Source organism: Balearica regulorum, chromosome 3 (genome assembly GCF_011004875.1).
Source record: "Balearica regulorum gibbericeps isolate bBalReg1 chromosome 3, bBalReg1.pri, whole genome shotgun sequence".
Lineage (NCBI taxonomy): Eukaryota > Metazoa > Chordata > Aves > Gruiformes > Gruidae > Balearica > Balearica regulorum.
The window spans coordinates 11,568,762-11,712,940 of record NC_046186.1 but is presented as its reverse complement, the minus strand read 5'-3'; the positions used below and the strand labels follow the sequence as shown (position 1 = coordinate 11,712,940).

The 144,179-nt window shown below is 39.9% G+C and overlaps 1 long non-coding RNA gene across 2 annotated transcripts; it reads right to left on the bottom strand.

The window, feature by feature from the left end:
• Positions 1 to 54,406: 54,406 nt before the first annotated feature.
• On the bottom strand, positions 54,407 to 119,331 carry LOC142601432 (uncharacterized). 2 transcript variants are annotated; one of them, XR_012834988.1, is made up of 3 exons: positions 119,266 to 119,331; positions 55,570 to 55,731; positions 54,407 to 55,296 (listed from the first exon to the last, which is right to left on the bottom strand). It is a non-coding gene; the product is annotated as an uncharacterized LOC142601432 (long non-coding RNA). The 2 variants fall into 2 exon arrangements; XR_012834987.1 differs by lacking the exon at positions 119,266 to 119,331 and adding an exon at positions 100,320 to 100,401.
• Positions 119,332 to 144,179: the final 24,848 nt, after the last annotated feature.

The following is a 144,179-nucleotide window of genomic DNA, read 5'->3' as shown; positions in this document are numbered from 1 at the left end:
TATTCAGCAAGTCCCTGTGTTTATTTGACATTCCAGAATGAATACATGTTGTGTGGACAAAAGCAATGTTTTACAAGTTTTCACATCGCATTCTGAAAGGAGTGTTTTCTTTATAATCTATGTAACTTTATATAGGCTGTAGGCCAGGTTAAGCAGTGTGATGCAAAAGCTGGGCAGAGGGCCTCTATTCACAAAGGAACACTTATTTCACTTCATTTTACATGGCTATCTGTACCGCCAAGCTCACGCTGAGGGATGTTTTACACATATCACACAGTGTGTTTTGTGCTCCTGTGTAGGTCCTCTACTTTTATCCCACTTGTGCAAACTACGAGGTGGGACCAGCAAATCTAACCATCAACAGCGATGATGGGGCAGAGAAGAGTTTTGAAAGGGAGCCTACAATTTTAGCTGTTTGACATATCTTGCCATCAACCTATGATATTGCCAAACATCATTTCTTTAGTTTCACAATGTCATGCCCTGAAAGAGATCCCTTGGAAAGCAGTAGCAGAGCAGACCACTCTGAAGGGATGATATAGTGATGCTAACAGCCATAACATGGCATAGTGCCATGCTTGCTCTTTGAAATGTGCAGTGAGAAATGGTCTGTATTTCCATGGCAATATATTATCTGCCTGAGAAGCAAATGTTGCAAAGCATAGAAATTTAACCCTGAATCATCATTAACACAGATATTTTAGCAGAAATAGGGTTACTGGTAGAGCACTGGCAGAGACATTTAGCAGAAAGAGGGCTACTGGTAGAGATCACACTATCCTTAATGTAGGCTGCATAAGATATATTGTTCAATTAAAGCTTCTTTTATAACACTTCAGCTTTTTGATTTGCAGTCAGAGAAAGGGGTGAAGTTCCTGAGGGCTTCAGGTCATTGAAAGAAGCACGTTCAACACCTTGTCGGTCTTTTGACTCCTTGGGTAACTTTGAAGCAGTAAGTTCAATATATACAATTGAAAACCAGTACATAGAATTAAAAATGCAAAGGTCTTAAACAAAACTAAAGAAGATTTGCAGAATTTAGGCCCAACATTTTGATCCAAAACCCACCCACTGAACTGCCAGTTCAGCAAGTGTCTAAACTCATAGCACTTCCTTCACTGGTCTGTAGATGTTTAACGCCATTTCTGAACATGCCCCATGTGGCTGGTTTGGTATACCTCTCCTGTATACCTCTGGCAGACCAATAGACTACTACACTGACATGTAGACCCTCAGGGATTTAGACCCTGTGCCCAGGGCATTTCTCATTTGCATAGTGTTTGGCTTGAACTCCACATAAATATGGCCACTTTCTTCTAAAAGCAATTGCAACAAGAGGTTGTTCCTCCACTTTGAGATACAACATCCCACTAGCTAGAACTGCCACTGCAGGAGGCACTAGGTACCCACAAGGTGCTGGCTAAGCCTAGTGGTAGCAGGCACCAACCATATCCTGGGATGCATCAAGAACAGTGTGACCAGCAGGTCAAGGGAGGTGATTCTGTCCCTTTGCTCTTGTGAGACCCCACCTGGAGTACCGCATCCAGCTCTGGGGGCCCCAGCACAAGAGAGACATTGAGCTGTTGGAGCAAGTCCAGAGGAGGCCATGAAGATGATCAGAGGGCTGGAGCACCTCACCTATGAGGACAGGCTGAGATAGTTAGGGTTATTCAACCTGGAGAAGAGAAGGCTCTGGGGAGACCTTATAGCAGCCTTCCAGAACCTAAAGGGGGTCTACAGGAAAGCTGGAGAAGGACTGTTTATCAGGGAGTGTAGTGATAGAACAAGGAGTAATGGTTTAAAATAAAAGAGGGTAGATTTAAATTAGATATAAGGAAGAAATTCTTTACTGTGAGGGTGGTGAGACACTGGAACAGGTTGCCCAGAGAAGTTGTGGATGCCCCATTCCTGGAAGTGTTCAAGGCCAGGTTGGATGGGGCTTTGGGCAACCTGGTCTAGTGGAGGGTGTCTCTGCCCATGGCAGGGGGGTTGGAACTAGATGATCTTTGATGTCCTTTCCAACCCAAACCATTCAATGGTTCTATGATTCTATGATTCTATGATTCTATGATCTTACCTGCTCAAATCACATCACGGAGCGGAAGCAAACACTGTACCTATGATGCCATAAAAAGAAACAAGACAAAATAGAGCACAACTCACAGGCTTAGTGGCTAAGGTACTGGTCTGGCTGAGGGATAAAATGGATTTGACTCTTTTTTCCTACATATTTTTTTCAACCAAAGAGACATTGAACAATGCGTGTAATTACACATAATTATACATAACTGTCATTTGGAAGTAGGAGCTGGAAGGTAAATTTCCCCTAGTGTCCCCAGTGAAGTAGACACATTTTCTGTCTCTCTTTCCCTGTGGTTTTCATTCTCCCTTCTGTGTAGTGGCATGGCTGTCACAGGAGGGGTGGAAGCTGGCTTTGATCCCACTTTACCTATAGCTCAATAAACAAGTCTTCTTAGCAGTGTAATACATGGGCTGAAGCCACCTTTGACAGAGGAGTGCCTCATACCTCATTTTCCACTTCTCTGGGCAACTTCTAGATTATCACATCAAATCTGCAGCAGATTTATCTGTGACCATGGCTACTGGCAGTGCCTCAGAAGCATCATGTGAGCTCACCAGCCTCCCTGGTGGAGCATTAGCTACCTGCTTCTAAGAAAAGAGGCAGGATTGTAAAATACTGTCCAGCATTTCATGTTGAGCAATTTGACATTTGTACACACACAGATATTCTGCACAGAACTTCACAGCCCCCTTGCTAAGTATCTAACTGCAAGAACTGCTGCACACCTTGCTCAGGCTGGGGAGTTTGAATCCCACATCTAAAATTAGTTATGGCTACAGTCAGGACAGCCATTTCTACCAAGCTACCAAATGAAGAAATTGCAAAATCATCTCCCAGATGTGCTGTCATCTTCCAGTCATGCATTTTCAAATGCTTTGCAAGTCACAGATGAAGGTTACTAGTGATCTGTTGGTTCCTAGTGATCTTTGAAGATCCACTGCTTTTATGTTTACAGATTGCAGATCATTGACAAAATACTTGATGTGCCATACTCAATACCAATGTATGCTTTGGATTGTAGAAAAAAATATTTTTGCTATTGATTGATAGTTTCTCACTCATGAGGTGCAATTAACAGGTGATGCTATAATGTTTTAAAATTGTATATATTAGTTACTGTGTATTAACATATAAAGAATGTTTCAAATAAAAGAATCCTGTAATTTACATCCAGAGAGTTTTTCCAGCAGCATCTATAGATAAAAATGAATTCCTGCATATTTTAGAAAGTGTTGGAAAGAGTAAAGATTTATCTTTTTTTATAGTGTCATTTGAAGGAAAACCATCTTTGTGCAATGTCCAAGAATGACATAATAACAACACTGCCTGGCTTCACAAGTCTGGCACTGACATGAGACTATAGGGGATGCGTTCACACAACCATGCAAAACACACAGGTTGAATGACCCTGCTAAGGCCCATCTCTGCTACTAATCAAACCCAAACATAATGAGCTCCAAACAGGAGTCTCCAAATTGAATTTTGCAGTACACTTCCATTCTGCTTCATAAACCATATCTTGGTACACAATTTTCCTGTTTTCTGGTTAATATAGTTCCCAGATTACACACAACTTTACAAAAAAACATATATTTTATTACATTATGATGTAAAATATTTCTCTGTTGAGTACATTTATTTTTTTATTTAGGTTCATACACATACACATATGCACTTTGTGGTTAGCTTTCAGGACAGTTACAGAAGAATTCATTCCTGAACACTTAAAAGGAATCCAGTAAATAGCCAAGGGAAGAAAGGCAGAAGGAGAAAGATAATGGGAATTAATAAGCAAAGCAGGCTGCAATGAACTGGAACCATGTGGACTGGAGCCATTTTGCACTTAGTACCCGAAACAGTGTGTCTAAAATTATTTATCATTGTGACCTGAGCTGGGACCTATCATGGCAGGAGTAATTCAGATACTGAGCTACAAAGGAATAATGGTGAAATCCTCACATTTGCTTCTTTTATAGCCAGGGGGTGCCTTAAAGTCCATAATTCCAGATGACAGAGAGTTCCCCTGACAAAGACAGATAGCTTTAAGAACATGTTACAAGCACCCATTTCAAACCTTGGCTCCAGTTTACTTGGGTTTATCTGCATGCCTGAGGTTTATGCATTAAAAAACACTTTGCAGCCCTGACAACCTAGCAATAGAAAAAGTTTTTTATTATACTGGAAGACAGTAACACCAGAGCTGGTTTTTATTAAATTCACTGATTGTTCCCAATTCTTTCTTGGTGTTGTTTTGGGGTTTTTTTGGTTGGTTTTTTTTTTTTTTTTTTTTTTTTTAATTGGGGGTGTCACTAGGAACAGTAAAGCCTGTGGATTTTATTTTATTTTGTTTGTAAACACATCACCTTTATGCAACAATGTTCAAAATGAAGAGACATGGGCAAAAAAAAATCTTACTGTGAAAAAATGCAAGAAAAGGAAATGTTACTGCTGCAGACACAACACTTGTGTTTCTCACTAAAAATAAACCAAACAAAAAAACCCACCACAAAACAACTAAATAAAAATAAAATTAATTGCCAAACTGCAACCCCTCACATCAGCACTTTGACATTTTTATAGAGGACAGCAATGTACAATGAATCTAATGCAAGCAGAGACCATCATAATGTGTCCATAGACATTAAAGCTTTCATTACCATTTAGCATTGATGTAGTTCTCTTTTTATTGAGTTCATAGTGAGACCAACAAGGAACACTTTTAAAATCCTCCCCTAACTACATGTGTTAAAAAAATTAGGTTATGACTCACTTTGTGCTTAATATTCTGAGCTCTACTAATTAAGAAAGAGTAAAGAGACATGATTGGTGAAAACTGGGCAGAGGAAATGAATATATGTTTCTTCATTGCTATAAAGAGAAAAATATATACCTTAGTTCCATCTGAGGTTTGAGTTCAATGCTGATCCAAATTAGATTACACATTCTGAAACCTCTGCTGTCACAAGTGTCACTATTTCTATCTGAAATTTTATAAGACCGGTTCTGACTAAAATGAAATAAAAAGTTAGGAGATAAGCCCATCTATGGGCTTGCTTTTGTCTAACAGCCTAAAACCTAACCTCTTCCCACAATGAAAGGGCAGGTTTGGATACGTGGATCATACTACATCTACAACCTCAGCTGGAAAAGATTTCAACCCATTTCAGTAGATCTTGCTGAGATTTAATAGTCATAATTAGTTTGAGATACTAAGTAGAAGAACATGTAAATGTTGAAATTATTTTGTTCCTTTAAAGTATGGCTATTACAATTAAGTAGAGACTGGTCACATTCATCTCTGTGTAGCCAAACGATGGAAGCTGTCCTGGAACAGTGATTTTGGGTAGACCCTTGTGAGGTCCACCAACTACTTCAAAAGCACCCACGAAAGGTACAAATGAAATGCTAGGGGCTAAAATTCAGTAGGCGAGGAATCAAACATTTACAGGAAATTTTCTAAGTCCACCAATCAAAAAGGATGAAAACCACTATCCCAAAATGTTTCTGTGCCAGTCCACCCCATGAGGGTTAATGGCATACACAGGAGTTCTGTTAAATGTCACAGTAGTTACTATGCTCTAATCCTGATCCCCAACCTACTGTAGCTGCTGTAAAATATATAGTAATAATTTCCTGAGGCAGGGTAATGTATAAGGAATGTCAGACCAGGCTCTGGACATATTTGCCTTAGCTCTGTTTTATTAAAGTGAAACTTTTATTAAGGCATGTGGTGAATTGAGCAATCTGCATGATTCATGCAGTTATAAACCTATTGCTACACTCACAATAAATCAATGAGCCATTGTCGTATGTTCACTGTACAGTAGATTAAATAATAAGGGGGAAAATCAATGTGGAAGTATTATTCAGCCATATGAAAGTATTAAAAATGTACTCTAGATGTTTTAAAAGCACCAAATTGTAGCTTTATTCCATAAACAAGTTTCCTTGTATGCAGGGTATTTATTTACTCATGGTCTATATAAGAGTCAATATAATTAAGCAAGTTAAATCATGTCTTTCATTGAGTTATTTCTGATTGGAACATAGTCTTATGATTCACACAGTAAAACTATGGGCCAAGGCTCCAGCCTGACCTCTGCATACCCTCAGCTCTACTGCTCAGAGGGAAACATGAGAACGAACTACTCCTTCAGGACTACTGCTGTCATAGGAAGATGCTGATTCATCACTCCTATGATGCCAGGGTTGCAAAGGGTCATTTTGGGTTGGAGCTAAAAGAAATGGTTGTGGTTTCTCTGCATATATCCACATACCTGTGATTTTCTCTCAGCCTTCTCTGAATTCTCATCTCCTTTGGAGACAGCAAGCCTGTGCAAGGCAATAAAGGGGCAAGGGAGAGTGAAATAGATTAAAAATTCTCTTTTCCTTTTTCACAAGAGAAGGGAGAAAATGGCTGAAAGACTTTTACCAGTTCCTGGATGGAACCATACTCCATATTGATTCAAAGTGACTATACAGAAGTGGATACTGTCCACAAGTACCTCTGCAATAAAGTGATGAGCACCAAAATGCGTTATGTTTTAGAATTTGCATATAAATTATATTGTTTCATAGTAAGAAGCAAAGTCTTTCAGTCATAAACTTATATGTTTCTTCTTCTCTAATATGCCCACTCTCTCAGTGATTTATTTAGCTTATTTGGCAACCTATTAAAGTTGATCAGAATAATTACAATTACAATTCATTCCCATTATATTTCCAATGAGCCCATGTGCAGAAACTTGTATCTGCTGTTTAAAAACACAATGCTGAAATGTATTAAATTTTCTTTAAAATTACAGGTTTAATCAATGTAATGCATTTTTAAATACTATTTTTTACACAAACTGTCTCTATTACTGTTGGTAAGCGATTGCAAAGGTTGAATAGATTTCTGATCTGACCTCAGGGACAACCACTTACCTTGAAAGAGTGGAAAGGTCTGTGTGTCCAAGGGACTAACAGCTGACTACATGACAACCACAGCTCTCCAAAATTATTTCCAAAATATGCTTTAAAATCTACAAAACATATACTTGATTATCCTCCTAAGGATAAATAGTCCAGATACAAACAGGAGAATTGAGACTTGTGCCCAATTTTTCATGTTCTATCATGTCAAACAGCCATTCCCAGAGTATGTTTCTTGATTGTAAAGTAGACCAAACACAGATTTTCCTCAGATGGGACACTAACTGGGAGAAGTCTGAGAACATGTTGTTTTTCTTCATCTCTCAGAAAAAGCAGAAAGTCAAATGCAACATCCAATTAGCATGGGTAATCACGTACATTTTGGGATTCTTCTTGGCAGGACTTTGGATCCATACATCAATTAATGCTTTACTAGTAATCATCTGTCGTTCTTGTTGGTGGCTGTAAGAATAAGGACAATATTTTTTTATTTATGTAATGCAGTGTGTTCTCAAAGTCCAGTTCTGAAATGGAGTTTAGAGTGGTCAGTTTTATTTAACAACTAAGTGGCTCCACATATCAGAAGGAACCCAATATATACTGACTCGTTACCTGCAACTTCAGACTGTCGTAAACTCTCCTCATTGTCAATTCCAGTCACAAGCAAAAATACCATATTCAGGTTCACAACAGTCCTCAAGTCTTAAACTTACAGGTTAAAAAGAATAGAATCACAAACATTTTAAAGATCTCCTCCTTGTGGGAAGAGTTCAACAGCTCATTCAATCTCCTTTCACTTAACCTAGCCTAAGCTGGCCTCTTCACCGCAAAGTTGGGCAGGGTCAGCTTGCATGCTCAGAAAGGGAATAAGAGAAGGAGGATTTGAACTGCCAGCACGTCCGGATCTATGCAGGCACCTGGAGCCCAACCTTCATGATGCACTTACTAGCTGTGATACATTGGACCAGGTAGGCAGAGAACTGGACAACATCAAAGACCTTCAGTCTCTGTCCAAGTTAGTAGACTGATGACATTTACAAAGTCAAGTTTAACATTTTTCAGTATATACAGAGTGACGCTTGCCCACAGAATGAATGTCACTTGCATTGATTAAAGCTGTAAAGATTCATCTCACTCAGTTTTTCAGCATACAAAGACAAGCTTGTAAATTCTGTGAATTTTGATAGATTTATGATTTTTTTAGCACTGTCTTTCTCCATCTCCTAAATAATTCTTGGAGAAGAGATAAAAAAAGGTCTCTTTTTTCTGTTAAATGTGTTAATTACTAGGGAGACACAAATCTGAGTCTGCACTGATACTATAGCTCTGCAGACATGAGAATTGGCATCAGTCTCTTCACAGTTAACTAAAATTAGTGATGGACCTGAACCAAAAGCCATTATATCAATACACTCAATTTCTAAAACCATGATTCCACCCACAAACACTTCAAACATTCATATTTTGGGGAAAAGTTTCTCATTTTATTGATTTGCAAGTGATTGATGTACCATAAGCTTTCAGTGAGAGTCAGTCTTTTCAATACCTAAACCACTTTTTAAAGTGGAACTTAGGCTCATAATTTATTGGGATGGTTTTTAAACTTACCTTTGGGCCTACTGTCAATTAGACCTTTTAGTTGGGTCTTGGCAAAAATCAGAAGCTGTAAAATTCCACAAAAATGTGCAAGTTTCCTCCTAGGAACTGTGGGAGCAAAGTATGGAAGTGCTTTTCTGAGAAATACTCTCACTGGATGCTTAATGGATGAAGCAAAAGAAAGACAAAAGGGGGAAATGTCTGAAGCAAGAGCAGGAACAATCACTAATTATTCTGATATATCAGTTTTCATATTTTCATACCCGTCATGTTAGTGTCTCATTGCACAAAGACGTGTTCTCACACCTCTAGTGGAGGACAATGTGGAACCACATAGGCTAGCTCTGAGCAGGCAGCGCTGGAAAAAGAAACACTGTAGTTGTATTAGCACAGGCTTGTACCCAACCCAATAGGATCTGTCAAGAAGCAACAGCGCACCCTCGTTACTGGTCCTCTCGGTGCACTGCAGTGATTCTCTTGTGCTGCACTGGGGAAGTTGGCTAATGTTTGAGAACAACAGTACATCATACCCTGTAGATGTTCCAGCTCTTTCCGTGTTACTGCAGGAATCCAAATACACTGCTCCATCAAACAGAATGGATATGCTGCAGTTGCTTTAATTCAGAGGGTAAAAGTATTTCTCAGATGTGGAAATATCCCTGGAAATGTTCAAGGCCAGGTTGGATGGGGCTTTGAGCAACCTGGTCTAGTGGAGGGTGTCCCTGCCCATGGCAGGGGGGTTGGACTAGATGATCTTTGAGGTTCCTTCCAACCCAAACTGTTCTATGATTCTATGAAATAGCCAGAAATATTCACACCATTGCTGAAGATAAGATAACCAGTCAATTGTCAAAGCATGTGTGGAATTCATCTCCTGACTCCCTGATGAGTGGCTTCCCTGTTAGATCAAAGGAATTGTTATATATTTGTACTACTGCTTTATTTGACTGATAGGAGCTGTACAAACAGGTTTAATTTCAATACAACAAATGATAAGCTGATACAAGTGAGTAAGAGAAACCCAAAATAAGCAGTCCTAACTATTGGTGAAACTTTCACCTACACAGGTTTGCAGCTTAAAACCTGATCGCCTTGGTTCGCAAGAGCTTATGAAACTCATCCCCTATTTTCCCTTTGCAAGATCTTATTCCTTTTTGCCCTAAACCACCAGGTTTTATCTGGTTGAGGGTCAAACCACCACATTTTCCCCAACTTGCACCTGAAATCGTAACTCAGCATAGACTTGCTTCATCCAACCTCAAATCTTTAGAGTTGTGAACTTTGACAAACTCTATAGAGAACCTGATGTGCGTTTCAGATTTGTAATGAAACTCAAGCCTGGGCGGGTTTTGGGTTTCATTACAAAAGTTTTGCACAGCTGCACTAAAAACTCAAACCAGGTTTCATAAAAGTACCTGTTGTATTTAAGCCAGGGAGTCGCACTGGGAACTGTATTTAATAAGTAAGAAGTTGTAGGAGTGCTGATGTAACTGTGTAAAAATGGTTTTTAAAATACGGGAGATTTGACATGGAAACCCCTTTTAAAAGCAGTGGAATACTTGATCCAGGACTGTTGTCCCTCTAAACCCTGCACATTACTAGACCCAGTGCAGTGCCACTTCTGAGAGGAAGGACTGCAGACCCTACAAAATTTAGCTCTTGAATCCATTATTATTATGTAATTCCTAACTCTCACAAAAGAAAAAAAAGGGATAACTTTTAGCAACTATGGTGGCTGGATTGCTTCTCCTATCACAATCAATTGCAACACTCCCACGAAGGGGACAATCTCACAGCTTTTGTCCAGGCCATAACATACAGGCCATTTTGAACTGTACAGCTAATTGGTTACATAGTTACAAATTACATTTCTTGCAAGAAAATCCAGATGCAGTCAAATTACCTAACTTAATTCTGGTAGGAAATAATTTCTACCCTCTACAAGCTAAATGAATTCCTTCCATTTCCGGCTCTGGTGCCCATTCCTGCTGAGATGCTCCTGGAAGACACCATGTGATCTTCAGTCCCGCTCTGTGCATGAAGTTCTGAGAGGAGAAAGCCCCGAGTCTTTCTATTCTGTGTTTGCATCACATGAAACATAACAGGATGATAGTCTATGGTTGGGACTCTTGGCCAGTGATCATAAGTTTCCAGAATAATCATAATAATGACAATGGCAGTATAAGCTGCAGTAAATCAAGAGGCGTTTCTGAGCTTGAAAGAAACCATCAAGGTGTTTAATACATGCTTGCTTTAAGCATATGGGTAGGCCAATTTAATTAAAATTGAGCATGTTTAGACTGCTTTACAAGTTGCAGTCCAAAAAGAGGTGGAAAAGAGAAAGATGTTATCCTGAATCTCGGAGGTAAGAGAATGCATACAGCAAGATTCAGGCTCTGACAATGATCTGAGTCCATTTCCAAGTGAAGGAAGAAAAAACTGAATTGAATGCTACAGGAGAGACTAAGCTGTTGGGAGATTCAAGTACAGAAAAAGGAATCCTTAAAGAATCTGAGTGAGGGAATTAAGAGATGGAAGACAACAGCAACTTCAAAACACAGAATGTACAAGAGATGAACATTCTTGAGAATCTCAAAAGTAACCCAACTTTTTTCTTTTTTTTTTTTTTTTTTTTAAAGAAGAAAAAAAATAATCGTTGCTGATTCTTCACCAGCTGACATAGGCTTAAGTTTCAAGCCTCTGCATGCTTCATATAGCTAAAGAACAGGACATCTTGGGGCCATTCAACACTGACACTTTTCTCAGTGGATCAGCACAAATATCCAACACAACTGTTTCTGCAGTTGTGTGACACAGAAAATCCAGTATTTAATGACTCTCTGATGAATACCTACACCTCTGAAGTGGTATGGTGATGTCGTTGTCTAATGTTATTACATTGGGCAATAACATAAAATATGTTGGAATATTGGCTGGGTCAACACCTGCTAAGCATTTTTTTCCCCACTGACACCATCTATAATTATCAATCCGGATGTGTTTTGTTAACTTTTACATTTATTTTAAAAACACATTTTTTAAAATTTGATTTTTAAGTAAGCACCTGACCAAGTCAACTGCCAAAACATTGACATGATGCAAGGTTAAATCACGTGATTTATGTATTCTTTTTTTTTTTAAGTATGGCAATATCATGACATTTACAAACAATTCTTGCTCACTTCCTACATCCTTACTCTCAAAATTCTATTTCTCTTTTGTTTTAATAGATTGTAAGTTCTTCAGATCTGAGAATTTAGACTTTTGAATCACCAAGTGTGTCTCATCATGTGATTCTCATTCTCAAATAGCTCCATTTTGGAATAAATAATAAACAAACCTATAAAGAGCAAATGAGAAATTGGATGAGAATCCACCTCCATTCATGGATATTAAAATTCATGGCTGGCTATCATTCATCACATATACAAGTTAAATATTTAGTCAGCTCTGTTTCTGTTGCACAGGAATTCTTGAAACACATTTCTGCTGTAAACTTACTATATTATACTTTAAGCATTTAGAACACATCTATATCTATGTATATGTGCACGGATGTATTTGTATAGAACACCACACTGGCAGAAGGTCTCAGGCCAGATTATGTGTGGATCCACAGCTTCTACAGTTCAGTACTTACAGTGTTAGCACAGACTTTGTAGCCTCTTCCTTCTTCCTTTATTATGTCAGCTGAAGTTTCTCCTGAGTATGAGATTTTCAGCTGACAAGAAAATTGAGAATCGAGTCATTCTTTAATTTAGGCCACAGCATAAAGTTTTGAGGTGAGATGCACTGAATTAATGTAAGCAGCTCTTTCAAACACAAAGTGCGGTCTCTCTGTTGAAAGGCAGGAGTTGTACTTGCTAAGATATAGGGCTCTCCCTGCTTTTCACCACTCCTACAGAGAAAAGGCCTTAACAGAGACACGGGGTTTTTCACTTAGGATCTTATGACTGCCTTCCCCTTTGTACAGGTTAATTAGAAGTGGAGGAGGAGTCAAGCAACACTGGTCTCCATCTGTTCTGCAGCTGCCACAGCTGAGGCTAAAGATGCTGATTTTCTTCCAGTGTCATGCTCAACGGTAGATGTGTTGGTTGGGAAGCACTGTATTGCTACTACTATGAGACCCACTGCTCTCTTTAAAACTTTTAGAAGAAGCCCAAGGGGTTTATTTAGCTCTAGAAGCTAAATAACTTTCCATTTATTCTCTTCTGAATTTTAAATTTGTTCACTTTAACTATTTAGTTTACTGCCTTGTCTAATAGTTCTACCATTGCCCAGCTTTGCTGAGAAATTAGAACTGAAACCACTGAAAGCTTAGGTGTATGATAGGGTTAATGTGACCTACCAGGTTCCTGAGCATAAACTGAGCTGCATCACATGATCATAGCCAGGTTTTTACTCCTTTTTCTCTGCTGCTGGAGTAAGAATTTTACCTCACACTTGGCAAAGGCCAAGAGTGGATAAATGTGGGGTTTTATCTCACAACTGTAGACATCTGTGTCTGAGCTAGTCACTGAACAGTCTAGTAAATAAAGTCAGTGCAAGGCACAAATCATCTCATCCTGTAGTAGATGACTAAAGTCAGGTGAATCACTCTAAAGCTACCTGTTTCTCTCTAATACAGTAAAAGGAACCTGGAATGACTAGCTTGAATGTAGACACATATATGCAGACACCAAAAGTTAAGTAAAAATAGTTTCCTTCAGCAACTTACTAAGGCATAACAATTTGATCTACTTTGCGAGGTTTAGTGCAATCACTGTTACTGTGATTATTTGCATTGCAATAACCTCTAGAGGCTAGGATCTGTTTGCAACAAACACTGTATAGATAAAACTTCCTTTTCTTAGTCTTCACAGATAAAGTCATCCCTAAGTCTCTGTGTCAAGAGGTAAATCAAAGCAAATAGTGAACCCTAAATAGCACAGGAGGATTGAGATGGAGACTATCTGTACAAGTTTGATATATATACAAGTGTATGGAACTGGATGGGATGCATCCAAGGGTGATGAAAAAGCTGCTTTGCATTATTGCAAAGCCACTGTCTGCCATTTTTGAAAGGTTGTGGAGATCAGAGGAAGTCACAGATGACTCAAAAAGGGCAAATATTATGCCATCTACAAGAAGGGCAAAAAGGAAGATTTAGGAAACTATAGACCAGTCAGCCTCACTTCAGTCCCTGAGAAAACTATGGAACAGGTCCTCCTGATAGGTATTTCTAGACACATGAAGGGTCTAAAGGACATGACTGAGAAAAAAACAGCACAGATTTACCAAGAATGATTCATAATTTACCAATATTATTGCCTTCTATGACAAAATAAAATAAAATGTTCAGTGAGCATGAGAAGAGCTGTGGGCATCATCTACCTTCATTTTCGCAAGGTGTATGACACATTCTCCTACAATACCCTCATTGACAAACTGGTAAGATATGTACTGGACAGATGAGCCATAAGACAGGTGGAAAACTGGCTAAAATGCTGACCTTAATGGGTGGTAAGTAGAGTTGAACTGGTATCCAAACACAAGCAGAGCTCCTCAGAAATTGATGGTAGGTTCAGTCCTGTGTAAAGTCCTACACCTGGGGTGGAATAGCCCCAAACAGCAGTAGAGACAGGAATCTGACTTGCTAGGAAGCAACTCTGCTGAGAAGGTCATGGGCTTCCTGGTTGGTAGCAAGCTACACCTGAATCAGCAGTGGGCCCTGGCAGCAGCGAAAGCTAACAGCATCATGGCCTGCACAGGCAAAACAGCAACCTGCAGATCAGGGAGTGTGATTACGAACTAATAAATGAGCCTATAAAATTATAATCTAATCCTAATTTTTTTCTTGCTCTTACCCAAGAGAATACATGGCTGGGGCTTTTTTGACTGCAATCTCCATTGACTGCAATAGGAGTGCAAATTTCCAGTGCACAGACAGACATCCACATGGAGATATCTCTGCAAGTGCCTTTGGAAGAAACACTAGGACAAAAGGGACTAAAGAGGGCAGAAGCCTCTTAGAACAAATATGTTACTGGAGAAGGTTCCTATTCCCTGATGTCTGTTCTGCTTCACTAGCTGTTATCTTCTGCAGAGAGATATGGAAGTCTCTGCTCTATTGTTCATGCCAGGTCTAGATCAATTCTGTATTTTGCCTTATTATAATGGAGGAAGTGGAAATCCCCACTGGATTCAGGGATCATATGGAAACCTTAAAAACCCATAAAAAAGAATAAAGTAATAATCATTTGGGGAACACTAATAAGTAAATCACTCACCTTCTAACAAGTCAAAAAATGAGACAAGATACCAACAGAAAAGGAAACAAAAGGGAACAATAATTCAGACAAGCAAGATAAGCACTGGATAAATACTTCACATTATGAGGAGTGCTAGTGATGGAGTTAAATAATTTTGCACTGACATATACCTCCATAGTCAAACAGATTGCCTTTCAGGATTTATGGTGGTGTGGATGGGAGCTGCAGCCGTAACTCTAAGGCACTATGTTTCTTCTAAATCAAGGTGCAATATGTTACAAGAGGTACCACTTTTCACATGGGACATAAAGTGCGAGGTCCAGAGTTTGACCGTTCATCATTAAAGATTGAATGACACTTTTCATAAGAAGAAAGGTGTCAAACCTAAAGTTCAAGCCAAATTCCAAAATTTGAAATATGGGTGATTTTTAATGGCCTGTAACTCAGGTGCGGTCTGGTGGCTTTTCATCAAACTCCACAGAAGAATTCTCCTTTGCCCTCAGAGTAAAATCAGCAATTATCAGGCCAAGGTTGTTTTTTTTTTTTTTTCCAAATGAAAGTTATAAGGTGTCAAAAATAAAGCCTTGCAATGGAAGCTGATGACCACTGTAATTATGGAAATCCCATTATTTCTTAATAATAAGTTCATAAAGCTGTTTATGTCCTTTAGGGCAAAAGAAACTGACTAAAAGTAAGTTGTTATTAATTACACTAAGTGAAAAAAATATACACAATATAAATGTACTGTAACCGTGGGTGGAGCACTAAAAATTAATACTATTTGGCTCAACATACAAGCTAGCACTTCCCAGTTAGAAGGTCAGATGTGTGTTTTAGCTCTGAGATCTGACAATATTTTCAGATTAGAATTGAACAAAGCTTTCCTTCTGTATTATTTGCTATAACAGATGGAGGGCACTCTGCCTCTCAGAAATTTTTTGAACATCAGGATGGATTCCATTCTCAGTGCTAAAAAAGAATGATGTTTTGCAACATATTGCCTACAAAGGTCAAATAAAAAGGACCTTGAGACTAGTGATTTATCGAAAGAAGATTTTTTAAATCCCATATCTAAAAGTAAAATAGCAACTGTACAATATCTGCTCTCCCATGAACAGTAAACAAAAATACAATGCCCAGATATAAAATGTAGACCATTCCTACTACACCGCTGGTAGAGGAAACAGAAGAAGCGTAGGCATAGGGATCATCTTTTCCTAAGATTTGATAAATCATATGATTATGGAAAAGTCTAGGTCTTTTAACACAAGTCTTATTCTTTCACCTTGTGCATTATTGTAATGGTGTCTGTGCAATGTCATAACAGGAGGAAAGTAGCTACTTTTGTACAATCTTCCATATAGATGTGCTGCACTAATCGTGAAAGTATTTTCCTTTGTGAACTTTATTCTAGACAATACCCACGCTGAAGTGCATGAATGGGTCTCTGCTGAGGGCTGGACAAGTATAAATTGATAGACTCACAGAAATGTTGTTTGGAAGGGACCTGTGGTTGGTCCATCCAGTCCATCCTCCTGCAGGACAATTCCCATGACTAGATCAGGTCGGTTGTGGCTTTGTTTAGCTTAGTGCTGAAAATTGCTGAAAGATGGAAATCACAGAATCACAGAATGGTTTGGGTTGGAAGGGTCCTTAAAGATCATCTACTTCTAACCCCCCTGCCATGGGCAGAGACACCCTCCACTAGACCACGTTGCCCAAAGCCTCATCCAACCTGGCCTTGAACACTTCCAGGGATGGGGCATCCACAGCTTCTCTGGGCAACCTGTTCCAGTGCCTCACCACTCTCACAGTAAAGAATTCCTTTCTAACATCTAATTTTTCAGCTTAAACCCATTACCCCTTGTCCTGTCACTACACTCCCTGATAAACAGTCCCTCACCATCTTTCCTGTAGGCCCCTTCAGGCACTGGTAAGCTGCAATTAGATCTCCCCAGAGCCTTCCTTCCTCCAGGCTGAACAACCCCAACTCTCTCAGCCTGTCCTCACAGGAGAGGTGCTCCAGCCCTCTGATCAGCTTCGTGGCCCTCCTCTGGACTCGCTCCAACAGCTCCATGCCCTTCTTATGTTGGGACCCCCAGAGCTGGATGCAGTACTCCAGGTGGGGTCTCACAAGAGCAGAGTAGAGGGGCAGGATCACCTCCCTCGACCTGCTGGTCACACCTCTTTTGATGCAGCCCAGGACACGGTTGGCTTTCTGGGCTGCAAGCGCATACTGCCGGCTCATGTTGAGCTTCTCATCAATCAATACCCCCAAGTCCTTCTCCTTGGGTCTGCTCTCAATCCATTCCTCACCCAGCCTGTAGTTAGTTGTGCTTGGGATTGCGCCGACCCACGGGCAGGACCTTGCACTTGGCCTTGTTGAACTTCATGGGGTTAGCACAGGCCCACCTCTCCAGCCTGTCAAGGTCCCTCTGGATGGCATCCCTTCCCTCCAGCGTGTCAACCACACCACAGAGCTTGGTGTCGTTGGCAAACTTGCTGAGGGTGCACTCAATCCCACTGTCCATGTCGCTGACAAAGATGTTGAACAGTGCTGGTCCCAGTACCAACCCCTGAGGAACACCACTCGTTCTTCCACCACAACTCTTTGAGTGTGACCATCCAGCCAATTCCTTATCCACTGAGTGGTCTATCCATCAAATCCATGTCTCTCCAATTTAGAGACAAGGATGTTGTGCGGGACAGTGTCAAATGCCTTGCACAAGTCCAGGTGGTTGACACCAGTTGCACTTCCCTAATTCACCAATGCTGTAACCCCATCATAGAAGGCCACCAAGTTTGTCAGGCACGATTTTCCCTTAGTGAAGCCATGTTGGCTGTCACCAATCATGTCCTTATTTTCCATGTGCCTGAGCACAATTTCCAGGAGGGTCTGCTCCATGATCTTGCCACCACTTTGCCTGCTGAAAAAAGTATTTCTGATTGTCTAATCTGAACCTCAGTTTTTCTAGTCTAGGTGAGGCCCAAGAGGCCATCCTTCCACCAAACCCAGCACGCAGGGCCCCCGGGTGTGCTTACAGCATCCACAGCTCAGCACCTATAGAAGACTCAGTTTGATAGGGTGACAGTTTCAGAGGGAGCAGGCAAATTTCCTTGTAGTAATGAGAAACAGGGAGAAAAATAGAGAAAGAGAAAGACACTTACTCACTCCACTGTAACTTTCTGCGATGAGATTTTTGACACCACAGAGAAACACTGTTCAGTTGCCATTTCTCAAACTACATAATGCTTTTCACCGCTCTTTATCAAGCAGTATCTCTCCACCCTCTGTGTATTTTTTAAATGATCAATAACCAAGGTGCCCATGATTTAAAGGTGAACTTACAGTAACTGCTGACTGCTTTAGTGCAAGAAAGTCTGTCTCTTGTTTTTACTATGCTATGGGTAGAAGCACTACATGTTCTTGGCAGGAAAAATAGCTAGAAACCTCAGGAATGCATGATTTCTAATTTCAACAGAGTGGTAGTTGATTATAAGTATTAGCATAGCTTAACTTTATCCACTATCCAAACTTAATATTATCCTTTGTTTAATACGCTGATAGAAAAAGAGCAGTCTCCTTTGTATGACTCTATTGTTTTCACTCTCTGAGGCCAAAGTCAGTGTTGACATAAGCAGGCTCAAGTCCATGAAAGTGAATGAAGTCAAACCTCATTTTGCCAGCAATGGAAGTTAGCCTCTGGAGCAATGCTAATTATGGTTTGTTTGTATCAATTGATCAACACAAGGTTAACTTTCAATCAGCACGTGGAAAAAACGCAACACAATTAACAAAAAAACAGTACAAAATCCCTTGATTTACCATGAAGTGGGATATTTCTATAACCACACAGCGTAAGTGCAGGAAGAGCTAACCAAATCAGCTCTGAACAAGCAAGCCCCTGAACTACAGCAGCATCAGCAGGGCTCAGCTCAGGGATTACATAGCAATACTTCCGAGCTGCTGTGGTTCTTAGAGCTGGGCTGGTGTCTTATGTGGCACCACGCTATTCCCTGCGGACATGCTAGCTCTTTTAGTGCAAGCTGACACGTTGCATGTGCAGTGATCTGTTGTGTAGTGTAGATATGGCCAAAATGCTGGGTGCACTAAAGGTATGAAACTTCACGCACTAAAATTAGGACAGCTTTCCTATGGAAATAATGAAAATAATACTCTAGGTTTCAGAAGCTGTCCATAAGATATTATCCAATGGCATGCAAAAAACTACCAGAGATACTGAAGAAACTAGAGATGGTGAAAAGAAACCACATTCATCCATCAAAAAATTCAGTGTGGTGTCTGTCATTCACTCTATCTAGCTGCTAAATGAAGTGAAATCATTGCATCTTTGGCTAAGTGCAGTGCTCAAGACATGGGAGACTTTGTTTTACTGAGAATTTTAAATAATAATTCATAGATGACAACATGAAACCAATAAATTCATAGAATCATAGAATCATAGAATGGTTTGGGTTGGAAGGGACCTTAAAGATCATCTAGTTCCAACCCCCCTGCCATGGGCAGAGACACCCTCCACTAGATCACGTTGCCCAAAGCCTCATCCAACCTGGCCTTGAACACTTCCAAGGATGGGGCATCCACAACTTCTCTGGGCAACCTGTTCCAGTGCCTCACCACCCTCACAGTAAAGAATTCCTTTCTAACATCTAATTTTTCAGCTTAAACCCATTACCCCTTGTCCTGTCACTACACTCCCTGATAAACAGTCCCTCACCATCTTTCCTGTAGGCCCCTTCAGGCACTGGTAAGCTGCAATTAGATCTCCCCAGAGCCTTCCTTCCTCCAGGCTGAACAACCCCACCTCTCTCAGCCTGTCCTCATAGGAGAGGTGCTCCAGCCCTCTGATCATCTTTGTGGCCCTCCTCTGGACTCTCTCCAACAGCTTGATGTCTCTCTCTCCTTGAAAAGTATTCTCATGCATTGCAAAATTAGGGTGTGCAGAATTCAAATCACTGAAGAAAGTTATTTCTCACCTGTATGGGCAAGACTGAACATTGAATTGGTCTAATTGATTAATGAAATAAAAAAGTATGTTTGGCTCTGTTTGTGTCTGAATGGTATCAGAAGAAATTTACTGACACCAAATGGTTGGGATTTCTGTTTGTTATTTTATTCAAGCATTGAGCTTTCTACTGGCCAAGTTCAAGTATCTCAGTGCAGTAATGAGTAGATTGAACACCACGTGAGACTGAAGTGAAAAAAAGCATTTAGAGGGTAAAGGGAATTTAATTTCAGAAAACAGAGCTCTAATGTGCGAATGAGAAAGTGCGAAGAGACTGCCAGTGAGAGTTCTGGATTTTGAAGGAAGAGTCAAAACCAAAGCTGATCTTTAGGCAACGGGACAGTGTTGAACAGACAGGTCTCCTGACTTCCCCTTGCCTGTTCTCAGGAAAGAATGTAAGAGCAAGTGAGCTTCAGAGAGCATTACACAGAAGTGCTCTATCCTTGAGGGATTCAGTCTTATTCTTTTGATAAAGTAGCCTCACTGGTTGTATACTAAGTGCTAATCAAAAGTTTTCTTCTTTCAAGTGTTCTGCAGCTGGATGTGTGGCTGTGATGTGATGGGTGAAGCATTTGAATGCAATTATAACTTAAATTCCAGCCTCCCCTTTAAAGACAGCAGTGTGCATTATAAATAAGGCAGGAATATGATGGGTTAAGGCTATATAGCAAGTGAGCTGAGGAAAGCAGTCTCCTAACTCTAGGCATCTAAATTTGTGTGAATACTGCTCTTTCTCCTATTTGTTCCCAGCCTTGCAATTTGAGGGTGCTCAAAAACACTGAAAGACTAGTTCAAATGAGTGCAGCAGAACATTCCGCAACCAGTCATGGAAAAGGGCCAGAGATTATAGTGTCTTTGTTACCAAGTCAGCCATGGAACCAATGAGAAGAAAGAGGATTTCACACTTTCCAGGGGCAGGGAGGTTGGGAGAAAATAGGTGAAAGACTTGACTGAGAAACAGTATTCTTGTGCAGACTAAATTAGGTTTCCTGAAATGACGTGTGAGGTTGAGCCACTGGTATTCTGTTAGAGGATGGGCTCTTTACGAGCTACCAGTAAAACTGCTAAGTATCTGCTTTAACATCTGAGATATATTTCTAAAGAAAATTTAGGACATTGTCGTGAGTTCTAACCAGCAACCAGTAAAATGCAGTCTTCTCAGAAGAGTGTAATACAGCCAGTTTTGTCCAGCAAACAGAATACTCAGACAGACATTACTGCATTAAGGGAGAGCAGGGACTTTAGATAAGCACACAGAATGAGTAGTGAAGTATCTTAAGTGAAAGCCACCAACCAAAAGAATGATGGAGAAAGAGAGTTCATCATTAAGCAATTTGCAGGCCTTTTAGTGGTACTGGATCACCAAAGGACATCTGTGTAACATTTTCATCAGTCTGACAAGAGAGCCAACATCAACATTTGTCCACAGGAACCAAACTAAATATTTAAAGGTGAACTGCAAAGCTAAAATGAAAGTTGAGTTAATCATGGAAATATGCACTGAATGATCCTACTTACCAGGTTGTTGGAGACAATTCATCACAGAAACAAGTTAAGACTCCTATTTATCAAGTCTTTTTCTGCTTTTCTGAATTTTCCTATAGATTTCCTTTTAGCTTTTCAAAGGATGCTAAAGAAAATATTCTGTGAGGACAGCAGAAGTCTTGTATTATCATAGATATTTGATGTCAAAGAATAACATACTATGTGATCTTTAGTGAATTAAGAAAAGCCAGAGGAGACCCTCAGATAAAAATACAAGGTCAATAATGTCATTGTAGCTAGCCTGATTTAACTCCAGGGTGCAGTCTAATAGATGGGCCCACATACCTCCACACTCACTCCTTGCTTTGCCGCTTTGGATTTTGAGTAAACAGTTTACTACACCTTTTTGAGTAAAAAGTTTACTACACCTTCATAGAGGCAGATTTTAATAGAGAATCCATTTAAGAAAAATCAAGAGCTGTTCTAGCAGTTACATGATTTTGACTTGGGATTCCTAAAGGGCTGAGAAATAGGAACAAATAGATTAATTGTTCCAGGCAATTACAAGGAAAATAGAAAATTATTTGTTAGAGGTATCAAAGTGTTTTCAAAATGAGATTTCATATTCTGTTAAAAAAGATCCCTGGAATTTTATTCTTGGTTTTTCTTGGCAGTTTTTTGACTTACATTATTCTTACAGCCATAAAGTTGCCCATAAACCCATTTTTCCTTTATTCCAGCAGCAGTGTCCAATCTGTGGCACATGCATCAACTGCCACATAGTAAGCACACAGTCCAGCTCATATTCCATCTTCTGCTTCCTTTAGAAGAATGGAAACATGCAGAAATAGAGGCAAACTCAATACACTGATTCAGAAACTTTGGAGTCTGAGAAAGCACAGGGCCATTCCAGAGCACAAAAGCCATGAACACTTATTCCGAAGCCTAAAGAAACCAGCGGGAGTCTGGCCACTTAATTCAACAGGCTTTGGAGCATACCCATGCAGGCAAGGAGAGTTCACCTGCAGTGTCAGCTGTGGAAAACTGTGAACTAACATCAGCATCTTTTGAAGGCAGCTTCCCACTGCCGACTGCTACTTGGGAGCTGTGTGGGAGCAGCAGAGGGGTGCCAAGCTGGGTTAGCTGACCCTGCCTTGGGAGTTACCGCATCAGGCAATGCACAACACTGATCCAGCTCTGCAACTTCCAGGTCAGTTCATCATCTCTTTCACCTGGGCCCTGGAGATGGGCAGTGCTCTGCATCCAGCACTGGAAAGGCTCTCTGTGGAGGGTGGACAACAGCGCCAGAATTTGACTGCGTGGAAGAACCAGAGAGTCCCATTCACCCTTACAGGTGAACCCTTCTTACTTGTGAGTTTCTGGCTAACCAGCTTCAATTTGATCCAATTTTGGTGCTTATTTGCACATTCAGTTTCTATTTCCATGCAGTCCTAATAAAGTATTAGGACACTTTTTGCTCACTAAACTTGAGAGTAAGCAGAGACCCCTTGATGTTAGCACAGACTCTGAGCTTGGGGCAAACCAGGCTGAGATTTGAGAAGGTTAATCAGAATTACTGTGAAAATACTAAATCATTAACAAATAGTAAATAATCAATGGTTAATCAGAAAAAATTAGTGAAAAGACTGAAAATTGAATTTTTTATATCTGATGAGAAAACCAAGCAGAAGGTGATGGCTTCATTTCAGATTTACAAGTAATTTTTCATCTCTTTTTTTATTTGGAATTGATACTCAAAATGATAAGAGAAAGAAGTCACTTGGGACTAAATAGAGGTTCCCACCGAATATAAAATCTCACAAAGTACTTTTGTTATTAAAAAAGCTGTGAAGTCCTAAAAACATGGACCTGTTCCAGAACCCAGAGAAATCGATGGGACCTTGGCTACTGATTTCAACAGGCTTTGGAACAAACTCGCTGTTAGCTAAGTACACAGCTATCAGTGTGGCACCGAGTCATCTAGGGAAAAGTTGACACCTGCTGTAGCAGAAATTAAGAGTTTACAGATGTTGCAGTTAGGGTAGTCAGCTTCTAATCCACACTCTCGTAATTCAAGCCTCAAAAATTCTCCAAACAATTGTAATAAAGAAGAATCCAAGTAGTGAGGAAACTGTAGCAAACAGGGCAGAGCAGCTGTTTTAATTAGTGCTTTGCTTAACCTGAGAACCATACCCCTGCTCAATGGGATCGTTAAAATAAATCAAGTTTTACATGGGTAATGGCATTTTATTTTGTTCTTCTGTAGCATCATGTGGTGGATTGACCCTGGCTGGATGCCAGGTACCCCCCAAAGCTGCTCTATCACTGCCCTCCTCAGCTGCACAGGGGAGAGAAAATATAATGAAAGGCTCGTGGGTCAAGATAAGGAGAGGTAGACCACTTTGCAATTACCGTCATGGGCAAAACAGACTCGACTTGGTGAAATCAGTTTCATTTGTTACCAATCAAATCAGAGTAGGATAATAAGAAATTGAAATAAAACCAAATCTTAAAAAAACCTCCCCTTGCCCCTCACTTCTTTCCAGGCTCAACTTCACTCCCCATTTCTCTCCCTTCTCTTCGCCAGCGGTACAGGGGGATGGGGAATGGAGGTTGTGGTCAGTTCATCACACGTTGTCTCTGCCGCTCCTTCCTCCTTAAGGGGAGGACTCCTCTCATCATTCCCCTGCTCCAGCATGGGGTCCCTCCTATGGGACACAGTCCTCCATGGACTTCTCTAACGTGAGTCCTTCCCACAGGCTGCTCCAGCATGGGTCCCTTCATGAACTGCTCCAGCATGGGTCCCTTCCACAAGGTGTAGACCTTCAGGACCAGACTGCTCCAGAGTGGATCCCCCACAGGCTCACAAGTCCTGCCAGCAAACCTGCTCTGGCGTGGGCTTGTCTCCATGGGTCCACAGGTTCTGCCAGGAGTCTGCTCCAGTGTGGGCTTCCCACAGGGTCACAGCCTCCTTTGGGCATCCATCTGCTCCAGCATGGGGTCCTCCATGGGCTGCAGGTGGAAACTCTACACCCCCTCATCCTTCCTCCATGGGCTTCAGGGGGACAGCCTGCCTCACCGTGGTCTTCTGCACAGGCTGCAGGGGAATCTCTGCTCCAGCATCTCCTCCCCCCTCTTCTGCACTGACCTTGGTGTCTGCAGGGCTGTTTTTCTCACATATTCTCACTCCTCCCTTCAGCTGCAGTTACCCAGGGTTTTTTTCCCCTTTTTAAATACATTATTACAGAGGTGCTACCAATGTCACTGATGGGCTCAGCCTTGGCCGGTGGTGGGTCCGTCTTGGAGCCGGCTGGCATTGGCTTTATCAGACATAGGGGAAGTTTCTAGCAAATTCTCACAGAAACCACCCCTGGTTCAACCACCACCCCCCCCCCCCCCCCGCCCCGCCACATTACTGCTAGAGATAAGCATTTTCAGAGAAAAGCTAGCACTACCACAACAGATCTTGGTCATAAAAAATAAATCAAATTAATTTCAAATCACATACCTGCCTAGCACTAGGATAAGTAGTGTTCTGGTCTCATCTTTATGTTGCTCTCATCCAATATTTTCTTGCTGCTGAACAATGAAATTTAAACCACAGCTGTCCACTGCTACCTTCATTCCTGGAGACAGTTCTACCAAGTTTTATGAAACATAGTTTATAAAGCATGAACAAAACATGTGTGAGGATACTCATATGTAATGATATGTTGGAGTCAAGGACCCCAAAGTAAATAGCAGGTGGTTACAGGAATGACTCTCGAGCTCAACATAGGGTTAAAACACTATTCCTTAAATCCTTCAAGATCAGTTCTACTGTATTATGCAATACTATAAAATGTATTTGTTGTTCTTAATTAGCATACATAAATATATTGTGATTAAATGAGTGAGGAGGGCACCCTGTGAGTGCTTACGTCTTGGCACAGTTTTGTGGTGGCAGACAGTTATGTCAATACAGACACTGCATGGAGCTGGTCAATGGTAGGTAGCTACGCTCTGGTGTATGTTCTAATGCATCAACAACATGATGGGTAAAAATGCAATACGGAATAAGCATTAAAAGGTGGTTGGGTAAAAAAATATTTTTTAACACTTTTTCCATTCTTTGACAACTAGAAAATCCCTTACCCGATTTGAGGAAGAAAACAACTTTCTCAAAGCTGGAAAGTTCTAATATTTTGGAACTCTGTTTTGTTTATGTTTGAGAAAGTTGTGGAACAGCAACAGGCAATGAAAGCATACATTGGCACAATTAAGTCTGGTAACTCAAGAAGCCAGATATTGTTTTCAGTTCTGCACACATTTTAGTTGAAATTTGCCAACCCACTTGAATAGGCTATTTTGGAAACCAGTGGTGACAACATGTGAATAAAGTTCTGCTCTGCTACTTACCAAATAAAGGAGTCTTTGGCTGGAAAAATAATGATTTGTGAACTGAAATGAAAGGAGGCAAGATGAACCTCTGGAGAAATGTTCAAGAAGAGAAAGACTACATATAGAAATGGTTCTCAGGAGACACTTTCTCTAAAGTAAAGTGTAGTTACTTTACAGGGCATAGAAAGATCCTCACATGTTAACATCACTAAGGGATCCCAATTAAAGTATAATAAATAGATATGCATATATATAAATGGAAGAGACCTTCTCCTCCTGAGAGCTGCCCTGTAAACTCTGCAGTTTCTTTCTGCAAAAAATAGACCTTAGAAAACTTTTCTATGCTGAACAATTGAAAAGAAATATATGTCTTGCTTGAAGGGGCTTTAAAAAGAGAGCAGAAACAATACATTTTTTTTCCTCACATCACTGTTTTTTTGAAGAAGCACGATGGGAGGACAATGAGGTAGCATCTAAGCTAGCTCTAAATCAAGTAGTGTGCAACACAAAGAAGCTGCTTACCTTTTTTTTTTTTTTTTTTTTTGTACTTCATTCCACTTAGAATGCACAACTGACCATATCTTTCTGCTGTGTCTCATTTAGACTCATTTCCTATAAAACAGGCACAGGACCTCAGTGTCTGTACCCATTCTGGAAATTTGTGGTGAAATCTAGTTCTCAGAAGAGAGACAGAAATGTCATTCTTTAAAGTCCTTGAAACAGCACTAGGATTCTTTGTATAGTCTTGTTCAGACTCTTCGATTCTTAATCATTGTTCCTCATTTTATATTTCTGTAGTCATTTCTTGAAAGAGATATTGTTCTTTTAATATGTGCATTTTATGCAGTAGCTAGCACAGTAAGTTACCGAATCTGCACTGGATTCCTGGAAAGTTTATTAAAGAACAGCCAATCAAATATAGTAAATTTAATATTTTAAGTTAAATGCAAGCTCTGATTTTGATATGGCTCCAAAAGATAAGTTTCATGCTTTGTTCATGCTTTGGGTTCGGTGTTATTTATATTGCTGTACACCAAGGTAAAAGCCTAACAGCCTGATAGATGGTTCAAACCCTGATGATATTACTCATGGAACAGCCTAAAAGCTGATAGGAGAGCTGAACATATTGGCCCATTATGAAATGTGTTTTCTTTAAATGCTGTAGAGTAAGTTTCAGAGTAATTTCTATACTGAAGTCATCATATTGTGTGCACAGTGCCAGATAAAATTTTGGCACTGCAGGCATGCACAAGATATAACCATTTTAACAAAATATGAAAAGGACACTTCATTAAATATCTGTAGCAAAGAAACAGTGTTCAAAGAGAATTTACAATGCCTTTCCCCAATCTGCATGCCTATACATATGGAATTGTGAACTGTACATGACTGATCTGAGAGCGTATGCAGAATTGCCAAAGGTTTTCAGTATTGTTCTAACTCTGCTTTCTGTAAAGTCAACTCAGGTCTTACCCTTGGCTTTGCTGTGAGCAGAGGTAGGCCAGCAATGACTGAGAGCTTTAGAATATCCCATCTTGCATATCAAATGCTAAACAATTCAGTAACAGTGCTCTTGGGTTAAGGTGAAGGTGCTACCCCATACAATCATTTTACTGTATGTAGGATCTGGAAATGCAGTGCAGTGCATTTCTGTGACTGCTAAAACTATAACATCTGGAATGCCATCCTGGAAGTTTTCCAGGCGATTTCCATGAGGAACACTTTGTAAAACTTGTTACCCTTCTAAGCAGAATATGTTCCCAGGCCTGCATAGGAGCAGAGATTGGATTATAAAGTGCTAAATGTTTTTTACAACTGTATCAGCAACAATACTGTATGGATAACTATTCAAGGGAAATTATTTTTACAGACAATTTCAATGGATTTGTTCCAGTCCTCAATTAGATTCATATTTCTGGATTCAGAAATGTAAGATAACATATCCTATACTCATCCCGTTGTGAAATCAGGATATCCAGTCTAGGACAAATCTCCTCAGTGTTCCTATTTCCTATAATTTTCAAACAATGTTTTCAAAACCTAGGACATGAGCAAGATGGTATGGGAGACAGTACAGAGAAGCTGAGTCTCCAGGAAAATTACAAAGCTGATGCTGGTCATTACCATAGGGCCTGGACAGCCAGGTAGTTTGAGCATTTAGCAGGGTAGGCAGGTACATGATTATGGAGCAGACAATAAAAGGTATTTTTGGATACAGTGAAGGTTTAAGGGCTGTCACAGGTTCTCACAAGGTGGAGCAATGAGGTGTCTCATCGGCACGTTAGGAGTTTATATTATGAGGTACCAGGTCCTTGTTGGGTATCTGTTGACTTGAAGCCCTTGGTGAAGTACCTCTGCTCTACAAACACACCACACACATACTTCTTGCTAGAGGAAGAAAAAAATATTAAACGTTACTAGTTTAATTAAATTAGAGAAGAAGAGTGTCAGGGGAGAAAATGCAAATAGGAAGCTATTTGAAGGCTTTGGCTTTAGTGCAGATCTTATTGTCAGTAAGGAGTGACAAGTTTGGGACTGATGTATGAGGAGACACTGTAGAGAGCAGAAAAAAAAGCTGAGGAGTCTAAGGTAAATCAAACAGTGATAATTTTTTCATAACTGGGTACTCATGAAAACAAGTCTGAAAATGCTGCTCAGCATGAGATACTGAAGGAAATATGGATGAAGTCAGAAAACCATCTCAAAGACATAGAAACAGCTTCACTATCCTATTCTCATTGTTATATGTCCTGTAAGAGCAATGTTTAGTCAATAATTTCAGAAGTTCACAACACTGAAGCTAAAGGGAATCTCACAGCAAACCAAGAGGCACAGCTGAGTTTTCCCATGATTTATGCCTCTGCCCAAATGAGTCTCTCGGGTAACACCTTACACACTTTTCTTTTTTTTTTTTCTTTTTTTTTTTCTTTTTTTTTTCTTTTTTTTTCTTTTTTTTTTTTTTCTCAGAAAACAACACTAATTAATGTGATATGATTCACACAATTGCCACATGCAAGGTACGATCACAAGAATAAGAGTTGTTCCTTTTTAAGACTTTTAACATTGTACTGTTTAAATCTCTTTCTTGATTAATGAACTGCAGTCATCAACTGCATTTACAAATCAGAGAGAAATGTTTCCAGCAAAATACTTCATGTTGCACATTAATGAAATAATTGGATCTAGAAGAACAATTAGTGTCTTTTTTCAAGTGGAAACGCTTTCTGTATTTTTTTTTGCTTGTAGGTAAGAGCACTATTGGACTATGGTATGTTATAATTAATGAACTAAGATTTTCTGACTCCATATCTCACCCTATCTAAATTGCATTTATGATTGTGTAGTTATTAAACTTTGTCATTCAGGATGTCTTTTTTAATTCCCTGACCACTAAGCAAATAAGAGAGATATGAATTCTCGTAGTATTATCTTATCTGTTCTAGCAGCATCAAAACTATGCTCAATTTTTACAGATATTGGATGCATTGTTTAAAGATTGTTCAGCTCAACACTTCAAATGTAAATTATATTTGACACTGAAACTGCAGAATTTCAATGACTTTTGAGTGTAAATAGTGCCATTTAGCCAGGAAACAACTTAATTTTGTCTGAATAAAGACTGCAAGTTCAACTTAGAGACTGTTCAACCAAAATTTGTGTCTTGAATTTGAAAGGCTCAGATATGCAACAGTCTGATTGGAGAAAGTGGAAGAAAATGACCTAATTTTGTAAAAAAAAAAAAAAAAAAAATAAAATTCCTGTTGAAATAAGAAAACAGGTCACCTTAAAAAGGGTGAAAGTTAGCTGAACACTCAAAAGACACGATTTCACAAAGAATACAACTTTCTTGTACAGAATCATCTGTTATAGATGAGCCTAACCACTGAATAGTCAGAAATAAACATTTTAGACCACTGCCAGACATGCAAGATTTATCCTGCCAGGAAACAGTGCCCACAACCTCTTCTGAATTCATGGGACCATACATACTGTAAGGGTAGGACACCCAGGCTTGAATAATGGCATCCTAATTGTGCCCCTTTCCTCCCATGGTTATACAGCTAACTAATGCAGATCTGAGCATCTGAAAATTTCATTAGATGAATCCCTTTGTGCCCCAACAAGACCACGGCAGAATTTATCTCAAGGCTCATTTCTGAACCATGAGTTCCCTGTTTTTAAAGACAACAGTAAGTTTGTAGCCATGATTGCTCCTTTCTTCAGTAGTCTTTTTCTTCTTCTGAATGGGTTATAAATTGAAGTGGCTTTCCCCCATGTTCATACACTGAGGTTCACAGTCCTGTATCAGCCCACTCATCAGACAAAGGGAAAGAAATGGGATAAAGTTAAAGAAAGAAAATATTTCAAGATTAGCCCTCCCAGTGTAAATCAGCATGTGGACCTTTACTGGGTCACATGAAAACCTCACGCTCACATTTAATTTGCCCATCCTGAAGTATTTTTCCTCCTAATGCCAAATACCATAATGCTCTCTGTCAGTGATTTGAAATTATTGTATAAGCTACATATCGGGTACACTATTGTTAATGAAATGCACACAAGATGATGAACAACTTCCTTTTCCTGCTGGAGCCCAGCTGCAACCAGGCCCTGTATCCTTGATGCTGTAAATCAGGCCTTTGTACTCCGGGAGGATTCAATCAGCTGCAGGTGTGGGCCCGCCAAAGCCCGCCTGGGATTAGGTAGCAGTATTTGATATGAGATCCCAAACAGCACCAGCAATCTACACACCACATGTGGCCAGTCTTTGGAGAAAGCAAAGGAAAAACGCTGATGAAATGTGGCACAGGACCATGGAATGCAATTTCAAACTTCCACATCTGCAGGAAAGAGAGAAAGAAAGTTCCTAATTTTACAATGATGATGTCATTGAGAATACATGATAGTGAAAATGATGTGCCAAGGCTTTCATAAATTTAACCACTTAGGATGCTGCTAACCGAGGGTTGAGATCTGTGTGTGCCATTTGTTGTTATAAATGCATTAAAGTTCTGCAAAGCAACACGCTGCTCTGCTGGTCTGTCAAAGGGTGTCTGTTGGTGTGTTGGTGTGTTCGTGTTGTGAACACGGCTGCACAGACCGAGCATTACCACAATGCTTGTACTCTATACAGATGCAAAACCACGCCCTTGCTGAAGCTTGTTCACTGAACATTATCATTAGAGAGAGGCGATTTCATAGATTCATAGACTTGATCAAATTTATTCCAACCTGAAAAGGTAAAGCACTTGCCTTCAACAAAAAACAACAAAAATGGTTGTTCAGTTCACTCCCTGAGGTTAAAAGTTGCGAAGAGTTTATTTTTAACATATATCCTTGATATCTGAGGGATAAAGAAATGTTAAAACAGGTCTGGTTTTGTTATTACTGTAAAGATAAAATATATTGAAAAGAGCATGTCCTTGATTTTTTTTTTAAAAAGTCTGTTTTCCATTAGCTTATCTTGATAGCTAAAGTTAATCATTATTTTCAACCATATATGATTTAGATATTATGTCATTAATTCATGTACAATCCATCTGAATAATGATTGTGGTTTTCTGCTTTACAAATTCATCTACTTCACTGAGAAACCAAGAGAGTCAAATTCCATGCAACATCTGGTTTCCATTTTATGTAATTGCTATTTTCAGAGTTATAATCATGTGTTATTGTAAGGACCACAGTGTCAATCATGCTGCTAATGGGGAAAATTCAATGCCTAAATACCTGAGAGAACAAGAAGCTGACTTAAACAGGTGCATTTAGACACTTGGTTTTAAGTATAATTCTAGTCTACCAATTTAAATAAATCATTTTAAGAAGAAACTATATTCTTTCCATACCTTCTATTGAACCAAAGTTTAATAAAAGCTTTCTACACTGTGAGCCTGGTTTTGTTCCCACCAGTTCAAAAACAGTAAGATTTGATCCCATGCAAGTTCCAGTACCATTAAACCAGCGCAGCTCTAAATCCAGTTTACTTAGCTAATGTCAGTGTACAAAGTTAACTCCCTTTTGCAAATATGAATGGACGGGAGAAATTTTTAGCTCCTTTTAAAGAATATAAGGTACACATCTGCCTTACTTATTACATCCATAAAGAGGTACAGAAAATAGACAGATATAGGGAAAACATGACAATTCATGTTTTCAAGTAAACTACTGTGCCAAAAATGCAGTTTAAATATATTTTTATGAGCTTAATTTACAGTTTATTATAAGTACAGTAAAAGTATTCATCAACATTCAGAGCAGTTGCAGCCCAAGGTACAGATCATGACAGAAAGAGCCCTCTGATCTTTCTTGTATTTACCACTTCTTCTTTTTTATCATTTTGTTCATACAAATTTTCAGGCAAAGCTGACTAGTTCCTACTTAAAAAGAAAGTATGAAAGTAATATACATGTTTAGAATATGCATAATGTTTTATTATGGATAATAATGCAAAAATAAAAATATATATTTACATATGCAGTAATTCTATATACTTTGGGGGCAAGACAGTATACTTCACACAACTGGCGGTGTGTGCAAAAATATGTGTGCATTTTTATTGCAGTACTCACTACATCTACCAGCAGCTGTTCACTCACCCATTACCTTTGGGTAGCAACACTGAGTAAATACATAAAGTATTTCTAATCTCTGCTTTTGAAAACAAGATAAAGAGAACAATGACAAGACTTGCAATTCCAGCAACAGAGGGCTTCTGTGAAAATCGCGCTTATCAGGAGCAATGAAAGGGTTTTTTGTTAAGAAAAGGAAGATGCTTTCTTTTGTCTCGGTGAATATAGTTTTTAAAACACATCAGTCAATTAGATGGGACCAAAAATACCCCATTGTCTGCACTGTCTGCAGGACGATGGCACAAAGGGAAAAGCCTGGAGACATTTACACATCTGTACACTCTTGCCATTGATACCTTCTGAATACATTCATCTTTCATCCCACTTCTCCTCCTTGAAACATTCAGGTACACAGTGGTCTAAATATAGGACAGGCACGGGCTGTGTTTAAGAGAATTAAGACTGGGAATGACTTTCCTGATCTAACCCTGAAAACTAATCTCCACTAGCTCCTCTGGTGAACGTTTGAAACTCAGGCTGAAACGAGCTGCCAAGCTGGAAACTATGCCTGTTATTGCCATGAGACCCACAGCGGGCACACCCTGGCTCTGCTTCCCCGGGGCTTCAGCGTTAAATTCTCTGCAGTCGCATCCACACAAGTAGTTTTGCATGTATGCACAACCTCAGCTCTGCAGGGTGTGGTTGGATCCTTTTCCAGCTTGGATAAGCGCCTTTGTGCACTGCGAGGGAAGAGCTGCGTTTACCCATCTGGTAATTTTACGGCCACGTTAATTGACCCAAAGTAAATTTCTGCTTTTGCTGGTATGCACACATCAGTCGGCCACAATTACGAAAGATGCCTAAGGTGATTAAAAAAGATAAACAAGACCATGACACTTGGGAAACCCTGAGCTGCCGTGTCATCTGAATTGCAGGCATCAGTCCATTCCTAATAGGAATGTGCAAGTAAAGGCAATTTATATTTTCACTTTCCCCAGAAAACAATGACTGAGGTGAAGATTCATCAGTACTGCTTGCAGGGAATGCAAAAACATGAAGAGAGACACACGGAATTAGGCCAGAATGTGGTGGAGAACACTGTACCATATTCTGGGGTATTTTCTCATCTGAGGTAATAAAATTATATGCAAATACAAATATGCAGTTATACAAGTGAACCACACTAGAGGAGTGATGGATGCCTAGTCAGCACTGGGGACCCTCACAGTTTTCATAAGAGGTTCCTCAAGTGAGAGGTTGTGTTTGTTTCTCTCTCTCTTTTTGAATCACTTTTCAGCTCAGGATTAAGTACAAACCTCAGTTTTCTCTTTCTAAAAAGGACTTATCAAGCCTGAAGAAACTCCTGAAGACTTCAAAGCTAACACTCGTTATGACAGAAAGTAAATCAAAAGAACCCCAGATTTATGATTTTTTTTTAATCTTGTGATTTTGAGAGGATGCAGCTTATGATTTGTAATGCACAGGGTCAGCAGAAATGCAGACATACTCTGCATTGCGAGTCTCCGTGTAAATCACAAGACACACACTACACCAGAGGTAGCTCCTTACTTCTTAGGGCTGACAACAAAATTCCAGGGTGTAATTTCACAGCTATTATTGCATGACTAACTGTAATGCTGCATTTGTGGGTATAAGTCTTGGTATATTATATTATTAGTTCTGTTAATAGTTCTGTTTACAAAACATTGCCTTAAGATAAGTATATCAACAGCATTCTTTTCATTTGCAAATAAATACGTTTACTGGATTTTTCTCCTTCATAAGGATTATATTCTCTAGTTAAAGCAGTAAATGAGGGTAGTTACCTGTTCTTCCCGAATTAACCTACTGTTATCATGCAAATCAGCTTTACATTCCCAAGTCTGAAATTTCACCAACATGAATTTTGTCATCATTTATTAGAGGGAGAAAAATGATGTACCCAAAGAAATCTTCACATTCAAATATAGCAGAGAAAAATTCCTGTGCAACTCATGACAGTGAAGCAGAACATGATAAATTTGGCATTTTCCGTCTCAGACATGGAGGCACGGAGAAGTTGAATGTATTACAATTTTCACAGAAGTTCAAATAATTAATTTATCCAACAAAAATAATTTTGTTAACATCTTCTAGAAGTAAAAATTTTTGCAAGACATGACATAAATTATTCATATGGAAATATTTTTACTACATTAGAGTGAACTAAAAGTTGGACAAAAAGCAGTAAGAGAATTTCTTGTCCATGCAAACATCTTAGTTTGTGTTTTGAGTATGCAAGTGCGTTGCTTCTCAGTTATTGACAATGAAGAGTCTATCTCAGTCCATTTCTTGGGACTCCACACTGTGGTGTTGCATAAAGACTGCAGTAGAAGCCTAATTTTCATAAATAAGCATTCAAATAACACAGTTTCAGAGCAGTATTTTGCAACCGCTTTCAGTACGTGATAGCTAGATGCTCTGTGGATTTTAGACTTTCAGCTTAGGTGATACTCAGAGCACCACGCTTCGTGTTTGGTTCCCTACAGAGTCAGGAGGAGGAGAAGTCACCTCTAATCAGGATGCCAAGCCTGATGACAATGTGAATATCCCGGATGCCCATGAGCCATTGTAATCATGTACTTGATAGCTCCCTGCTTTGGCCATCATCGTTAAGCATATTTGGATTAGGCATCAATGGAGTACCTCTTCTTTTCTTTTTTAACCTCTACTTGTCCTACTATAAACTAGATGCACTAAGTGAACCATTAGTGAATGGCTTTAAAACACAACAACAACAAAGATCTTGTGTTGTTGAATTAGCTGAATAAATACAGTTCTTGAAAGTTTTGAGAGACATCTCGATATTCATCCTTCAGAAATTCAGGATGAGATTAAATTGTCTAAACATAGGTAAAACATAGGTACTCAGCAACATTTTAAAAGTTCTAAGGTGTTCCACCACCTCCATAAGCCTCTCCAGATATGCGTTGGTCCGTTGCACATCCTGTGTTATACGTAAACCAGCTTGTGTGTCTAGTTTGGATATATCAGGGCATTTCAGATGACAGTAGATATGTATGTCTAAGCAGCTGAATTTGTCCATGAGATTCAGCTCACACAGCAAGGGATATTATGTAAGCTACTAAAACCCACTGTGATGGGTAGACAATACAGTCAGAGAGGCCCAGGTGCAGGTGACTGTACTGCTTATTTAGGTACCTTGGTCTAACAGCTGAATCCCACCTCTGATATCTTCCATCCTGTAGAAACTTGGTAGGTATAGCCACAGATAAGATAGGCTGATCCCAATGCCCAGCTTTTAGCATTCCTCATTGCAGAAGACTTTTCATAAGACTTCACATCAAGTTTTATCATACTTACCTCACTCTGAAGACTCATTCTTAAAATGGGGGCTCTTTGTGCAGCTCAGCTGCCTTAACACAATTACTGAATGCCATCAGAGACATCCTCTGACACATCCACATAAGGCTGGCAAGGTCTGACATAGGACCTTCTGGATCAGCAGCAGAAGGCCAGTCAGGATCCCAAACTGAGCTTGAAAAGACACAAAGTGCCTACCTGTAGGCAACAAAATCAAGCCATCTATGACCAAACTCTAGCTATGAAGTTTCACTGCATGATTTCTAGCCCTCCTCCACACTTTGATAATGCCTTAGAAGGATTTTTTTTTTTTTTTTCATTTGCACAGAGAAAGAGACATTATGGTAAATAAAATAATAAATGATAAGAGACAAAATGATCCAAGAATAAAATAGTCTAAATATGAGAGTCATGTTCCTAATGGTGAGGTCTACCAGCCAGTAGAACATTTTCCCAAGGGAACTCTTGGTAGAACCGTTGATTAGCTACTTAAAACAAGGCAAAACAGTACTCTTAAGAACAAATATTTCTGTAGGGAATGATTCTATATGTGCAGGGAAATCAGCATGATGACCTCTTAGCTCTAGTCCATGGACATTTTCTTTGAGTGTGTGATACCAGGTAATGAATGTACAGACTCAGTGTAAAAATTAGCTGGCTTAGGAGGATTTAAAAAGTAAACATGTGGAACACAGTTTGAAATATTCATGTTTTTCTCTCATAGTAGGCCAACGTAAATATTATTCCACATGTTATCAAGTAATTCCAAAGCTAAATGTACTCACCCCAAGAATGGTCATGATCAAAATCTAACAAAGTCCTTTTGAAGGGGCTCAGTGTATATAAATTAAAGGTAGCCCAAAGAAAGACACAATTCCATTCCAGCTCCTGGGGAAAGAACTAAGGAATACTTGATCTTGCTAGTTAAACAAACCAGGTCCATTGCTTGCCCTGTCTGAGCTCCAAGCAATCCATATGTAAGGCAAGGAACAGCCTATCTATACCTTTGCCCTTTAGGAAGGCCTGATCCATGAGGAACAAACAGAACTTGGTGCAAGAGCATGGGCACTGTCTTCTACGCAGAGCGCAGCAATCATGGTGGCTTTTATCCAGACTGAAGGAGGCACCTATTTACAAAATGAGGAATGGCAGGATCATGTACTGAGCAGGTGGAAAATTCAAGCTTGGAATCATTTTCATTCAGCCTTAGGGGCTCATACTGTCCCCAAGACTATTTCACTCTTAACTATGCAGTGGCTTAGCTCCCAGAAAAGAGAAATGCAGTGAGTGTCCTTCATCTACGGAGCCAGCCTGCTTAATCCCTGTTGATTGGGATAAGCTTCTCAGGGAAGAACTACTATATTTTTAAATCCCTCCCACAATGAGCACAAGTCTTCATTTCTATGCAGTTATTCAAATTCAGATAATAAAGTTCCTCAGTGAGGTTCTCTCTGCTCCATATCGAAGCAGGTGAAGATACCTAATCAGCATCCACAATTTAGGAGCTGCAGTTTGAAAGAAAATACTAGCTCCAGGTCCCTGTACTTAGACTATCCTATTGGCTAGTTTTAGATAGCTCCTACTGAGCTTTCAGGAGTAAGGAGTGACTCATTGGAGGTCATTGCATCCCTACAGCGACTGTGTAAGAAAACTATGTATCTGGATTCCCCGCCTGTGTCCAGACAGACATTTATAGACATTGCACTGCCAGAAACAGATGCTGAGAGAGGGAATTCTGAACCTGACCCAATGAGAAATAATAATGATATGCCTGTCACAAACTAATCATATCATCACAAATGGGGCAAACAATCTTTTATTGATTTGATTTATTTTTGGCTGTATCTACAGTTTTGGTTTTCAGTGAACTAATGTCTTCTTTAGATGACATAATTAGAAAATATTCCCAAGAGAGACAAAACCAAAGACTTTTTATTGTTCCTATCTGCACCCTGTCTATGGGTGCTACTCCTCTTTAGTCAGCAGTTACATTCCCTTATCCCAGTGATGAATTTCTTCCAAAGCCTTAACTGTAAATAATTACTTCCCAATAGGCAGATCCCCTCTTTTGGACAGTTAAGCTTCTTTAATCAGTACTTTCTTAAAAAGATTCTCTCAGGTTTCCTTCACAATCTATTTCTGGAACAACATTATTGGTAGTGAAAAATCTTTGCTACCAATTACGATACTTTCATCAGCCCCATAAAAGGAAGAGAAGCTGCTTCAGCAGAAATCATTTATGGATGAAACTTCTGGATACACGCACAGCTTCTGCAGGATGCTGAAAGCCCATCTCTTTTAGTCAATCCAAGATTCAGCAGTAGAGGAGTATGTGACTTCAGCATTGCCAACTCTCGTAATTTGCGTCCTGAGTCTTATGACAGTTTGCTGTTTCTTTTCCATTAAGCTTCAGCTCCTGGGGTCATATGATTAAGCAAGAATCTCAGCTTTCCTCCCATAAAATAAATAGATTCCAGTTTCTAGACCAGAACTGCAAACTAGAAAGAATGAACCAAAGAAAGCAGGAGTTTCCCAGTTTTATTTAGTCATGTGATTTTTGAGTCATTTTTTTGACTGTTTGAAGACCGGTACAATTTCTGAATGTCAATGGCTGGCAGTCTTGAAGCGCTCTCAGCTCACTACAAAAAGGGAATGAAGGTGCTTCCTTGGAGGGTTGCTTTACAGCATGACAAAATCCAGGGAGGGTAATTAAAATGCTGGACCAGTTGTTAAATGTATATTATCTAAAGGCCACCTGCCTGGCAGATCAAGGCAACGAGTCCCTACAGAACTATTGAGGGTGCTGATTTTTGCACTTCCTTGACTTCAGTATGGTTTTACTTAACACATACACCTGCATAATTGAAATCAATCCAACCATAAGTGATACTCATGAACAAAAAAAGTACACAAAACAAAACAAAAAATGACAGAGTTAACAGGACCGGCACTAGACCAGTAAAAATAGCTGATGAACCTTGCCAGCTGTTGAAAAACTGTCTGTGGGATCAGTTCCTTTGTTCTTCTCTAATAATAGTTTTGGTTTATGTTTCTTTTTTTCCCCTTCTTTTCTTTTACTTTTACTGTTTTCATTTTGCTTTGATGTTGAAAACAGCCACAGCTGCAATACAAAAATTATTGTTCCTACTTTCATACACAAGTTCATGCACTCAGAGGCAACTTTCTTTATGCATACACATTACATGTGCAAATATATACTCACACGTGTAAATATACAAATGCACCAACATGCGCAAATTATGCGTTGCTTGTGAATGTATCCTGATGTCAAATGACTACAAATAAAAAGGAATTAAGTTTTATCTAACAAAAAGGAAAAATTATAAACTTGAAGATTCTTTTAATTACAAACTTCTAACACATAAGAACTTCTTCAACTCTGTGAAACTCTGTGAAACTCTGCAAGTCCCCTCTGAATGTTTCATATTCCTATACAGATATTGCTAATTTATGTTTTCATTTATTTCAATGTTATATTTGCTGCAGATAACCTGAGCATCCTAGACAAACTTTTAACTTACAAAGAGTCACAAGTATGATACCAGCCCAGATCAGCAGCAATGTAGAGATAACAGAAATCAACCTTCCCAGATGCACAGTACCAAGTAACAGAATCCCTCCCATCCAGCTTAGTCTAATATAGTCCCTCATATGCAGAGAAGATAAGATAGACCCTCCAGGGTGCTCTGAAGTCTAATGCTCTGAGCATATTGAGAACATGAGGTTGTAGAGTAACTTCCAAGAACCAGAACACTTCTAAAAGTTATTAGTTTCATTTCTTAAGTTAGTCTCACAAACCTCCTGTGATGTTAGTAGATATAATTATTCCTTTTTTGATGGGAGGAAAGAGAAGAACTGGGAAATGTAAATGGCTTATTCAAGGTGACACAGGAAGTCTGTGAAGAGCTGCAAATTGAACCCAGGTCTTCCAACTCCCAGTTCAGTCTTTATATCAATCACAAAACCTTCCTTCCTCCACTGGATATTTAAAAACAAAAGCATTTGTAACTTGACAGTTTCTTTCTTCATGCATCAAAATAAATGCCTGAAGTGGTTTTATGCCTTTTGAATTTTACTTAATTTACTACATAGTCCCAATTATCACAATATTTCTTAAATTACTAAAAGGTAACAGATCCTAACTTCTGGAGTACAACTTAGGAAAAGTAGCAGAAAAATATGTCACACCAGCTCAGGTCATAGAATCACTTTCTCGGATGGGTCAGGCACTAATCCAAGCAAATAAACATAAGATCATTGATGCAACTCCTTGGACAACATTGTAATATAACTACAGAAGAGAGTGGGAGCAGGGGTCAAGATTTTTTTGTTGTTGTTGTTCTGTTTCTAATTATCATTATTATTATGCATCATTAAAATTCTAGTTCAGGATCTCATGGCATTTTGTATTTCCCAACTATTATAAAAAAGTACAGGTCCTACTTTCCATAGTTTACATTTGAAGAGATGACATTTTAACCTACCACAGACATGTTGAGTATTCTTTGGTAAATCACGTCTACTTTCTGATTCATTTTTCTTCATTGTAAATAGATTATAATAACTGCTACTTCCCTAGCAGCTCAGTTGCAAGGCCTAAATAACAGAGTGGGGAGGTGATTTTGTCTTTGTAATTTATGATAGAGTCACGAGGGCCATTTGGAAGATGAGTCACCATAGGACTGAACTCCAAAAGTAGAGCTAAATCTCTAACTAAATATTGCCTTTCACAAAAATGTAACCAGCTCTGAAATAGACATATTTGTGCATGTATTAAAGTTGATGTATATAAATATACAGAAAAAAATCAGAAAGATTAGTAACTGTGTCGAAATGCATACACACATGCACATACATATGTGTTGAAAATACTGCTGTCTCTTGGAAATGTCCCAAGAGCAATTTCAAGTGCTACAAATTGTTACCATTAGTTCACCTAACCAGGAAGATAAAAAGAAATTGTTCCAAGTATCTGAATAAAGAAATATAGTTTGTAGAGGTGACAGGAACACAACTAGCAGCAGCAACATCTTATTTGAAGTTTTTAACTATTTCAGTATTTCTCTTCTAAATTACTCCCAGTTCTTTTTACAGTGCCAGCAGCCGGAATGAACTCTCCTTTCTTTCATCCTGTCTGCTTCCTTTGGACACTTCCCATCCCTGCTAAAAACATTTTGCGATGTTCAGTGGTGTGGTAGATCTACAACAGGAAACAGCTGGTATTGGCAGCTGGCAGGCGTAGGGCAAGATGGGGCTTCGGTCCCAGAACTGAAGCTCCTATGACCCAGCATGTTCTGTAGCTTCAGGTTATTAGCTGGTGAACTCTACATAAAAACAGTAGCATGACCATCAGGGAAGGCAGAGCCCTGCTGTGAAACTATGCTGACCTCTGACAGGTGGTATGGACCATATGACAAAAGGAGAAAAATAGGATCTAATTTCTAGCCAAGGATCTTTGTCACAACTGTAGATGGTTGGTGATGAGGTTTATCAGTGCGCTGTGCAGACACTGTGTTCATAATTTGTTATACAGCAGGAAGCAATCATTATGATTTTGATGGGGGGATGGGGAGACTGTTTAGCGTGTAGCTGGAGCCATTGCCAGCTCAACAAGAACAGCTCCAGCTTCCTCTTGAATTTTAGCTTTCCTGGAAAAATATCTCATATTGTCTGCCACTCTTCCTGCCCCAGAGAAGAGGACCTAATGGGGAAAGTCAGCTGCTCTTCCTCTCCACTGAGGACTGAATGCCGTTCTTACAGGATGGAGGAGAGGACAGGAAAAACCCAACTACTCGGGGAGAAAATTCTTCATGCCTAGACTTTTGGCTCTTGAGTGTCCCTCCACCAGCCCTCCTCCTGCTAAACAGGAGGAATCCTAAGATGGACACCTTTATTTCAAATGGAGAGATAGGCATAGCAAGGGAAGATGTCTCTTTTCAGGATCTCCAAGATGGTAAAAAATGCTATTGGGAAAATAGGGAAAAACTAAGGATATATGACTTTGAAGGGGAAATCTAGCTGTGTGGAATGAAGAGGTGGTGGCAGAACTGATGAGAGTAGAAATGATAGAAGAGCTCTAGAAAAGGTGCGCTCAATCATCTTATCCTACACTTCTGTGGGACCTGGAACTCTAGGGCAACCCTCTGGGGAACCAGGTGCTCTGGGGCTGAAAAGAGGCAGGAAGAATTCTAAAGCTTAAAGACAGACCAAACAATTCAATGTAGTAATTTTAAAATAAATCAGATGAAATATACTCATACTTTGGGAATTAATCCCACAGTTCTGCAAATCAGGCTTGTGATTTTTGATCCTCTGGAATTGTCAACACTGTATGCAGCGCATAACCACAAATGTGATACAGCTTTTTGTATGGGCGCAAGGAAGAACAATAAAGTGTCTCCTGGAGCATTTACAACACTTATAAAATTACTGTCTTTTCCTCTCCCAGAAACCAGGTTCATGAAGAGGGATGGTCCATCAACAATCATTTGCAGGGAAAGCTCACTGGAAGACTGAGCAGTACAGTTAAGAGGTTTTCTGTTCTTGCCAATTGAATAAAATTTACTGTTCCATTTATTTTGCTTCTCCTGTTTTCTTGTCTCTTTAGGCTGGGGCATGTGTTTCCACTGTCCAGGTCTAAGATGAAGACATACCCACATGGTTTTTCTGTGCTACCTAACATCATGCACCAACATCCTCCCAGACTGTTTGGTTCTCCCACACTTTCTTTGGCCATTCTGCTGTCTACACAGCACACAGAGATGGAGGCTGGTACTCAATTACAACCTAGGATGAAAGCAGACAATTCTTGAAGGGGATCTTTGTATAAAGGCATAAAGTATCTTCATTTTCATTCTGTTCTTTATGCTGTGAGTTTTCCTGTGTCTGCTGCAGTCTATTCAATTAGAAAATTCAGTTTCTTTTGCTGGAGTAGAAATAAGCAAATGATTGGATGATGTTGTAATAAAAGGTACATTACTCCTATCTTTCAAACGCTGCCTGAGTAGTAGAGCTTATTGTACTGCTTTTACTTGATTCGGCTCCTTTCCAGTCCTGACCCTTTTACCTTTTATCCTGCTGTCTGTCACCCTGCCATCCTAGTAAGTCAATCAAACTACAGGCACTGTCATAGGGGACTTTTTTTTTTTATTATTTCAGAATGGTTGAAGCAAGGGGCAGTGGTTGAACAAACATGACCTATCGGATTCCCATGAGGATCAAAAGTTAATAATTTTAGTTGAAACAGGTTGTATGAAGATTGTATCATTATAACCAGGGTTGATCCCAAATCCATGGTCACTGTGGGGCAAGTGTGCCAACTCCAAGCCAGGAGAGTTTGGAATGATTTGTGCTTCTTGTTTCCACTGTTTTCCATTCAATAGTACCCTGTGCAGATGGATAGAAGGAAAATGAGTGAAATCTGTGAGATCATTAGGTCTCTGGACAACTAGAGCACCATGACTGTGGAGCATACACCAGTGTATGCTCTCATCTGGTATGCAGTCCATATCCACAAAAATATCTTGTCTGAGTTTTTCCACAAATACAGTCATGAAACAATGTGTGGGGATTTTACAGTACAGGTTCCATAAAGGAGCCTTTTAAACAGGTGAGTAGAAGAGCAGCACAGTAAAAAAAAAAAAAAATATCCTGAAAGTTTTACCAACTAGTCAGAGGCCACTGGGTGGTGATTTGGCCTGAGCCATTGGCTAATATCACCAAGTGACCTTTCACTAGTTGTTTGACCTCTTTGTGCCTCAGCAAGTTCAGCTGGAAATAAAAACAAGACTTGACTGGAAACCAGACATTGAGTGTAAACTGTGGTTTCCTAGATAAATAAATTACAAAAGCAAGTTTTATAGGAGTCACACGGCCAGTGTCTAGCACTTTGAACAGACAATGGGTAACGAAAACCTTATGTGGGAATGCTGTGTGGCAACACTGCTGTGCTACAGATTCCCCATGCAAATTTGCAAATGATCTAAACAGCTCTTCTTTCTGAACCTTTGAAATGACAGCCAGCCAAGATAGGATCCCCTTGGGGCAATACCCTATGACAGCAGCATTACTACCAGTTGCAGTAAGATATTTCACAGAGTTAAGTAAAACTTGATGGCAGAAGTGGGGAAAAATATATCTCTTCATACCGTAAACAAGTACGAATCAAATCAGCTTTACTTGTCTTCATACAGCACTAGTTCCTACTGATAAGCATTTACTCAAAGAAATTATCCCATTGAGCTCAATGGGATTTTCCTTGGAAGTGTGTGATACAGCAAACTGAAGGATGGCCCTGAATTGGCCAGTGACTGAGATTTTAGGTATTTTCTTCCAACTTTGGTCACGTAAGTAATCATTTAAGTTTGGGTGAATAGAAAGCGTTGCCCAAGTAATTGGGGAAAGTGTACGGGGAAGGCTGACTCCTCGAGATCCCAGCTGAGCACCCTATCTCACAGATCTAAACTACAGTAAATTCCTTTTAACTGTTTTAACAGCAGACTTTATAGAAGCCTATCATCTCTGATGAGATATGCTTTAGCACTCAGTCTCAGATCACTTGCTACCATAAGGGCATTCCCAATTTTGATACGGTTAGTCAAGTTTCATTACTGACCAAAACTGATATTTGGAGCTAAATACCTAAAAATAATTTGTGTGCATTTTTTCAAACTCAAAAAGCTTGTGGAACTCAGTAGATGAATGTTGCAATGGAAGAAACATACTGTATTCAGGCTGTCTTGAATTCATTCTTAGTAGGAGTGTGAGATCTCATAAAAATGGCTGCCAAAATTGAGACCTATATCAATCTAGTGGGTTTTAATAGCTAAGCATTCTGGATATAACTGGGAATTTTGCACCCCTTTACGTCACAACTCTACCCTTGACCTCTACTACAAATTATCAACATACTGGATTCCACTCTGAGCTCACTTATTTTACATTTCATTGATTGATATGCAACACCAAGAGAAGACCATGCATCACATCAGAGAGCCTACAACCCATATGGCCCTCTGGTCAAGTGCTGTCTCACAGTCACCATGAAGACACTTCACTCAGAATGGTGGGAACACGCTGACAGCTCACCTGACCTCCCACTGTACCACAATCCCTTTCACTCCCCTGTAATTCACATCAAATCCTGCCAACCTTTTATTTCATCTTTCTCACACCAGAACTTTTCAGCGGGATCTCCCTGGCAGAAAGAACGTGACTGTCAGCTGTGGTGAGCCACTTTCTTGCTGGGAATCTTGTTGTTTGGCAACAAACATTTAATTGCTTCAGAATTGTACTGAATTGTTTCCACTCTGGTCAAAGCTAGAGAGCATTGCCAGCAGACACAGATGGGGTTGTCAAGCAAAATCTGAAGTGCTGATATGGCCACGTGCAGACTATGACTCACAGTAGAGGACTATCCTCTGTAGATCAGCTGAGTCTAGGCTGACAATTCTGCCACCAAGAAAGCTGTGACTTGGCTTGTGCAAACGCTAGTAATATTTATGCGACCTACATGATTAAGAATCAGATGAAAGACCTCTAGACCATTATTCTTTGAGTGCAGTCTACATGTCACTAATTCAAAGGGATTTTATCTATTGAATTAGCTAATACAGGGACAATGCATAACAAAGCTCATTCTTACTTCCAAATTAAAGTAGATTTTGCTTATACACTCAATATAAAGGACTTTTAAGGAAAGCCTTGTCAGTAACTTGCACAGACAGAGCTCCACAAGATACTGGAATAACACCAGAAGAAATTGTGCTCAAGTGTGTCAGGAGCTTGTCAGAGGCAGATATTGCAGTAGAGGTATCACCCACTGTGGTCTGTTGCTGTAATCCCACCTTGCCTTCTTCCATCTTACACTCACCTCAATTCATTTGCTGTCTGGAGAGCAGATAACACAGGCAGGTCTTGTGAGTGGTCCTAGCCCCGGCTGCACATGTGGCTGAGGAAAAAAGCAGTTTCTTAATATACACACGGTTCTTGCCCTAATTGCTTTCAAAAGAGATGATCACAATGCAGCTCTCAGAGCGTGTGTGAGTGAGTTGCATTCCAGATTGCTAGCTAGCTATTGTTTTCCTCCTTGCTGTGTGAAAAGAGCAATTCTGTATATAAAAAGCCTGTTGGGAGAAACGTGTTTTTTTTCCCCAACAGTGAGCAGATGGCCCACAGATTTTGTGCATCATTTGTAAATTATTTCAAAGTCTATTTATCTATTCCAAAGAGATTACTGGAATCTACATCTGCATTTTCATGTAATTGTTTCCATGTCATATGAATGAGGCATAAGAGAGTTACAAAGGAAAGATGATCACCTATAACATAGCTGGCTGACATCTGCAAGAATTTGGGGAACCTATCTACTAAATTCTTCCTTACTACACCTTTTTCCTTAGTTCCTACTACTTTTTAATAAATTTTTCAGGGGAGAGCTAGAAATCAGTGTTACTGAAAAATCTTCATGATAAATCATTAACTCACAGAAATTAGAACAGCAGGGTTCTCAAGAGATCATCTATTCCAATCCCTGGAGGTAAAGCAAGATCAATTCTTCCCAAAACAGCCATGACAGATGTTTGTTTATCTTGTTCTAGAAAACCTCAAAAGAAAATGTGAAAATTTAACCAGTTATCAAAAGAAAAAAAAAAAAAAAAAAAAAAGGAAGAACTGTGAAGCGTTATGAACTCTGAGAGATTTAATCTCAGATGCAAATCAAGACTTTTCTAGGATGTAAAAGAACAGGAAACTTCTATATTATCACAACCATAATAATTGTAACAACCATGATTATCTAGTTCTTTCTTTGATGCAAACTAGGCTACTTGTCAGTGTGTGGAGAGAAAAAGATTTTAAGCATATTTCAGTTCTTGAGATGAGGGAGCAAGAGACAGGATCTTTTCAGAGGTGACTTCAGAGATAGGCCAGAGACATCTGAATAAGTGGATGTTGACTAATTATGGACATCCACACAGTATCAGACAGCTTCTGGGGTGGCCTTGAATAAGCAAATGCCACAAGGCTGCTTTGAAGAAAGTATAAGGACCAGGCTCTGATTCTGTGATTATAGGATAGATACATATGTGGCTGAGCTCAACAGATCTTCTAAGGAAAGACTTGAATGCAGAGAGGATGGAGACCTGCTGGGTAGACCAGGTCAAGAGAGCTCTTTCAGGAAGTTGTCTAACTTAAATGAATTTTTCAGCCTTACTGAAATGCAAACCATAAAGGTTTGCAATTAAAGATTGAAAGGTGACTGGATATTTCAGTGCAGGAGCTCACAAATGGAAAAGATATTTTGTGAGGAAGGCAGAAAGGAAGTACTCTGCATCTTGTTGAAGTCATGATGCAATTCTATTAGAGGAAGATGAAGTCAAATTTGTGCCAGTAAAACAAATTAAACTTTAAACAACAGTATCACTTAATCCTGCATCTTAAAGGATGTACTAATCAAAATGGTTGTTTAGTTACACCATAATACTTGGGAGAAACCATTTGACCAGTTTTGGAAAAGCATTGATATCCTCAATAATACTTGATAATTCTACCTGGTGATTTACTTCTAAACATTATTTTTATGTCAGTCTGAAGGGTAAAGATTTGAGAGAAGTTTTCTGAAAGGCAAAAAGACTTTACATAAAGACTAGCTGTTATGAATGGGGACATGGATCTAGTTATCTTGGTCACACCTTTTCTAAAATGAGATAAACCTTAGATAATATTCATGTTAGTTCTATGTATTCCAGTATTACCGAAAATCTGCTGTCATGCATTACACAGAGGAATTCCTGTCTTGAGAGCACAGCCATAGTTAAGAATAGATATCATATCTGCTTATTAAGGGATAAATAAGGTCATTGAGAGTTCTGTTGAGGATTTCACTTGAATGACAGGAAGGATACTGAGGTCTCAATATAATCCAAGACACTGGGAAGATAGAGTCCTAAAAAGCTAACACAGGATACAAAGGACTCCTCATTATTAAGAAATAAGCAGTGCAGTAAACCCACACCAACAAATATTGGTATTTTCTTAGGTTTTCCTGGGCTCTGAGTGCTAGAAGTGTGAACGGCAAGGGAGGAGAGAACCACAGAGAAATTAAGGGCATGCTCCCTCTGTCCGCCTAGCAGAAAAGTAGAAGACAGTGAGTTACACAAGCTGAGATCTGTGTCTTTCAGTCCTCTGTGAAGTTTGAGGAACTATAAAAATAATTGCTAATATTTTCAGAAGTTTTCCTATCTCTTTCCATAAGGAGGATGCAACTTCACTGGATCCACACATGAACAGGTAAAGCATCTTTACCTCTCAGTGCCCTTAATTCCCATGTTACCCCTCCTGAGGGATGAAATACTTTAGTCTAAACTCTCTGCACTCAGTATATGACTATTGGAGAGTAACGCACTGAACCTTAGTATCTATCAGCTTAGAACAGCCATTGCTCTTTTCTGTACTTAAAGCTCTGTTAAATCTCTCTGAAATCGTACTGTGCAAAGTAAAATAGGTAAAGTCTATTTTGAATTCAGTTTGGACATTTGCTCTTAATTTCAGTATTTTTCTGGTGTTTAAGTGTGTTCTTGAGACTCGATTTCTGTGCACATTAAATTCCTTGTTTGTGTTTATGCAAACAAAGAGCATGTGTCAGGGCAAAGATGAAAAAAGAGAAAATCCAAAAGAGCTGGGAGGGAGCTTATCTTGCAGAGAGAAAAAATGTATTATTCACAGATTTATTTATCCATCTACATCTGTGCATGTCTTTGTTATTACAAGAACCACACAGAAATCATAAATATTCATAGTGATATATGTTTAGCAGGTAGTTTGCAAACATTGCATCTTTCCCTCTTGGGCATGTATTCTCCTTTGCACCGAGAGGCCCAGTTCCCTGACCATACAGATGAATCACTCTGGTCTGTCACCAACTCAGAGGCCATAAGAAGCTCTGGAATGTCCTGGAATTGTCCAAATGAAATTTTTTTAGGCTGGTTTAGCTGAAGAGATCCTTGTGAATGTTAAGCATTCAGATCTTTAAAGCTACTGAACCAATCTATTTAAAACTTGGCTTGAACTTGAACACTCAATGGGACATACATAAGTCAGGCTTTAAATTCAAATTTTATTGTCATAGCAGCTGTGAAGAACATATTGTTTCATACTTATAACTAAAGAAAATAATTTTTGACCAAACATCCCCAAAACATTTGCTTGTGGGTTTAGACCGAAGCTGAACATGTAATTTTAGTAAGAATTAATTTGTTAAAAATAAGAGGGAAGTTGGATTCTGTACCTGAACCAGAACAGAAAGAAAGACTAAACAACATGTACAGAAAAACTCTTAGACCATAAATTTAACACTGACATAGACATTATAAAATACTACAAGAAACTCTCTTGCACTTTCTGGACACTCTATTGTACAGTCTGTTATGGTTTCATTTCCAGCATGAGTGGTCTTTTCTTACAGACCTGTTGTAAGAGCCAGTGTTTCTGCAGAAAGTCCTTAGGTTTAAGGAGCAGTCCCTGGCTGCTTCGATACGGTACCCTACAGTTAGCAACCCGTGTTCACTTGGCCATGAGCTTAGAAAACTCTGATTTCACCAAATGTTGGTCTCTTCCAAAAGAATGAAGTCAATATTTTCATCACTAGTGTACATTTTGCCTTTTATTATTGCAATATTATCTAGCAAACATGCTGAAGATATACACACATCTTAAGGAAAGCGTGTTCCTGGCAAAGGCAGGACCGAAGGGGATGCCCGTGGGAGCCCATGGGGAGCTTCGGCATGGGAGTGAAAATGATGCACTTCCACCTCGTGGCAAAATGCACTTCAGGGAAAACTGGTGATGAAAGTTGACCCTCTTGGGAATCTCATTCAAGAAAAAGAGTATAGGATCAGGCAGAATTTTCACTGTGCGTTTTGAAAATCCTTATTTCAACATTTTAAAGTATACTGACATGGTACAAATGTATAGGGTTTAGAACTGCTGATTACACTGTAATTCAATATCAGCTTGGCATAGAATAGGAAAAAACTGGACAAGATATTTGTGTAATTTTTTTGCAATATTCCTCTCCTGCTTTTCAGCGAAGTCCCAAACGCACTTTCAAAACACACATCGTGCCTACATTCTCTTCTTCAGACATTTTATATCACAATTTCCTTGCCTATAAACTGTTTATGTTAGTATTACATGATGTCAAGCCTTTCCGATGAGTCCTGCACAGGGACCAGAGAGTCATTATGACGCTCCATGAACAGACCCAGGACAGTGATAATGGTCAAATCACATCCGCAGTTATGCCTTTCAGAATATTGTGGTTTGATCGGTACTCATTAATCAAGAAAAACTCCCACTGATCAGCATCTGAACACAAAGTGGTGGATTGATCCTTTCCTTTGCAGAAAGGCCTATGTTTTAAAAGTGGTATTACAAGACTGGACAACATCCTGTACAAGTTTTTCTCGCTGAGATTTAAAAATCTCTTCACCTTTGCCTTTGGACACACATGAAGAGGAAATAATGCTTATTACATTTTTGTGGTTAGAACTACTGAAGAAAAATGTGGAGCTTTTTTTCTTCATATTTAGGTCCAGATCTTACTCCAGAACTACAAGCTCACTTGTACTCTTACCAGTGAATTGTTTGGTCCTCCCTCACACTTCTAAGAACTAATGAATGCTTCTTTTTCATCTCCTGTCTGGAATAAAAACTATCAAATGTTTAATGCATATCTAGCTTCCTTTACATCATTAACAGGAATGCTAAGGCCTAATCTAATTATTCAACCTGTCATTAGGTGAATTCCAAAGCATTTTTTATACTGTGCAGTGTATTGTATTGCATTTCCCCAAACTGAATGCATACACTTTTGAGCGAACTTGTGTCTTCTTCTTTTATATATAAAAGTGATTTTTTTTTTTCCTAATGAAGATCTCATTAACTGGAGGCAGTAACAGCTGAGCAAATAACAAATTTCTGACCCTTTCTGGAGAGCATGTGCCACGGAATTTTTCCAGAACTCCCAAATTTTCTGGAGGAAATCACAAGAATGAGGGTGGTAGCATTGACAATGGCACTGTCAGCCAGCCACATACAGAACACATCTATAAGCATCAATTAAATTTAAATACAACATCAATTATATTTAAGCATTTGTTAATTTTAAATAAATATATACATGCACTTACCTTACTAAATGCAGCTACATAAAAAAAAAAAAAATCTCTCCAAGAAAAAAGAACCAACCGTAAATTAAATTATTAGTTTTATTTCTGTGCTTGAATTCATCACTTTCACAATATCTACCAACCATGAATCCTCAAGGCTAAGTCCCTGCCCACTTCAGCAAGTACCAGTTACTGAAAAAGGAAATCAATGAGTTTGTCCATTTTCATGACCTTGACATGTGCTGGTGCACATTTACCCTTGCAGGCAGTATTGTTGAAGTCTCAGTGACATATCTGTGTAACGTAGTCTCAAGTTTGATGAATAAGTGGTACCAGAATGAAATTCCATAACGAGAATGGCCATGAATGCTACTTTTTAAAGAGCTTTCAAAAAAAATACGTATCTAGATTACTTCATCTAATCGTTTACTGCAAAGTGCACACGCTTGCCCTTTTCTTGTATGTTCCCAAAGACATTTTCAGGCATTTTCTCAGTATTTTCTGGACTCTCAGCTACTGCAGCCACATGACCATTAGTAATGGGTAATTTGACTTCTTGGATTCACTGCTGAGATAAAAATAGAACATGTGGCTGATACATAAGAAAGCAGATACTTTAGCAAATTTATGTTATTTTAGAGGGTCGGGAATACTCACTGCAACATAATTTATGTAGGGAAGGATGAAATTAAGCAGCAAAACTCAAAACTTTACTTGCATCCCAAGTTTTGTTAGGGGCCTTTCCGTATTTTTTGGCACAATTAATATTTGGTAAAGGAAGAAACTGGTAGCCCATTAGAAGCTTAAGCACTAAGTGACACGATTTCTCAGGCCAGGAACAAAGCAATCAATTACTAGCAAACAGCAGCAACAACAGCTGGTAGGGAACATTGTATAAGAGTAGTGCTGAACAAGCCTAGGGTAAATGAAATGTGTCTTTGATAGAAATCGTATGTCAGGCCTTCACTGATGAAGCTGCAATATTTCCCATGGTTCATACTAATGAAAAACAGTCCTCATGTCTTCCGGGAAAAGTTACTCTTTTTCAGTAAAATATTTTTGCTTTAATTTTGTTATTTCTACGGATGTTTTCTGGAAGAGAAAAAAATCACTGTTAATTATCTTCAACAGTTTGCTATTTATAGCTAAGATCATTTCTCCATCATGCAGAAAGTATGTTCAATTAACAAAAAATACCAGAAAATAATGATATTTGTCTTCCAGTTCAGGTGCCTAAAAATTACTTGTATAAGAGTTGCTTTAGCACTGTCTAAAATCAATGTCCTTTTCTTTACATACCTATTGCATTCCTTTTATTTTGGTTCCCAAATACAAGGGTTGGAGTCTTACATATGCCTTTTGAAAAATTTGACTTGAGTTTATAGTTCAGCCATAACTGTCAATTTGACAAACTGCCTTAGTTCATGACAAGTTCAAACAAACCACAATTGTTCTTTCTCAGTTTAATCAGCAGATAACATAAATAGCATGGCCTACAAATTGGGTAAATCAGTTATTCCAGGCTCTTGATATAGCCAGTGGTGAGAGAGAGCAGGGAGGGGAACCTCCAACTTTCTAGAGGGGCTTGGTTTTTCTGTGGAGGAAGCACGTGCCATCCTCAGGTGTGTAAAACTAAGTGATACGAACCCAGGCTGAGGGGGTTTTGTCTTTGCATTAGCTGTAAAAGGTGCTTATGCTGCGCTCAAATAAGTACTTTGTGTACTAAAGTTCAATGTATAATACTACCTCACAACTTTTCGTACCAGAGCAAGCAGAGTAAATGATGGATCAAACAAAACTGTGAAATTCAGTGCCATCTTTAAAGGGACAGGTTTGAAGCTTGCCTCGCTCCTTAAAGCACCAGAATCATAACGTACAATACGAATCATATCGAAAGATATCAGGATAACACTGTGGATCAAACAGCAAAGGAACTGAGAGCCTGTCAAGTCTCAATGGCATGGCTCTAAATTGGGCCACGCCAGTAGAATTGATTGAAAGTCCTCAAAATCCTCTACATCCAGAAGATGTTTATCAACCTCTATGAAATTAGTGGGGATTCTTCATCCAGCTGAAAGCAGAACGCAAATCTCGAAATAAGAGTGCCTCATTTAAAAAAGCACAAGCTGCAACTCTTTTGTTTGGGTTGAGTTCTGTTCTACTCCCACAACAGTGATTAAAAAATGTCTTTCCCAAAAATGCAGCAACAGACCAGTATTCTTAGTGACGTTTCTAAGCATCATTTGTTGATGGGCTGCAATTCAGTAAATGACAGCTCCATTAAGAAATTCAGAGTTTGAATTATGCTTAACATTAAACATTTCTAATCTTATTCAAAGAGCCATTACCTGATGTCACTGCCAGGTGGAATTAAGATGGTTTGGGTGCACTTACAGTGAATCTACTTTCCTTTGAGCTACACTTATATGAAGCTTCAGGAGTATTTGCAAACGGTTTAATTCATATTTCCCTCACATTATTGACAGGAATCTCAACTGCCACTCCAGCTTTGGACATCAAAATGAATAAAAGCTCATTTCATACAGATGAATAAAAGGACGAAGTAGCTACCTCAGAAGAGAAAAGGAAGCATTTCATTAGGCCTCTACCTCTAATAGACAGAACTTGTCATGACCACTACTTTAATGTAAATTTAAGTGCTTTTACAAAGACAAATTAGAAAAAAAGTCTGTCTGCTACCATGAAAATATCTAAACAAAGGCCACCAAGTTCTTGTCATCTGCTGAGTATCCCATGGCTAAAAGGTAGCCAGGTGGAATGTGCAGTACATTTTACCAAACTGCTGGGCTCTCATGTTAAGAGATTTGTCATTACTCTACTAATAAAAAAAAAAAAAGGATATTCATAAATCCATAGCAATGAGCTAACATTTCAGCCCCACAGATACAATTCCCTGACATCAAGATGTATGGGTTACAGCAAGTGTTCCATCCCCAGAAGTGTTATAAAGCTCAAATCTGCCTGTACTCTTTTTCGTTTTGTAAATCTGTGATCCTGGTGCGAGCACCTCCTGCAGCAGGAGAAGGAGTGGGGCTCTGAATGGCAGCCAGCAGGAGGCTTGGAGACTTTTGCACCTTTAATGACTTGCAAATCAAAAGCATAAAAACCAAACTACATTTCTCAAACTGTTTTCCCATTCAGGCTTGGTAGTCTGCATCATTTTCTCCTACACCATTCCTGTTATTCTCGATACTAGAGTGTCTTTTCCGTGCATTTTTTAACATGGAGAGAAGGGGGTAGGGTGGGAGAAGGGATCTGTCCAATGATTTCAAAGCATATGTTTTTGATTCTAATAAGATTATGGATACCAAAGGAATAAAAATGGAAATCACTACTGCCAAGATATGAAAGAAAGTTTGCATAGTAAAATAATTTAAACCCTAACATTTGGACCCAATAAGGCTAACAGAACGTTTATTCCATATTTTTGGAAAGTATGCTTTTTCTGCACATTAAGTGGTACCAATAAAAAATAATGATTCTCACTCAGTTTATTTCTATAAATTATATTGTTTTATAGTTTTCCAGGGCACGGTTATGTGTCAGATTCTATGGCAAACACCTGGGTGTAAAATGCAATAAGCTTGTTACTTCCAGTGGGGGTTGCAGGGAGGAGAGCAACAACCCTCCATTCTCCCCAAAATGTACCTATTTCCAAGAAAACTGGATTGCAGCTCATCTGAAAATGGCCAAATTCTTTTTCACACTTTAAGAATTATCATTTGCATCTCTTCTTCACTTGCTAGTGATATAAAACTGAACACTTCAGGGACTTGGAATCAGACGCAGCAACAGCTTTAGACATGAACATGAGTTTGGTGGTTTTTGCCCAATGCCCATATCATGGTTTTGCCCTTTAATTTAGCACATGTCAATGTACACAGAATACCACACAGTACGTTTATGTGAATTTTTAAGAAGTTATGAATGTGACAAAAATTTCATAATTTTCAAAAGTTATGATGTTACAAAGACTAGCACTCAGAGATTGTGGATAGACTGCAGTTAGGAATGCCCTTACAGCATCAATTTGGCCCCTTTTATGTATGCACTATAATTACAGCTGGTTGGAAATGTTCCATCAAAACTTCTTTTTTTCTTTAGTGAAAAACAGTTTTCTGTGGGAAAATGTTACTTTTTCCAGAAATGCTTCAGCTTTCCATAGGGAAAATGTAAGCAAAATACATTCTTTTGGGTCAAGTCAACTGGATTCTAAATATTTCAGCTTGTCAAGCTTTCAGGTCAGCATGATATTAATGTCTATATGCCAGAACTGCTGTGGTACATCACAGAACTTGCAGCTTAGACCAGCTCCTCTGCCGCAGGACACATACAGTGCAGTGCCCTCTCTTGCTGACTTCCTCACCGTCCTGCAAGCCGCAACACAAGACCCCACACCGTGAAAGCAACAGGAGTCACCTGAAATGGAAACAAAATGTGAGATTCTTTTCATCGTACTTTAGCCAGCTAAAAATTAGTCATGGTGTCTAAGCAGGATGATTAAAATCTCTTGATTAAACAAATTAAATGCCTCCAGAAGACAACTTATCCTCTCCAAAGATAGATGATTAAGACAGGTAACACTGAAGGGGACTTAATCTCTGCCATCCTTCTCCACTGACTAATGATGTAGCACAGGTGCCTACCTTAGCCTAGACACCAACTTTGATGAAGGCACTGAGATGCTCCTACCCTTTGGACTGACATCCTTCCCAATTAGGTCTGCCTGTTCTGTCTCTTGAGGAAACGTGTGTCTGTCTTCAGTCTCAAAGCTAAAATGTAGAGGTAAATCATTGTACATGTGCCCTGACAATTTCATTGGATCTTCACATCAGCAAAGACTTCTGCCTAGGCCTGGAAGAGTGAATATCAAAATGAATCAATCATCAATCACATACCTTAGCAAAATTGAAACAACTATTTATCTGTAAAGTAAGATGCACTGTTAGAGGAAAATTACAATAATTTTGGTACATAAGGATAGCTCCTGTCAAAAAAAGTAATCCCTTGCAAGTTAGAAATTGCTTAACTAAAGGCAATAATACATGTCATGACACATGCATTTAGAGAAATAATTATTGCTGAACTGTGCTTGCTGCAGAAGTGTCCAAAGAGCAATCAAGAACAATGCACCTACATGGTAATCACTGCCCACACTCCATGGAGTAAATATCCTTTTCCCTGCAGAACTTAGTCTGACCTGGCAGGACGGAAAGAAGATAAGAGAAGGCAATACAACAATATCAGCTCATGATGGCATCTAGTGCCACATTAGAGCCATGCGTGAGAGGTGCTATTTGCTAAAAAGGAAGGCTATCCAGAGAGGAAAGGCACTGAGGAGAGAGAGGAGGAATATGAGAGGGACAAGCAGGGAGAGAAGAGGAAGTGGAAGGTGTATATGGCCAATTACACTGGAGAGAGGGAGAGTCCAAAGTGCATGCCTCAATAACTTTTGCATTTCTTGAATTTACAATACTCACTTTTGCAACCTTATAAAATGTTCATAATATTGTTTTAGAATACAGAATATAAACCATATGTGCCTGTGTCAAACTACATATAATATGCATGTCCTGGGTATTGTGTTTTGCAAATTTAGCAACAGTCTCACACACACGGCTCTCATTAGCATATGTGCAACCACAGTGAAGTTAATAGGATTAGAGCTTGTCAGGAATTTTTCAATTAAACTTTTTTTTTTTTTCATTGGAAAATACCACTTCATTGAAATGTAAACTGTGCATGAGAACCTAGCGGTTTGGGTGCAATTTGCTTTAGGAAAGGTTCCTGAGGTCCTGGAATTTTGATCAAAACCGGGAAAAATAAAAGCTCAGAGCAACATTGTAGCCAGAGTACAAGGCTGGACGTTGGAGAACCAAACATGAGTGCCCGCTGCATCGTTCACACAGCATCGATGAGATCCTGGGGTGAATTCTGTCATCCCAGTCTGAAGCTGACTCTATCAAATCCTGAGTAATCGCAAGACCATAACATCTTTCTATATTGGGGCAGTGTCTCCACTGAATAGATTTCATATATAAAAGTTGAAAGGCCTTTGCTTTGTCCTAGTAGGAAATAAAAAGCATTTCCAAATTCTAAAAGTTTGGAGGAAGTGGGAAACTTTTTCTCACCCTGCTCTGTGCAGACCTATCTGCAAAACATCTCAGAAAACCTCTCACCTTCATCATCATTGCTTTAACCAGCTATGTCTACTCTCAAGATTCAGCAAAGGCATGCTGCACTGAATGGACTCAAATAAACCCGTGAAAGGAAAATTCCAGATTAAAAGATATGATGCTACTGTTTATTGCCCAACCCCTTCAGAAATTTAAATATGTATTTTTCAATTTTCCCAGTAGTGCAGAGCACAGAATTGTGCCATATCCAGCTAAGCTTACACACACATTTTGACTATCTATTGCCTCTTTGCAGACGAGCCTGCTAGCTGTCCCACCATCTTCTTCTTGTTTTAATTTAGGCATTGTGGGGTTTTTTCCTCTCCCATGAATGCATTTCCTTTAGAAGAAAGGAAAAGCAGTTTGAAATCAACAAGGTTAAGGTTAGCTGAAATAACTCTTAAATTTTCTGCCGTGAAATGAAGGTGCTGTCAGAGTGCGGTATCCCTTTAAAGAACAGCAGATATGCTGGAAAGGAACCAAAGAAACTTCTATACTTCTGAGCAGCATCTTTAAAACAGCAGCACTAGAACAGAAGAAGAGCTCAGGGGAATGCAGAGAGCCACTTGCTCGCCAAAAGTAAAGCTAGCAATGCTCCACTTTGTTGAAGTTACCAGCAGTCGGTCATTGTTGGTTGAAAACTAAAATGTATACTTTTACATTCTTAGTGCACGTACACGGTGCCAGCTGGCTTTATGGCTTAGCTTTGCAACCTAGGGGGCTTACAGGATCTCAACATCTGCAGAATTATGCTTTGATTTCTGGCACCGTCATATCTCAAGGGAACAAAACCAAAGCAATCGCCAGCCAGAACTCACATTTTGACATGTTAAGCAAGGGGCTGTTCCTCAGAGTTTTTGCCATTTGGAGAAGAGCAGTAAGCTATATACTTGAAGGGGAGAGGACGAAGAAAGAGAAGCCGACAGACATCAATGTTACAGTATTTCTGCTACCAAGGAGAGTGGCTATTGGAACCAGCGTAAAGGAACAAATTATGAGAGGGATGGGAATGGAAGGAAATTGGCAGGTGTAGTGCTTATTTTTCAGTTGCACCGTGTTCATTAAAATCACTGAAAAATTAAAAAGGTGTAATTATCTAGTGTTGAGGCTGATGCTGAAAGACAAAGAAGATAAGATGAACTCCAGTGTGAGAGGAAATATTATAGACTATTATCTTTCATAAAGGTTTTTTTCAATATTTTTTTAATGCTAAAAACCTAGGATCTTGTTTAAAGATTTATGGCCATGCAAACAAAAATGTGGCAGTTTTATATTAAAAAAAAAAAACACAACACCACAACACATGAAGATTGTAGCAGATCAAGAAAAGGTGGGTACTGTACCTATGGGCTTCACAGCTTTTATTGGACAGTACAAACAAAACATCTGAAACATGTGGGTAGGAACTTAATTTTCTCCAAGTTCTTCCACACTCAGCACTTGAAGAATTGCTGCTCTGCAGCACTGGAATTACTGCCTGACACTCATCATGGCTGTTTGCTGATCCCAGGGATTTACAATAGGTCACTGGTGTTTAGTGATTGGTAACTCTTACCATCCTTTCTCACAAGAAACCAAACAGAAAACTTGAGCTGGAGCAGTTTGTCAGGATGAAGACTGCAGTGATTTCTTTCCTGGGCAACAGCATCGTTTCCATTCATATCAGCTCCGAAAGTCCTTTGGAAAATCATTTTCCCAGTACATCACTTTACCCACACCGATTTCTCTCTTTTTTCTTTGCTGTATCTTCAAGTCCTTCAATATATTTTGCCTGCCTACCACCTCCCCTTTCTTATGAATACCAAAAGAACAATCTTCCTTTCATTTTCCCTTGCTGTTGAGCCTGAGCATCCACATTGGCTGTTGCCAAAGAAGCACCTTATACTTTTGCATGTACTTCCCCTTCATGATCAAGAATTTTTTGTAAGCCACTAAAACAAGGAGATGATTAAAAAGGTTTAAAAATAAAAGGAGATGAGAGGGTGGTTAACTTTTGCATTGCCCTTCCTTGGCAAGAAGCATCCCTCAGGCTCTTCTCTTGAACTTTCCTCTGTCATAATTTCTACAGAAAAGTGGAAAACACGTAGATCAAACTTGAAGTGCTGATACTGTTGCAGACTAATAGTGTCTCACAGTTGCCTCGCCCTCCTCTGCTTTAAAATCTTTAATGTGTTTCACATACCAGCACTGTAAATTCACTGTCAGCATGGTCCTGCTGGGGCAGAGAGGGCCCTTCTGTCCCATATTTTTGTAGTACCTAATACGTGTTCTGTGCTACTCTAGGCTGACTACAATCTGTACCAATACAAAACAAATACAGTAATTATAGAAAGGCATTGTACTCAGATTAAATTTAGGGTCCACCAAGATGTTACAACAAGCTCAGGAAATCCCAGATCGCTGGAGGCTGGGTGGGAGGAGACAGAAGACAGAAATATCTCTGCATGACCTCCCCTGGCTTTGGATGTCTCCCTTGGCTTTTGTCAGAGTCAAGACAGAGCTGAGGGGACCTTTACTCTGATCCAGCATAGCCATTCTGACACACATAAGTCCTTTCCCTTCACTTGCCTGACGGACAGGAGTAAGCACTGAAATGGCCTTTTGGGGAAAGAAGAGGTAGATTTAGCACATTTAGTATGTGAGCTGTACATCTTTCCTGATCATCTCAAAGGCAAGCACAAGGCTTTGAGCTGTAGAAGGACTGAGGGTTGCTGGAGAATCTGAAATTATTTCCCTGACAGAGGGAAACTGCATGATAAAATGGCTGCAGTCATCTTGGATAAAATCCTGTTGTTTTCACAATGTATTCACACAAAAGAAATCCCGAAACTGAAAAATTCTGAAAGAAGCCCAATTCTACTCTACCCACAGCCAACAGCACTGAAAGAAGATTAAGGCCTTTTGTTAATAGGAATTGTTTCACCTACAAGTTCACAAAGACAGATGGTATCAGCAGTATTCTCTTCTCCACTATTTTACCTGTTTCATGGGTCTTAGAGGGAAAGTCAAATGTATACTCAGCAATATAGTGGAGGACACACTGAGCGCTTTCCCTGAAGTACTACAATTTGCTCCCTTCCACCAGAAAACATTATGTTTCTTCAAGAGTTGAAACCCTGGTTGACTTGGTCTCATATAAACCTAAAAAATCTTCTTTGGATTTAAGACAAAAATCAGAAATCTGTTGCACAGTCTAGGTTGCTGTAGCCATTTAATGTTTCAGTAACTAGTCCTCCCTAGTCCTCACAATCCACACAATGCTGAATGAAGTAGTAATCGGGGGGGGGGGGAGAAGAAATGAGAGAGAAAGAGATAAAAGAGAGAGCCTCAAAGTTTAGGGAATATAGGCTCCTCTAGACTGCAGGGAAATGAACCTGAAGGTGACATGTTCTTTTCTGAAATGTGCTCCCTTGCAGTCACTAAATGTAAAGGAATATTTTTAGCTTAGGCTTCCCAAAAAGTGTCAGCTTCCAGAAAGTCAGCCTTAGAACTAGTCAGGATCATAAGGCAGTTTTGCTCTCTCACGGGAAGATCTCTTTTTTGTATTTTTTTGTATTTCGGTTTGCCCCCTTCTCTCATCATCCCCAGCAGCCCCCTCTACAGGAGATATGGCTTCACTTTCCAGGAAGACAAGAGTTTAACATCCTTCAGACTCGGAAAAAGTACAAATCCCAGCCCACCTGCTTCCTCCCGGGGGGGGACTTCAAAGCAAGAGCAGAGACTGCAGTCCGCCGGGTGACCCTCCCGGAGGGGCTCTGACCAGGACACAGGATGGGAGCCAAGCGGGCGCTAACAAACAGGATGACCATGTGTAATCCTGTTGTGCACTTCTCTCCTCTTGTCCTCTCCAGCAGCAGCCCAAAATGCCGCACATTTAACAGCCAGCCTCTCCCCAGCAGTGGGCTGAATGGTGTTTCAAATAATACTCATCAGCCACATTCAGCCTGCAGGAAAAGACAAAAACAGCTGGAAATGGCTTTGTTGACTAGGTAGCCACATTGCAGAAGAAAAGGCTCATGGGATGGGATAGCGTATATTTGCCATCTGTGATTGACAGATCTTTAATTCCTGTTTCCTGACTGGCAGGACCATAAGGCAGACCATAAAGGGGGCTGCCAGGCAGGATGGAGAGCAGAGACAATCAACAAATCCTTTTGTTGTTTTCTTCCCCCATTTTATTTTTAACCTTACAGGATATTTCCCTTAAGATGACTTTAACTCGGGCTTTTTATTATTGCTCTGCAGGAGGAAAGGGCAGTATGGCCTCATAGTCCAGGCACTGCCTTACCCACTTGGACAGTGTTTGCAGGCTGCTTGTGGTCTGGTGGGCTGCACTTTTCTTATTAAACTGGAGACGTGTTAAAGTTAGCCGCCAGCACCTGCCTCAGTTTCTGTATCGGTAGAAGGGAGATTCAACCACTTTCCTATTTCCTTTGCCACTGTGTGTAAATATCCCAAAGAACTCTGAAAGTCTAGTTTGGCAAACCATTACTAGAACTAAAAGAAGAGATAATAGCTTTAGAAAGATTATTATGCTGTGAATCTGAATCCTGGGGACACTAAGTAAATTATAGAAATCATAGAACAATTGATAAAATAAGAAAGAAAAAAGGAAAAAAAAAGAAAAAAGAAAAAAACCCACCAGCTTTCTCTCATGAAACTAGAATGACAGTTCACAATATCACAATAGTATGAAATCAATCAGACTATACCACTGTTGCATTTGCACTAGGAATGCACTTTTGGAGTCTCTTTACCATCCCCACTTATGGCACTTTTGTTACATATTTTGTTATATATTTTGTCTGAAATCAGAAGTGACTTTAAGCACCCATTATAACAACCTGACAAGCTGACCAAACTCCTGTCACAGGAGTGACCTCCATCTCCCCTTTGCATGACTGCTCAGGTAGCAGAAGGGTAAACTGATGACTCACTGAAGCCACAGTACCAGTTCATATTTAACTGCAAGTGTATGAGCTACTGATTCAGCATAAAGGGCCTCATATATAAAGAAAAAGAAAACAATGTTCAAAAGAAAAGATGTCTGACACGGTAAGATATTTGAGGAAATTAACTTGACCCCTACATAACATCCAATAGTAGCACATCTGTAAAAAATAAACAATCCCTACTGCCTACAGGTGGCATATTAAATAAGTAAATATGAACACAGCAGCAAAAAAAGTGAAACCTAACCATCACTCCAGTGTGACCTTGAGTGATCCCCTTTTCCATAGAGGCATAGAAGTCTGTTCAGAATCAGAATACTTAATTCAGTACTTTTCTTTCAAAATTTTTAAGATAAATTAGAAGTTATCCTTATATTCATTTTACAGACTGGTGGGGAAATGAATGAAAGCTGCTTGCTCAGAGTCTCTCATACTGGTTACAGAGCTGGAATAGAAAATAAATCTTCCATTTGTCACAATTAGCTTGGGGACTAGAAGTATCATTGTGTTTATTATCAACTGTACAATGAAAAAGAATTAATGTTGTTATTGAAAAGAAATAGTTAATGTCAAACATTTTCTCACAGTATGAAAGTGAAGGAGTTTTTAGGGTAATATTTAATGAACACAGTTATTGACACATTTCAAAATGCTTTCTATGAGCAATAGACATTTCAAATTAAGTTACTTCATTTCAAATTGATGTCATATTAGGCTACCGTAATTCCTGTGGATAAAATTACTGTGCATAAAAACATTTGTTTGAAAATTAATAATACTGATACTTTGAATTTCCAGCATTTTATTTTTCTTCTTTTTTTAGATTTATGTCAACAATGACAAAGAATAGGTATAGCTCATCATGACTTAATGTAGCTGTATTGCAATGCTTAATTTAGGCAATGTTCTAACCTGCACCAATTAAATGAGATTTGGGATTGTGCACTCACCCAGTGAATCAGAGCAGGGAATGAATCTCACCAAAAAAATCACAATAATTATCCAGCCAGATTAATTTCTGTAGCTGGTTCACCCTGCAAGTGAGACAGTTGTACCCACAGTGTCCTGAAACTGCCTGCTGCTATAAGGGCCTGGCTAAAACTTAGATCATTCAGTCGTAGAATCATAGAATGGTTTGCGTTGGAAGGGACCTCAGAGATCATCTAGTTCCAATCCCCACTGAGGAGTCCCAAGACAGAGAGAAAGGACCACTTGCATTAAGTACACTTACAGTCCAACATGGTTTCCATGCTAGCAAACAAACCTGGCAAAGCAACAAAGCAACTGCTTCTGAATGAGAGCTAGTCTATATCCTTGCCCGGGTTTTTTATTTTTCTTTTTTTCTTTTTCTTCTCTTCCTTTCTTTTTTGAAACACCAGGAGTAAGAAGGATCTTGCTACTTTAAGGAAAAAAAAAAATTATACTTCAAATGTCAGACCATGCAAAGCTTTGGGTTCACCAGAGACTTTAAAAAGTTGGAACTGAAAGGACAGCCATGTGAGGAAAACTACAGCTGGTTATAAATCTCTTTGAAGCTATCTAGTTAAGAATGGGGAATGCCACCATTTTGAATCTAACCTTTTTATGTCTGTGCTGACAAAATGTCATTATGTTTCTTGTCTGAGGTGGTACTTAATGTCAAAGGCAGGAAACATGTTACTAATTATGTCTTTAACATCCAAAAGAAGAGGAGAGGAAGGAGAAACCTTTACAACCCTCTTGGTATTGAACAGCACGTGTCTGCCCTCAGAGTTTGCAGCTTTTAGTTTTATCCCTTGAAGTCATCGTTCATAATTATTTACAAGTATGAGTGTCAAACATAGCAAGGGACAGTGCTTGCCACAAAGAACTCAATGAAGTAAAAGATTAAGAAAATACATAAAAGGAGGAGGAACAAGATCACACTACCTCCATTTTATAGTAGGAGCACCCAGAGATTAGTTGGCTTACTTGAAGCCAGAAATTCCTACCAGGGGCTGAGGGCTGGTGCATTGAAGTGTGGTGGTGGTGCCTGTGTCCGCAGCACCACTTGTCTTTGTCGTCCTGCCACATTTCAATCACCCTCCAGCCTTGTCATTAAGACAATGCTCTTAGGTACGAGACAAAATACCCATTACCAGCCTTTCCCAGTAGCAGCTGTTTAAAAATACAACCCATGAAACCTGAGCAGTCTTATTCTGCAGCAGAAATGAACATCCGTTTGCTAAAAAGAAATTCAGCCAGAAGAGGGAAGATAAGTGAGTGTGAACAGCACTGCAGGCACAGAGCACACTGCAATAATATGTACATTTGGTCGCATTTGTAGACAAAGATTCTTTTATCTGATTTTATTTTCTCACATGCAGGTGAAAGGGCATCACTTTTATGAACCCCTAAGTTCATAACTAAGCTCAGATCCTAACTTCAGTGAATGGGACTTTAAACAAGTTTTAGGCTAGCTGGGAGGAATCTCAGATCCTCTTTCCAAAGAGATGTTCAAAAAGATTCTTCCTCTCTCCTGCCTTCCTCCAGGTGGAATAGATCGGTATTTCTGTCATTGCCATGTTACTGAAAAGAAAATTGAGGTCTATGTGCCTAGCTCAGGGGCATATTTCATTCAGGTTCATAACTCCTGCAGAGTTTACTAAGCATTAGATACTGAAATATGTTTGAAGATTAGATGTGAAAAAGCCAGACTTTCGGATCTTTATGTTCTACTTAATTTCCCCAGTAACATGTGACTGGTTTTAAGAAGCACTGCATGTCCACTGCCATGCCAGCTTGAAGTTACAAGTATTCAGAAAAAAATTGTATTCCTTTTAAATACTACTTGTAAGACTTCATCTGTGCAGAAATTTCAGCCTAAGCAGTATGCTTAGTGCCCGCTGGCTTCCATATGGGCTGGAATAGAAAAATCCTGGCAAGGGGATCTTGCATGTGCCTCTTAGGCCAAAATGTCCATCTTCAAATTCCTTGTGCCCTGCAGGGAGGATTCTATCTCTAAATTATGGGGTTAAATTTCAAAGGCACCTGGATCTTTTCATTGCTTATAGAGGGAATTTTGACATTTTGAAACTCATTAACTAAGTACTTAAAATTTCATTGCAAGTTAAATCTTTAAGCTATGCAACTAGACTTCTTCCAAAAATTGATCAAATAATGAAGTTTAGGGACAGATGAGATCTATATATCATCTAAACTGACCTTGTGTTTGTCACAGGTCATTAAATTTCACCATCTTACCCTCTCTGTGATAAATTAAGCAAGCTTATAAAGAAGATAAAAAATAATATATTAAAAAAAAAAAAGTTAAAAAAAAAAAGAAAACCTGGAAGTAATCATGCCAAAGGATAGAGCTGACTTAAGTTCCTGGCCCAAGTGTTGAAAATGTGAAGTATATTTCGAAACATTTCAACCATCTCTGCCATTGGCTGTAGCACATGCCTTACTTGGACAAGACATCTGGGATGCCTTCTGTCCCTCAAATCATCCTTCTGGATATATTCCTGTGCTTTTGATCCTGGCACATGCACCATTACACAGAGAGCTTGCCAGGACACAATGCACAACAGGACAACTTTCCTCCTATCATCAACCAGGGAACTACTAGTCCTTCTTTAAAAGATCTTCCACACATGGAGAGGTCTCCCTTCCGAGAAAAAAAAAAAAAAAAAAATTGACACAGTGGTTGCCATAAAATAAAAGAGAAATGACTAAGATTTCCTACTTGAGGACTGGGATAGTCTGTGCAGCCATGGATGTATCTTCATACTACTTGGGTGGTTGTTTAAGATGGTGGGTTTACCTCAGACCTACAGAACTTGCATGTCTACGAGATAATGTCCAAACAGAAATTGGCATCTTAGTGCCCATACAGTCAAGAGGGCTTGAGGAAGAATGTCTCAGATCTTTACTTCCAATACAGCTTTATGTCTCCAAATCAAAAATTCTTCACAGAAATGAGGAGAGTGCTTCTGAAAACGTCCCCCTAACTTAAAAGTTGGCAAGGTTCACACCTTACTTACAAGATACTAAATAGTTTTAGGGAATATTTTTGAGCATTTTTATTTTTATAGGAAAAAATTCCCAAAACTTATTTTTGTGGTTAACAAAACTGTTCATCTTCCAGAACAGTAGCCCAGCATCTTCCCAGAGCTTGATACAACTCACACTGTTTCCAAAGATAAAAAAGACAAAGCAGAATTTCCTAACATACACCTACACGGGTCTTGAAGATCCTCTCCAAAGTTTTTGGGAACAGCCTGTGTAGAAACAAAGAGAAAAAAATCCGTTTATGCATTTGCACATAGCATTATTAAGAAGAAGGTGCTTGTGTAGAACAGTACACTCGAAGTGATTTTTGTTTTTAATAATGAAGCAATAATTTTATAAAAACTGCAGTTGTTACATTTTTGCAAGACTACTTAGTGACACTGACATTTCTTTAACCTCCATAATCTCCACACAAAACCACAGTCTTTGCATGTCATACTGCCCCAGTGTTATGTGATCATGTAATGAAAGACCCCATCATAAAATATAATATGCACAATGGGAACAGAATTAAAGTTGCCAAGGGAGTCTTAATTCTGAATTTCCTGACTCTTGTGGGTTTAAATCTCATACTTAACATTGTATTAACATATTTTTAATTGAGCAAGAGGGGAAAGAAAAGCACATATTAAAACCCTTTATCAGTTAAAGATGAGGATTACCCAACAAACATGTTTTCTCTCTCCATTTTTCATTCCAAAATTTCTCTGTAAACTAACTGTTATTGCCTCTTTGCAAGGAGTTATCTTAATTTTAAGACCTGTGACGTGACACAATTCATCTTTATTTTTAATCTGTTTCATCTTGCAATCTCTGAATTTGTAGGACTAGATCTATTCCATAGAAAGCACTCCCTAGCTCCTGTTAGCTGGAAAGAGTAGGACTTGTCCTGTTATGATTTAGACAGTAATATTAAATGTTTTTAAGTAAATAAAAGGAGTGGGAGAAGTAAGTTATTCTGGAACAGCATCTAATTGGAGTTGGTGTAACTGTCTAGTAAGGATTTAATTTGTTCAGTTCATTTAACTTCTATAAGATTCAAGAACAGAAAGAAATCAATTCTTTCTTTTTTCCTATTCTTATTCTTTTTCTTTTATAACAATGAATTTTTACCAGAAGACTTCAGGTTTTATAAGACTTTAAATCTTATATAACATTTTAAGCCACAACAGAGAATTTGGTCATATTTTTATTATTTTTTCACATCATTGTCTTTTACTTACCCTATGGAAAAATCAAACATTTGATGTTGACTATTGTATAAAAATCTTTTGACGTGTCTCTGAAAATATGGCAAGTTTGTTGTCTTTGGAGAAAAGTCTATTTAATTGCCTGGTGTAAAAACTTTTTACAAACAGAAATTCTCAGTATATGCCTCATTTAAAATTAATTTAAGTCAGCAGGAGATTTTCTGTTAATCTTATTTTTCTCTTTTTTTTCTTCTGATGAATTCTTTTTTTCTTTACTTTTTTTCCCTGTTGATCTTTATCTGTTCTAAGAATTGGACTATTTATTGCAGCTATTGAATAATGTTCTGTGAGAGGCACTCCTTTAAAAGGACAAAACCTCCCCTACCACCAAAGAAAACCCAGAGCAAAATAACAGAAATTCTGAATTTTATGATTTACTTACAGTGGTTTTGTCTATCTCCATAAAAAAACCACTGGAGGTGAATTTTGTGAGAGACAGCTCTCTGAACAAGGAATTCATGATGAGCTCATCAAAAGGCCCACTTGATAAGAGCAGCATTATGCATCTAGTCTCCAAAAGGAAACCAGGGTTATTTTGGTGCTAGAAATCAGTGTGTCATCTAACACAGCCAAGTGTCCTCTGAGGACCCCACTGGGAAATCAATAGAGTTTTATGAGGTTAGCTGCAGCTTTTGTGTAAACACCATAACATTTTATGATGGGAAACATAGTCTTTTGCTTTTTATGTAAAAGTGGCATTGATTAGGGTTTTTTATGTCTTGTGTGGCTGAATTGTTGGGGGCTGTTCGAAATGTATAAGCTGCAGTTTGAAAGTCTTGCTGTCCAACAGCAGACAATGTTTTATTTAAATATCTTTTTGTCCATTAAACTACACAGAGATTTGAGGACCTTTAAACCACTGAGGTAATGAGATAAATTTTGTTTTCTGCAAATAAATTTTTAGATAATTTGCAATATGAAAATTATTCATTTCACATTCATTTTTATTATGTTCCAAACATGTATCAGGTAAAAGACCAGCTGGTGTGGTTTCCAGATGATATTATGGCCAATGCTTGGGTTTTAATCTGGGATTTTTCCTCCCTCAAGGTTCAGGACAAGTTTCTCTTTTCTGATGTTTACTTTTTGTGGGAGAGTTTCATTCATACTGCCCATTAAATCACAACATGTACATTAGAGGTGACTCCAGTCTTCCCTTTAAGCGGGTGTGGTGTTTGGGTGAGGAATTAGGCTGCGTTTCAAATGCTTTGCAGAAACTATATATGTGTGTGTGTGTTGGCCTGAGATCTAATGGAAGTTGAATTACCCCTCACCAATCTCCCTGGTTGCAACAAGAGGCCTTGCTGACTACCTTTGGGAATCTCAGTCCCCCTTGTCTCCTTTAGGACAACTCGTAGGAAGGGGGATATGACACGGTCCCATCTCAAACTCTTCCACCCTTTGGCTTCTCTCCCAGAACTCGGGTGGGAGGACAGAAGATGCCCAGCTTTTGTGGGGAAAAGCTGCTTGTCGAGTACCTGAAATTATGACTACTTTTGCATGATTTTTCCAAGATTTTCTGAGACATCTGGAGACTTCTAAGCTAAAGGCTCATGGCTATTTCTTTCCATATAGTCAATAAAATTTATATGTGATTCCCAGTGTTGATAAGGCAAAATGTTGTATTTAAAACCAGATACATTTTAAATGGAAGAAAAATCAACTATGAAAACATCAGATTCTGTGGAAAATTTCACAACCCCTCCAGGAAATGTTTGTGACCTAGGTTGTGGTTACAGCTATACTTCATCTGGGAAAAAATATTTCCAAAAAAACACCGGTGTTCATACAGTATGAAATAAAACTCACTAAACATCCTTGCCCATCCAGTCCAAACTAAAGCTACTCCTGGCAGACAGCAGCAGTTCAGAGAAGTAAAATTTTATGGACTGTAAATAAAATCAGTGAAACATTCCTAATGTAAAGGTTATATATTTCTCCCCACTAGCCATTTATTAAAGGTAGGATGGTCAAGATCTGTGTGCAACCATTTCACTCTGCATCAAAGTGGCTTTTTAATTATACTTCAGCAAACTGAGTAAAAACATATCTGCAGATCTCCTGAGGACTTTTTTTTTTCCTTTAAGAACAGTTTCAGGATCTCTTTTTTTCCCCAAGTTTTAGCTGATTATTTAGTTAAAAAATTAGAAACTGAGCCTTTTATTTATCCACGGCCCAGAATTTGCAGCTGCGGGACAAGCAAGCTTCCTCGCACCGCCCTCGGGGCGACCTCGGCTCTGACCTGCACGGACCACCCTTACCGGAGGTGAGAGGCAAGCCAGGTCCCGCTCCTGCTCTGCCTGGGTCTCCCCTGGGCAGAAACTGGTGTTTTACGAGATGATCGCACATCGGTGAGAGACAAAGCTGAGGCCGCCGTGTAAATTCTGACTCTGGCCGCAAAGGTGGAAAACCAGCACTTTATCACCAAGCCACCCAAGTCCTTGAGACGATTTCTGATTATTTAAGAACAAACATAAAAATCTACGGGCCAAATTCTTCCCCAGGTCTCAGCCCAGCAGGCTCACTGCCTCGGCTTGCCTCCTCTCAAAGGAGTTGCAAAGAGTGAGAGCCAGCGGAGAATCTGATCGACTTTATTTCTTTTAATTTACCCCACAGAGTTCTCATTTGCCCAGGAGATCAATTTCTTTTTTACTTTAAAAAATCCACTTACCTGTCAAATGTTCCCCCCAGTTATATCACAGAACTGAAATAACATTTTAAAAAACCCAGGGTAAGATCCCGTGCTGTTGAAAAATTTAGACCTTTTAGAAGCTGGTTAATTTTTAGGATCTTAGAAAAACCATACACGGTTGCTTTAAATAGCAATGAAAGGCTGATTCAAGCCATTAAATTTTATGTTGTGTGTAATGTTGTAATTGATGTCAAGCCTTTCCCATATTCTTCACACTGACATTGGGCAGTCTCCTAAATGCTAAGAGTGCAGTTGCAAGAGTCCAGGCCAAGTACCAAGAAATGGGTGGCAGAAATGGGAATTTATAGCTAAGAACAGAAAGGTTCAAATGTGAAATAATTAACCATGAGCCAAATTTTGCCAGTTTTTTTCCCATCCATTTATTTTGGGGGATAATTGGGTGCATTAAGTATTTTGCTGCAAACCGTTTCTTCTGTGTATGCATATAAAACTTTATTACCCTTGTAAAAAGCATGCTGTGAATTCTGATGCTTCTGTGTTTTTGGGAGCGTATAATTATTCTCTTTGCAGGAAAACACTTTTACCTACACCCTAAACTGAACAAACTGGCTTGCAAAGCATCAGCTGCTTGAAAGCAGTGTGCTCAGCTTCAAGCATCACTGAGGAAAAAATGCAAATTCAGCTCAGAGTTGAATAAGTCTTCTCTCCATACAGGAGATTTTAGTGCAGTTCTTTGCCCCACCTTTGCTGTTTTCCTGATAATCCTTAAGCAGCTTAAGAAAACTTGTAATGATTTAAGGCCTTAATCCTGGTAACGCTAAAATGAGCTGAGTAACCTCATTCATGCAGAAGCAATGCCAGAGGTCAACAAGAGCAGTCCGTGTATAAAGATACAGAGATGCCACTATCAAATGAGGAGAAAAAGCAAGGGGACTAAGAAAAAGAGAAATTTCCCTTTGCTACACTGTGTTTCTGTAGGGTTTCTCACACTAATAAATTAAACAGAAACCACCCCTCAGCACAGGTCACACATTAAGTCAGGCCAGGGACCTTCCCCAGCAGGCAGTTTGCATGAAGCTACCTTCTTTTGAAGAATGAGGAGGTTTGCTAGCATAGACATGTGCAGATCTCAGAGCTGGTCCTGGAATGGCACAGGTTGCTACTTCAGGTGTACTCAAGCCTGCTGTCCTGGTCATTGCATCCAAGAGATGCAACAATACAGGCCCCAGCTTCTCCACAGTTCAGACAGTCCTACCACCCAAAGCTGGCTCGTGTAGGGCTATCTGAATAGCTTCGGCTGCTTTCCTGAGCACAGCTCCAGTGGCCAACAGCTGTTTTGGGGCTGGTGCCCAGATATATGCCCAGGGGTCCTTGAGCATTTGGAGATAGACTTTTTTTAAGCTGGATTGCTTAAACTGACACTAACTGAAACCAAGCATCCAACTGCTTTCACAGCCATACCCATAAGGAACATCTAACTGGGCAGGTTTAGGAATTTTTCTTTCTTTTTTGTGTTCCTCCCTGGTGCAACTGTTTTCTAGCACAAAAGTAAAATGTGACCACAAATTTTCTCAGGGCAAAGCAATCACCCACAGGGATTAAAGACTGTCACCGCTGTCACCTCTCCTCCCTTGAGCACATGTTGTAGTTCTTCACTCTGTCTTCTCTTACTTTTCATGTACATTTAAATGGAAAAGACCAAAACCAGAGCACTCAACTCGACAGATTTAATTCTATAATTTTGGAAGAGGATGCAAAACAGAACAAACCACACGCAACAGATGTTAGTCACGTCATTTAATACATGACTAGAAGATGTGCAGTTACTATAGTGATAGTAAGCATTGATAAGACAAATTTTTTAAAAAATGCAATACAGCTTTGAATTGGCCCTTATAAATGACTCCAGTTGTTTTATGACATTTACCTCAGCCGGTGAGGCTAAACAGTAGTCACTGCTATGTGAGATATATATATATATAGCAGTGGAAAAAAAAGGACGAATAGACTTGAATAAATGTAGGAATGGTCTTTGTGCAACTAGACCACTGGTGTGAGGTGCTAAAAAGTGAGTGGATAGTGGGGACTCAGATCTTGAACTGGAGGTGTTCTCTGGTTGTTCTCATGGTCTTCCCTCCCCCCTGAGCAGGTCAAGTTGCTTTCCCAGATTTAGTCCCTTTACCGACAGCAAGCTGAGAAGAGAAACCATCCATGGTATGACAAGGTAGTGGGAAGGAGAAAGAGGACAATCTTTCAGTGATTATGGTGTACATGTGGCCCAAAGTCTATCTGCCAAGGTGATGAAACATTTCCTTTAATGGCCTATACCTCTAGAAATAGTTATGAACATGCCCTCAGAGGGAAAAAAAAGCACTTCAGATGCAAAGCCAGAAGCTTGTTTTGATAGTTATTCCTGTGCAGAGATCCCATCTTTCACCATAAGTCAAGAACCTTTGCTGGAGACAAGATTCATCTCACTCATCATCAGCCACCTAAAACATAGGCCTGTCCTCCCACCTGGCAGCCTCAATTCCCTTTACAGCCCGTGGCACATCCAGAAGGCCAGTGGCACGGTTTGTCCTATCCCAGGACAAGTCAGACAAGTTGTATCATCCTCTGGATATATGTCAGCTCCTGTCCTGGAAATTAGAATCTGATCATTGCTGACATACCAGACTACTGTGCAGCATCATGGTTTTTTGTTTGGTTGGTGGTTTTTTTTTTAGCACACAATGTACAGACTCCATCCTCCAAATCCTTGCGAACAAGAAAAATCTTCCCGTTGAGGCCAAGGGAGCTATTTTGAGATATGTGGATAACTCACAGAATGGGGCCCAGGATCTGTACAAGGAGGCCACACTCCATCTTCTGCCTTAGGCACACAAATCTGTCAGTTTTAAATCGATCTGTACCACGACTTTTAACCTTGGCACTAAAATTTGAGTTCCAGGCACTCCTGCCCACTGCTTGGAGGCACCAAAGAGAGGCTAATTATTTCTCACCCTGTTACTTGCCAGATCTCATCTCGCTGCAAGAACTGCAGCTTGTGTTTCCTGGAATAGATTCCTCTCTTTTTCTTTTTATGCCAAAATAATTCATTTCTGATTCCATAATGCCTTTTGAGATTTAATAAATATCTATAGGCAGAAAAGGGCAGCTGCTTCTTGCATAGCACTAAAATCTTAAAATGTTGAAACCAGCAGGACGGTCACCTCTTCAGATCTTTAATTTCACCCTAAGCAGATCTGATTTGTTGGAGGAAGTAACAGTTTACACATTGCAAAAATAAATGGTGCAGCAGGCGTTCATACACAGTAGGAGGTGTGAAAAATGGGGGGAGAAGGGGGAAGGGAGACTGATGGAAACAATCAACTAATGCAGAATGAAAACCTTTTTCTCTCTCCAAGTGGAACTAATAGGAACATCAAATATGTTAAACTAAAACAGAAACATGAATGACGAAATTGTTTTCCACTTTTTTTTTTTAAGAACCCTTTTTTCCAAGAGTGGTCACACATACTTGTGGAGGGAAAAAAACAAAGGCTTGACTCTAAGCACAAACAAACAGATTAAAGTGCCTGATTTTGAAAAACTATTTTTTTCATCTACATATTACATGTGTCAACTTAGAGCAAGTAGACTCAGTGGTGGCTGTGGATGGTCCACACTCAGGGGATATTCGCACAGGTGCTGGAAGCCAATCAATATCACAGCGATAATCAGTAGAGTAGGACTCAGTGGATCAGTAATTGTGAACATCCCCCAGGCCTTCAGGAGACAGTTAGCAATTTCCAGTGGCTACAGTGGGTATGTTTTATGTTTCATTCTGTTGTAGGTGATGCTGGAAGAAAACAAGAGCAACATCTGGTCCTGCCAAGCATCTGGCCAAGGGAATGGGCATAAAAATGCCAGTTTACTTTCATCTAGTACTGCCCATAAATACTGTTGTCAGACCAAAACCAAGTGGTGGCTCCGTATAGTCATCTGCCATTAAACTCAATATTTCAAAGGGTTTTTTTCTTTATCAGAAAAGCCGTTAGATGTCAGAAATCATTTCATCAGTAGCACCATTTGGAAGCAATGAGTTTCCCAATGGAGCAAGGGCAAATTCTTGAAGGAAGCATCTTTGTCTCAGAGGCTGAAACAGTAATATAAAGAAAACAGTGAGTATCATACTAGCCGAGTGTCATTTTAAAAACACCCAAATTAATGTTAATGTCAGAGAGTTAAATTATAGATATTTATTCATGATGTAATAGAAATGCCCTATAGACTAAAAGAAAAACAGAACCAATTTTTTCAGAAAATGTCACAAAGAACAAAATTCTATCCCTGCTGATTAATGCAGTTGAATGCCTTATTCTAGCAATCATCATGCTCACTATGAAACATTCATCCTTCTAGAGATTAGGTGACAAAACAGCTTCACTGGGCTCAGTCCTATAACACTCTCCAGGGCTCTTCCCTAAGCCTGCTGTTAGCCCGGACCCTGTTTGGGGGGTTCTCCAGTTCTACCCGGCTCTTGGAGCTCTCACACTTTGGACATCCACATTTTAGCTCTTAGAGCTGAAGAACACAAAAGGAAAGGGAGGCTGGTGACATAACCACTATCACCTCTGCTTGGCATTGCCAGCACCATTGTCTAAAAGCACCCCCAATATAGCCTGACAGTGCCTCCATGTGCATCACCAGACATTGCAGCTCCTCAGCACCTGGTGCTGTGCTTCCTCTGAAACTCCCATCACTGTTACAGAAATAATGATTGCATCCGTGTACTGGTACATGATAATGATCCCAGGCACTGGAACTTGGTTGTCTGTACAATTACTTTGTTTGAAAGATTCTTGAAAACAATTCCCAGGCACCACGAACATTTAGCACAGTATAGGGACTATTGCCAATAGGGAATTTGCATGCAACATCCCTGCTTTGGAAGATGAGAGTTTAATTGTATGAACATGGCCAAACTGGGTCACTTAACCTCAGAGACATATAATAGGCCCTAGAACTGCTTACTGATGCAGATGTAGACAATGGACCACACTTTGTATGAATCTGGACTACCTGGACCAGTTCACACATGGTGAAGAACTGCCCCAATGCCAGCAAGCATCGCTATTCTGGCCAGCCATTATTCATTTTCTTTGTTCCAAAGAACACCTAAGATGGTATTGAACCAGTTTGCTTTAGCAGTACCTGTTCTAAATAAGATAAAAAGGCTGGTGATGGACCTGACATGACTAAATCTGGAACCAGAAACACAAGGCAATGAAGTACAGACATTTGATCCAACCAGACCCAAAGCAGGTCAAAGAAGGAGAGTGGTGATTCTACCCATATATTAAATCTCAATAAACAGAATGAAAACTTTTTAGACATACAAGGCTACTTCTTCTTCACATATTAACTGATGCAGCTGTCATACCAGTTTGGAAAACTAGCAGAGTGCATTCCAAGTATCCTCCTGCTTGTGAGCTGAACCATTGCAAGACACATGTAAATATAGGATTCAAATAAAATAACTTTCTTAAATCAGAGCTCCTATGTATATTTTGGAAACAAAGTATGAAGAAGTCAGAAAATTCCCTGAAACAAAGACTGCGTTGGCTAGCTAGCCATTATTACCATAAATGATCACCTCTGTGTGTTTTCTACTGCTAGCTATGCAAAAAGTAAATAGTTCATGGAAATGAAACTAAACTCATAAATTAGTGTAGTTGCAGTTAAAATTCTAACAAATTCCAAGATGATTGGAAGCTTTTGGGGAAAATAGTTCCTTAATTCTGGAAAAAAAAAAAAATCTTCTTGGAGACATTTTAATACTGCTTTTTTTTTTTACAGCAAAGCAAAGCTAAATAGAACTCTGGTTGAAATACCAGTTTATATTTGGCACAGCTTATTCTTGGTACCTACCCATTATACTGATCTGGTTACTTAAGTTTTTCTTGTGAACTCCTTAAGTGTAAACAAACTGTGTTAGTGTCCTTTAGCTATGGGCTTCAAAAGACCTACAACTACAAATTTTATTGCTCAGCATTACAATATGATGGTATCTCAAGAGAAGGTGACAGTGAGTTAACAGATAGGTCCCCAAGGGCAACTGGCCCAGACCTACAGACTCCCTTCTCCAAACAGAGAAACAGGCACAATTAGCAACTTTCAAAATGATAAATCTCCTTCCTTCATTCACCAAGCCTAACGTGGTTGAGTGGACTGTCTTTCATTCACATTTTGGTACTAATTAACTCATAACATTTGGCTTTGTCTCATAAGAATCCCTACCTAGCTCTTTAGATGCCATCTCACATGAGAGAAAGTCACACAAACAATGTCAGAAAAATCAATTAAAAAAGGAATAACTTTGCAACTGTCCTTTGGTAAGCCGTTATGAGGCACAGTGTATTGATTTCAGGTACATGTTTATTTTAGGTTTTTCTAATGTGGTCATCAGCTCAGAATAGCAGTACCAGCAGTAGCAAGATACAAACAATTGCCAGAAGTCTTAGAGGTGCATATAGCTGTATTTCTAACACTCCCATCACTTCAATATCTGACCACTATAAAAGACATTATTAGGAAACACAGCACAGTAATATAAATTACTAGTTGCTTGGGGTTTTTTAATAAAAGTGGGATTTATTTTATTTTCAAAAATATATGTAAAATGAGATGTGGACATTTGGACCTAGATCTCTTTAGGATCTAGGTGGGAGTCAGCTTTTATGTCGGGCTAACATTTGTGTTTCAGAAATTAATAAACCAGCTGCAAACGTATTCAGGAGACCGGAGTTTTTCACTCAAGTCCATTGTTACTTTGAACATCTCTTGGGTACAACCTGAGACTTTGTCAGGAAGCTTAACAACACTTTTTTGAAGTGAATGTATTTGCATGCCCTGTATTTAATTTTCCTCTTCACCTCGTGATATGTGGCAGAACTATTATATTGGGCAGTAAAAGTGGTGTGATATAGAAGATACTCCATGAGAGCCACAAGAAATACCATAGAATCATAGAATGGTTTGGGTTGGAAGGGACCTTAAAGATCATCTAGTTCCAACCCCCCTGCCATGGGCAGGGACACCATGCCGTGGCAATATAGAGAGAATTCCTGGGATATCATTCCACTGCATGGACAAGAGTCATTAGCTGTGGAAGATAGTCTTAAATATCCTATGATTCATTCATAGTAGAAGATTTTTTCACATTTCCTTCCTCTATAGGGAGCAAAAATTTATGATAACTTTGACAATTTTCAGTGCACATAATTTTTTAAAAATTGACATTAAAGAGTGAGATTAAGAATTCACATATAGTCAAAATTAACTCAAACTCTTCTCCACAAAATCTATTTCCAGTGGATTACTAGGGATCATGCTGTAAAGGATCGATATGATTTCTATGCTGGCAAACCTCTGATCATTTTTTATTTATCCAGAATAAGACTTTGATGGCTTCTAGGAGGTAAAAAATACCTTTCAGTCTCTGCTTTCTATATTCTTTAGAAACGCTCAAAAAGAATGGATTGATATTTCCCTACTTGTTATATTCTCTGTTCCCTAAACAGAAAGATGATTTGTCTCCCAGTCTATGCAAGAAATCTCATTTCTTAAAGAAACTTTAATTCTTGATTTCTAGAACTGAATAAGAATCAAACCACTGGATCTGGATCCATGGGCCTACTCTTTTATGAATAGGGTCAGTAATTTACAGTCCAGAATTTTCTTCCAGTGGACTGGTTTCCTACAGCCTAAAGCTGATGATAAGTAACTGAAAGTAGACAAGTCATTCATTAGCTGATTTCTGCAGATTTTGACAGTTTCAAATAAAAAACCTATAAATTTCTACAACTTCTTTCTCCCAATTTGCTTAGGTCACAGAAGTTCAGGGCTGTCCAGCCATAACAGAATTTTAACCAAACTGTCTCAGGTTTGCCCATCGCTATTTCAGGCAGAGAGCAAATAGTATGTGTGATGCTTTTGGCACCTGCAGACATAGCAACATAACTAATAGAAAGACATCTGTTTCTGTTATGATGGAAGGATGTTTACATTATGGCAGATTTGCAAGTTCTACAGAGCAGAGGTCCTTTATTGGTAAAGGAAGTCATCATTTAGTTTGTTTAGCACAGAACACTTACTAGGGGCCACCTTGATCAGTAATCTGGAAGCCAGAAAAATTGTGGATCTTGGCTTTCCAACAGGCTAAGCTATTGAGCAGAACTTTTGGCCAGAGAGCAGAATCCATCTTCTTCATTTTTGACAGCAGTGACTTTGGTAAATTGCAGGGGAAGAAGAGGTCTCTTCCTTCAGTAGCTCTGCACTTGATTTTGTCAGGTGGTTTAAATCCAGATCTGTGTGGCAAACTCAGTTTCCACAATTTAGAGGTTCCAAGGTCAACAAGCTGATGGACGTGGAAAGTATCCTACACTTCCACTTTGAGAGGAACTGTTCGAAGCCGAGGGTTGAGAAATAGCAGTGGGGAGAGGGGAAGCTCAGGTTGCTGGGCACAGGAGGGGAAAGGAGAAAAACAAAGGTAATAAGTGGTGACATCGCATGAACAAGCAATCTGAGTGCAGCAGCAATCAAATGACAAGTAAAGCTAGGAGAAACAGTTAAATTATGACCCCAAAAAATTAGATATTTGTCAGGACTCACTACATAGTGTTTGCCCTAAAGCAGAAATGTTCAGCCACAGCAGAGCGAGACCTCCCTCTGAGCTGAAAAAAATGTATATGAATATGAATCATATATGTATATGAATCACAGCAAATCAGTCTGAAAAAAAACCTCCAGAAATGCTGTAGTCCTCCTCTCAGCTCAGTGCAAACACAGTTCAACCTCTGTCATTCCAAATACTTGTGTTTTAATTGTTCTTAAAGAACAAGTCTTCACCATCCCCAGGATTTAATCTCTTTGGAGGTAACACATTTAAATAAAAACTGATTTGCTTTAATTTAAGCCCATTATTCCTTGTACTATCCCCAATGATATGGAAAAAAAGTTTATTCTGTCATTCTTGTAACAATCTTTTGAGTATCTGAAATCTATTTTCATGTGTTCTCTGAGGCACCTCTTCTCTGTGTTAGGACAAACACAGGTTTTCAGTCATATGTGCTTCCAAACTTCTACTTACCTTATTGTTACCCTCAGACCCTTATCCTTCTTAAACGTGGCCCAAACATCTCCCCAGTACTTCAGGGGAGACTTCACAGATGCTGAATGAAAGGCAAAAATTTCTTTGTATATCTTATATTCACATTCCTGTATGGCTATGCTTGATATTTGCTGGGTTGAGTTTTTGTTTGTTTGCTTGTTTCCTTACAACAGCCTGCCACTGCTGGACAGTTTGAACCATAAAATTTTTCTTAAAAATCAAATGTCACAAGCCAATTTTAAATGCAGTGCTCCCCATGGGTTACAAGCTTTTTATTTTAAGCCCTTGGAAGGACTGCAATTATAAAAGGCATCAGTTCCCCATATCTGCTTGTGTCAGAGTAGGGTAAACAGCTTTGAAATATTCCCCATATTTGAAAACTGTCTGAGAGACAGCTTGGTCCTTCGTTTAGGTAAATGTAGTCTCAGTCAGAGCCAGTACTGCTCTGACTTCTGCGCTGACTGCAAGGACTCAGGCTCAGTGCGTCACTTCATGTTTCAAAATACTAAAAATACAACATGTCCTAGGAGTATATCTCCTGTTTCCACTGAGAAACTCTCCATCTAGGGTTGTTTATAAAATTCAGTCTCCACCACTGCTGCCAGAAAAATTTCTGAAATCCCACTGACAATCTCTTTACCTCACCTAAACTGTGAAAAGAAGCTGAGATGTGATGATTAGGGCCTGGAAACTGTATCTTCTTCCAGAGCTTTTACATCACAGTTCTATTATAGAGATACTGTTAAAAAAAAAGGAAGGTAGTTAAGTGACAGAAAAGCTAATGAGCAGCACTTTGAGTTAAATATCAATGCAGATTTCCTATGACGAACTTAAGTGCCTTTACACGTGTTCACAGAATAGACATAACTGAAGAAAAGCACAGAACTTCAGTACTAACCTCTGTAAAAGGAAAGTTAGAACTGGACAAGGGAATCAGGCGTATTTCCGCAGTCTGCTGAAAACAATGATGATGACACTGGTCAAATTATTGTAGGCAGGGTATTTCAAACTGAACACTGCTGCTGAAGAGAATCAAGAAAAATACTAATACCAACCTCTTAAGTAGCATTTTTCATCAATCGTGCTCAGACACCAATGCATTTTATAGATAAGGAAACTGAGCATCAGCAGTGATGCCCTATTTTATATCTACATAATAGACTAATTTGATATCTACACAATAGACTATTCTGAGCTTAGTTCACTTGTTCCTATTAAATAACATGGGCGGTTGTATCTTGTTTTCTTCAACTTCTTATTTCCAATTTACCAACATTATTTTGAATTTAAATGTTACTCTCCAGACTATTGACTGTGACTGCCAACTGGGGGCCTGCTGCATAAAAAACATTAAACATTTTGGCCTTATTAGCATCATTGTCAACAGCTAATGTTCAGCAACATTTAACATGCCTTAAGATATCATGTTTGTCCTTTAGCTGTCACTCCAAAAGGACACAAATCACCATACAGATCTCCTGTAGGCTCTGTTCCACATCTGCCAGCTGCACCTGTATGTCTTGGATGCTCTGAAACATCTCAAAATGACCCCTTGGGTAACTGAGTGGAGCCACTGCTGACCACTCAGCTGGGTCACTCTACAGGCTCTGCTGTCAGTACTGACTCCACTGACCACAACAGGTGCTAAGATATCTAATGCAGATTTAGACTCATACACATAAACACTAACACATGTCTCAACCTTAAACTGAATTTGACTCAGTTGAGCCTTTTGTTGTACACGTTATTACCCATAAACTTACCTTTTCCTGTTTTCTCTTCCTTTCCTTTCTATTTTGCATTATCTGCCTTCTTCATCTCCGTTGTTGTACTGGTTTTGGCTAGGATAGAGTTAGTTTTCCTCATAGTAGATCATAAGATGCTATGTTTTGGCTTTGTGCTGAAAACAGTGTTGATAACACAGGGATGGTTTCGTTACTGCTGAGCAGTGCTTACACAGAGCCAAGGCCTTTTCTGCTCCTCACACCACCCCAGCAGCAAGTAGGCTGGGGGTGCACAAGGAGTTGGGAGGGGACACAGCCAGGACAGCTGACCCCAACTGACCAAAGGGATATTCCATACCATATGATGTCATGCCCAGCAAAAAAAGCTGGGGGAAAATGAGGAAAGGGGGGACATTGGGATTGATGAGGTTTGTCTTCCCAAGTCACCATTATGTGTGATGGATCCCTGCTTTCCTGGAGATGGCTGAACACCTGCATGGTGAAGGGAAGAGGTGAATGAATTCCTGGTTTTGCTTTGCTTGTGCACATAGCTTTTGCCTTACCTGTTAAATTGTCTTTATCTCAACTCAACTGTTTTCTCACTTTTACCCTTCCCATTCTTTCCCCCATCCCAGTGGGGAGAGAGTGACCAGGTAGCTGTGTGGAGCTTAGCTGCCTGCTGGGGTTAAGCCATGACACTTTTGGATTTGGGTTTGGGTTTTTTTTTTTTTTTTGTTTTTGTTTTTTTTTTAATGAGGAGGAAGGAATAACCATCACAGACATGCATTTCTCCCCTAACTCACCTAGGAGGCAGATGTTCTGTCAACCACAGGCACCAGCTTCCCTGTCCCATCCTCCTTCCAGGCAGAGCATCAGCACTGCCCGCAGGTTCCCAGGACATGCTCAGGGAACAGCAGGCACTGCCTTGCTTGATGGGCTTTTTTATTTTGGAAAACCCCTTGCACCCCTTCTCTTTATTTCACTCATAGTCCCCTGAGATGTCACAGTTTATGTTTTACTTTCCTTATATTTACCTTTTCTTCGCAGAGAGGGAGCTAGACGATTTTGTTAGGGAGGGGCTCCACCCAACCATAAAAAGAGAAGACAGTAAAGACAGCAGCAATTAAAAAACACAAGGATATTGACTCAGCATTTCCAAACCATCATGGCAGCTGGGTTCATAAGTGTCCCAAGAGGAAAGATGTGCAGCGAGGGGAAGAGGTTTTTTGGCGAAAGAACCAGATATAAGTCAGGAAAGCTGGACTACTGATGCCTATTTTACATTTAAAACAGTAAAAAAAATGCTTGAAGTGTCAAAAGCTACAGGGGTGACAACTTCAGTTTTGATGATCTATCTCTCTTATTTCTTTGGCTTACTAAATAACAGCAATAGTAGGTTCTTCCAAATTTCAGTAAGATAATTTTTACAGCAGGTTTGCGCATAAAGAAAATACAAACAGATGGTATAACATGGTAAGTAAAAATCTGGCCAGTATACAGGAAAAGGGTGTTCTCCAACATTTAAATTCAGAAAGATTTTAAGCTTAAAAAGATGAGACAGTAAACAGGCTGCATCATAGGCATAGAAAAGCAGAAGAACAGCCTGATTGATGGGGACATACTGAAGCTCAGCCATGAAATTGAAGGTTTCACATCAAGGTGAAAGCCTGGAGTGAGTCTAATAATAAGACCTGAAGTTAAGCTGATACAAGCATCTCTTCCTTTCTTTGCCACAGATGAAATCTATTCAAGCCATTCAACTTCTCCAAATCTAACTCTCTCCATGTAAACTGAGACTAGCTTTTAGTCCCTTCAGTAAAGTGCTTTGAGAGCTACAGATTGGAAGTGATGCTTGCACAACACCAGCCAAATGGTGGTTCCTTTCAAGCTCATGGCAAAATTCCTCTGGGCCTCTTTGGCTCTGTCGATATTAATAAATTAAATGTGCCCCATGCCATTCTCTGGTGCTGCAGCCAGCTGGCAGGGAACAGCCTGCATCTATATTACTGAGCTCTTTTACCCTCTTAAATAGGGTGGTCATATCCAAACTGTTTGTTGGGAAAGGCTTGTGTAAGCTTCCAAACTGTTCCCAGGAATTGTGTGCAGTGTGCAGGGTGCTGTCTGGCCTCAGCCCAAATCATGCCAGGGTCCCTTCTGAAACTTTAAATGTACAGAAAATCCAATCCCAGTACCTGGAAATGTCCCTCGGTGCCATCTACTAGCTCTGAATAACTCTTGAGACAGACGCTTGACCTATTCATTCATTTAATATGCAATACATTTAGAACCATTAACTCCATTGATATTTCTTTCAGGTGTTCAGATCATTTCCTTTTATAGTATTTGTAATTATTTCTATATTCTGAGGTTGACTGTAAAACACCAGCAGCGTTCAACTTGGACTTAACCTGATTACTAGTGCAAAATACCAGCTTGCGAGATCTCCATCTTGGATTCCTTTCATCAACTCATTCTGCAAAACCACCTTCACGTAATTACAGAAACATCCTGCGAGCTCTGGGTTCGCGAACCACTGTGCTGTTCAGACGGCTGGTAGAACACAGAGGTTAATCTCAAATCTGATCCGCAGCCAAGGTGGTCTGGTAAACTCCAGTGAAGCATAAAAAGCTAAATTATTAAGGCAGGGCAGGTTTTTACACAGCATCGCCCACTGAGTGCAAGCAAAATAGACTAATCCCTGAGCTACCAGAATCAGCTGGCTATTTCCAAAAGCCAACAGCAGCAAGGAAGATATTGCACGATTTCTTTTCGAACAGAAGGGAAGATTGGAGAAAGGAGGGGCTGGGTGGGAGTGGAGCAGTTTGACATCTAATTTATCATTTTTATTAGGCTGAGCCTGCAGACATTTGAATTGTGTTTTCCTCACTTTTTAAATGAAATCGAGAACAGTAACACTAATGGCATAGTTCCTCATGAGTGATAGAGTAATTTAAACTTCATAGAGCCTCCTATTTCAGATAGTGTTAATTTATATGTGAAAGAACCTGCAAGCATGGAATTTGGATTTAAAAAACAAACAAACAAACAAACAAAAAAAACCTTCAGAGTGTTTTAACACATCTGCCTGAGGGCACATGTAAAAGACCTAGCAGGAAAGTGGGAAAAAATAATGTTCTCCAAGTACACACATGCTTCCATACATATATGCACACAAAATGACAGAGAAGACGACGGGAAGGTGGAGGCTGGGTGCTCTGTGGAAGCTGTTTTCTTAACCTCTGCGACAGCCTGGCCTCCCCGCTGCGCTCCCCCCACCAGCTCTCCCCGTGTGCTGCACAATGTCATCCAGAGCACCAACAACAGCTTGAGTAAAAACAGCTTTCACTGAGAACGGGAAAGATAGGAAAGAGATTAGTGCTTTTTATATATAAACCTTGTGGTTGGTGACCAAAGCCGAAGACAAACTACAGGAGCGAGGTGAAGGGAGTGAATGCAAGGAGAGGCAAAGTCTAGGTGACTAGGAAGATAGTTTAAATCCATCAACAGGCGGCTAAGATCTGAACTAGTCATCTGCAACCAGGGGAGAAATCACAGTCCCAGTGTCAACGGCCACAAATCTTACTGCCTTTGAAGTAGCCAGTATTTTACCCAAAAGTTACTACCTAAGATTGTTATCTGGCTACTTGCTAGCCTATGTGAGACAAATTGGCAGTCTTCAGCTAGATCCTGGTAGACTAATTCCACAACACCACATTTGGCATTCATTAGCTGTCCTGGCTGTGGGGCTAAGTAGGAACAGTCAGAAGGACTGAACCTCCATTTCACCCCTCAGAGGTGGTCTTTCCAGCACAGCTTTGAGACCCATGGATAAATCAGTATGGGGCAGTAAGTCCTGTAGTAAGTACATGGGTAATTAGATGACTTTACCTTGAAGAGCTCTGAATATTTCTTTCAGCAGTACTGTGTATGATTACGTACTCCTTGCAGGTTGTTAACAGTGCAGTGAAACTAGGTAAAAGCAATCTTCCTTTTCCCTTCAAACTTATGTGAATAATAGAGAAAAAAAGAGAAAGAGTTGAGGTAGCTACCTGAGAGAAAGCTATGAAGCCTAAGGAAAAGAAAACCTAAAGAATGCAGGTAATAGTATATTAAATATTTGTTTACTAAGCAAATGTAATTTGTTCTTTCATTTTTATCAAGAGTTTTCTTGGTATTCTCACAGACAAATTGACATTGCGGTAGATCCTCATTCTTAGGATCAATCTGCATTCATAGGCTTTATTTAGATTGACTACTTCTATGTGGCGGCAAAGAGATAAATGTTCTCCTGAAGCGCTCTTACTGTAGGTACAATGCAACCCAAGGAAAATCAAGTCAATCAGCGCTAAACTTGTGTTCTGAATACCCTACTACAAAGCACTTTTAATGTTTTAAACACCATTTGTCACTGTCACGCTGGAAGAAAAATTACAGTTCACTTCAGCTAAGTGGTAGCTCACTTCAAGAACATGAAAACCCTCTGAACTTCTGCTTTTATTCTGACCTTGTAAGCAGTTTTCTGTGAGTTAAGACTTGGAAAGGAGGAAAAGAGCAGGAGTTGCACTGGGGCTTCAACCCTACAGATAAATGGAATGGCTTAAGCTTAGTAAGAGGATAAATGGGTGTGAAGACCCCTAACATGATGCTCACTGAATGACCCTGGTTCATTAGGTTACATTGGGTGACTTAAAGATGAATTTCACATCTCTGCAAGACAATCAGTGTGTGGGACATACTGTAGATATGATAGAGTTTGCCAAAAACTATTAGCTGCTGAGTAAAGCTGCGACTATCAAACTGTGAAGGAGCAAAAAGAGGAAGAAAAGTGACCATGACAAAGCTTATTTGTAGATTGATTTTTTTTGGAAAAGCAAAGTTTGGTAATGACTGACTTGTGAAACTGAGCACGGGCATACCTTGAGAGGTGGTCTGAGGAACACCTCTGAAGGTGAGGAAGTTTACTCCTCTGGTTGCCTCTCTGCTCATGTTCTTTTCTGACTGGAAGTTTTGGGGAAATTTCCACTGAAGCACAGTCCTCCACTATTTCACAGAATCACAGATTCACAGAATGGCTGTGTTTGGAAGGGACCTCTGGAGATCATCTAGCCCAACGTGTCGTGTCCCCCCGCCCCCGCTCAAAGCAGAATCAGCTAGAGCAGGTTGCCCAGAATATCTCCAAGAGTGGACAATCCACTGTCACGCTGGTCAACCTGTTCCAGTGTTTGACCACTCTCAGAGTAAAAAAGTGTTTTCTTCTGTTTAAGCAGAGTTTCTTGTATTTCAATTAGTGCTTTCTCATCCTCTCACCAGGCACTGCTGAGAACTGGCTCCACCTCCCCTTATTTCCACCATCAGGTATTTCTACACATTGATAAGCTCCTCCTGAGCCTGCTTTTCTCCAAACTGAACAGTCCCAGCTCTCTCAGCTTTTCCCCATTACTCCTCTTTATTTCATGTTCAAGCATGTGCTCAAGGTTGAGCTGGGTCTGCTTTAAGAGAGAAGCTTTAGACTTTTATGTAGCAATAGGAATTCTCAAGTACACTAAAATGTCCATATTATGTCAAACAATAAAATCCTTTTGACTCCTCTGCCTTCAGCTCTAACTTGCCGAAGCTGTTCCCTGCCATTTTCTTTTTTTCATATTACAGCTCTTTTATAGCAGAAAGTTCATTGTTTGGCTTCCCTGTGAGATTACAGGCGGTGCAAGTGTGCTGGATATAGCACTGCTAGCTCAGAGGAGGGTGCTCTGCGGACGTGCCGAGAGATGCCCAGAGAGGTGGCTCCACGCCATCCACTGGCTTCTCTGCTCAGGACACAGAGGGAGATGATTTCCCTCTGTAAGCGGACCTTTCGTCTTGCAGAACGCTCCTTGAAACTCAAATACCCTTTTTGCTCAAGTGCTTCTTTCTAATGTCCATCTGGTTTTGAGTAGAAAAGTCCTCAGGGCAAAGAAAGAGAGAATACAGCTCTACTTCTTTAACCACAATATTCTGATAAGGATATATGAAATTCCCATTAACATCGGAGCCACGTACTTCTTTATACTTTATTCATTCAGTGCACATTAAATAATGAAGGGTGTTGTTTTTTTTCTACTGTTGAAGTTAATTTTCCCCTTTAAAAAATAACGTTGCAGATACTTAGGAATAGTATAGAATAGACAGTGATTTTGTTAAAACCTCACAGTTTATGTTTGTGTTCTTTCTTAACTTTTCTCTTTAGGAGTTTATTTTAGGCAAAATACTCCTTGCACACACCTTTTATTAGCAACTCAAGGTAAACCATAATGTACTAGTAAATTAAATAAATGCAATGCTTTATTATTGTTTTCCCTTCATGATAGCTATCTCAGTGTTAAATCTTTCTGGAGACAAAGCATGATGGGGTGTTGGTTTTTGTTGTGTTGTTTTTTTTTTTTTTTTGCGGGGGGGTTTATACTGTGATATAGCATGGTGGAGAAACGTCTATGTTAAAAAAGAAAACAAAACCACAAATAATTCCTGGATGCAGCCCAGTGAAGGTAGACATAGATAATATAGTGTCCCTATTCAGACTTAATTGTTTTTTCAGTTTCCCTTTCTGCTTTTCATAACTTAGAAATTCCCTTTCAATAGTGAAAGGAAATACATAACAGCAAAAAAATAAATAAGTCATTTTGATATGCATTTATTTTTTTGCACACTGTCTCCAACTTCCATTAACTTGTTGAAATGAATCCTAAAAAAAAGGAGCTGTTCTTTACCAGGTTAATACTTTTGCATATATTACATGCTCAGTTATTGCAGGTAAATTCAGATTATTCTTACAGAATTTAACTTCAGTTATTTCTTTTCCTGAGCTGAAAGTCAAAGCAACAAGAACTGAAAATAATTTAAAGACAACTAGTGAAAGAAATCAAATTGCTACATCTTTTCACACATTGTCATGTGGAGGAATTCAGAACAGCAGTAACAGATTTTTTTCCTAGGCTCACACCATTAGAAAAATGTGAATTGTTGATTCTTCTATAGCAAGGGAAGTGTAGGACATAAATATAAGATAGGATAGAAATAAAAGCATTATCTGTAGCTACGACTACAGTTCTCACTTCTGGAGATACAAAAAATTGGAAAAAATACATCCTTGGTTCAAGCAGGATTATTTCCAACCACTATCATCTCATACAGAATTATAAAAGTTTCTGATAAGGCAAATTACTCCTAGGGAGTTCACTTTCTGGAATATACACTGCTGAGTCCTTGCCAGACTAACAGGTCTGAGTCAGCCCTATCCTAATCATTTTATCCATAGCCTGATTGTCCATGTGCCTTATAATCTTGGACCTCATTCAAAATAAATAATGGCAGTAACAAGCCACAGGCTGAACTTTCCTCTGAAATTTTTTTAAGACAACATCTTCTTGCATAAGGCAAGCAACATCTGCTGAACCAAATGAGGAAGAAATCCTTAATGGCTAGGATGGAGAAGAGGAAAATAAAGGAACATCAGGGAGAAGTCCTATCCCACTGAAACCAAAGGGATTTCTGCCTCAGGCTCCAGACAAGCTGGGAATGTGCTCCTTACCTCCACGCTCACGTTCATCACAACTCTGAGCCGGGTAAACGAACACCGCTGTGGCTCTACTTCTCCCAGCTGAATGTGAACAATACTTCCTATTTAAATACTTCAACCTTCTAATAAAAGATTTAGCCTCTTTGACTCCAACTTGCATACTGGAGTTCAGAGGCTTTCAGCACTTCACTGGTGCTTCCAAAATATACAGGCATTGTGGTTCATCCACCCATACTCTTCAACCGAAAGTTGGTCTTCTGCATTTGGCCTGTTAATAACTTTAGAATTTGTTATATCCACAAACATATAAAAAAGCTCAACATTAACTTCTTCCTGTATGATAATTCTGATTACTTTTGTCTGCTCACCAGAACATGTTTCAGGTTTTGTCCTACACTCGGACAGATTAGAGTCTGTGACATACTTTCCTTACTTGTAGGTAGCAAAAGACCTTTCCTGAGACAAGAGTACATTTTCCAGCCTCCATGAGAATAGCAAGGCGCTCAAGAGGTGTGTCCCACAGTTTGGAATTGCCTTTTATGTTAGTGTTATGTTGAGGGATGTCACATGTAATCAGTTTTAATACTTTTCAAGTCGCATTTTCATATATAGAAGTATAACAGAAAGTACAATGACATCCAACCGATGTTGAAGTTAGAGTAAATCAGTGATCCAATTGCGCATAATTCAAACTCACCAGATTTATTTCTTTCCACTAGAGAATGTCTGTCAGAGCCAGGAAAAAATTTTATCACCAGGCTAAATTCATATCAACAATTAAATAATCGTTTACAGAAACGGCAATTTTGCTTTGCAAATAGCACAATGACTCCCTGAAGCCTTTTTTTTTTTTTCTTCCTGAATCCCTCACCCCTTTTCTCTTTCGTGTCTTTGTACATTTTTAGTTCTTTGCAGCAAACTTTTGTTTGCCTGGGATTATAACTATCGGCTATCTTTCATATAAAAAAGCACACACAAATCATTCACATTTGAGGATGGAGAAGTATTTGTTTTTATTTGAATTGATTAGCTGTTAGCAATAAAACAAAATGTAAATAACTGAAAGAGGATGATCTGGACAGCAAAATTCCTTTTTGTCTCCAGTATCAGATTTGGACGAGACGGCAGGGGAGAAAAAAAAAAAAAAAAAAAAGCTTAAATCTCTAATGCTGTTTTGCCTGAGTCTGCTGGATATTTTTGTGAATTTACTGATTTGTTAGGATAGGCTTGGGGTCTCCAAAGGAAAAAGATATGGGATAAAGAAATGGGAGTAGGAGTGACTTGATTTCCGAGGAAAGCACTAGGACTGTGTGAACAATTGCAACTGAGGAGGTTTCAGCACTAAGTCTCCCAGAGCTGCAAGTAGTCTGTCTCTGCCTAAAGCCACACTGGAGTTATGGGGAAAACTATGTCAGTGCAGTGAGGCAGCCTCTGAAGGGAGGGGAATCTAAAAATGGAAGGCCATTTGTACATGATTATCTATTGTAAACTCATAATCCAGGCCATACTTAATAAAAACATTGAGTTCACACAGACCTTTCTACATCCTCAGGAATGCAAAACTGGAAGAGAGCGCTGAATCACCGAGTCTCGTTTCCTGTAACTTTGGGCACCATATTGCAAGTTATCTTTCATAAACTTGAAGAAGATCCTGAAATCCATTATGCAAGAGGTCACTGTCTCAGTCTCACAGATGAAGAAACATGATCCTTGGAGGGATGAAATGACAAAGCCATGATCATCAAATAGCCCAGTAGAAATACTTGGACCAACCCCCCTTTTCTCAAGCGTCCACCTGTGCTTTAGCCCCTGTGCTGATCAGGGGCTTCTAAAGGTGCTTTCCAGATTTCAGAGATCAGTGTCCCGCAACACTGTTGTTGTTCCTCCTTGCAATGCTTTGCCTTACTGATTTATGTTAAAAAGGACTCGGCACTCTGCGGTAATACTGGAGAAAATTCTTGAGCACACATTTTTTCTGGCATTTCTCGGAACACAGAATTGCTCCCAAAGTGACTGGCTTCTGGAAGCTATTGGAAAACAACATGAAGCCTTCAGTTTCTGAATAAAACTTTCCACCTGTCCTTATGGATGCTGAAAATTAAAGTGTGCAATTTTGTCAATTACAATAGAAAATACCAGGGCCATTACTTGAGATGGCTGTGTATGAAATATAGACCACCCCAGAATGCCTTTACACGAGACCAGGAAAGAAATCGCTGTTCATGGGGCTGGGACCTGCCAATCAGACCAAGACTGAATGCCTGTCAGTCTCCCTCATATTTGACTTGGAAGCAACTCATATCAATATGTAGTCAGGAAATGGCTCTTTAATCACTGCAAAGTCTCTCCTGATTTCAAAGATTAAATCAGCCACAGGCTGCTTGTGTCTTTTTTTTTTTTTTTTTTAACTCCTCCAAGATAACTGATGATAGCATTTGAGAATGATTAGCCATGCCGCACGGCATAAGCATACAGCTTGCTCCGATTTCATGCATTACAGGCCATGCTGTACAACACTGATCTCAGATAACAGGACATGCAAAGAGATCTGACAGACTTGTCTGTGAGTAATATATGGGGGGAAGACAACCTGAAATACGGAAGGAGAATAAATTACCCCATATATTAACAATGATCTTGTTAGAAATGCTGTAGGAGGACGGGCCAGGAAAAGAGCAGGGTCTCCACGGAGATCCCAGTGAGGTGGGATTCAAAAGGCACCTCCTGAAAATTACAGTTAGAAGTGCTACTGCTCCAGGAGGAGCATCCATCGGGATGGGTGTGTGTTCACAAAGTCACTCTTAAGGCTAGCAAAATGGCAGCTGGTGCTGGCAGCTCTAGGACAGCAAGTGACAGCCAAAGACACTGCAGAAGTGTGCTTTGGAAAAGCAGTCAAGGTAAGGGAGACGGAAGAGAGGGAAGCAAGCCCCAGGAAGCTGGTCCCTGGAGTGGGACAAAACCAGGGTGTCCACGTGGGAAGTGAGAAGAGCAGGTGGGAGAGGACCTGGGGCAGATCAGCTGCTCTTACGACAGAGGAGGCGATGTGTGTCCTCAGGGAAGGGATGTGCAAGATGCATGGGAAGGACATCACACACGGATGTGTTTCATGTAAACATCCGTGCACTTTCATAGCAGAAACCCGGATGAATACTGAGCGAAGGAATGGAAAGGCACAGCCTACACATTGTCAGCACCTTGAATCACCGAATTCACCCTGAGATGGTCCACTGGAGGCTGGTGGCTTGTTGGTCAGTGTGGAAAAGTGGCACAAGGATAGCAGAGCTCCTTCTGCTCTGTCACCAAGCGAGTTTTGACTGGGACTATCAAGTCAACCTCTGCTATTTTCAGAGCGATCTGGTTTGCTTCAAGCAGAGAAATACTCCCCACCCTGACACATAGCCAAATAAATCCTCTTGGAAGTTATTTTTCTCAGATCCTGCATTTCCCTAAAAACGTGTGCCATGTTTCACCCACCCTTCTCCACACTTTTTTCCTCCCATATTAAATTTACAGTGGAAACAAGGTACGGCTGCGGCAGTCCCTCACTCCACTCCTACCAGTAAACTTTTATTCTTTCCATGACATTTAGAGGATAAAGAAAATGAACTATCAGGTAAAATTTTACAGCAAAAGCTTTCTCTTTTGCTATGAGGGTTGGTTTTTTTTCCCCACAGAGACTGCCTGTTTGCAAGCTGTTGGTATTCAAACACATGCTAAGCCATGCTCATCCACCTCATTTAAACTCACAAAATGTGCAGCCAAATGGACTATCTTGTTGCACATTTCTGCCATTCAAGCACCAGTACAAAATGAAATGGAGAAAAGGCAGAACTCATTTGGTTCCTCGAGGCTTCTCAAACAGCCGCTGAAATCAGCAGCATGACTCCTTTTAACATGTGTGGAGTGAGTCAGGCTGTACAACCTCAGCTAGAAATACCAATGGGACCACGTAAGGGTGGGGGTGGTATGCACAGAAAAGCTGCAACTGCACATACACTGCCATTTTAAAAAGATACATAAGTAACTGGAAACCTTCAGACCTTTGAAATACCCCAAGAATAAAATAGGCACAACTCTGAAGTTTGCCTTCCTGAGTGTCTCCAACTACAACTAGTTCTTAAAGAACTAACTATTAATTTGAAACCTCGCGCCAATCTCACTTTCAGACTCCTCTCACAGATATTTGCCTCTGCTTTAGGAACTGCAAAACTTGAGCTTCTTCTCAATGAACAGGATGATGAGATCATGGTCTCACTTGCACTCTTTGCTTGCTTGCTTTTTGCAACACAGACATAAAATTTTATATCGACAAATCAGTCTCACAACAGTAACCAAACACTAAAGGTAAATTTCCAAACACTCTGGCAGCAAATTAACGAGTACAGGAGTCTGTACCTATTGCTTTACAAGACGATCACTGAGAATTCAGGCTTCTCAATTCACCTCTTTGATACCTCCTGCTTTATTCCAAGCCTTTTCCTTAAAAACATGGAAAAAGAATACACCAATGCCTCAAAATCAGGTCTTCAAGATTACTGACTTTATATCATTTGAATAACTGACAATACACTCAGGATAGGTCATTTTTTCCATGAAATACCTCCAGCTGTGATATTGCCTCATGCCAGATTGGACTAGGCAAACGTATGTCAGCCAACCTCCATAGCTGATGATGACTTGAAAAGATTTGATATGGGGAATTAAAAGATAAAGATGATTGAATAATCAGTAATGAATAGACAATATGGAATAGCCTACTGAACCAAATTTGTTTCCCTTTGTGTACACATGGTTCTGCTTATGAATTGCTATTGTTATCTCTTTTTCTAACTCTTTTATCAGCTAATTTATATGATCAGCTCTTGGGCTCTAGGTTCTTTTTAAACACTTGTGAGCATTCATGACTTGGAATTTGCACTGGAAAATAGATCACATAATATTGTCTCCAATCTCTTGCTAAATGAATGTGGCTATCTATGAATTAACATTGTGAATGGTTCACTTTAAAGATAACATATCATTGTTGAGGGTTTGGTTGTCGGGTTGTTTTTTTTTAATAAAGTATTCTCAGGATAGTAGGTGTCTGCTAATGATTTCAGAAGTAGAACGCTGGTAACAGCACAAAAGTACCAGTAAATAACTCTTACACATGTATATGTATATATAAACTTCTTTACTTAGCTGTCAGTATAGAGATTGGATAAAATGTTTGGAATTTTGGCTTTAAATCTCCTGAACCATGCACTTTTCTCACTTCATCCTGCTAAATTTTGTGTTTGATTAGATGTGACAACTGCTGCTAAAAATACTGGGGTTTGTGGAGTGACAGTATAACTCCAGCCTGCATGAGAGAGGGCCAAATTCAGCTCCACTCAGAAGATATAAATCCTGAAATACTTCACTGGAGTTGGGAGAGCTGGTCCAGATTTGCACCCTATGAGAACAGAAACTGGCTCACAAAGCTAAAGACTGCAATTCAGCTGGCAGTTCTGTACCGATTTTTCACTTGGGTTGCACTCCTGCCAACATGTTTTGCAACTTCACTTCTTTTCTGGTATTGACTGGGAAGCTCTGGATTTCATGGAAAGATGAGAGCCTTCTCCATTTCACCCCTATTCACTTTCCTGACCCTTCCATTCAAGTGACTGGGCCAGAGATTGCAGAGGCTGGTCTGCACCTGAGTTCAGCACTCCGTACTTTAGGCGATGAAGATGCACAGCGCAGACAAACAAAAAACTCAATAGTTTGGAAAACACACCAGAGCAGCTTCCTGCTGCTAAGCTGCACTGGTACAAGTTATGTTTTGCTTTTGCCTAGTGTGTCCACTCCTGGACTTTGTACCAGGCATCTAAATGAGGATTGTATCTGAAGATGCCTCCTTCTTCATCCCCCTTTCACATCTTCTCTGCAGTTGCAGAAAATGGAGATGACCACAAGAAACACCCTGTAGCACTTTGTATTATCTTTTCAATGTACCCTATGGTCTAGAAAAAAAATCTGCTGGAGCAAGACATTCATCTATGCCATGCTCATGGTACAGTCTGCAAGCAGCTGTAATCACACCATACCCAGGCTGCCATCCTTCCCTCCCCTTCACTCACATGGTGCTAACTGTCCACACGTGGCTGGGTCACGGGGGATTATAAATATAATGAGTTCAAGGGTCAAAGACCAAATTTCTTGATATCACCACTCTGCCAGCTCAGATGGACCACTCCGTAGACCAGGCTAAACAATACTCAGGTCTTCTTTACACCAAATGAGTGTCCTGCACTGGAGAAATGCACCTCAGAATTTTAAAAGAAATATTTTACCGGTAAAAGATGGAAAAAAAAGGTAGCTAAAAATGGCCTTCATCTCATTAAGATTTCCAGCTCATTCCCTTATTGTTCCCAGCCCAATCTGAAGGAAAGCCTTTGGGGTTGTTCTGACAGCAAATTAGCAGCTCATAATGTCTGGAATAGATTCAAATGTCCCATCGGGATAATGCCATGTTTTCTTTAGTAAAACATCCCATACGAGAAACAGAACTAGCTAGGTTTTACCTTTCCCTGTATAATGGGTCACAGTTAATTTTTTGCATAAGTTACCAAAGAACAATGTTATTGTCTGGTTGTACTGGTACGTACATAAACAGAATTATCCTTCCTTACCTTTCTTTCAAATTTACTAATGCCCTGTACAGAAGCTTAAACAACATCTCTCATGACTTGTCAAAATTCAAGGGAAGGACTAAACAGCAGCTTTAAGCTTCTGTGTGTTTTGGAATTGCATGCAGTGCACGATGCTAGGTTCCTAGCTTCCATAATGGTTTCACAAGCCTCCAGAAGTTCAAAGTGATAAATATAAGTAGCCAGACTATTCCACAGTTGTCGGCACAATGTGGTATCAAAGTCCTATATTAAAATGAACAGCCATCAAAATAGAGGAATGAATTTTCAGTTGTAGCCCACAGGAATTTCTGCATCCAGATCCCATTAATCATCAGAGCTCTGCATGGAGTTCCTTGTACAAAACCTTTAACATTCAGCTTAGTATGGTAAGTTATGACAGGCACAGGACCAGGGCCAAATTCTGCCCTCAGTTATATCTCAGCAATACCATTAGCTTCTGTCAAGTTGCACAGCCACGGTCAAAGTCAGATCTGGTCATTTGTCTAGTGTGTAACTCTCACAGCACATCAGTTTCAATGGGCCCATTTATGTGCTTTAAAACCAAACACGTAGCTAGTGCTTGGATAAATTTGGAAGCAAAATGAAGTTTGAGATGTGTCTTCTTACACTAGGAAGAGTTCAACATTTAGGTTTCTGCCAGAATATACAAGTCTGACACTATCAGATGAAGAATGTCATGGGATATTTAATTACCAAAATTAGCCAGAGGGATTCAGGGTTTGGGTCTTGACAGAAAAACATGTGAAATATATACTGCATGTTTACATTTTGTGAACAGCTTCTCTTTATTTTTTCCTAAGTTTTGATTTTTTAGTGCTTCGGAATAAATATACGCTAGCTTAAAATGTTTTTTTTTCCATTCCAAATGACAGAAGGAACCATTTAAAGTGTTGTGGTGAGCTTAAAAGATGAAATCAAGTTCGTTTTTCTTCCATAGCTGGCTAGAACTAGTATTTGCTACCCAGTTTAGGTAGCAGTTTAATTTCAGAAAAAGTTGCACACAAAACATTTGGCTTTATGAAATATTCACAACTATTTTTCTTGGCTTCTGTTCACTGGCAGGCAAAGGAGGTGTTTTAAATATAAAGCATGGATTTTACAGTACATCTTTACCATACGTGGACAATGGTGGAGACACACCTCTTTACAGTGCAATCAAGACTTGAGAGCTACAATTTACAATAAGTAATTGCGCGCAAAAGGAAAACATTGCATCTTCTGCCCTTACCACAAAGATCCGTGCATGGTATTTTCTTGCTGAGTACTCAAGTTAAAGCTCGACCAATGAATCATCTACTGTTGCTTCTGTAACTTGCGCAGTTTGAAATGTGCTACTTTTTGGCAGTAAATTTCTGATGGCTAAAAAAGAATGCAAACCAGACACAGTGAGGCCAGATCAGTGAACTTAATAAGAGGTAAGAGAGCTAGTGCTTCTGGGAGGCCTAGCATTTGTGAACAGTGTCAAAATGGAAATCAGAAATACAAAACCAGGGTTACCTGGCAGATTTCCACATAAATTTTTGATATTTATAAATAAAAAGATCTCGATAGAAGCATGCCAACTTGGATAAAGGCACATATATATATATATATGCATATATATGCATTCATACAGTGTTAGACTCCATAAATCTGAAACAGAAATGTATCGGCTTTGTTGAAGCACTCACTTGGCACCTAAATTTTAGGTACCTAGTGACACTGAGTTAAGTGCTTAAATTCCCTTTACAGTCAGAAGGAGAAACACAGCTGTCTTTGAGGGGCCTCAGAGAGAAAGGCTCTGACCACTTAGACTCTTTTCTGGAAACCCTCAAAAAGTCACCTGTCCTCTTCTGTTGACTACAACAGCAAGTTGCACGGTTACTTTGGGAGAGCTACTTCATCAGATTCCTAAAATATAGGAACAAGTTAGATGTCTAAGTTAGGCTAACTGGATCTAACCTTGATTTCTGATCAAGATAGGGAAACTAATTAAGCTGCAGACTCCCACTGAGCTGCCTGTGTAGTACAAGAAAACAGAAAGCAATCCATGAAATCAAGTCCAACAAAAACACCAGTAATCAGTGGACTATTTACCAAGACTATCACAAGGTATGACAGAGGCCAGAAACTCAGGGATTCCAGGCAGATTAGAGCTGTATCTGCACAATAAGAGTATCCATGTCTATAAACTGCAGAAATCATTTCTACCCAGCTACAAAAATTTACATTATCAACCATCAATAACACCAACTATCATCAAGTTTGTCCATCATTTTCCCCACCATGAGTGTTTTCAGTAACTCAGAAAATTATTAAATTTTTAACCACTTAAGCTGCTTCAGACTGAATTTTGAGCTGCCTTTAACAAAATATTCTTTCAAAACTTCTTAGCCAAAACCATCAAGGATTTGCAAGAGTTCAGCCAGAAGAAACTATGTATTTTTGTCCATATTTTAAAAAATCTGGCAGATTTTATTCTTTCAGTAGTTGACCTCCCCTCCTTGTGAAAAGACATAATACTAGACAGAGACCCTTTTTGTCAAGAATATGCTTTCAGCTCTTCCTGGGAAAATTTACCATTGCAACACCACTGATTGACCTCTGGGGATACCGGTCTTCCTACATAACTACAAAGAGCTTCCTGAAACAGCTAAGACTAAGCTGATACTAACGTTTAGCTAGTTAGTAAAGTTAGAAAAGATGGACTACCTATTTGATATGCCACCTATTTTCTGTTTAAATTAGCCTCGAGAAACTAACTACATCACTGATGGAAAAAAGGCAATCTGTAGTAAACAATGTTGATAAATTCAGAGTACACCAGTTTGGCAACAGTGGTTAGGCTCATAACTTTGAAACTCTCAGTCACCTTTCAGTGGACCCACCTTCCCCCAGAGACTTTCTGGGTCATCTGGGCTCCTAACTTTACCAACTCAGTGAAGGTCTCTATGCTCAGATAGTAGGGGTACACCTTTAATACAATATCAATGTGAATTTTTTTAGCACAAGAAGAGGTATAGGCTAAATTGAAAAGGTCACTTTTACACCCGAAGGAGTCTCCACACACTCAAAGATATTCAGGGTGTGGTTACACCAGCTTAACTTTGTCTATATAACTGGTAAAACTTTCCCATGTCAACAGGGCTTTATCTTCAGGAAATCTAACTGCATAAGGGAATGTGAGTTCAAGGGGGTCTGAATTACTGTATGACCATCTTAGATTACAATGAACCATGAATTTGGCTGAAGTGCATTGAGTACAGGAAGCATTATAGTTCTGCTTAGCTATGGTGCTGCTTTTGTCAGTGCTCAAGCCTAGCCTACCGAGGGATAGCACAGGCAGCTCAAGTATGCAGCGCTTTGGCAGAAGGAAGCCAGACAAAAATTGCCTTCAGTGGTGAAGGATAACAAGGCTCCAGCAATGCCTCCCTGGAGGGCCACAAACTGAATCACCAGCTTGGCTCTCAGTTCACCAGCTTTTACTACCACAGCTTTGCTCTTCCCTCCCTGGAGCAGGGCAGGCAGGTGTGTCGCGTGTGTCCAGCTGACAGCCTTCGCCCTCACAACTCGATTTCCTCTTTTACACAGGTTCTGCTTAAGCACCTAATCCTGTGTTTAGGACATCATGCTCTGTTGCTATGGATGTTATTGGAATGTCAGAGGTTTAGCATAATGACTTCACTGTAGAGCTAGAGCTGGGGGTAAGGGAGCAGATTAACCATGAGAGAAACCAGCGCTGCAGCCGTGACTACTTGATTGCTAGCATATATGGAGATGTTCCCTGAGCCCAAAATACAGCCCTAAGGAAAGATCAGAAAGTGGTCTGAAGAGTGTTTTGTGTTTCAGCTCCTCTTCAGATGAGTTTTTCTGAAAGACACAGAGCTTGCACTCATACTTTTTCAGGTTTCTCAGAGCATTGCAGTTCCTTACCTCCTCCCACCCAGCCCCTCACACACTTCCCAAACAAACTACATTTGTATGCATGGTAAAGCAAGTTAAATTCCAGACCACTTTTCTATAGCCAAGACATCAGTTTTCCTTCTTCCTTGATAGAATCTGGAGTTTAAGTCCTTATTGATTGTCCCAGTTTGTAGAAGTGACATCTGTAAGTCCCTATCTTGTTTGGTAATTTTCACTCTAAATCTCAGCTCAAATCATCTCATGATAAATCCCTTTCCCTCATCATTCTCACCCCATCTGCTCTCCCTAGGGAGACCTTTATTTTCCATCTTCCAAGCTCATCTCTTCGAACAGCAAGGAAGCTGTCAGCTGCTGTGAAGATTTGTAGGGCACTAAATCTTATACATTAAACCTTTAAATACATTTATCCAGGTAAAACATTTTGAAGCAAATACATAAACTCTGAAGGCTTGCTAGCATATGGCATAATGATTAGCAACCAGATACCAATGATTTTCATGTTCTTTATTATCATTATTTTAACAGTATAAAATCTCTTTTCCATTTATCAGTTGCTTGAAAAAATATTCTACTCAGTTTATCCTTCATCAGCTTCATCATTCTCATTACTGAAGTAACAGCTGAATCCAGAAGTCATCAATTTCATTAGGTTAAACACTCCAAAGCATGGATTCTGACCCTGACCTGTCTACAAGAATATTTCTGATGAAGTTTTCTTTCTAAGCATATACAGTATCAGAATTATCAAAGCTGTTCTTTCAGTGTTTTAGGCCTTGTTAGTCACAAAAGAAGTATAAAGTGTAAAAATTAGCTAGATATTGCATTTTCCTGAATGCTCTGAGTTTCATTTCAAGGGATGAATCACAACACGGTTTGATACTTTGTACATCCAACTTCATTTGTCCATTGCCTGAGCACAATATGAGTCATTCACCAAATCTGCATGCCCGGATTCCTGCCTACTGGAAGCTTTTAATATCTGCCACTATATCAAAATACAAATGGCATTTTTTTTCTGAACAGACTACTCTCTTATTTTATTTTTCATTAGTTAGGAAAGAAAAGGCTCTGAGATTTTCTGGTACATGTTATACAAGTGTCAAGCTTGTATTAATGATTGATTTGTGGGCTGCTACTTGTGTCACGCAATTGGCACTGGCAGGGTTAACAGGAAAATACAGAGAAGAAATTGCAGGAATCTGTGATAGAAAGGGACTATGAAGTCATCTCGTCCATCTTTTGCCAATATAGGCCTGTTCCCTACAGTATATCAAAGTACGAGCACTTTAAACAGCCTTTCTTAAAATGAAGAGGAAGCATCTAAAGTTAACAGCTGCAGGTGTGACCCCAGGAGGAGGAATAGGTGGCTTACGGTGATCCAGGGTAGCCCTCTGCAGCCGCCGCGCTGAAGGATGGCCAGAGATCCTCGCTGAGACCAGCTAATTACAACTGGATTACTGCGTCCTGAAACGTATAGACTTTCTCAGTCTATTTGTTCTCAGTCTCCTCTCCCTTAGGGAGGAGCACTGCGATGTTAGTTTATCCCAGTTTCTGAAATATACTCCTATTTCCAGCCAGACCTTTCTTGAAGCTGTTGGATTGTACTGTTAATTGAAAGCTGTTCTTCCTGGAGGGACGAATTCAGCATCCCTGCCCTGTGGCATAGGAATGAACCCACTGGCTTTGTCTCCCTAGCACTTCAGTCAGACTTCTCTGCAGATGGCTTCTCTGCAGACAGCAGTGCAAGCAAGGGCTGCAGAATCTGGCCTTGAGGTAGTAAGACATACCAAATTTAACTGCACGACACATCTCATGTGCAGTGAAATAAATGTGGTAAACCACCAATGATTCATCGTTTACTTATTGCAGAAGACAAACAGGTTTTCTTCTGAGTCACATGCATGCTAAGAATTTTTTCCTTCTCAAGCAAAACAAAAACTAGTATTTCAAGGCCTGGTGAAAAAAGTTCAGATAAAATAAAAGCTCCTTGAATCTTTGCTCAAATCGGGAACCTGAACATAAACTTATTTGATGTTCGGAGAGGTTTAGAAATTTCTTTTTCTACCCGATGCTGCTGCAGGGCATGTGATTTGACACCTGGGGGTGATGGAGTATGGATATGCTGGCATCTATTTGAAAGTCATGAGACCCATCTCCTCTTCCCACTCCCACTTTTGGAGAATCTGAGTGTGCTGTTAATAATCATCTAAATGTGTTACATTCAATACTGACCTCAGATCTGAGTTCTGTTGAAATGTGTCCACTTGATCATCATATGCCAACAAAAACGAATGCTCACTTTTTTAAAATGAGTGAAGTATCATTGAGCTCAGCTGGGGGGGGAGAGAGAGAGAGAGAGAAGAGCACAGGAAGGAAAAATATATAAGTAACTATATAAAGGGACAAGCTAAATGACTAGGAAAAAAAAAATCTCATTTTATCCAGGATTGGAACAACTTTGGAACATAAAATTGTTACTTTTTTCCAGTAAAGAAACACCATTTTAGAGCTATATGCTTTTGGGCTTCAGACTGACTTGTATATGGATTCTTTTGCCATTAGTTTAAGAAACTTACATGTGTACTGACTGCCACAGATGTCAATCTTTAGCAGAGAGAGGTGTGTGATGCACATCATCCCAGGAAATTCCACATGGATTTTGCTGAGGGATGCTGAAGAAGAATAGCAGTTACAGTTGTCAGCAGGTTCATATGACAAATCCTTGAAAAATGATGGAGTCCCAAACTCCATCTAAAATTCACACATTTAGTATAAATATTGCTGTGAACATCCAAGTCTATGATATAAGCAGCATAGTGTAGGCTCTAACTCCATAAAAATATGAATGTTTCTTACAGATGTAAGTAAATTAACAAATTGAATCCTCTTGAGCAGGTACATTCAGCAAGCTGCTTCCCTACCTAGGTACCACAGAAAACTTTTGGGATCTGTGTTACTGCATTTGGATTCTATGACCTTTCCATATATCATGTTTTCTACATCATCAGTTAACTGACACATTTCATCATGACAGCTAGTATATCTCGTTAACACGCTGCACTGTTAATACACTGACTGGAGAGTAGATTTGGCAAATGTTGTGGAGGAAGAAGCAGAAATGCTCAGCTGAAGCATGGAGGAGAGATCTGAGCGGCAGAAAATATGATTTGCTGTCAGTGGCAATGAAGTGAAGGTTGACACAGCAAGTTGTGCTTGAGGTGATGGACAATCCCCTGACTAAGGCAGTAGTGGTAAATGAGACGACAGATTGAATCACAGGATGTGGAGCCTCAACATAGGGACAACTTTGAAAGCTCTAATGATAGTGTTTTGATACATCTCTGGGGTCAAATGATGTTTTCAAATGAAAGGAAAAAGGAAAAGAGCAAGAGGAAGGTAAGAATTTGACCATGTCTTCTGAAGAGTTTCAAGAGAAATGATAAGATTAGAGAAAAAGAGTTATGAAGCTGGAAGAGAACCAAGAGGAAAGTGATAGAAGACAAGGAGTAGCATATATCAAAGGAAGCTATCAACTCCTCAAAAGTTAACTCAAAAGCTAAGTGCAGAGGAAAATGGAAAAGTAAGAATAAACAATGGGCTATGGGTAAACTGTAGAGAAGGTCTGAGGAGCAGATGGACTTTGAAGAAGTTAGTAATAGATTCAGGAGGTTATGCAACAGTGAGAGATATGGAGAAATGGGTAGCCAGAAATGCAAAGTTCCAGTGAAGGCAAAGGAGGTAGAATTAGGCAATAGGGTTGTGATTCATCTGAGCAAATGTATATACTTCTGGGGTACCACTAGTCTCACCCTAACGCAAACAGCTGAAGGTAGGTATGATGAATCACATGCTCTGAATGCTAGTTTCCTTCCATTAACTACAAAAGAAGCCCAAATGCAAGCACTTGCATTGTCAGTATCAAAACTTACTCAATTTGGCAGGTAGGAGAGAAGGAAAGAATATTTGAAGGGAAGGTGGAGTTAGAACATGAGATGAAGGAAGGTGCTAAACACCGAGTAGAGAAGAAAGGGGAGAAGTGGAATGTAGAAGAGATCTTAAGACTTCTGTAAGACAGATGTCAAACACACACACACACACACACAAAAGTCTGTAATCAATAACCAGGGTATCCACTAATGAAGTCTTTAATATCTACAGATCCAGCTACATCCCCAGAAACCTAGGAAATGAAGGGCAGTAGCAGAAGTAGGTAGACCCAACTTGTTCGATTCATGCTGATGCCAGAATCATGAGTGGGCAGGTGGGTAGTGAAGAGACACACAACCAGACACAAACTGGTTTTGCTCCAGGTGCAGCATACTCTTCTTGTGCAGAACTGTGCCCAAGTAATGCAGGTCTAGCAGAGAGATTAAAGAGCTCAAATGCAGCCCCAAGTGAACATGATTAAACTCCTTCCAGACTCCAGCTTGTAAGTCCCCATTCAGCTGATGGGCTGGAACATGTGGATTCACTGCTCAGGTCTTTGCTAGTCCTGGAATCTCTGCGTCTGGTCGACATGACCTAAACTGCACCATCTGGATACTTGAGAAAAAGCAATGCTTCCCCACTCATAAGCGATATTTTTAAACAAACAGGACTTTCTTGGGGAAGCAGGGCAATGAAGAGAAGCATAACACTAGCTTGGAAAAGCTGAATAATTAACAGTTGAAAAAACTCTCATCTTTCAGGATGCTCTGGCAACGACTCTGAGCCTTTCCTTCTCTTGTAGCTAGGACTGGCTACTGAGGAAGTCATGATTCTACCTTCCTTGTTGTATCACTTCCAGCTCAGTGTCCAAGCTTGGAGACATTCAGGGACATACAATTTCCATGATTTTTACTACTAAGCCTAGCTGAAATCACCAGACAGGAGACATAAGCAAGGACCGAGAAAACAGAGCAGCTCCATTTCCTGCCATCACTGGGCTGCTGAGGGTTTAGCAGCTTTTCAGACAGAGATGTAGCTCAACAGGACCAGTCAGGAATAAGAACAGATGGCAATAGTTTCAGCAGAGACTGAAAGTCCCCCTATACTGGTTGCATATGGAGGTTCATGCCTCGGCTCCTGAACAGGACTCCTCAGGTCACCTCTCGTCCCCTCTGACACTTTGGTAGCACCTGGGCAATGCAGTTGGGAGCCTGTAACACAGTGACACACTCACTCCTCTCCACTAAAGGGAGCATCCTCCCACGCCTTCTTTCCTCCCATCCTTCTGCTCTGTCTCTTTTCTGACAGTCCCTCACCCTGCAAGAGTCTCTTGCCCAGGCATTTTGAAAAGTTACATTCAGATGTGCTATCCATAAAATCATACTGGAACAAAAAAAGTTTCAGACTGTTATGTAAAAGAAATGCAAATAAGGCCTTGGCTATCCAGCAAACTTTTCACTTTTCCAGAAGATGCTGGAAACTTGTTCTTTCCCTTGGAGACATCTCTGCCTATTTGGACTTTCTCATGGAGGAACTGCTTTTCACCTTCCCAACAGGTTTTAAAAATGCCATCTCCACTCTTTTATGGTTTCAAGCAGCTTAGGGCTTCAAGCCCTAAGCACGGAATTCAGGGACAGAGGAGAAACAAGGAGCATGGCTATGCTGAAGGGAGAACAGGCAGCAAGGCATGAAGGAAGCATTCAAAATGAATGTCATTCGTCCTTCAGTTAGTTTAGCACTCGGTACAGGCAGTGTAAAAAGTCCATTTCATCCCCTTGCTGTACTTAGTGCACAGCATGGATGGCACGTGCAATGGCTTGCCCATGGGAGACTCCAGCAAGCCCAGCAACTGCATTTCAATTCCACAGGTGGTAGACCATGTGGATTTTAATGGGAGCCACAGATAAATAGCATTTGCTGGAGCCACAGATATATAACATTTGCACGACTCAGCAGTTGTGATACAGAAGAGTTTACAACCATAAGCAGAGAGCACCAACAATTAGAGGCACGTACGCTGGGTGTAAAGTACGGGCCAGCTCCTGCAAGTGTCTAGATGTCATTGGAGCAGCTGGGATGGCGACCGGGGAGGGCAGCGGGCCCCGTCCCAGGTGCTGCGTGCTCGGCCCCCGCTGACGTCAGGGGAAGTTCAAGGCACTTAACACCTCCCAGGACCAGGCTGCAAGAAAGACTTCCAGAAGGAAACTATCTTGAAAACAGATCATGTGCCGTTAAATGTAGCATAGATGCAAAAAGGGCAGAGCAGTGCGTGTTGCAAAATGTATCTTCTTTAGTGCAGTATCCCCACGCCGTGAGCTTATTCACTCTTGGCTCCCTCTTCCCACTGTCTTATCTGTTATGGTGTTGGCACAGAGCTGAGTCCGCTGGGACTGCAGAGTTGGAACAAAACAGTAAATGTTCTCCAGGTTTTCCTTTCTTACAGAATTCCCTAACTCCCAACCTACTTAAGGGGGAGCCATGAGCTAAAGTAAAATTATAGTTTTGACTTCTTCTCAAGCCAGATATCTCCAGAGGGAATTCTGCTTGCATTGTACTTTTTCTCCAGAACTACTACCACCACCACAACACCTTGCAAGAAAAACAGATTCTTTCTGTTCCCTGATGAAGGTTTCAATTAACAAAGGTAGATTAAATGAACAGTCTTTAGTCAATTCAATTTTGTTGTTCTTTATACCAGTTGTTCTATGCACTGGAATTTTATATTTAATCTTTTATAGCCAGTCTGAATATTTAGATAACATTATAAAATCTGCAGCTGTTATATGTGATCTGGCAAAGAAAGGAGAGAGTACATTTGGGGGGGAAAGAAAGCGTCTAGGTCCTCTTATTTATTTTTAGAAATGCAAAGTTTCTAATTAAAATAAAGTTTAATCAAATAAAAATAGAACTAAATGAAGCAGCCTCAATTTCAAACTTTTGTGGTTCTCTGAATTATTTCAAAGAAAGTTTGTAATTTTTATAGAAGGAAAATTAAGCAAGTGTTACTTTCTGTACCAGGCATAGCAAAAACATTCAATAATTCTGTGGCTTTCACAAGAGTCTGTTCTCTCTGTTGTGTTTTAATGCCCCAGACTGTTCCATTCTAGATACCACAGACAAAGCAATCCTCTCTTCTTAAATCAGGAAAGAGGACTTAAATACATAGGCATATATGTATAATCCACCCAAAGGATGTCATATCCTATATATGAACAATTATCCTACATCCTTATATCCTACTGGATATGTACATACAGAATATCGCTTCTATTGGACCTCAAACCTACCATTGGTGCTAAGAATTGATACAGACTGAACCTCCAGAGCTTGATAGTTTTCCATTACATGTCATCATTGTATTCACCACAAGTCAGTATATTTACCTTGTTTGTTAATTCATTTCATATACAAGTAAAATCCCAATGGATGTTGCCTTCTCTTTTACTATAGTGGTAATAGCCATAATAAAAAACCCACCAAAACCAACCAACCAACCAACAAACAAAAAAAACCCAACCCAGACCAAACCAAAACCCAAAAAACCCCACCCCAGTTTTCATTTCCCTCTGAGATAATTCTCATTTACAGCTTCACTTTACTTGGTTTAAGTAGAGGTCAAAGATGGTCAGTCTCACACAAAGTTGCTGTCCTCTGGCATAAATACATAAATGTACCTTTCTGAGAGGCAGGACAAGATCTCTGGGTCCAGCACAAAACATGAGATAAGAAGATATGACTAGAGGCTACGCCCCTGGTCCTCTGGTCCTACAAAAAAATATTTTAAACAGGCAAGAAATAAAGCAGCCCTAACATCTGTTCTGCATCAGGAGGAGTAGCTGACTAGGTAATGACCTACCCAACTTGCTGTGACAAGAGCACAAGACGACTCAAGCCTCCTTCAGCCTTGTGGACACATTCTGTGAAGACAGGAGAGCCAGAAATTGATTATATCAACCATGGCAGGTAGCAAAGAGGGGTGCACTACTTCACCAATATCCATTCCTTTTATGTCCGTGGAAAAAGGCACAAAGATGGAGCAAAGAACAGGACAAGAGAGTCGTAAATAGCAAACAAATTGTTCAGCACAGCAGAAAATAAAATCTGAGCTCCAATGTCAGAAGTGCTGGCAAAGTTTCTCATGGATATTCAGTGCTGTCTGACCAATATTCACAGGAGTGGTCTACAGGACAGAGGGAATATTCCAGCAGAGGCAGGGGGTATTTCATAATTCTTTATTTAATTATGACGTTGTAGCTGGAGTCTGGTCTCATGGGAACAACAATGGAAGATTAAATGGCTCAAAGATCATGCTGCATCCTCTATCTGCTCATGTCCAGATTGTTTTCACATATGACTTGTTTGTAACATGCTGAGCTTTTTTAAAAAATAAAGTGGAGTGTGAGGGGAAACAAGAAAGGGGTCAGCTGGACTCAGCTTGACCTTTTTTCTTTTTTTTTTTTTTCATAAACTGACACTTGTGTGTTTGGGAGCAATGAACAAAACATGGACCTCGCTCAAACAAATACAGATTCAAGGTTAAGGGGGAGACTTTTGTTGTATTATGCAATGCTCTGGGATAGACTATTGTTGGTCCTTGCTGTGCAGATGTAGCCATGGCTGATTATCCCTACTCCCAAACCTCTTTATTCACCCGCATTGTTTGGTTTCCAAGAGAATGATTCTCTAGTGACTGATTTATTTCTGCAGAAATGCGTATGTAAAACTAACTTATTTTACAACTGTTCAACATTGTGCATCCTTTATACTTAGCAACAGGCAAAAAAGGTTTTACAAAGCATACAGTATTCCACAGTAGGGTGGAACATGAGGATAGAATCCAGAATGAAAGTTATGGAAGGAAAATTAGTGGTGGACATACCCTAATACCACTGAAAAAACCCCTAGAAAAATAAAAGTTTTACAATTAAATATCCTTGAATTTTTGTAGTGCTTATAAAATTCTGCCTTCCATTTTAAATTTGCCCTAATTCATGCTATAGGCACCAAGCAACTACCTCTAGAGTAACATAAAGAATCTACTAGCATTGAGTACATGCTATTTGTAGTGGGATAGAGGAGGGGAAAGATGTGGATCAGGAAAAAGGTAGGTAACAGAGGTTATACTTTATAAAAAGAGAAACATATATTGTCGTCTTCCTGGATAAAGTGACAGCTCTATGTTTCATGTATGGTGAGTTGAGTAGTTCCCAAGGAAATTAAAGGTTGGTCCCAGAAGTGTTTTATATTTGCAGGATGCTCCTTGAGAAGAATAAAATTAAGTGACCTCTTGAAGATTTCTAACAGAAAATGACATTGCAAAGATGCATCACAAGAAACAGTATGCTAAATTGCAGGATCTGAATACTGATACAGAAGCTTATGAAAAAAATATTTTAAAATTAGGGAAATTCCTTTGTACTGAAAGAACAAACAAATATATTTGCTCTGAAATCCAGGAGAAGGCAAGAAACAGATCTGAATATCTCTTGTATTTCATGGTGAAAAGAAGGGCAACAGGAAAGGGGGATGTCAACACTGCAACATACTATAAATACGTAGTAAGAAGGAAGAAGTGAACGATACTTTGTGACGGCAAACTTCTGAAATATTCAAAGAGCAGAATCTGCTGGAGATCAGTGACTTTATTTCACTAACTGTCAGTTGGGATGGGGTTATATATTTGCAGCATACTTGGAGCACAATTTGTTACTTCAGAAAGCAAAAGGTAGCAGAAAAGGAGAGGTTATTTTAGGTTATGACTGAGAAGATCACACCAGAAATCATGGAGTATTCTTTAATAGGGAGAATAGACAATAGCACAATAGGGATCATGTGTTACACAAAAACTCAAGGAAGTGGAAGATCTTCTGTGTAAAAGGAACAGGAAAACAAAGACAAGAGAGGGGGTGTTTTTAAATGAGACAACCTGAAAAGGGGGAAGAGTTCAAAATTAGAGCAAAAGGCTGACATGGCTCCAATAGCAACTCCTTAAGGATGTGAAAGTTGAAAAGGCATCATAAAAACTGAGAGCTAGGAAAGGTAACTAAAGATGAGAACCAAAAGCACGTGGATAAAACTAGGAAAGCTATGGCAAGAATATAGAGGAAACAACAACAAAATCCATCCACACATTAGAAATGAAAGGAAGACAGGGGTTCACTCCTTACAAAGAAGAAAATTCCACAGAGAAAGAAGATGACTCTTAGTTGTTTGACTGTTTGCAATAATTTTTAATTACATCAGCATTAATCACATACTTAATCAGATGCTTACAACTTTTTAAAAAAAAACCTGAGAGATCAGTAAGGGGAAAAATATGTTTAATGAATGAAAGAAATTGCATACCATCAAGTTCACCACGAAGATCTTAGCTAGAGCAACCTGAACCCATCGTGATTATTTTTGAGGATTCATGGATGACTGCATGAATTTCAGAAAAGTCAGTCTTACCATATTTTAAAGAAGGAGCTAGAAGACTAGGGAGCCTAATTTTCAATCATTATTCAAAATAATTTAAATACATAGAGAAAAGAATTAAAATATTAAAAGGGGAATTCTGTAGGTGTATAAAAAAGAAATCACATGAAGCTCACCACATTTCCTCTTCAGACATGATTTTCAGCCTCCTGGATACAGGGATTGCAGAAGTAGTCCCTGCAATATGTCCTAACACTGGCATTACCTCTTATAAACAAACTAGGGAAGTAGAGTTTAGGTAAAACACCCATAAGATCCTATACAGCTGATTGGAAACTATTTTAAGCATGCCTATGAATAAAGGGGACCACTTAAAGGCAGGTACTATAAATGGGATCTTTGTATCCGACATGTATGACACGAAGGTGAAAATGCTGACAAGCACTTGGGCTACAAGCTCAGAATTCAATGTGATCTTGTGAGAGCAAAGAAACAATCCAAACAGGATGAAATTCTTGAAAGACAAGTTGCAACAGTTCATGTGAAATCCAGGCATCTCAGACAGTTAGGGTGAATTGCCTTCTAGAGACACCTGTGTCTCTGCATTGCAACTAGATGAAGTCCAGGGAACTGCATAGACAAAATGCTTAGCTTTTGAGTGGCTTTAGTAAGGTGAGATGAATTCCAGTTTGGAAGAACTGAAATGCACAGATACGAAGTGGAGAATATTTGTGGCTGGGCAACAGTTCAGCAGGAAAGATCTCAGAATTACTGCAGATCTCGAGCTCATGATGAGTCAAACATGGTGTTTTGCAGAAGAAACAATTATCATTCTGGGCTATACTAAGAGGATTGTTCCATAAAAGAAATGGACTATTTTTTCAGCCCTTCTCAGAATTGACAAGGCCACATCTTAAATCCCATGCCCAACTTTGGAAGGATAGCAGAAAGAATCCAGAAGAGAGAGCTTCAGAAAACATCACCCGTTGATATTCCCTTCAACCTTACAGCTGTATACTTCTTTAGCACAAAAACTTTCTGTCAGCTGCATGATTCACTTAATAAAATATTACTGGATATTAAAGTGTTCTAGTAAAATAATTTATGTAACAGAGAAAACTGGTGTTTGAACTGTGGAAACCAGTTGTAAAGAGGCAACCTTGGCTTCCCTACACAGGAAAACTTCCTCCAAAGGCTATATTTACCCTGCTTGAAAACTATCTGGCTGAGTCCAGAGCTGATCTCTCCAGCTCGGGGAGAAGTCTGTGTATGCAGATGTTGCAGATAGGGATGGGATCAAATTCCTGCTTTGTGTCCTCATGAAACAGAAGAATGAGGCTCACGGGCTGCAGCTCTCCAGATCTGTCAAACTGGCATCTCTCACCATCATTACAGTTGCATTACAATTGCTGTCAGAAATTATTTATGCCAGAGCATGAATTCTGGGGGTGAAGGCTGGATTCCAGGGATGCTCAGTGGTGTATCAAAATCTGCTCACGGCAATAGTGGAGTGTCTTACAGCTGGTCCCTTGGTGGGGTCAGCCTAAGGCCAGGGATATGCTCTGTCCAAAATTCTCCATTCATCCTGCTAGGAAAAAAAGGGAACAAGCCATCTAAACAAGGTAAGGCTTTTACTATCCCAAATAGAGTTCAGCATGTGGACTTGCCTGCGCTGGAAAAGTTAAAAAGAAAAGCAGCAACTGAGAGGAGGAGGATGCCTGATGCTGGTGACATTACATATGTCAACTTGAAGAGCTGATGAGGGAATATTAATTGCCTTGAAACATAAAAATGTTGAAAGCTTTCAGATCTGAAATACTGGAATTGGGTGGGAATCTGACCAGAAGTTACCGCACTTTGGGTTTGTTTGGATTTCTTCCAAGGAGCATTTCAGAATTTTGCAAGCAAAGTAAAGAGCCATCGAAACATCTCACTCAACACAGTGATAGCAGTCATTCCCTCTGTGAGGCACAACCACCATACAAAGCACTGCAATTTTAAATTATTCATTAATTATCTCATAAAAGCTGCAGAGAATACACACTGTGCCAGCTCATCAGCTGGTGTAAATCAATACAGATCCAGTGTCTCGCATGCGAAGCCCACTAAAAGCACTAAAAGTTATTTAACTGACATTTCTGCAGCACAGATTTGTTTATTTTATAGAGCCAAAATACAGGCTAAATGACATGTTTGTACAGGATGTAAAGCCAGAGATGAAGTGTGGTATGACTTTTAGCTCCCCTTTTTCTCACCAATGCTTGGCACATGATGGAGAATGGCAGCAACGGCATTGTGGGGCTCATCTTGCTTCCTTGATGCAGGGTGCTGGAGATGTCCACGTGTGCTCTGACCATACTGGGCTCTGACATGTCTGCTGCTCCCTGAGAGCAGTGAGAAGCCGCAGGGATTTGGGAGTCCCAGCCTTTCCCTTCCCCTCTGCTCTCCTGGGCATAAGAGGTGCTTTGTCTTTCAGATGAGCTCCTTATATTGCAAAGCACAAGCCTTCAAAATATACAGGGGTTTTTCCCCTCTTAAAAAAGAGAAATAAATAAACAGCTGTCTTCACAAAAATTTCCATGCATTTTTTTTCTCCTAAAATCCTGTTAGTTGAACATTTCTCTAAGACCCAAACATAATAAACCAGAATATATGTAAAGAAGACAAAATAACCAAGCTCTGATTCACCAAGACATTGTTACGTGCCAGACTTAAAACGCATGAAATGACTGTGCATTTTACATTTTAAAATACAAACTGCATTTGAAACACAGACATTTAACAGAGAATTAGTAGGAAACTGTTGCAATGGCAGTATTCATAGGATGCTAGATACATACTGGAGTTTAATCCTCATGTCCTCATTGTTTAATCTAAAACAGGTCTCCTCTCTTAAACTGAATTACTCTCATTTTACACCATGGTTCATGATTTTAATACAATCAATATGCAAAGTTAGCAGCCCCTTAGTGGATATAAATCAGTTTCCCATACATCAGTTGCTCTTTCCTGGAGCCTTTTCAGCTGGGCTGACCTTTCTACGAGAAGATAAGCTGTTATATATTTGAATATTCATACTGTACAGTCTTCTATAAACAAATATTTTGAATGTAATACTTGTCAAAGATGTAAGAACACAAGTTAAATACTTTATAAAACAGCTGTTCTTTCAGTGCTGCGCTTTAGACGTTTCAGGCATTTAAACAGAACATCTAGTACTAGCCAAAGAAAAGAAAAGAAAAAATAGTTAATATTCACTTTCTGTTGCCACAGACTTGTACAACATAAATTTTCAGTCTTATGGGAAGATTTTTCAACAGATTTTTTTTTTAACTAATGGTTAATAGCAATGATTTTTGCAGAGCTCTCAGTAGCAACATATTTCCCGGAGTGTGAGTAGACAAATTAAATGGGAAGAGATGAATTGATGAAGAATTTGAGGTTATGGATATGTGAATATGGATAACAAATGTAAAGGCTGACAGGTTTCATTCTTCTTTTCCATGTTGTTTTCTAGCAAACTGCCTTTTTCTCCCTGGGTTGTAAGAACTGCAGTTGGTTTGCACATTTTAGTGTAAATTGTGCTGCTTCATCCCAGAAATCATTTTAGAAGACTATGACCCATGCAACAGGAGGGTATATAATCGTATATTACCTGGCCAGAAAATGATTGAAGGGTCTAGGGCAGACATTGAGTCCTGATCATTAACAGAAGGAGGGAAGCGTGGCTCTGTGGAAATGGTCAGCACTGACAAAACTACACCTTGAAATTAACCCCCCCCGTCTCATCTGGGTTGGTCTTTTTGTTGTGTTTTTTTTGTTGTTGTTGTTGTTGTTGGGGTTTTTTTGGTTGTTATTTCATTTTCTCATTTAGAATATCAGCCTAAAATCAAATGTCAAAATGGGCATATCCAAATGAAGATGAACTATTGAATATTAGCTGAAGAGAAAATGTTCTTTGATTACATTTATTTCAATGTTAAGTCATGGAGAAGGACAATAAATTCACAGTTAGTCATAGAAAGATTCATGGACTTCCATTACTCTGTCATTATTGTGAAATAAAACCGTATCTTCCAGAAATGTGCCCAAGGTTAATTTTCACACCATGGGAATTGAAACATCTGTCTTTGCCCTTGGTCACTAGCTTGTGTGTCTGTCTATGCACGCATCTGAACTCCCTAAGGCCTGAAGTCACTGGAGCTAGAATGACTGAACATTTTCAGAGCCTGTCCCCTCATCATGAATAGTTTGTTCATCTTTCATCGATCTGTAACTTGACACAAGTAATCAAGTGGGAAAAGCAGAGCTTGCCTTTTCAAGCCGTGCCCTGCCACAAGTTGCATGGACTATATATGGGCAAAGAAGCCATCTACTGAAAATCCCAACTGTAATAATTGAGATTAGTAAATCAACTATGCAAAGGAACATGAAGTTCAAGAACCTTAGAGACACTGGTAAATATTTCCCCACCCACCCCATCTTGCTCATTACTGAAAATCCATGAGAACTGTCTGACTGGAATGCTTTGGTTTGAAGCCTGATTGAATCTTGGACAAGATGCTGCACAAAAAGCATTTTCTTCCAGCAACCTACCAATCATACTAACAGTTGTTGATTTCAGATTTATCACTCCTCTTAAGAAGTGAAAAATTCTATCGTTACAGCTTCCAACACTGAGAAAATCTGCCAGAGGTAAGAGACATAGTGAAGATAATTAGGATTGAAGGACATTGATTTTATTTTTAATTAATTTTGATCACGCATATATGTTTTTTCCCTACAGTTCTTCCCATTTTATTGATGTCAATCTTTCCACCAGCAGTAAATAACGATCTTGTATTTTAATTGTTCTTTTTTCTTACTAGATCAGTTATAGGAGTCACGATTCCTAACAGATTCATAAATAAAATAGCGTTTTATAACATTCAGTTCTGATATCTTGCCAGATAAGACTTCAAGAAAGGATACCAGTTGTCTGCAAGTGCTACATTTCATATGTTTTCAACTATCCCTTCTCTGTAAAATTTCACATATCAATGATGGCACTCTCAAATTTGTTTTAAAAGGAAGGAAAAAAGTTGATAATTTTCAATTGCAGGTTCAAATATAATCTTTACAAGCTTTTTAAAATTGAGACATTAATAAAATTGATTATATCCTTGCTGATTCCAAAGTCCAAATTAAAGGAGTTTAGCTATAAAGTTAAAAACATAGAACAAGATGATCAGATTTCATAAAACGCAAATTGGTACAACCCATTAAAATGTTAGACTGTAAAGTTTTCCCTTTGGCTTCAAAGAAGCCTTCATTCCATTTAGGACTGGTGGAAATTCCTATTACTTTCTGCATGTAGAGATGGACAGTGCAGTTTCCAAGTGTGATTTTGTTTCTTTATGAGAAAAATACACCAGTTACGCACTGAACTGAAACTCAAGGGTTTGTACATTATCAGAGTACCATTGGATATTAACTACTTTTCAGGCATGACTCATTTAAAAGCATACAACAGCGTAAAGGTAATGATTTCAAAATCAGACTTTGAAACCCAGCCTTAATTTGGCCACTCAGCGAAGTATCCTGTTATTATAAAACATTAAGGGCTCTTCAGCTCCTTATTTTCATAAACAGCAATTGCGAAGTTTTTTTGCAAAATGAAAGTCACTAAAAGTCCACCTTCAGAAAACGCAACTGTTAAATAGGACAAAAGAAATCATTCCAGCTTTCTGATTCTCTCAGGAAAACGTCTGTTTTAACACTACCACCCCCCAAAACGGAGAAGTGGTAGAGACTCTATAAAACCCTATTATTAGCTTATTAGTATTGCTTTACTTGGAAGGCACTTAAATACTATAGTGATGGTTACATCACCTTAACCAAGACGTAACGTAGATCTTTGTGTGACCTGAAGTGACCAAATCCCAAGATAATAGGCTCTCAGAGCTGCAATTTGGGTTATTTTACTTTGTTTACAGATGGTAGCATTTCGGTAAGATTTTCCAAAGGGAAAAGAGCTATTTTAGCATGCGAAGTGTTTTGGGCTAGGCTCGTAATTACCTCATCCAACACAGATACAAAAGCAGCTATGATGAGAAGTTTCACAATGTCCCTTGCACATAAATGCTTCTTTTTTTTTTTTTTTTTTTTAGTTGCCATAACCTGGATTTTTCTCAAGTCACCTGTAGCCCAAACCTCTCACAAGTCCCCTTTCTTCTCTTGTAGACGGGTTCATTTCACCAAATCATTGACAGAGGGCATCAAAGTCAGTCTGGGGCAATTGTGTGACCCGATAGATCTCCTTGGTCACAACAGGAAAACACATGAAAATCATGTTGGCTCTCAAAGGTACTCAGGTGAAAAAGAGAGCAGGAGGATGTGAGCATCGTCTGCAACCAAATGCTGGGCAAAGCAGTGTATTTCTCTCTACTGTGTTACTGCCTACACGCTGTAGTATTGTGACACACATCTCTGAGCCCAGGAGATGGATTAATTTCTCTCTGCAACAAGCGATAAAATCCTCCTGGGATTCACAGTATGTAATGGGAGGATATGGAGCCAATTCTAACCTTTAAGCACATACATACAATGCAGGCACTTCTACTAGTGTAAGAATTAGTTTGCTCCTACCTCACACACCTCCTTTTTGCAGGATTGCCAGGGAGGGGAAGAGCCCTTTGCCCCTTTCCCCAACCTCAGCTATCTAGAAAGGAGCCAGGATAATCAGACTTCAAGATTTTACTAGTAACACATCTGACTGCTGGACCTTTTCTTAGAGAAATGGGCTTGGTACTTAAAAGAAAATCCCCCATGTTTTCTAATCACTTGCAGCAACTAAAAATTGAAGATCATTATAAACATCAGGCTTGGCAGCATACTAAAATCTCCTTCCCCTCTAATATAGCTCATGCTGGAGGCTTCTATTTTGGGAGGTGAAAGAAGGTAGTCACTGGGGCACTATTAAAAACAGAATTTCTTCAAGATATTCGCATCACTTAAATAGGTCATAAACAAAGGCAGAAGCAGTATTTACTGTGCTATTAAGGTAAACAAAAATAGCAACCCACAGGTAATTATGAAACAGATTGAGTCTGGCAGGTGAGTTCCAGCAGTCTGGTTTTGATTTCCAAAAGAGGGATTAGAGCCAAGCTATAGACCTGCCATAATGAATTAACTATATTCCCATACTTACATGGCTTGTTTCTTTTCACTTCTACTTTCATTTTATATTAGCAGCATTTGGTGCTCTGATGTAGAAACAGGCCTTCTCATTTCTTAATCACGTCTGAGCCCAGAGGTGGTTTTATGGTGGAGCTACGGCCACTGCACAGCAACCAGCGTGGGGCCATCCTACTGCCATACCTGCGCAGCACTCACCCCAGAACATGGCATCCATACATAGCTCACAAGAAACAGAGAAGATTCACTTACATTTTTGAGAAAAAAATGTCTTGTCAGTGAAATAATGAGTCCTGTGAGCAGAAACTGAAGGGGGGGGGGGGGGGGGGGCGAACCACCACAGAAATACTATAAAAAGGACCAAAAAGCGGTACCACTCAAGTGACTAGAACATGGAGGGTCAAAGAAGAAGGCTTGGAGAAAGTTTGTGGAATATATTTAAAGAAAGAATGTTTGATTTAATTTTCTATTGCAGTCTGGAATACAAGCTGTCATGGCTCTTCAAGGGATGTTCTCAGTAGTGACACAGGCACCAAAGAAGTCTGGCTTCACTGCAACCCACCTTTGAAGTACTCTGCACATGAAGGGTGAGGATGCCAGTGGCCCAGGACCCCTTCATACCAGCTTCACGTTGGTGTACCCACCCTACCGACTGCCAGGGCTTCATTCTGCATGCATCGCTGGTGCCCTCACTGCCACTGCCTGGCTTCAAATACAGTGAGGGCAGGGGCAAGTACCTACACTGTGATCACAGCCCAGCTAATAAACTCGAAAGAGCCAGGAATGCTTCCAAAAGTAGGACTTACAAACTTGGAGTACTGCTGTGCCCTTGAAATTTTTACTCACTGGCCCTTTGGCAGTGTTTTTTTGCCTATATGTGTATGAGTACAGTAGGCAGGGAGACAGCCTAACCCTGGGGTCCAAGGTGAAAATCATCAATCCTGTGCAAAACAGTAGCACTGAGAACAAATGCAAGTTAGTTGAATAGCAAATATCTCATGCCAAAAGAGGAAGCAAAGGAAAGGAGACCAAGTATGACAACTGACGTATGATCACTGTGCTGAAATGCCTGCTGCAACTTAATGTACATCTACTTTGATTCCTTCTGCTTAAACCAAAATCCATTAACAAGACCCAAGAGGCTAAAAACTGAGAAATGACAGAAGTGAATTACTACTGCCAATTTTCAGTAGTAGAACAATAAAAAATGCAGAAATGGTGATTTTTTTTTAATTTCAGTTTTACTACAGTTTCAGATTTTAATGGATAAACTAAGCTTTTGTGAAGCCCTTGCCAAACATTTTGTTGCATTCCTAGTTTCAGTGCTGTTCTTTTTGCTATGCAAGTATCAGAATTCAAAATTGTGTTTAAAAGCACAAATACATTTCTCATATAAACTCTAGTTGGAATCAGCAACAACTGACTCTGCTCAAAGTTCTTCGTTTTTGAAAAGGGACAGAACTTGGAAAAAGAAAACGTCGTATCTACAGACCTTTCTGACCTACAGACCTTGCTGCAAGGTCAAATAACACATCCACATAGAACCTTTTTTTAAACCACCCACCAGGACCAGTTTCAACGAATCCTTATTCACAAAACCTTTCAATCCCATATCTTCATGACTGACTACTGCACCAACAAAGTTTCTGGCTGACCTTGGTAGATCAGAGCAGTGCGCCAGGCTGCCCATTGGCAACACTGTCCTGGCTTTCCACAACCTCCCACCTTTCTCTTTGTATCTATCTACCATCTCTTGTGCAACACCTAGACAGTAAACTCTCTGAGACATGCAGCATTTCTTCTGCTGTGTGTTTCTACTGCATCCAACATGCTGGGCTGCCAATCCACAATTACACCTCCTAGGTGACATGATACAAATACAGACTGTGGTCACAGTTGTATTTCCATCAAAAACACGTCATGCTCCTACCGCATATGAAAGATGAGAGATAGAACTTATTAAATCAATGCCCCCAAATACATGCTCTTTATTACCTAAAAGTAGAGTGATGATCTTATTTTTGTAAAGCATTTGCCACTTCATTCCATTTTAATAGGACATGCTATGACCCAACAAATAGTAAAAAAAAACCAAGAACCAAATCACTCCACCTGGTGTACACTGGTACAGGTTCCTTACTATCTTCATTAGCTTTGTGGAGTGAGCTGAAACTAAGCATATTTCATCTTTGTGCCTGAGACTGTTTATGTTTGAGGAAGAAAATATGACTAATGTTAATTTTCCTTGTAAAATCCAAAGTACTGCATTAATACATTATTGCTACTTAACAGCTGAAAGTGTGGTAAATAAAAATAAGCAATGGAGCAGAAAATTGTTCCCTGTGAAAGGAAAGAGGTCTTCTTTCCAGAAAGGAGCTCTGTGCTAGCACCATCTCAGCAGTGACAGCAGAATAAGTATTGGAAACACACAATGTCCCATCAGAGCAAGTTTTATCCTACCTAGAATTAAGGGAGAAGAGTTCAGATTTTCCACTACGATGTGAACAGACTGCAAGAGCAAACTTTTGCTTCCTGGTGCTTGCAGCAAAAGAGGAATAGGGAAAATGATCATCTCAACACTGAAAAAAGGCAATGGGTTTTGTTGCAATACATGTTACTGGTGTCATCTAATGTCCCAGGAAAGATGGCTTAGATGCTCAGAAAGTTAACAAAAATAACCACAGTTATAACAGCTAAAGCTGAGGAGCACATTGCTAAGGTGATACAACCTTACCTCTCAGTATTTAATCTCCAGCTATTTGAGATTAAGAAACTGTCCCATGTGATAAATACCTTACCTCTGCTAACTGTGGGGTTTTAGGCATCTCCCTCTGAAGCACCTGATGCTGATCAGACTGAGTGTGGTAAACTGAAGAGACAGTGAGGCTGAGCCTGCAAGAGAGGCACCCATTTAGAAGCCAGAGCTGGGGGAAATCCCATCACAAATCAAATGCAAACTGAGCACAGAAGTCATCTGTTCATGTTCACACTGCTGAACACAAGCTTACTGTGCATGACGAGTTTGGAGATGTTAGCTCCCAGACATCTAATTCCTTGCACAGGTGCAGATGTGCACCTCTACTGACACCTCTGAGGATGCAGAAGCAGAGACTATTGCACCCTGAAAACTGCCTGTCATACAAACACTTCTTTTTGTACGCAAAATGTGAGGGTTTGGTCGTATATTTTATTCATGTTGTGGTTCAGCTTTTGAACCTTGTTGTATTACTATGGTTACACTGTGGCCCTTGGAAGATACCTGAGTCCATACACCTGTATAAGAGCACCCTCTTTTACTTCCTATGGAAATCCGTATCTGCAGCAGCAGCAAGGCGCACTAGCTGTCACAGGATCACGAGGACCTTTCTCAAGGCTATAGCTGATGCTTTTTCAAGGTATTTGTTCTGTGTTTAGAGAACACCCAAACAAGAGGAAAACGTTGTGAAAGTATGGTCTGTTAGGACACAGGCTCTCCTAATGTAAGCACCTCAACTAAGGATACACAAATAAGGAATCCAATAGGAGACTCATTACGAAAAGCCCAGGCAAATCCAATGTTAGCATAATTGGGCATCTATAAACAAATAAGGAGATGAAATATTTTTTAACGAGCTGGAAACAGGTTTGAGCTCCTTCACAGTCACTCTGTCATGGTTTTCGATATCTCCCTCTGTTCTGTGTGAGAGGGAATAGAGTTTTATCTCCTTGGATAAGCAACTTCCACACCTTTTGTCTGATGACTAATGGTAGGCAGCTCCCTAATCTGCAGTCACAGAGGCTGCCAGTCATACGGTACAACTCTTTTGAGAATGCAAATTTTATTGAAAATATTCTATACTAAATTTACTTCTGAAAAAACCCCAGATTTATCTTTCTTGCTGAGGCCTAAAATAGCTATGGATTATTTTGAGTGACCTGTAAGCCTGCTATTGGAAGCAGGTTTGCTTCTCCCTGACAACTCTAAACTTCATCTGTAACAATTAGAAATATATCTCCCAACTTATAGCCTTTGACTCATGTCTGCTGAAGTTTCTCTGCTAAATGTTCTTCAAGAAATGGGTTATTATCAGACTTGATCTAACAAAGCAAAAACCAAATTCCTGATTCTTGCCTCAGTACCATTTTTCTGGTGAGGCAACTTAACTGAGGGAAAAGTGTTGGAAACTTAACAGATGTATCTTCTCTCCTGAGCTAGTGTAATGCATTTCATGGGTGCTGCTACTCCATCTCGGTCAGGGACAGTAGGTACCACATCAGCACTGGTTGATGTAGCTGTCATTTAAGCCAGCACATTCTTTCCCGCAGTGAGCCTTGCTGGACCAAGAGTTCAGCAAAATAATTCAACCCAAAAATGTATTCCATTATGTATCCACACAATGTGATGAGAAAGACTCTGTACCATGCTCAACATTCCAATTTTATTTCCATTGATGCGATCTTGAGGCAACTTTTTTGGCTTCAGAAAACATTTCTAATGTAGAGAAGTGATAATAAGAAAAAAGTTTATCTTTGACCTCATGATCAATACTCAGGAACTCAGAACCTTATTAAGACTCCACTGGCATACTGTCCATTGGAAGAACTCATTACTAACATTGCACCTCTTGCTCACATACAGAATTTAAATATACCCCTGAGGACATAAATTCTGTAAACATAACCATGGAAATTGATTTATGCTTCTCATAAATTCTAAATTACAAACTTCATCATAATTTCAGTATTGACAGTTGACAATGCATACAAGCTCTCTAAAAAGTGATAGGCAGTCACACAACTCTTTGGAACAAAAAAAAAACATTTCTTGCCATGGAAATTTAAGGTATATGTCTGTTCAGGTGACTGAGGAACAGATCATCCAGCTTTGGGGTCAGTCACTGGATAATTGTGGAATGGTGGTGCATAGTCCACCTGCTTTTAAGAGGGAAAACTGACTTACCATATTGCCGATGGTCCTATTCTGTTCCATAACACGGTGGCAATAAAGACTGAAGTTATACTCTGGGAAATCAGGAATTAATGTATGCAGTTTTCCTCCCTAATGTGCTATTACAACAGGCAAAGAAAGTGTTTACCTTTCTTCTGCAGCAGCCACACTGCAGATCCCTTTGCAGATCAAGTAATTCACAGAGATCATTTGGCTTATGGTAATTTTATTTGCAAGTTATGATAAATAGCTCCAGGGAAGAAGGAGGAGAGAAACAATGACTGACATAACTGTTTTGGTCTGTAGAAAGAGAGACAAACACTATCTAAAACTATGCTCTTCTCCACTGCTCAACAACGGCAATGATTTGTTGGATGGAGCTCTCTAAGACTGCTGATGCATCTGGCCAGACTCCTTCAGACTGTGATCATATCTGCACTGGTAGCAACCACATTGTCTTTCTGTGAATAAGTAGGAAGTAGGGTGGGCAAACGAGACCATTTCTGACAAGTTGTCATGAATGTCCAGTGCTTACTGTTTAGTGTTTTATTCACCTCCTCTCATTTATAAGGAAATGCTAGTAGGAGAAGGGAAGCGACAAATAAAATAGCTGATTTGATTATATGAGCTGTTAACAAAGATGTGATTACAAGCTTCATACTTTTTAGAGCACAGCTAGTGAGGGAGAGAAAATTAAACCTGGAGTCAGAATTGCAAGAGTAAAACAGAAGGGGAGTTTATTGTACTTATTTTTTCCTGAGTGGGGTTGGATGAGGGCTTTTTTCTGCTAAACACGCAGTTGGGCCAGATCCTTTCACAGCAGAGCTTCACCAAGTTCAGCATATGGCCACTCTTCTGCTGACTTCATCTGCAATTTCCTCTAGGGAATCTTTTCTAAACTTTAAATATGTAGAAAATAAATATCTTTGAGGCTTCAATAGATCTAGTCTATGTGTCATTTTTTTGTGGAGATGGCAGACTCAGTTCACCTGCAATCTGGCCAAAAAAAAAAGGACAGTGCTTGAAATTATAGTTCTGACTGCAGCCTGGGAATTTTACTTTGCAGGGCAGCATGATTTTGTGCTTATTTTACATTTCCCAAAGATGCATGCTCCCTAGAGCAAATGCTGCTGAATTTGCATTCTCACAATGAGCCTTCAGGGAGTTCAGCTGAAGTCACTGAGATGTTCATCTTGAAATGAGGAAGAAAAGATTGAAACAGCACTGATCACATCTAACATCTGGGGAAAAAAACTAAACCATGCTTTCACTGCCATTCTTCTTAGTGCCCCAAATTGGGGCTGGAGAGGAAGGAGAGCAGACAAGGAGCAGCTGTGCAGCCTGGACACAAGACTGGGAGAGGAGGTGCTGCACAAGGCAGAGCTGTCTGGGCAGCAGGGAGCTGCCCCCGGAGCCTTTTCCTCCTCCACCTCAATGCCCCATTTTGTCCACGGACATTGATTTGGAGCTTGAGAGTGGGAAGTGGACAGGGGTATGATGGAGGATTTGCAGTGCAAGTTGGCAAAACAAGCCAGTCAGGACTAAATTAAAACACAAGGTTAAAGCAATGGCAGTGTTTAATGGTTTTTTGTATCACTGTACATTAAGACATGACACAAAGCATCACACCACACCATTGCCTACATATCGAGCAGAACAAAAGTCCTTGTTCCCCTTCAGCCTTCACAAGTCACAAGCACTCATGTTATCACAAGGTACCACCAAAACCAAGCAGGAGCTGATGCCTAGACGGCAAAAGTGAGTGCAAAAGTGAGTCTTTCTGGCTTTGGTACCATTAGCGGAGCAGAGCTGGCTTTGAAGAGGCAGCTACAAGGTAACTGCCAAGAGCATCAAGTCACAGGGACTGAAAAAGGGAGAGGGAGAGGGCACTGAGTTAAATTTGTGGCATAAAGCATAAATCACTTGGTGCTGAGACCTCTGCATCTGTATTTTATGCAGTTCGGGGTGTTCCTTGGGATCAGGTTGAGTCTGACTCCATGGACCAAGGTTTGAAGCTGTATGAAGGACCTGTGGCTCGTTTGGATCCCTATGTTCCCTTTAGGGGAACCCCTTGGTACAGACTCGGGGCAGAGGTTCCATTTGAGTCTACCCCAAAAGCAATCTACTTCGTGCACGTGAATCCTACTCTGTGGATAGAAATAACATGCAGCGAATGGGACAGTCCAGGGAGTCACTTCCAAAGCACATCATTGCTTCAAGCCAAAACGCTGAAGCAGATAGAACTACAAAAAGATTGAAAACTTACTACCCTTCACAGTGTCTCAGTTGACCTCACCTGTTACTATAGCAATATTGCTGAAGGACCAAAAATAAGCAAAGGGTTATAATGTTCTGCAGCTTGTGACCACAGTAAACATGAAAAGCTACCTTTGGATCACTGGAAATGCTTTTTCAATGGCTAAGACATGATGATTAATTAACTCATTTTTCAAGTGCCTTATTTTATCTCAAAAATAGCTAAATCAGACTATATTTTAATCCATCACCTTTTCACCATCACCCCTGGCACAACTATCCTCTCTTGACCTTATCTTTTCAACTTCCTGCTAAGATGTGTGTTTAATGAAACAAAAAACTGCCTCATTTTCAAGTTCAGATCCAGCTCTTTCCCTATCACAGTCATCAGCTAATTTCCTTAAAACATCATCACATAATCAAAGGGGACCCTGGGGACCAGTGTCCTAACCCTGTCCTGTCTGACAGATGGAAGATTCCTTTCTTAGAAGTCCGAAGCTCAAGGCTGACAGGCATCCTTCAGGGAACAATACTAATTTTTTCCAAGCCAGTACCAACTCCAGGTCAACTATGGCACTAACTATAAAAAACCCAGAGACTTTTCCTGTTCCTCTGTCAATGCTCTTTAATGTTAACCTGAAGGGAGTACCCACTCCTCATACAATTAAACTAATCACCAATAAAAATGCATACATGCATATTATTTCATGAGCTGAACATTTGACCTCCTTAATTATTGCCCAGTTTACTCGGGACAGAAATATCCAAGTTATTCGTGTTTGGCTAGCTACCCCCTCCTAGCTCCTTCAATGCTCTAACTAGATGCTGAAGAACAAACTGGGAACCTTCACTGGTGCAGCTACTTACCGCTAAAACTCAATAATTAATCCCAAGTGGATGACAAATGCTATGCAATTTATTCTCTGCTTGGCTGCAGCTTGAAGGAGCATGGACTCTGAATTAGTGAGCTCTTTGGGTTCAATCTGGAAAGCATATGTTTCCCTTCCATCATTCAATCCATCAAAATGCAAAAAAGGCCTGGGAAAGGCACATGGCACATTTTGATATTATTCATTAACATTAATGTCCTTGTTATAAAGATATGTTTTATTTGCAGGTAACAACAGCCTTATGGGCATCTGGGAACACTTTGAATGATTGCCAAAAAAAAGAAATTTGGGTCATAACTAATGATCAACATCCCCTTTTAATCAAATGAAGCCATCATAATGTGTCAGTCCTCTGGGGGAACAAGGACCTTTCACCTTGCTGGGGCCTGCTGAGGCCAGCAGTAGCTGTAAGCAACCCTGGCAAGTGGCCTTTCGCTTTAGAGAGGGAAAAAATGGAATCTATCCATCAACATGCTCACTTGTGACACTAAATGCATAAAAGAAACTAAAGCTGGTCAGTGGGATGGTAATGTTGCCTTCAAGTTAACCCACGCATTATGGAGCACCTATTTAGGGCTTTCCTGATACCACTGTAGCTCTCCTCTGGCACCACTGCTGGGTGGCTGTTGCTCTAACACTGAGGCCTCCTCTCAGGACAGATCTTTGATAAAAATCTGGAATTCTGGCTGCAGCTCCAGAGGTTCAGGTAAATGAGACTCAAAGGGATATCCTGGAGCTCTGCAAGGGCATATTGCCCACTACAGTGTTGGTTCTTCTACAAAGGGAGAGATTTGTCAGGTGAACCGGTCCAAATTTAATTTTCCAGCTTTTTTCTTTTTTTTCCTAATCAGGAATAGTTTTTGAATGGATTTGGAAACAAAGCCAAAAAGAATTGATACCAAAATGACAAGAAAATAAGACAGAGAAGTTGTTGGTTTTTCAGACAAAAATACAGAGGCCACAGCTGGAAACATTAATTTCAGAAATGAGAGCTTCATGTAACTCCTCAACATTGCTTCTATCTGCCAGCCAAACTGCTCAATGAGCCTCTGTCACCCCCAAGAGCTCTATCAGACTCCTACAACACACTATAGATGCTATATGAGGCAGGTAAGCCAGGGCAGACAGACCATCCTGCAGGAAAATAGAGGTTTGAAACACCTGAATGATGTTTCCAAGTGGATAATACCCCAGCTTTCTGCCAAAACTGCTGAAGATTTGAATTGGGGAAAAAAAAAAATAAAAATCCATATATTTTCATCAATGAACATTTTCTGCTCAAGGCATTCTGGCAATGCAGCTCACTGCTGCAAGGGATTTTTTTAAAAAAAATCTGAACCAAGTGCCCCCACACTGAACATGCATCTCATGGAGGTGAGAAGGGTGAAAGCCTTGCTCAGACCACAGAAGTCCCAGCTGCTTGCTGCCATTGCGTTGAATACACTTCAGCCATCGCCACAAATTAATGTGAAAAAAAGACTGTGATGTCTGAGTGCACTTCACACTGAAGGAAGGATCAACTGTCCTACAGGGTCCTCAAAGGCTAGCGGAGTAAACACATCCATTTTGGCTTTTCCTGAGGCATCAGAACAAGAGATTAATTAAACACTGTGCTCAAGGTTCATTAAACACCGTGCCCTGTACTTCACTGTGAGATTTTAGGTACTGTATTCTGGCTTTTTTCACTGCCACTCAGAGCCCCTTCAGTGAACTATAATATTTAATCTTCAGTGTTTCTCCAGCTGAAATGACTCCCCAGATTTGTGTAAGAGCCTAATGTATATCTCAGATTGCTCCCTGGATAGTCCTTCATCTATCAAAGAAAGCAGCCTTCTGGTGAGAGCTTTCCTATTAGCTTACCCTGAGAGGTGGGTATGGGCTCTTAAAACCTGTATTTCTAAGCAGCTCGGTGCCTCTATTCCTGCACCATAAGAGCACTTCCCGTTCTGCGATATACTCATGGCCACCACATTTCTGTGAGGTGAAGCTTAGGTGTCACCACTATCAGACAAAAAGGAGATCTAAGCACATGTATATATTAAACGTGTTGCTCAATGAACAATTTAAGCCAACCGCTGCTGCCGAAAGGAGCAGCCCAGCCTTCCCCTTGCCGAGGTGGCTCCCGTCCAGTCCCAGATGTCCCCACCTCCCTGTAGGTGTGTGGCAAACAGGACTGGCAATGCTTGGCTGGTAAAAGGAAGGATGTTGCCTGGAGGCGGGAGTCCATCTCTCCACAGCCATGACCCCTCTCAAGCTCTGGGTTGAAGGCAGCCTTGGAGGCTTTCCCAGCACCACTGGAGGTGCCTGGCAGGAGCTGGCAGTCCTCCTGAGGGCATTGGCTCTGTGTCAGATAGAGCAACTCTGCTAGTCACAAGGCTTTCTAGCGTCAGGTGTGGAACTCACTGATCATGTCTGTATTTTAATTACTGAAAAAATAGCCAGCTACCAACATTCTAAGTGATGATTAGCCTGCCTCAGACTGCAGTGAGCCGATGCAGAGACCCCAATGAAGAGACCCCCTCTGCTTCTCGCTGGCTTGTGCTTCCTTTCTGAATAAACTAAGGGGCGGGCAGCTCTTGTTAAGATCCCTTCCCAAGCTATTGCATTTTCTAACCGAGCATGATGTTAACCATCCTGTCAGCACTGTGTAAACTCACAGCATTTTTTACGTTAGGGCTCCTAGCACGGCAAGAGCAGCACAGTATGGGAGTTTAATATTTGGAGGAAAGGATGAAGTGGCAAGTGCTGAATTTGATAGCTTTGGATTTGGCACCGTTTCTCAATAGTGGTGCTTTCTAACAGTCCCCTAAAAACCACCGATTTGGAGAGAAAGTACGCAGGCCTGCCCTAATGCCCAAGGCACTAAAGCCAGTTGGCAGGCCTGTCCTCAGGACTATTAGTTCTCTTGAACACGAGAAGCCTCCTGTCCCAGGATATTGCATTTACTTACGTCTCCTTTCCAAACTGGAAATGTTTTTTAGCTTCGTTCCGTGCCTGGTTTTTGTTTCAGTTAGAAACTCAGGAAATCAAAAGAAGAAACATTTAGCTTTTGCAGAACACAGCAGAGAAGGGGGCCTGACTGAAAAAGGACAAGAAGCAGTAGCAAAGCTCATACATTCATTAAAGTCTCCCAATTACACTTCCAATCTCCTGCCTTCACAACATGGCAACAGTTTTTGCCCACTGAGCATTTTCAGTGAAAAAAGTCCCATAGGAAAAAAAGAACAGTTGTGTTAAATAGCTTCTCTGCAGAGAGAGAAAAAAATTTTCCCTGGCTGAGTGAGAAAATCAATAAATGTTAAAGCATTGCAGATAATTGCAAAATGATGTTTGCCTTATTTAAAACCACTGCTGTTTTTTTGGAAATTAGTTCTGCAAATGTTACATGTGAAGGAATAAGCTTCCCCATGAGCATCACTGAAGATGATGGACGGGACTAGGAAAGAATGCACAATCATGTTTTCTTCCTCCCAGAGAGAGGGCATTAATCACACGTTCCTCCGTAATCCTCCTTCCAAGGCCCCAGAAGGAAAGGGAAGAACCTGTCATAGCTCTAAAATCGGACTTTTCTGGTGTCCAGCATGGTTGTTTCCACTGGGCCTGCAACAGACCTGAATGCATCCCTGAACCACTTCTGAGCACAGCAGGGGAAACTGAGGCTGCATTTTTGAGTTGGGCTTATGCATAGGCCTTTTGCCTGCACCCTTCCCCATCTAGCACTGTTCCTTTCCCCTTGAGTCACTGCCACGCTCATATTTTGGAAAGAAAACAGCTTTTTGAACCATCTTGCTACTCATTCTATCACCTCTCATTGAAGGCTGCTGGGAGCGCTCCTTCTCTGCTGCAGCGCGAAGGCCATGAGGTCGAAGCAGGCACATGGGCAAGGCAAAGCCTAGGCAGAGGCATCTAACAGTGTGCCTTGACACACCTCCCCAAAAGGGGTTGGTTTCTGAGTCACATGACACTATAAACCAGGTTAGCATCTCCACAGCATCCATAGCTGTGAGTATGGGCAAAAGCTCAGCTCCAGTCCCAGGCTGAAGCAGCAGCGTAGCCAGAGCTGTTTTCAAGAGTGGAAAGAGGCAACTGAAAGAGTACAAGGAAGGTTTTGATCTGTAATATATTTGAATATTTTGAAGGTGTCTATTAACGACTGTAGTCTCCCTGCTGCGGCAATTGAGTGGAGGAAATAATAATGGAGATTGAAAGGCATTCACCATTCGACCTCTCGCAACCCTGACATTCTTCAGTAGAATATGATTGGAATTGGGCACATCTGCTCTCAATAACAAATATAAAAAATGTCCTGCAGCTTTAAGGCCTGAAAAACATATAGTTGGGCTAAAAGAAGGGCATAAATATGTATATCTGTAGACTCAATATAACATTAATAGTTCAGTAATAACTCTGATCATGGCCACACCATGTTTTGGAGTGCTTTGTCTCCTGGAGATGCCCAGGAAACGTGGGGAGGTGGAAAGTCAATCTCCACTTGCAGGTAGGTATAGCCAGCCTCAGGTGACATGCAGGTGCAATAGCAGAGGTCGTGCACAGCTGATGTCCTAGCCATCACCAAACACAGCGCAGACCAGAAGCTGAGCCCTCACACCTTCAGCTCCCTTCCTCAGGGCTGGCTTTGACATTGCACAGAGACATCTGAGCTGTAGCCTAGCACTGCTGTATCATGTCAATTTGCCATGAGAAGTGTGTATTGATACCAGAGAGAGCTGAAAACACATCCAGTGGTGGTTTAGGGTAAGTCCTTCTGCCCCACCTGTTTGCCAACTGAGGGAGCCAGTCATGCTGGGGACAAGACTGCAACGAGCTGAAAGATGGAGCATGTCCAATCTCTCCAGACACAGCTGCTCAACTCGAGACTGTGCTACGAAACAAACGGTGTTGCTGATTCATCCCATTCCCACTAGCACATGTGAGTCATCTGTCCACCTTGGACTGTTCACTGATGAAAAGTTTATTTTTAACAAGTACTGGTTAAAAATAAGTGTATACATCATACAAATGAGTAAAGTAGTCAGCCCCAAATTGGTATGAATGTGCCTTGAGAAAAATTAGCTAGCTTGAATGCAATAGGAAACCTGAGAAACAGTCCTTCTCTTACACTGGCATAAATCAGGAATAACCCCCTGCGATTAGTTACTCTTTCTATAAGGAAGCATTTTTAAGACTCTGATTGAGACCACTCTCCATTAACCTAATAGGATGATCCCTTCAGAGGTTTTGTTATTATCCAGTGTTTGCAAAAAGGGGATTCTGACAGTGAGGGTTTAAATGTAAGGTTTGTAAGTTAGCAGTCTAAGATTTTGTTCCACCTCCCTCTAAAATAAAAAGAGAGAAACGATCATGCCCAACCCATCCTACTCTAGGTATCAACAATTGGGAAAAAATGCACCTTGCGGGTGCCTTGACTATAGACACAATCTGACTAACTGACTTAGACTAAACACCTGAAGTTTGGCAAGATGAGCAACACCTTATAATGATCACATCAGAGGCAAGAACTGAACTCTGCTCCTCTCAGCTCTGAGAGACTCCATGTGGCTGAAAAGGCTGAGGATTTAAAGACTTTGTCTAAAAAAGATTGCTAATACAGCATATGGGTAAAAGCCTATAGTCTGGGATATGCAGCAGGACAAACCCATAGTCTTGCCTGGCTATCAACTCTGGAAATAGCACATCAAGGGCCTCTACCCTGAGCTGCATTATGGCTTACAACTGGCAGGAAAGCTGCACGATATCAGCCACTGGATTTAGCCTGCTTCAACAAAACATGTTTGCACCACATGGAACCTGACAATTGCCCTCCCTGGGTTTTGTCATGGACACTGTGGTCCTTTTACATCTGAACACACACATAAGCAGAGTGGTGTAGGCACATGTGGTCTTCCATCCGAAGACTTGATATCCTGAGAAGATGTTCAGTGTAAGAAGAATGGAAGGATGGGAGAAAATTGAATGTGTCTGTTTAAAAATAAAATAAATAATTGGCACATACATACATTTGGATCACAGAAACAAGGCAGAAGCACCAATAATTTCCCTTGCACATTTGTAATGAGCAGATGGCATGTGGTAATTCTGTGGTGGGACTTTGAAGTGACCTGCTCTTTCAAAACGTGAGACTGAAACAAACTTTTAAGAGCAGAGCACTTCCTTCCTGTTGTCTTCTGAGTGAGGCAAGCAGGCTGCAAAGAGAGATGTGCTCCCCTTCCTCACCAAGAATTAAAAAAGTCCCAGCTGTGTTGTTCTTAACAGTAAAGCATTAGTGCGGGAAGCCTCTCAGGGCAGGCACCGTCTACTGTTCTCCCTGTGAGCTCTGCCACCTCCCTGGGTACGTGGCCCTGCAGCACTGCCACACTCAACCTCATACCGTAACAAACCAACATCAAACATCTCCCACCGCGGGGCAGAGTGGCTGGTGTTTCCTGCAGACCCCGGCTGCCTCTGCTTTCCACCCTGCAGGGCAGCCCTTCGTCTCCTGCACCCACCTCTCCTGCTAGGCAGGTGACCCCTTCGGCTGCCCCTTCTCCTCCATAGGCTGCTCCGCACCACACGCAGGGAGACAGTGCTCCTGGGGACCTGCACACGCAGATGCAGGCACTCCCGCTACGGGCACAGCAGTGTCCAAGGGAGCAAGCTCAGCACATGGGAGCTATAGGAGAGGAAAGGAAAAGGCTTCTGATAGGGGCAAGGAGAGCCTCAGATGCCCTTGGTAATGGACCACCCTTCTCTGGGCCACCACAGCTTTGGTGCATCCTGCACGTGCAGCCATGGTGGACGGTCACTTTGCATTTGCTTCCCCTGAGAGTTTCTCCATGTCGGCCAATGCCCTCCCATCCGTTTTGCTTCTGATTCCCCATGGGCAGATATCCGCAGGGGTCATTCAGGCCTTCTTGTGCTGCAATACTATGGATGAATTTCACCCACAAAGAATATGTCTAGGAAAACATTCTGTCGATAGAAAACAAACCGATCTCCAGCCTACACTGTGGTCAGTAAAGGCGTATGTCTTTGATTTGCAGTATACCAAAGCATTAATTTGCTGTTGTTAATTATTTAATGCAACGTTTTGTCCTTAACTGCCTACTAAGAGTAATAGCCAGTAACTGCAACTTAAAAGGCGGCAACTTTGGACGCAGAAAAAATGTTCTTTAGGAAGCATTTCCTGTGTCCTTCTGAGTGCCTTATCTGACCAGCATCTTTCACTTTTATTTACATTTTATCTTCTTTAAGAACACTTGTGGTATGGACTGAGTCATCAATAAGGGCACAACATGAAAGGAGGGATGAAAAATAAGCTGTCTTAAGAGCACTACTCTGCAGGAAACTTATTAGCATTTATTGTGCGGTATCAGGTTACCAGAGTTGAATGGAAAGAACAGAGTTTATTTAAGTGGCACAAAACACAACTCTCTGGAAGGCACATTCAGTATTTCAAAAGTACATGATGGAAAAGGACATAAGAGAAATCTCTTCGATTTTGCAGAAGCCAGTAACAGGTACAAGTTGGGGCGGGGGGGGGGGATGTTAAGGCTCATGAGCGCCTTAAGAAACAGTTCTTGGGTAAGGGAAATGCCACAGAATTAGGGAAGAAGGTGTAATTTACAGTGGGAGAAATCCCAGGGCTATCACATTCATAACCTACTTGCACAAAGCCTACATCATGTCGTTCCCCCCAATTCCTCCCCCCCAAAATAAGCAAAAGAGCCATACTTAAGAAACAGCTCAGTAGATTTCCAAAACTGATTCCTGCATCTGGAAGACTTCTGAGCTTTTTCAATGGCCAAGTCACAAACCTCACTCCCACATTAATCGAATCTGATTGCTACTGATGTAGACTGTAGGAAAACCTTCGAAGCCTCTCTTTAGGAGTAAAGTAGGATATATATTTACAGATGACATGCATGTGCTGCCATAAGCAAGGCACACAATTAGAAATGAGGCTAGATTTACAGTTTTGAGCTCTCCTTGGCTTGGATAATGATAAAGCATGCACGGCTGACATTTCACTCTGAGAAAGCAAAACTATACGTGGAGAGAGGACTTTACCTTGCTGTAGGAGAAGATCTTATTCCTCCTTGACTTTGTTCTCTCAAACAGAAGGTCATGATCTGAACTTCCATTATGGCTGTTCAAAAATGCATCAAAGCTTCAATGGATAAAAGAATGTTATTTTCCAAAACCGCTGGGACACTTCCTGTCAGTTCACATAATTGAGTATTACAGTATTTAAATTACAAATTGAAGATTATTTTTACAGGTGTCATTTTAAATATAATATGAAATTTCTTGACATTACCTCAGACGTGCTACACAACCCAGCTGCACTCGGACTTGCATGTGTGATGCACATGGCTGAAATTTTGTCATATTACATCATGGGCTACAAAAACACACAGTATAAATAGACGATGTAATATTTGAAAGAGCAAAAACATATAGTGCTGGCCCTGCTTTATGGAACCCCAGATCTAACACGGACGTGGAAATGTAAACTGTTATTAAAGTTCAGATCAAAAATCTTTAAAGAGGGTCATGCAGAAGCGCAGGCGGGGGTCAGATAGACGGTGCTAGATTGCCCTCCAGTGGGCTCCCACCGGCTCTGCCGCCCCATCTCCAACCTGTCCGAGGGAGGAAAACCAACCCGCCTGGCTTTGTGAAGCTGAACAAACGAGACAGCTACAGCCCACGAGGAAGACACACGTTATTCACACTGGCAGATCTGCAGACCAACAAGAAAAATGTTAAATTAACGAAGAAAGAGAGCTTTAAGAATCCTCTTGGCTTTCTATCCACAAATTGGTGTTAGCGGCTGCAAAGAATTTGCCTTCAACTGTTCTAATTTAATGTGGCTTTCTGAAATGCTATTATCTCCATTCTGTAATTTGTTATTTCATTTTTATGGTTTCCAGCAAATGCCATGTCTGGAAAGGAAAATTCCACCTTTTCTTGTACTCTGTTGTGACTTGCAATTTCCAGTCATTCTGCATGAAAAACTCAGTTCCCATCGAAGAATTCTAAGTGAAACAAGAAAAATAAAGAAAACAAACTGTCAGCAACTTCCTAATGTTGTTAACACAAAAAATGTCAACAATACTCACTAGATAAATTAAAACTCCCCTGCCCTTTTGCTACCCTCTTCCTAAAGAAACCAACATGAAGCTTTAAGTCAATTCCAACCTTTTTAAGCAGTTCCAGATCCAACACGCAGTGAGCACAAACTAGGTTGGGTGGCTGGGCAGTAACTCACAGACATCGCCAAACTCGGAAGCAAGGAGATGACATTTCATCTGTAGGCCTGTCCACACAGTAAGAATAAGCGACTGATAATTGTAGGATTAACTGAGCAAGTTTTGTTTTCTTTACGGCTGGGCTGCTTCACAAAAAAGAAGCACCAGTTCAGTGATTCAAGGAATAGCTTTGTAGTGGGAAAAACACTATCTTATGGTAAATTAATTGTGAGGTCTTAGAATTTCAGTGCATATGTAACTATCAAAATGAAGGACCATAGCAAAATGACCACCTCTGTTTCTCAAGACAGAGCATTACACATTTTAGTGATTTCAGTGCAAACGTTCTCATTCCCCTCATATGTCTTTTTTCATACTTTCTTCCTACAAAGATACATGAAATGAAAAATAAAAATTAAAAAAAGTCAACCAGTTCTCATTTTTCTTCATTTTTGTGGTTGTTTTTGAAAAAAAAAGATAAGCACCTAAATAAAATGGAGAAAAAAAGATATTGTAATGTTTCCATTCTATTCTGAAAGATATTTTCAAGAAAGACTGCATGGTTTCTTGTTAGGCAATTTGGGTTGTCTCCATGAACAGCGTTTACTCTTTAATAGGAGACAGAAATAAAAACTATGCAAAAGTAAGAGAGTGGGATAGTTTCTTGTGAAAGGAAGGTAACTCGGGGCTACACTGGATCTAACCTGGAAAACTGAGATGGGTCTGATACTAGGAAAACCCGGCTGGCCAGATATGGGGGTCACAACTAAGGCCACAGTCTAAACCAGATTAAAACAGGAGGGGGAGCTCTCACACAGCCTGTCAAGGCAGGAAGGTGCTCCCAGGTACTCCACACTAAAAAAAATAAGCCATGAACCCCTTAAACAGGTCAACTGTTTATATCATAAAACCGAAGTACTAATTTTTCTAGGCTTGAAGATTCATTATGGGCAGGTAACTACTGATGTGAACATTTAGACTTTGTGGATTTTACCCCAAACCCAAGCAAAATTATTTTTTTTCTTTTAGGGATTGCTAAGATTGAATCGCTGGAGCTGAGTTTGAGGTCACTGATGTTTGGTTTGTTCACAACTGAAATTCAAAGTAAAAAAATATCAAGGAATGGGAGCTCATATGGATGAAACCCAAAGCAAATGTTTGCAGGAACCTCTGAGAAATGGAAGTGTTGTGTTCACATAGTTCTAATTACAACACTGCATTTGTAGGATTCATATGAGCTAGGACCTGTGGAAGGGAAACATAAAGGAAAGCTGACTTAAAGGGAAGGAAAATACCCTATGGAATTTGGATTGGAGTCTTCTAATGTGAAGGAAATCTATTGCAGAAAAGTGGGAACTACTTAAAAAACAGCTGGAGAGACCACAAGTGAAATTCATCCTGGTTATAATCTAAACACAGAAAAGGGCAACAAAGGCCAGTTCGGTTAAGCAAGGATATAAAGTCATATACACCATGTGGAAAAAGCCTAATAAAGGCTCTTTAAAATATAAATAGTATTGGGAACTATGTGAAAAGTAGACAGAAGCTAGTTAAAATGAATAATTAAGAGACAAAGGGGTTCTAATGAAAGGTAAACTGTAAATAATACTTCAGTTAATCATAAAATCTTCTTGCATATTCCCATGGCAAAGAGAATGGAAGGCAGAAAACCACACCATTTAAAATTATAATGAAAGAGATGGTGCATTAGACCCACTCTTCATATTTAAATGGTATTGCTCCTGATTTAAAGCAGAATACAGCTTTCGATATTTTCCATCATCAATCTATTTGTTTTCTGCTCACGGTATGAGGGATTCCTCTCATCACACTGTATCAATGTAGAAAAGGAACAGTAACTGTCCAGTTACTCATTCAGACACCACCCACAGTCAATGGAGGTGGGCATTAAAGCTAAGTAAGGTGAGGCAACTCTCTTGAGGTGCCTGTCTCCCGCCATGAGCTATAAGAAAGCCCAGGTGCCTGAAGTTAGGTGTGAAGACATGACTCTGTCGTCACAGACATAATTTTAATCTAGTTACAAGTTTTCAAAGAAATAACCTGATGACTTAAAACCAACGAACCCTACAGGTTTACAGAGACCAGGGGTATCACAACCTCATAGTAGCAAATTGCAATTGCAAAAGTAATAGGAAATTTGTCCCCAGATGAAAAAAACCCCATAGTTTCTGTCCATAAATGGCATCCTTCCATGGCAAACTGATGAATTTCATCTGTGAGTCATTTTTCATGGAATGGTAAAGTTACAAGGGGTAAATGGCTCGTTGGACTGCAGACATGCTCAAACAGCAGAGCTGGAAAGAGGTTGCTAGCTAGTGTCTTTGCAGTTGCAGTGGTTAGGTCTGGAGCTCTCCCTTACTATTATTTTCAACTGTTCAGTGTTATGCCTTTCTACAACACCAATTGCATGAATTTCAGAGAGACATAAAGTCTTTGCACAGCAAAGATCAACCTCTAGTTCTTACTTCTTATCTTTCAGAAGCACATATATGAGTTACTTGAAGTGTAACGTACATGATTTGCAAGGAGGACTTTGCAATTATTTGCTCAGAGACCACCAGCAGGGAGTAAAGCATTTGACAACACACACTAGGGCTTAGTCCAATCTCTGATGAAAGCCATTTTTCATTAAATTCCTCTATTACATTTTAGTGCCATAATTAAATGCCTTTTGAAAGCAAAATTGCAACGGAGTTTGACTTCTGCTCCAAACAGAACAAAAAGCTTTTATTTTTAAGGAGCAAAGCTTGAGATTTTTGACCTGTGAAATCCTGGCTTTCAGTGAAACTGAAGGAATATTTTGCACTCAAGCAGGGATGCCCACAGAGTCAAGGTGTGGCAGAGTTATCCTCTCTAGAAAGTGTACTAGGGAGAGTGCTCACAATGTTCGCCAGCTTAACTGTGGGCAATTTTTGTGAGATCTTATTTGTAAGAACTCACAAATCTCAAACAACTGTAGCAATTACTTCCACCCATTGTAGTGAGTCCTAGATCTGACCAGGTAACCCAGAAGCAAAAAGCTCCAAATAGAAATTAATGATTTCTTATATATTTTATTCACAGGCAACCATGGTCTAGCTGAGGAGCATCCTGAAGGCTCAGCAGTGTTCCTCGACAGTGCTTTTTGAGACACAGTCATTTTGAAACAATGACATGACTGAAATATGTTAACACAAAATTAAGTTATTTTGTGTGTTAGCTGTCCATATCAAGTGATAATAAATGTTGCTTATTAAGTACTTGTATCAAAATCCTCAAGGCTCTTAAAAACACATCAGAACCCCAAAAAGGTAACAAAACCTGTTTCACAAAAGGCCTCTCTCATGAACAAAGAAAAAGAAATTATTTACTTCCACTGAAACAAGAGTTTTGACAGCTCCTAGTGTGTTAGGTCTATCCACAAGTCCTCAAAGTCTATGGGGAACTTTCCACTGACATTCAGGTTCCTTTCACAGAGCATAGGGAAGGGAAATGTCCTAACTACACAGGAAACACTTGTGCTAAAAGTACGTAAGAAACAACATTTGCAATTATAAAGGCAGGGAAGAAGAAAGGCGAAATTCAGGGCACATCTAAGTCACAACTCAGCTGATGATTTTCTCAAAAGTTGGATATCACTTGAACAAATAAATCAAATGGGATGAATCAGTGGTGTTTTTAGCCCTGTAGCTACATATTTAAATGCATGGTTTGCGTTAGAAAATCCAGTAAAAGATCTTTCAGGTGCAATGTGATTTATTTTTTTTTTTTACAGGAGACTTTTTTGTATTTGTTATGAATAGTCATTAATCAGAGTAATGGAGAGGAGAAAAAAAACCACCCACCAGAAATGGAATATCACTTAACAAGCCTGTAATTAGCAGACTAACAAGTTTGTTATTTTTGTACTTTTTCCCACTGTATGACCTAACGGAATACTAGCAAGTATTAAACACACCACAGCTCTAGCAAGAGCGTTGTGGTCTCTCACAACGTGCACAACCATACTGGAAGTCTCTGTGAATTTAGCTGTTGTAGAGCTAAAATGCACTTGATGTCTTGTCCATCTCAATTTATCATGAATTGTATATCAAGGGCTCAGTATTGATGAAGACAGCATATGAGAAGTCATATGCTTGGACATGTTCCAGTGTTTAAATATAATAGGAATCTTCAGGAATGTAGTCCTATCTTGATATTTGAAGAACAATGCAAATAATATCAGATTTCAGATTCGTAAGAAATGCTTACCACAGAGCCAAACCAGAGAAATGTACAGGTGTCCTTTCCTGATCATTTCCAAAACCACCCTGTCCCTCTACATGTCTAGTTTTTGCTCATTTGAGAAAAGAGCGGGAGGATGAATGCTTTTGGATTAGCAAAACTAAGAAGTTGTGCACCAATGCAAAGGGAAGGTCAGAGTTCAAATTCAACATGCTGGATTGCTTGTCTCCCTCAATACTATTCACTAAATCAGCAGCACTGAATTGCTATGATGACAGGAAGAATTTGGAAGGGGAAGAAGGTTGTGCTAGTATTGAAGACAAAAAATAAATCTATAAAATGGTTGTCTTAATCTCTTTCCAAAGTCAGAAGAATCTGTCCATTAGAAGAATGAATAACTTTTACCTTCACGGAAAAAGGATGAATTTGTGCTTTAAGTGTCAACTATGAATACACATTGTTAGGTTTTGTTTGATTCTAACCCAAAATCTGTGTTAGATAGGAAACTTTTCCCAGCAATAAAATGCTTCTCACATAAAATATCCATTAAAAGAAGCAAATATTCTCCCCAAATATTTGTGATCCAAATGATGGCATTACAAGAGCTTACCACAAAACCAACTAAACATTGACTACTGCCCAGGTTACCAAAAGCATTTACACACTTAGCCTGCATTGAAAATTAGAAGTTTCAATCCCTCTGAGACCCTGGACTCATAAAAAAGTCAGATCTGAAAAATAATTCTTGCTGAGAAATCAGATCATATCATGAGATTATATATATATATTATATATATTATATATATCATGAGATTATACTCCTATTGAGAAGCGGAATACTATCTCACTGAGAAATTAGCAGAGCAACCTAAATGCAAAGAGATTGAAACTGTGCAGTTCTTTAAATTATTTCCATTTTTAAAAGCCTCAGCAGTCATCAAGCACTAGAACTTGGTAGTAATCCTATCTTGTCTGAGTCCTTGAAAATATTAGATGCAGTCTGCAAACACTTTTAGACTTGTAGCCAAGCTACACACTTATAGCACTTAACGCCAACACCCACTGGACCTAAAAAGCAGACTTCTGACCCAGAAAGAGTTAAGCTAGGTACTGAGGTTTAGCAGAGATAATGAGGGTTTTCTGGAGCTTCAGAATAACTCATCCATGCAATCTTGGAAATTATCTCCATCCATGGATCTTAGGTAACACTATGGCTTTGGTGCACCTGGTCCTGTGTGAGGAAGAGATGGAGACAGGGGCATGGCTGAGTGACCCGTCATTCAAAACTGCAAAATAGTTACCTCCGTCCCCAAAAAGTGCCTGGCGTACGAGAAACAGCGCTGAAAGTGTTCTCATTCTTCTCTCAAAGGTGGGTCAATAGACAGCAAAGACTGCAAGACGTCTGTTGGTGGCGTAGGTTCTGGTACAGCCATTGATCCTACAGGACCACTCCTATAGGTCCATCCTGTAGAGCAAGACGGTTTGCTGGTGTGCATGTGGGCATCCCATGCCAGGGAACAGTGCCAGAGAGGAGTCTCGGGCATAACAGCTGTACGAGCATAAAGCAATGTCAGAGATTTAGGTATCTAATGTCCACCTACTTCCCCAGCTTGGGCAGCCTGAAGGCTGTTTTAAGTGACTTAGCATCTTTGAGAGGAGCACCTAACTCCTAACTACTGATATCAGTAGCAGTAACTACCTGGGTATCTCTCCTTCGGGTGTTAAGACACTTGGCTCTCAGAAACCCGCCCCAGCACACAGCCAGACACCTTGGCTGAGATTTACCCCATTAATTTTAAACCCTTTAAAGTTATGTGCCTAGTCTAAACTAGCCACCAATCTCTGCTCTGAAGTCAATGTGAAGAGATAAATCTGTCCAGGGAGGAATTCACTTCATTTATCTCAGACATTTCTCTTAATTTATTTTCTAAGAAATGGCTTGTATACTGCTTTGCAGGAGCAAGGCCCTACCTGTTAGTACTGTTTCGGCCCCTGCATATCTCAGAATATGACTACTGAAAATATATTCAGCTACTGAATGCACAGAGATGCTTTTGAACCACAAGTACAAGACTTTTTTCTCACTGTCAACATCTCCTCAGTCCCACTCCTAAGCACACCTTGCTTGTAAGTTATCAGCAGAACGAACATATTTTTAACGGATGTTTTTCTCATAGTTCAAGCGTTAAATATATTTTTCTGTGATCTCTATCTATTAAGCATCCATTGTCAATGAACAATCATTCCATGACAAGAAAACTAAAGCTCCTTTTTTTTTAAAAAAACAATTGGCTGTCTTTCCTTTTTTTCCACAGCAGACAACAGAAGATCTAGAATGTTAGAGATGCTCTTATCCCCAAGGTTACTAAAAAGCAAATGAAAGCACAAAAAAACAGTCTAAGATAAAAAAAAAAAAAAAAAAAAAACAAACCACAAAACCACCACTGAACTGAAATTGAGACACAAGGAGTAATCCAAGCAGCATTTTCAATACAAACCTTGACAACCTTATGTTGTCTTACAGTACAATCTTTTCTTATAAATGCAGCTGATACGCAATTCAATGTGTCATTTTTTTGGATGTGATAGCAAGAAATTCCAAGAATCGTTCAGCCAAAGGTAACTGTAAGTGTAATATCATGTGTGGGTATAAAAACTGAAACCCTTTATTTTGTGAAGCACTTCACAGAAGATTTGAAAAATCCACCTTCCATTAGAGCCAAATTCCAACCTCAGATACACACTCGGGGCTCTCATTAAAGGCACTGGGAGCCAGAAGTACTTTGTCGAGGGCAGACTTCAACCGATTTTAGTATTTATCCTTACAGAGCAACTCTACTGAAACTTTGATTAGCCAAATGGAACAGAGACATGAAAGTAGTTTAGATTAACAGGGTTTGGATAAGTAGGAGAGGTTTTAGTGTTTTGTTATGCACTTTAATAGATGTGACCTTAGGCCACAAATCAGCAAGGCTCCTGGGCACACGCATTATGTTAACCATATGAGTAGCTGAGTGGAGGTGGAACTATTTGCACTCTTAAACATAGGCGTATGTGTAAGTACAAGGTAAAACCGGTCCCAAATTTTTAATAAAAGGAGGACGGTGGTAACTAAGGCTTGTGTACTGCTCAGTTTTATTTTTTACCCTAAACACAAGCTTAAAGCAAGCACCCTGAGACAGAGACTGCTGATTTAAGACCAGCTGACCCATTCATACCAGCCAAGTAAACGGAGCTAAACCAACTAGCTTTTGGTACGGGTGAGAAAAGTCTTAGACAGCAACAATTTAAAATCTCTGCCAACAGAGCTTGGAAAACAAATCCCAGCAGGTCGGGAAGTGTGTGCTGAAATGCCCAGAGGAAATTCTCCTTCTCCTTAACCTCCAGACCAGAGTAGTGAATCCATACTGATTTTCATCCCAGTTGCTGAGGAAAATTAGGTTATTGGAGGATCTGTCTGTATTCCAACCTCACTCCAGTAACTTTTGCACCAAGCTACAGAGACGGCAACAGTCACTGAAATCCTGAAACTTCACAATAATGTCAAATGCTGTGGTGATGGGACAATAAAGTACCTAGGATAGCTTTGCAATTTATTTTAAATTTATACACTCTTTCATCCTAAAAATCCCAAACTTCTCTTCCACTAATACCTACCACATTATAAACAAATCGACCCTCCCCCCAACACTTACTGGTAGCTTTTCCCTACAATGATTAATAATAATAATAATAGTAATAGTTTCCTATCTGATCACCTGGATTACTCACACTGACTCTAACATGTTTCATAGGTAAGTGCAGAAGCTGCGTGTGCCACTTCACAGCGGTGTGCATAGGGGTTCGCTCCTCCCCACACCACGCCACGCCACGGGATGCGGCCACATTCCCTCCCCGTACATAGCACTTAGAAGATCGTACGTGAGCCAGGAGAGTCTGTCGCACTGGCATGAGGCTGGGGTATGACAGGATGAATAATCTTGATCCAGATTTTTTCAACTTCATTTGATTAGTAAGAGGGAAAAAGTTGAAAGCAAAAAAAGAGCTCCTTGTGGACATTTCCATTTGCTAACAAAAGAGATATGTGCACAAACCAACACATCTGAACTTTGGAGAGACAGATATTATTTTTTTCTGTTATATTACTCCAATCATACCAATGCTTTATTAGTAATAGTTTTAATAAAGCCTCTGAAAAAAAAGAATAATCCAATATCAATCTATTTTGGAACAATAAACATCTGTGCCTTATGGGACACATGCATCAAGCTTGGTTCAGCTGCATGACAGCAGCATGGTCAATCTGCCTTTTCAATCTTAACTCCCACTGTGGGGGGCTATTGCTGAAAAGGAACTGGGGAGAAAGGCTATTCCTTTATTAAGGGAAAGCATTACTGTGTGTTTTAACAAATATGGAGATACAACAGAAGAAAAGGGAAGTCCTTTTGTCAAATACCCATGACTCGAGCCCCTATATAAGGACCTTTTCTTGAAGCAAAAGTATGTCAAGGGAATTGGGGGCCCTGCAGTGAAGGCAAATCAGTTGGGGGATGTAACAAATTGGTGTTGGTAACAACAGAACCATAACAGAGAGAGGCAACACGTGCCCTGTCTGTGTGCAGGCTACATCCCTCACTGCCTTCAGCAGAAACTCAATATGAAAATACATTGGAAAGCTGCTTGCCCGAGCTAAGATTAAAATTGTAAAACATCCAGGGAAAATAAAAGCTCCTGGGGCTGCACTGAAGACGGAATGAGGAAAATAATAACGTGGTGATAGTAGTGATGAAGAGAAGCAGATGGTGGTGAGTACAGGTAACATAAGCACCCCAAAAAACAGTGATACTCAAACAGTGAAGTGTTTTACTCCTGTACTGCTTTCATTTCAGGCCATCCTTCTGTCACTGAACTCAAACATCTGTAAATCTGTCACGGGTCTGTATCAGGTGTAAATCTGTCACAGGTCTGCAGCCCTGTGCCACTTGCTGGGGAATGAAACCACCACATCCGCATGTTTGTGACCTCTGTCCCCTCATCACTGCTCGCCTTGGGACTATTTGCATCACTGATTCTGCGTCACGTTTTGGGGAGAGTGATAATGAAAGAAGCAAGAATCAGGTCCCTGGAAGTCCTCCCAGGGTGCTGTAAAATCAGTGCTCTGGGGGAAAGGGAGCAGGAGGAGGGACGCATGAAAACAGCACTAACACAAGAGCCATTTGTGTGAAATACTGGAAAAGCAGCTCACTACTGTTGTCAAAGAAATTTTTGTGATTGCCTACACACAAAGGATTTCATTTTCTTCATCTTCTTCATCGAAGACAGCGCTTAACAATGGAAAGCATTGGTTGGGAAAGGCATAGAAACTGCTTCCCCCCCCTCCCCCCCGGGTGTCTAGATAGGGATTTGAGCAGTTTTTGCAAAGTTTATGGGGAATCTGATTATTTCATCTGACCTTCTTTTGCTGCTGATAGCACTTCACAGAAGAGTCACATGTAAATGTAGGAAATCAACCCCATAGACTGCTAACCAAATAGCTCCTGCATTCGATTTTGGTACAGCCTCACAGAAAATTAGTCAATTATTGGTCCATATAATTCTGTGACACAATCTGAAAGGGAAATACTTTTAGCTCAAGCATTTATTTCTTAGGTAGGAGAAAATAAGGTATATATATATACACACACATATATAAAAATACAGATACATAGATAGATAGATACAAATATAGATGCAATTTAAATAGAGTTTAAGAAATTGTAGGGCTGATATAGAATAGTATGTTAGAAAAAAAGTCTGCCCCGGCAGAAAGGTCAATGACTTTTTTATACTTGCACAACATGCAAGATCTTAGACCTTCAGGCTACATCTGTAACATTTTATACATTAAATGTACCCTGGACGGTTTTCTAGCTCAGGGGCCAACTGGCATGGGCCATTCCATATCCACCTTCTCCAAATCTCTTGCCCTCCAAATCAGGATGGCTACAACCAGACTGTCTGCTGGGAATAATCCTGTCCTAATTCCTGAAATGCCTGGGAATTGCTCAGGAAAGTGCTAGTCCGCACAGGCTGAACGCATGTCACAGACTGAGTAACACTAGAAATTATAAAGTTCCAGTATGCAGGGAAAGTTCCTGGCACAGTTTGATTTACTAGTATAGACATAT